The 121,821-nt window shown below is 43.7% G+C and overlaps 10 protein-coding genes across 33 annotated transcripts; 6 read left to right on the top strand and 4 right to left on the bottom strand.

Annotated features, from left to right (window-relative positions):
* Positions 1-18,432: 18,432 nt before the first annotated feature.
* clip1b (CAP-GLY domain containing linker protein 1b) lies at positions 18,433-39,596 on the bottom strand. Of its 3 annotated transcripts, XM_029515084.1 has the most exons (23): positions 39,509-39,596; positions 36,911-37,104; positions 36,082-36,462; positions 35,858-35,991; positions 35,510-35,634; positions 35,228-35,429; positions 34,820-35,017; positions 34,562-34,665; positions 34,270-34,330; positions 33,279-33,383; positions 32,364-32,525; positions 31,955-32,050; positions 30,502-30,559; positions 30,312-30,409; positions 28,516-28,590; positions 25,054-25,160; positions 23,172-23,217; positions 22,943-22,986; positions 21,578-21,683; positions 21,332-21,497; positions 21,211-21,254; positions 20,999-21,111; positions 18,434-20,818 (listed from the first exon to the last, which is right to left on the bottom strand). In XM_029515084.1, exons 2-23 carry the CDS (start codon positions 37,017-37,019, stop codon positions 20,584-20,586), a joined length of 2,769 nt encoding a protein of 922 aa, XP_029370944.1. In that variant the 5' UTR covers positions 37,020-37,104; positions 39,509-39,596; the 3' UTR covers positions 18,434-20,583. The 3 variants fall into 3 exon arrangements, with proteins under 3 accessions (XP_029370943.1, XP_029370945.1, XP_029370944.1); XM_029515083.1 differs by having other exon boundaries at positions 18,433-20,818; positions 35,858-36,462; XM_029515085.1 differs by lacking the exon at positions 33,279-33,383 and having other exon boundaries at positions 18,433-20,818; positions 35,858-36,462.
* Positions 39,597-39,819: 223 nt separating this feature from the next.
* LOC115051604 (hydroxycarboxylic acid receptor 3-like) lies at positions 39,820-41,559 on the bottom strand. Its single transcript, XM_029515086.1, has one exon. The coding sequence runs from the start codon at positions 41,270-41,272 to the stop codon at positions 40,280-40,282; it is 993 nt and encodes a 330-aa protein (XP_029370946.1). The 5' UTR covers positions 41,273-41,559; the 3' UTR covers positions 39,820-40,279.
* Positions 41,560-41,731: 172 nt separating this feature from the next.
* denr (density-regulated protein) lies at positions 41,732-45,753 on the bottom strand. Of its 2 annotated transcripts, none has more exons than XM_029515917.1 (8): positions 45,620-45,753; positions 44,617-44,726; positions 44,504-44,523; positions 44,319-44,403; positions 43,882-43,962; positions 43,142-43,258; positions 42,659-42,798; positions 41,732-42,041 (listed from the first exon to the last, which is right to left on the bottom strand). In XM_029515917.1, exons 2-8 carry the CDS (start codon positions 44,714-44,716, stop codon positions 41,997-41,999), a joined length of 588 nt encoding a protein of 195 aa, XP_029371777.1. In that variant the 5' UTR covers positions 44,717-44,726; positions 45,620-45,753; the 3' UTR covers positions 41,732-41,996. The 2 variants fall into 2 exon arrangements, with proteins under 2 accessions (XP_029371777.1, XP_029371776.1); XM_029515916.1 differs by having other exon boundaries at positions 41,735-42,041; positions 43,882-43,971.
* Positions 45,754-46,638: 885 nt separating this feature from the next.
* On the top strand, positions 46,639-51,480 carry ccdc62 (coiled-coil domain containing 62). 10 transcript variants are annotated; one of them, XM_029515392.1, is made up of 13 exons: positions 46,668-46,821; positions 46,902-46,942; positions 47,267-47,401; positions 47,654-47,846; positions 47,956-48,122; positions 48,316-48,417; positions 48,562-48,712; positions 49,050-49,187; positions 49,299-49,387; positions 49,741-49,841; positions 50,534-50,696; positions 51,118-51,224; positions 51,339-51,480. In XM_029515392.1, exons 1-13 carry the CDS (start codon positions 46,800-46,802, stop codon positions 51,421-51,423), a joined length of 1,494 nt encoding a protein of 497 aa, XP_029371252.1. In that variant the 5' UTR covers positions 46,668-46,799; the 3' UTR covers positions 51,424-51,480. The 10 variants fall into 10 exon arrangements, with proteins under 10 accessions (XP_029371255.1, XP_029371252.1, XP_029371254.1 ...); XM_029515394.1 differs by having other exon boundaries at positions 46,902-46,972; positions 49,086-49,187; positions 49,302-49,387; XM_029515393.1 differs by having other exon boundaries at positions 46,902-46,972; positions 49,086-49,187.
* Positions 51,481-51,484: 4 nt separating this feature from the next.
* hip1r (huntingtin interacting protein 1 related) lies at positions 51,485-61,258 on the top strand. Its single transcript, XM_029515386.1, has 33 exons — positions 51,485-52,153; positions 52,364-52,427; positions 52,692-52,834; positions 52,912-52,968; positions 53,199-53,279; positions 53,366-53,442; positions 53,525-53,586; positions 53,935-54,075; positions 54,147-54,204; positions 54,552-54,627; positions 54,709-54,846; positions 54,936-55,058; positions 55,417-55,600; positions 55,681-55,769; positions 55,979-56,095; positions 56,176-56,277; positions 56,410-56,604; positions 56,693-56,803; positions 56,887-57,081; positions 57,166-57,313; positions 57,633-57,719; positions 57,815-57,922; positions 58,014-58,150; positions 58,693-58,803; positions 58,881-58,939; positions 59,028-59,058; positions 59,141-59,203; positions 59,315-59,415; positions 59,499-59,604; positions 59,789-59,912; positions 60,203-60,264; positions 60,336-61,019; positions 61,098-61,258. The coding sequence occupies exons 1-33, from the start codon at positions 52,073-52,075 to the stop codon at positions 61,131-61,133; spliced, it is 3,951 nt and encodes a 1,316-aa protein (XP_029371246.1). The 5' UTR covers positions 51,485-52,072; the 3' UTR covers positions 61,134-61,258.
* A 724-nt stretch (positions 61,259-61,982) lies between these two features.
* rilpl1 (Rab interacting lysosomal protein-like 1) lies at positions 61,983-72,838 on the top strand. Of its 7 annotated transcripts, XM_029515596.1 has the most exons (10): positions 61,983-62,486; positions 64,542-64,689; positions 65,076-65,194; positions 65,505-65,756; positions 66,808-66,978; positions 67,897-67,947; positions 68,033-68,187; positions 68,419-68,523; positions 69,303-69,390; positions 70,487-70,624. In XM_029515596.1, the coding sequence occupies exons 1-10, from the start codon at positions 62,199-62,201 to the stop codon at positions 70,490-70,492; spliced, it is 1,383 nt and encodes a 460-aa protein (XP_029371456.1). In that variant the 5' UTR covers positions 61,983-62,198; the 3' UTR covers positions 70,493-70,624. The 7 variants fall into 7 exon arrangements, with proteins under 7 accessions (XP_029371456.1, XP_029371455.1, XP_029371457.1 ...); XM_029515595.1 differs by lacking the exon at positions 69,303-69,390 and having other exon boundaries at positions 70,487-72,838; XM_029515597.1 differs by lacking the exon at positions 70,487-70,624 and having other exon boundaries at positions 69,303-69,396.
* A 344-nt stretch (positions 72,839-73,182) lies between these two features.
* On the bottom strand, positions 73,183-80,162 carry kmt5aa (lysine methyltransferase 5Aa). The gene is made up of 7 exons (XM_029515603.1): positions 79,946-80,162; positions 78,121-78,265; positions 77,765-78,044; positions 77,374-77,461; positions 77,069-77,128; positions 76,765-76,955; positions 73,183-76,635 (listed from the first exon to the last, which is right to left on the bottom strand). The coding sequence occupies exons 1-7, from the start codon at positions 79,952-79,954 to the stop codon at positions 76,425-76,427; spliced, it is 984 nt and encodes a 327-aa protein (XP_029371463.1). The 5' UTR covers positions 79,955-80,162; the 3' UTR covers positions 73,183-76,424.
* Positions 80,163-81,278: 1,116 nt separating this feature from the next.
* On the top strand, positions 81,279-98,244 carry sbno1 (strawberry notch homolog 1 (Drosophila)). Of its 4 annotated transcripts, none has more exons than XM_029516141.1 (33): positions 81,279-81,610; positions 84,025-84,147; positions 84,230-84,328; positions 84,445-84,672; positions 84,763-84,898; positions 85,248-85,348; positions 85,467-85,563; positions 85,793-85,953; positions 86,075-86,208; positions 86,308-86,398; positions 86,504-86,665; positions 86,773-86,908; positions 86,998-87,103; positions 87,594-87,747; positions 87,849-88,031; positions 89,017-89,114; positions 89,205-89,356; positions 89,469-89,672; positions 89,759-89,923; positions 90,012-90,181; positions 90,296-90,427; positions 91,316-91,451; positions 91,564-91,676; positions 91,762-91,833; positions 91,913-92,012; positions 92,154-92,228; positions 92,362-92,508; positions 92,904-92,998; positions 93,079-93,165; positions 93,890-94,027; positions 94,111-94,187; positions 94,422-94,615; positions 95,608-98,244. In XM_029516141.1, exons 2-33 carry the CDS (start codon positions 84,028-84,030, stop codon positions 95,748-95,750), a joined length of 4,206 nt encoding a protein of 1,401 aa, XP_029372001.1. In that variant the 5' UTR covers positions 81,279-81,610; positions 84,025-84,027; the 3' UTR covers positions 95,751-98,244. The 4 variants fall into 4 exon arrangements, with proteins under 4 accessions (XP_029372001.1, XP_029372003.1, XP_029372000.1 ...); XM_029516143.1 differs by having other exon boundaries at positions 81,279-81,621; positions 84,028-84,147; positions 84,766-84,898; XM_029516140.1 differs by having other exon boundaries at positions 81,279-81,621; positions 84,028-84,147.
* A 1,370-nt stretch (positions 98,245-99,614) lies between these two features.
* On the top strand, positions 99,615-103,548 carry cdk2ap1 (cyclin dependent kinase 2 associated protein 1). The gene is made up of 4 exons (XM_029516224.1): positions 99,615-99,772; positions 102,135-102,235; positions 102,693-102,819; positions 102,904-103,548. Exons 1-4 carry the CDS (start codon positions 99,706-99,708, stop codon positions 102,969-102,971), a joined length of 363 nt encoding a protein of 120 aa, XP_029372084.1. The 5' UTR covers positions 99,615-99,705; the 3' UTR covers positions 102,972-103,548.
* Positions 103,549-104,995: 1,447 nt separating this feature from the next.
* On the top strand, positions 104,996-118,567 carry mphosph9 (M-phase phosphoprotein 9). Of its 3 annotated transcripts, none has more exons than XM_029515811.1 (24): positions 104,996-105,109; positions 106,032-106,303; positions 106,659-106,806; positions 108,682-108,771; positions 108,856-109,364; positions 109,463-109,625; positions 109,708-109,780; positions 110,162-110,265; positions 110,817-110,933; positions 111,761-112,221; positions 112,507-112,656; positions 112,974-113,061; positions 113,163-113,378; positions 113,487-113,534; positions 113,636-113,700; positions 114,002-114,103; positions 114,234-114,449; positions 114,516-114,679; positions 115,214-115,465; positions 115,630-115,750; positions 115,861-115,952; positions 116,331-116,524; positions 116,834-116,902; positions 117,655-118,567. In XM_029515811.1, the coding sequence occupies exons 2-24, from the start codon at positions 106,068-106,070 to the stop codon at positions 117,754-117,756; spliced, it is 3,780 nt and encodes a 1,259-aa protein (XP_029371671.1). In that variant the 5' UTR covers positions 104,996-105,109; positions 106,032-106,067; the 3' UTR covers positions 117,757-118,567. The 3 variants fall into 3 exon arrangements, with proteins under 3 accessions (XP_029371671.1, XP_029371670.1, XP_029371672.1); XM_029515810.1 differs by having other exon boundaries at positions 114,516-114,683; positions 115,194-115,465; XM_029515812.1 differs by lacking the exons at positions 115,861-115,952; positions 116,331-116,524; positions 116,834-116,902; positions 117,655-118,567 and having other exon boundaries at positions 115,630-115,850.
* Positions 118,568-121,821: the final 3,254 nt, after the last annotated feature.

The following is a 121,821-nucleotide window of genomic DNA, read 5'->3' as shown; positions in this document are numbered from 1 at the left end:
AAAGTGGACACAGACCAGTCGCTGGTACTGTTTTGTTTTTTGTTTTTTCCCGCCCGCTCCGCCATCATGACCTGCATTGCGTCACTTCTCTTCCTGTTCTGTGTATCACTACTTATCTCTGACCAACAAATGTGTGTGTAGCTCACGGCAGAAGGGTCCAGGCTTTTAGCTCAAACATCGGTTCTAATCCTCCTTTAAGGTGCTGTCTGTCGGCTGAATCCATACACGTGCGGCAACAAGCGCTCAGTTTTCTGCAGATTTACTTGAACTTCATCGTACGGATTCAGACCTATGACCTCTAATGTACAACCTCACACGTGTTGGATTCATGAATATTCACTCGTGAGTTGGATCGAAATCAATTGAATCACTGCAAACCAATGATTTCACAACAACAACAACAACAGGGGCTACGGAAATACTTCACAACACAGAATTACTTGATTCCAGATTTCAACAAATCAGCATTCACATGGATGGAGAGAAAAGAAAAAACAAAAAAGGCAATTGTCTCAGTTCAGAGGATGGATTAGCATATACCTCATTCCCAGTCCAGCAGCGCTGGAACTTAAAATGCTATTGTATTGACATTAACAGTTATAAACAGCATTATGTACACTCAGTTTCGGAAAAGAATCTCACTTATGTTGTAGCTTTCACCTGATCGAGCCGATTGCTTATAGTTTGCTCATAACTGTGCGTAAGGAAAAAAACAAAAAAAGCTGTGAGATATAAAATCTTGTATGTTTTTTTTTTTTTTTCCTCCTTTTTGTTTTTTTTTTTTCTTGGGACCATTTTGTTTCACTTTAGATCTTGTACAGATTTATGGTTTGGTTTGACTTATTTATTCCATCAGTAGTGCTTGGTTTTTATCATGTCCAATGGTTTTGTTTTCTTAATAAAATTCACAAAACTGGTTGGTGTTCTCGTCGACTCTTTCACACTGTGCTGGGCTGTAAGGTTTCATTTTTAGCTCTCACTCAATCGATTCAAAATGAAAACATGTTGGTGATTCAGACAAAATCGGGATTATTTTAAGAATAATTTGGTTTCCTAAACATAGTTTGAATAATTCTGTGAAACTCATCCATCCAGTCTATTTGATGGTTGGTTTTTACTTTACCACAAAAAAGAATAATCACAAAACTGAATAAAAATAAAAAATACTGTACAGTTACTGAAAGGAGCAAAAGTAGCTCCCTTCTCATTTGAGAACAAACTTAATTCCACACCCATTTCCTTAATAAACTGCTGGAGAGTCAATACCAAATACTGTGTATGTTTCACCATTTTCATTTTGAAACCACATTTAAGTATTCAAAATAAATTTAGCAACGCCATCCTCTTAATCTTTGACTGTCTCAGACTTTCCAACGCAGAGAACTGGATTTTTTCCAGATTTAATTGGTTAACGGCTTGAATGTAATTATTAGGCGTGGCCTTTAAATATGCTGGATAAATGCTTCTTGATAGGGATGTTTCACTAACTATTTCATCCTGTCCTTTTCTTAATCTGTTTGTGTGAATGTAGGTTAATATTTTATCATTGTTTAATAATAAGATTGGACGATAGTCATCTAAAAGCTTTTAATTTTAATGATGCCTTGTTTCAGTAGTTGGTAATGAAAGATTTGATTTATGGTTTCTCTGAATACTTGAAAGAGAAATTCCCTCAGTTAGTCCCAAAAGTGTCTGTTAAAGTTGGAGAAGTTGGAGGTCAGGCCCAGGACCTGGAGGTTTATCCAATTTGACTGCAAGTTGGAAGTCTTACTTCAACCAGCATATACAGAGAAAGACGTGTGTGTGTGTGTGTGTGTGTGTAATATGTAGATATATATATATAAACAGGACATACCTGTTTATTTACCAGATTTATCAGCTAAGTAAATATTCTCCTAAAGAGTTTACGGACTCAAAACTTCAATATGATATGATGTTCATTATTTCAATTATTTAAAAATCAACAAAAACTAAACATGTTTTTGTTTGTTTGTTTGTTTTATTTAATATAAAGAGTTGGGAGAACCAGAGCACCCGCAGAAAACCCAAAGAGCCAGAATGGGAGTCCAACTGGAATCGTTGCTGTGGAACACTGGTTGTTTTTTTTTCTCTGTAATATAAAGAGTTGGGGAAACCGGAGCACCCGGAGAAAACCCAAAGAGCCAGAATGGGAGTCCAACTGGAATCGTTGCTGTGGAACACTGGTTGGTTTTTTTTTCTCTGTAATATAAAGAGTTGGGGAAACCGGAGCACCCGGAGAAAACCCAAAGTCCACGCAGCAAAGACCATGGTGGTTTCTCACAGCGGACATTTTGATGGTAAACCTGCTCAGCCGACTGCTCTCCAAATGTCCGCTGTGAGAAAGGTCTGTTTAGGACGTTGATCTTGAGGTTGGAGCAGGTGGAGAGTCGGCTGAGTTGCCCTGGAAGCAGCTCCTGAAGGGCCTGGTCAGAGTCTTCCTCACAGCTGAGAAAAACCTGGCAACTCTGGACTTCTTCTTCTTGGTCTGGCTGAGGACGGCATTCAGATGGACTTGGAGATATTTCACGATGGCGTCATCATAAGATGAGTCGTCCGATGCCATCGCAGCCTTCAGGAGGTTTTCTGGTGAGCCAAACTCCTTGAGAAAGTCTCTAGTCATGGCCTTTTTGAGCTCTGCCATCACGTCCTTGTTCTTCCTGAACATTGAGGCACGGCTGTTGAGGTCTTCCTCGGCGAGGTCCTGCAGGAGCTTGATGAGGGCGCTGTTGACAAACGCCTCCTGGGACTGCTCAGCTCTGTTGGGGTTTTTGGTGAGGAGCCTCAGGAGAAGAGCAGAAATGAGGTTGTTGGTCTTCTCCTCTGGAACACAACGGGCGCTCTCAGTGAACTCTGATGGCTCCGCATTCGGGGCTGACTCAGCATCAGAATATAACACTGATGGGGGACAGCCGTCATTCCAGTCGTCCAGAGATCGTCTCTGCTCCATATTGGATATGATGGACTCACGACCTGTTACGTGGACGAAAATATGAATTTGCTCCCTTGGTTGAATTAGTGAAGACCCAGAAGAACATGATGCTCGACTTGAACGGCGAGTGGACTTTTTGACTTCGGGGCTCTCTGGCTGGACGATGTCCTCTTTCTCTAACTGGATGTCCTCTTCTACTAGCTGGACAATGTTCTCGTCCTCTAGCTGGACAATGTCCTCGTCCTCTAGCTGGACAATGTCCTCTTCCATTAGCTGGACAATGTTCTTGTCCTCTAGCTGGACAATGTCCTCGTCCTCTAGCTGGACAATGTCCTCGTCCTCCAGTTGGACAATGTCCTCGTCCTCTAGCTGGACAATGTTCTCGTCCTCTAGGTGGACAATGTTCTCGTCCTCTAGCTGGACAATGTCCTCGTCCTCTAGCTGGACAATGTCCTCTTCCATTAGCTGGACAATGTTCTTGTCCTCTAGCTGGACAATGTCCTCGTCCTCTAGCTGGACAATGTCCTCCTCCTCTAGCAGGATGGCGTCTTCCTCAGGCAAGATGTCCGTCTCTTCCTCATCCCTGGACAGCATGTCAGTGATCAGGTCCTGGATGTCAGTTAACACCCCAGACACTTGCTCGTTGCAGTCGGTCTTCTCTGCGGTTTGTCCGTCCATCCAGATCAGAAGCTTCTGGAGGAACTTTTCCACGACATCCTCGGTCATGGCGTAGAAAACCTCCGGGGAAAGCTGTGGTATTCCTGCCGCCCTCCTGTCTGATCTGGTGATGACAGAGTCGGAGAGATATTTTCCCTCTGACACCACAGGAACCTGATACGTCGGTCCAGTCATGAGAAGATCGTAGATTTTATGGACGAGTTCCTTTGAGAACTCGTCCATAAACCCTGTGGCCTTGATGTTGTCGAGCGCCGTCCTGATATGAGCTGGAGGAGTCTGTGGTCGGTTTAGTCTGTCGTACAGGGTTTCCATTTCAGCTCTCACGTCTGTTGTATTCAGCTCAGACATTGTTGGCGTCATGCTGGTCCTGGAAACCCTGCTGGGTGGTCTTGGTGTGTTGGTTGTTTCCCTGGGAGTCTCGGGAACAGCTCCTGGTTGTTTGCATTCATTTTCAGCAAATGTCAACCGGAGAAGGTTTGAAGGCGGTCTGAGACTCACCAGGAACTGTGTGTCTTGTTTTCTAAACTTGCTTTTGAGCTCTGCCACCATTTTCGTGTATTCTTTCTGGGCAAAGCTGGAAAACTTAGATTTCTGCCTCTTGTTGTCGTCACTGGGGGAGCCGGCGGAAGTTCTAGGCTGTGAGACAAAGAACTCTTTGACTTTTGTCAGAATTGATCTCATGTTAAAATGTGGTTTGGGTGAGATGCTTTTGTGGCCGCTCTCCTCCACACATTCTGGGCTCTCGTGAAGATTGTCTATGATGGCTTTGACAATGTCCGCCGCCATCTCATTGGCGTCCAGTGAGGCGTCAGACAGGTGAGAGCCTTTTCCCTTGGCAGCCATTTCTGCTGAATCTCTGGACCATTTAGTGATGATCTCACTGACGGCTTTGGTGGCTGACGGGACGGAGATCTTTGATTTTACAGTGAGCGGAGACTCACAACACTCTGGTTCCTCGATCTCCAACACCCCTGAAGGAGACACTGAGATCCTGGACGTGGTGGACTCTGAGGTTGTCAGCTGCCAGCAGTCTCCCAGGCACTGGAACCTCAGTTTGCCCAAACATCTGGTCAGACAGTCGGTAACACGAGAAACCATCTGACGGAGACTGTTGACGTCGGACACAGAGCCGCTGACGAGAACAGCTGGGTCCGAGGGCCAAGCGGGGCTGTTGACGGCCTCGGACACAACAGAGTTCACTTTGTGCAGAACCTCGGCCTCGATCAGGTCGGTCAGCTGCTGGGCGCTCTCGCATTTCTCCTGCTTGGTGTTCAGCACCGCAGCGAAACTGTCAGAGAGGACGTCTCCAACGCGGATGTTCAGCTTGTCCACAGTTGGGCTCGTTCGGTCCCCGGGTTCCTTCCTGTAGAAACTTTCCTGGATGGACCGTTTGATGGCGTTCAGGGTGACAACGGAGACCATCTGGATCACTTCGGTGCACAGGTCCACCAAAACCGCCGTGGTCTCAGAGTTGGCGATTCCCGCAGCCAGCAAGTTCCACTGGACTGCGGACAGTTTCTCAAAATATTTAGTGACGACCGGCAAAAGAGCCTCCCGGCTGATGGCGTTGATGTCGTCTGTCATGGCGGTGGGCGATCCGGTCGAAGGTCGTAGTGCTTCTTGGCGTTTCATGTTGTGGCTTTCTTCCTCTTAGGCTGAAAATAACTGAAGACAGCAGCTTCCTGGAGGGTATTTATAAACTCCGCCCAGTCCCAGATCAAAGCCATTCTGCAATTACGTCACAGTGGGATGTGCGTTTACGGTCTGCCTTCGAACGGTGACGGAAAAAGCCGAATAATTACGTCACCGCTCGCGCAGGCGCACACACAGATCATGGCGGCTCGTCGGACCGGTGATGATGAGGAGCAGAGGAGTGAAGATGGCGGACACCTGTCCACCTCAGGTGAGTTTCTGTGAATTCTCTTCGCGTCCTCCAATAGCTTCCTGAACAGAAATACATCTATCTGAACCGGCTGTAGACCGACAGTCCACAATGTTTTTATTTATTTATCCGGAACCGAAATGTCAAAACAGAAACATGCTAACAGAGCAGCGGCTACAGCTAGCGCGTCTTCCCGGCAGGCTCCGCAGAGGGGGAAGCCTCGGCGCCGGACACCGGCCATGATGGTGACGGAGACACGGAAACACTGTGAACTGGCTCAACATATTTGAGTAGTACAGAGTTTGAGGATAAAGATCAACGTTTGTTTGAATGATGGTTTCCGTTAGCTCCTTTAGCAGCAAGCCGCCAATTGTTAGCTCGGTTAGCAGTTAACCGCTAATTGTTAGCTCCGTTAGCGGCTAACAGCTAGCTGGGACTTTGTTGAACTTTGTTTGATGCTCCAGCTGGTTTGTTTTGTTGCATTTTGTCAGGAGCTGCGTTTATATTTCAGGGGAAATGGCTAACTGTTTTTTTTTTTTTTTTTTTTTGGAGGTGTTACTCCACTTTACAGCGACAAGATGTAATAAAAATAGAAAACGAACTGTCTACAAATTGGTCTGAAAACAAAGTAAATGCATAAATTAGTTTATGTTGCACATGTAGAGATGAAATGGGGTTTATGGGAAATACAGATGGACCTTTAGTGGCAGCAGAAGGGAGAGGAGCCACAGTCCAGCAGCGCTGGAACTTAAAATGCTATTGTATTGACATTAACAGTTATAAACAGCATTATGTACACTCAGTTTCGGAAAAGAATCTCACTTATGTTGTAGCTTTCACCTGATCGAGCCGATTGCTTATAGTTTGCTCATAACTGTGCGTAAGGAAAAAAACAAAAAAAGCTGTGAGATATAAAATCTTGTATGTTTTTTTTTTTTCCTCCTTTTTGTTTTTTTTTCTTGGGACCATTTTGTTTCACTTTAGATCTTGTACAGATTTATGGTTTGGTTTGACTTATTTATTCCATCAGTAGTGCTTGGTTTTTATCATGTCCAATGGTTTTGTTTTCTTAATAAAATTCACAAAACTGGTTGGTGTTCTCGTCGACTCTTTCACACTGTGCTGGGCTGTAAGGTTTCATTTTTAGCTCTCACTCAATCGATTCAAAATGAAAACATGTTGGTGATTCAGACAAAATCGGGATTATTTTAAGAATAATTTGGTTTCCTAAACATAGTTTGAATAATTCTGTGAAACTCATCCATCCAGTCTATTTGATGGTTGGTTTTTACTTTACCACAAAACTGAATAAAAATAAAAAATACTGTACAGTTACTGAAAGGAGCAAAAGTAGCTCCCTTCTCATTTGAGAACAAACTTAATTCCACACCCATTTCCTTAATAAACTGCTGGAGAGTCAATACCAAATACTGTGTATGTTTCACCATTTTCATTTTGAAACCACATTTAAGTATTCAAAATAAATTTAGCAACGCCATCCTCTTAATCTTTGACTGTCTCAGACTTTCCAACGCAGAGAACTGGATTTTTTCCAGATTTAATTGGTTAACGGCTTGAATGTAATTATTAGGCGTGGCCTTTAAATATGCTGGATAAATGCTTCTTGATAGGGATGTTTCACTAACTATTTCATCCTGTCCTTTTCTTAATCTGTTTGTGTGAATGTAGGTTAATATTTTATCATTGTTTAATAATAAGATTGGACGATAGTCATCTAAAAGCTTTTAATTTTAATGATGCCTTGTTTCAGTAGTTGGTAATGAAAGATTTGATTTATGGTTTCTCTGAATACTTGAAAGAGAAATTCCCTCAGTTAGTCCCAAAAGTGTCTGTTAAAGTTGGAGAAGTTGGAGGTCAGGCCCAGGACCTGGAGGTTTATCCAATTTGACTGCAAGTTGGAAGTCTTACTTCAACCAGCATATACAGAGAAAGACGTGTGTGTGTGTGTGTGTGTGTGTAATATGTAGATATATATATATAAACAGGACATACCTGTTTATTTACCAGATTTATCAGCTAAGTAAATATTCTCCTAAAGAGTTTACGGACTCAAAACTTCAATATGATATGATGTTCATTATTTCAATTATTTAAAAATCAACAAAAACTAAACATGTTTTTGTTTGTTTGTTTGTTTTATTTAATATAAAGAGTTGGGAGAACCAGAGCACCCGCAGAAAACCCAAAGAGCCAGAATGGGAGTCCAACTGGAATCGTTGCTGTGGAACACTGGTTGTTTTTTTTTCTCTGTAATATAAAGAGTTGGGGAAACCGGAGCACCCGGAGAAAACCCAAAGAGCCAGAATGGGAGTCCAACTGGAATCGTTGCTGTGGAACACTGGTTGTTTTTTTTTCTCTGTAATATAAAGAGTTGGGGAAACCGGAGCACCCGGAGAAAACCCAAAGTCCACGCAGCAAAGACCATGGTGGTTTCTCACAGCGGACATTTTGATGGTAAACCTGCTCAGCCGACTGCTCTCCAAATGTCCGCTGTGAGAAAGGTCTGTTTAGGACGTTGATCTTGAGGTTGGAGCAGGTGGAGAGTCGGCTGAGTTGCCCTGGAAGCAGCTCCTGAAGGGCCTGGTCAGAGTCTTCCTCACAGCTGAGAAAAACCTGGCAACTCTGGACTTCTTCTTCTTTGTCTGGCTGAGGACGGCGTTCAGATGGACTTGGAGATATTTCACGATGGCGTCATCATAAGATGAGTCGTCCGATGCCATCGCAGCCTTCAGGAGGTTTTCTGGTGAGCCAAACTCCTTGAGAAAGTCTCTAGTCATGGCCTTTTTGAGCTCTGCCATCACGTCCTTGTTCTTCCTGAACATTGAGGCACGGCTGTTGAGGTCTTCCTCGGCGAGGTCCTGCAGGAGCTTGATGAGGGCGCTGTTGACAAACGCCTCCTGGGACTGCTCAGCTCTGTTGGGGTTTTTGGTGAGGAGCCTCAGGAGAAGAGCAGAAATGAGGTTGTTGGTCTTCTCCTCTGGAACACAACGGGCGCTCTCAGTGAACTCTGATGGCTCCGCATTCGGAGCTGACTCAGCATCAGAATATAACACTGATGGGGGACAGCCGTCATTCCAGTCGTCCAGAGATCGTCTCTGCTCCATATTGGATATGATGGACTCACGACCTGTTACGTGGACGAAAATATGAATTTGCTCCCTTGGTTGAATTAGTGAAGACCCAGAAGAACATGATGCTCGACTTGAACGGCGAGTGGACTTTTTGACTTCGGGGCTCTCTGGCTGGACGATGTCCTCTTTCTCTAACTGGATGTCCTCTTCTACTAGCTGGACAATGTCCTCGTCCTCTAGCTGGACAATGTCCTCTTCCATTAGCTGGACAATGTCCTCGTCCTCTAGCTGGACAATGTCCTCGTCCTCCAGCTGGACAATGTCCTCGTCCTCTAGGTGGACAATGTTCTCGTCCTCTAGCTGGACAATGTTCTCGTCCTCTAGGTGGACAATGTTCTCGTCCTCTAGCTGGACAATGTCCTCGTCCTCTAGCTGGACAATGTCCTCTTCCATTAGCTGGACAATGTTCTCGTCCTCTAGCTGGACAATATCCTCTTCCTCTAGCAGGATGTCCTCTTCCTCTAGCAGGATGGCGTCTTCCTCAGGCAGGATGTCCTCCTCTTCCTCATCCCTGGACAGCATGTCAGTGATCAGGTCCTGGATGTCAGTTAACACCCCAGACACTTGCTCGTTGCAGTCGGTCTTCTCTGCGGTTTGTCCGTCCATCCAGATCAGAAGCTTCTGGAGGAACTTTTCCACGACATCCTCGGTCATGGCGTAGAAAACCTCCGGGGAAAGCTGTGGTATTCCTGCCGCCCTCCTGTCTGATCTGGTGATGACAGAGTCGGAGAGATATTTTCCCTCTGACACCACAGGAACCTGATACGTCGGTCCAGTCATGAGAAGATCGTAGATTTTATGGACGAGTTCCTTTGAGAACTCGTCCATAAACCCTGTGGCCTTGATGTTGTCGAGCGCCGTCCTGATATGAGCTGGAGGAGTCTGTGGTCGGTTTAGTCTGTCGTACAGGGTTTCCATTTCAGCTCTCACGTCTGTTGTATTCAGCTCAGACATTGTTGGCGTCATGCTGGTCCTGGAAACCCTGCTGGGTGGTCTTGGTGTGTTGGTTGTTTCCCTGGGAGTCTCGGGAACAGCTCCTGGTTGTTTGCATTCATTTTCAGCAAATGTCAACCGGAGAAGGTTTGAAGGCGGTCTGAGACTCACCAGGAACTGTGTGTCTTGTTTTCTAAACTTGCTTTTGAGCTCTGCCACCATTTTCGTGTATTCTTTCTTGGCAAAGCTGGAAAACTTAGATTTCTGCCTCTTGTTGTCGTCACTGGGGGAGCCGGCGGAAGTTCTAGGCTGTGAGACAAAGAACTCTTTGACTTTTGTCAGAATTGATCTCATGTTAAAATGTGGTTTGGGTGAGATGCTTTTGTGGCCGCTCTCCTCCACACATTCTGGGCTCTCGTGAAGATTGTCTATGATGGCTTTGACAATGTCCGCCGCCATCTCATTGGCGTCCAGTGAGGCGTCAGACAGGTGAGAGCCTTTTCCCTTGGCAGCCATTTCTGCTGAATCTCTGGACCATTTAGTGATGATCTCACTGACGGCTTTGGTGGCTGACGGGACGGAGATCTTTGATTTTACAGTGAGCGGAGACTCACAACACTCTGGTTCCTCGATCTCCAACACCCCTGAAGGAGACACTGAGATCCTGGACGTGGTGGACTCTGAGGTTGTCAGCTGCCAGCAGTCTCCCAGGCACTGGAACCTCAGTTTGCCCAAACATCTGGTCAGACAGTCGGTAACACGAGAAACCATCTGACGGAGACTGTTGACGTCGGACACAGAGCCGCTGACGAGAACAGCTGGGTCCGAGGGCCAAGCGGGGCTGTTGACGGCCTCGGACACAACAGAGTTCACTTTGTGCAGAACCTCGGCCTCGATCAGGTCGGTCAGCTGCTGGGCGCTCTCGCATTTCTCCTGCTTGGTGTTCAGCACCGCAGCGAAACTGTCAGAGAGGACGTCTCCAACGCGGATGTTCAGCTTGTCCACAGTTGGGCTCGTTCGGTCCCCGGGTTCCTTCCTGTAGAAACTTTCCTGGATGGACCGTTTGATGGCGTTCAGGGTGACAACGGAGACCATCTGGATCACTTCGGTGCACAGGTCCACCAAAACCGCCGTGGTCTCAGAGTTGGCAATTCCCGCAGCCAGCAAGTTCCACTGGACTGCGGACAGTTTCTCAAAATATTTAGTGACGACCGGCAAAAGAGCCTCCCGGCTGATGGCGTTGATGTCGTCTGTCATGGCGGTGGGCGATCCGGTCGAAGGTCGTAGTGCTTCTTGGCGTTTCATGTCGTGGCTTTCTTCCTCTTAGGCTGAAAATAACTGAAGACAGCAGCTTCCTGGAGGGTATTTATAAACTCCGCCCAGTCCCAGATCAAAGCCATTCTGCAATTACGTCACAGTGGGATGTGCGTTTACGGTCTGCCTTCGAACGGTGACGGAAAAAGCCGAATAATTACGTCACCGCTCGCGCAGGCGCACACACAGATCATGGCGGCTCGTCGGACCGGTGATGATGAGGAGCAGAGGAGTGAAGATGGCGGACACCTGTCCACCTCAGGTGAGTTTCTGTGAATTCTCTTCGTGTCCTCCAATAGCTTCCTGAACAGAAATACATCTATCTGAACCGGCTGTAGACCGACAGTCCACAATGTTTTTATTTATTTATCCGGAACCGAAATGTCAAAACAGAAACATGCTAACAGAGCAGCGGCTACAGCTAGCGCGTCTTCCCGGCAGGCTCCGCAGAGGGGGAAGCCTCGGCGCCGGACACCGGCCATGATGGTGACGGAGACACGGAAACACTGTGAACTGGCTCAACATATTTGAGTAGTACAGAGTTTGAGGATAAAGATCAACGTTTGTTTGAATGATGGTTTCCGTTAGCTCCTTTAGCAGCAAGCCGCCAATTGTTAGCTCGGTTAGCAGTTAACCGCTAATTGTTAGCTCCGTTAGCGGCTAACAGCTAGCTGGGACTTTGTTGAACTTTGTTTGATGCTCCAGCTGGTTTGTTTTGTTGCATTTTGTCAGGAGCTGCGTTTATATTTCAGGGGAAATGGTTAACTGTTGTTTTTTTTTTTTTTTTTTGGAGGTGTTACTCCACTTTACAGCGACAAGATGTAATAAAAATAGAAAACGAACTGTCTACAAATTGGTGTGAAAACAAAGTAAATGCATAAATTAGTTTATGTTGCACATGTAGAGATGAAATGGGGTTTATGGGAAATACAGATGAACCTTTAGTGGCAGCAGAAGGGAGAGGAGCCACAGTCCAGCAGCGCTGGAACTTAAAATGCTATTGTATTGACATTAACAGTTATAAACAGCATTATGTACACTCAGTTTCGGAAAAGAATCTCACTTATGTTGTAGCTTTCACCTGATCGAGCCGATTGCTTATAGTTTGCTCATAACTGTGCGTAAGGAAAAAAACAAAAAAAGCTGTGAGATATAAAATCTTGTATGTTTTTTTTTTTCCTCCTTTTTGTTTTTTTTTCTTGGGACCATTTTGTTTCACTTTAGATCTTGTATAGATTTATGGTTTGGTTTGACTTATTTATTCCATCAGTAGTGCTTGGTTTTTATCATGTCCAATGGTTTTGTTTTCTTAATAAAATTCACAAAACTGGTTGGTGTTCTCGTCGACTCTTTCACACTGTGCTGGGCTGTAAGGTTTCATTTTTAGCTCTCACTCAATCGATTCAAAATGAAAACATGTTGGTGATTCAGACAAAATCGGGATTATTTTAAGAATAATTTGGTTTCCTAAACATAGTTTGAATAATTCTGTGAAACTCATCCATCCAGTCTATTTGATGGTTGGTTTTTACTTTACCACAAAAAAGAATAATCACAAAACTGAATAAAAATAAAAAATACTGTACAGTTACTGAAAGGAGCAAAAGTAGCTCCCTTCTCATTTGAGAACAAACTTAATTCCACACCCATTTCCTTAATAAACTGCTGGAGAGTCAATACCAAATACTGTGTATGTTTCACCATTTTCATTTTGAAACCACATTTAAGTATTCAAAATAAATTTAGCAACGCCATCCTCTTAATCTTTGACTGTCTCAGACTTTCCAACGCAGAGAACTGGATTTTTTCCAGATTTAATTGGTTAACGGCTTGAATGTAATTATTAGGCGTGGCCTTTAAATATGCTGGATAAATGCTTCTTGATAGGGATGTTTCACTAACTATTTCATCCTGTCCTTTTCTTAATCTGTTTGTGTGAATGTAGGTTAATATTTTATCATTATTTAATAATAAGATTGGACGATAGTCATCTAAAAGCTTTTAATTTTAATGATGCCTTGTTTCAGTAGTTGGTAATGAAAGATTTGATTTATGGTTTCTCTGAATACTTGAAAGAGAAATTCCCTCAGTTAGTCCCAAAAGTGTCTGTTAAAGTTGGAGAAGTTGGAGGTCAGGCCCAGGACCTGGAGGTTTATCCAATTTGACTGCAAGTTGGAAGTCTTACTTCAACCAGCATATACAGAGAAAGACGTGTGTGTGTGTGTGTGTGTGTGTGTGTGTAATATGTAGATATATATATATAAACAGGACATACCTGTTTATTTACCAGATTTATCAGCTAAGTAAATATTCTCCTAAAGAGTTTACGGACTCAAAACTTCAATATGATATGATGTTCATTATTTCAATTATTTAAAAATCAACAAAAACTAAACATGTTTTTGTTTGTTTGTTTGTTTTATTTAATATAAAGAGTTGGGAGAACCAGAGCACCCGCAGAAAACCCAAAGAGCCAGAATGGGAGTCCAACTGGAATCGTTGCTGTGGAACACTGGTTGTTTTTTTTTCTCTGTAATATAAAGAGTTGGGGAAACCGGAGCACCCGGAGAAAACCCAAAGAGCCAGAATGGGAGTCCAACTGGAATCGTTGCTGTGGAACACTGGTTGTTTTTTTTTCTCTGTAATATAAAGAGTTGGGGAAACCGGAGCACCCGGAGAAAACCCAAAGTCCACGCAGCAAAGACCATGGTGGTTTCTCACAGCGGACATTTTGATGGTAAACCTGCTCAGCCGACTGCTCTCCAAATGTCCGCTGTGAGAAAGGTCTGTTTAGGACGTTGATCTTGAGGTTGGAGCAGGTGGAGAGTCGGCTGAGTTGCCCTGGAAGCAGCTCCTGAAGGGCCTGGTCAGAGTCTTCCTCACAGCTGAGAAAAACCTGGCAACTCTGGACTTCTTCTTCTTTGTCTGGCTGAGGACGGCGTTCAGATGGACTTGGAGATATTTCACGATGGCGTCATCATAAGATGAGTCGTCCGATGCCATCGCAGCCTTCAGGAGGTTTTCTGGTGAGCCAAACTCCTTGAGAAAGTCTCTAGTCATGGCCTTTTTGAGCTCTGCCATCACGTCCTTGTTCTTCCTGAACATTGAGGCACGGCTGTTGAGGTCTTCCTCGGCGAGGTCCTGCAGGAGCTTGATGAGGGCGCTGTTGACAAACGCCTCCTGGGACTGCTCAGCTCTGTTGGGGTTTTTGGTGAGGAGCCTCAGGAGAAGAGCAGAAATGAGGTTGTTGGTCTTCTCCTCTGGAACACAACGGGCGCTCTCAGTGAACTCTGATGGCTCCGCATTCGGGGCTGACTCAGCATCAGAATATAACACTGATGGGGGACAGCCGTCATTCCAGTCGTCCAGAGATCGTCTCTGCTCCATATTGGATATGATGGACTCACGACCTGTTACGTGGACGAAAATATGAATTTGCTCCCTTGGTTGAATTAGTGAAGACCCAGAAGAACATGATGCTCGACTTGAACGGCGAGTGGACTTTTTGACTTCGGGGCTCTCTGGCTGGACGATGTCCTCTTTCTCTAACTGGATGTCCTCTTCTACTAGCTGGACAATGTCCTCGTCCTCTAGCTGGACAATGTCCTCTTCCATTAGCTGGACAATGTCCTCGTCCTCTAGCTGGACAATGTCCTCGTCCTCCAGCTGGACAATGTCCTCGTCCTCTAGGTGGACAATGTTCTCGTCCTCTAGCTGGACAATGTTTTCGTCCTCTAGGTGGACAATGTTCTCGTCCTCTAGCTGGACAATGTCCTCGTCCTCTAGCTGGACAATGTCCTCTTCCATTAGCTGGACAATGTTCTCGTCCTCTAGCTGGACAATATCCTCTTCCTCTAGCAGGATGTCCTCTTCCTCTAGCAGGATGGCGTCTTCCTCAGGCAAGATGTCCGTCTCTTCCTCATCCCTGGACAGCATGTCAGTGATCAGGTCCTGGATGTCAGTTAACACCCCAGACACTTGCTCGTTGCAGTCGGTCTTCTCTGCGGTTTGTCCGTCCATCCAGATCAGAAGCTTCTGGAGGAACTTTTCCACGACATCCTCGGTCATGGCGTAGAAAACCTCCGGGGAAAGCTGTGGTATTCCTGCCGCCCTCCTGTCTGATCTGGTGATGACAGAGTCGGAGAGATATTTTCCCTCTGACACCACAGGAACCTGATACGTCGGTCCAGTCATGAGAAGATCGTAGATTTTATGAACGAGTTCCTTTGAGAACTCGTCCATAAACCCTGTGGCCTTGATGTTGTCGAGCGCCGTCCTGATATGAGCTGGAGGAGTCTGTGGTCGGTTTAGTCTGTCGTACAGGGTTTCCATTTCAGCTCTCACGTCTGTTGTATTCAGCTCAGACATTGTTGGCGTCATGCTGGTCCTGGAAACCCTGCTGGGTGGTCTTGGTGTGTTGGTTGTTTCCCTGGGAGTCTCGGGAACAGCTCCTGGTTGTTTGCATTCATTTTCAGCAAATGTCAACCGGAGAAGGTTTGAAGGCGGTCTGAGACTCACCAGGAACTGTGTGTCTTGTTTTCTAAACTTGCTTTTGAGCTCTGCCACCATTTTCGTGTATTCTTTCTGGGCAAAGCTGGAAAACTTAGATTTCTGCCTCTTGTTGTCGTCACTGGGGGAGCCGGCGGAAGTTCTGGGCTGTGAGACAAAGAACTCTTTGACTTTTGTCAGAATTGATCTCATGTTAAAATGTGGTTTGGGTGAGATGCTTTTGTGGCCGCTCTCCTCCACACATTCTGGGCTCTCGTGAAGATTGTCTATGATGGCTTTGACAATGTCCGCCGCCATCTCATTGGCGTCCAGTGAGGCGTCAGACAGGTGAGAGCCTTTTCCCTTGGCAGCCATTTCTGCTGAATCTCTGGACCATTTAGTGATGATCTCACTGACGGCTTTGGTGGCTGACGGGACGGAGATCTTTGATTTTACAGTGAGCGGAGACTCACAACACTCTGGTTCCTCGATCTCCAACACCCCTGAAGGAGACACTGAGATCCTGGACGTGGTGGACTCTGAGGTTGTCAGCTGCCAGCAGTCTCCCAGGCACTGGAACCTCAGTTTGCCCAAACATCTGGTCAGACAGTCGGTAACACGAGAAACCATCTGACGGAGACTGTTGACGTCGGACACAGAGCCGCTGACGAGAACAGCTGGGTCCGAGGGCCAAGCGGGGCTGTTGACGGCCTCGGACACAACAGAGTTCACTTTGTGCAGAACCTCGGCCTCGATCAGGTCGGTCAGCTGCTGGGCGCTCTCGCATTTCTCCTGCTTGGTGTTCAGCACCGCAGCGAAACTGTCAGAGAGGACGTCTCCAACGCGGATGTTCAGCTTGTCCACAGTTGGGCTCGTTCGGTCCCCGGGTTCCTTCCTGTAGAAACTTTCCTGGATGGACCGTTTGATGGCGTTCAGGGTGACAACGGAGACCATCTGGATCACTTCGGTGCACAGGTCCACCAAAACCGCCGTGGTCTCAGAGTTGGCGATTCCCGCAGCCAGCAAGTTCCACTGGACTGCGGACAGTTTCTCAAAATATTTAGTGACGACCGGCAAAAGAGCCTCCCGGCTGATGGCGTTGATGTCGTCTGTCATGGCGGTGGGCGATCCGGTCGAAGGTCGTAGTGCTTCTTGGCGTTTCATGTCGTGGCTTTCTTCCTCTTAGGCTGAAAATAACTGAAGACAGCAGCTTCCTGGAGGGTATTTATAAACTCCGCCCAGTCCCAGATCAAAGCCATTCTGCAATTACGTCACAGTGGGATGTGCGCATGTTTACGGTCTGCCTTCGAACGGTGACGGAAAAAGCCGAATAATTACGTCACCGCTCGCGCAGGCGCACACACAGATCATGGCGGCTCGTCGGACCGGTGATGATGAGGAGCAGAGGAGTGAAGATGGCGGACACCTGTCCACCTCAGGTGAGTTTCTGTGAATTCTCTTCGTGTTTTCCAATAGCTTCCTGAACAGAAATACATCTATCTGAACCGGCTGTAGACCGACAGTCCACAATGTTTTTATTTATTTATCCGGAACCGAAATGTCAAAACAGAAACATGCTAACAGAGCAGCGGCTACAGCTAGCGCGTCTTCCCGGCAGGCTCCGCAGAGGGGGAAGCCTCGGCGCCGGACACCGGCCATGATGGTGACGGAGACACGGAAACACTGTGAGCTGGCTCAACATATTTGAGTAGTACAGAGTTTGAGGATAAAGATCAACGTTTGTTTGAATGATGGTTTCCGTTAGCTCCTTTAGCAGCAAGCCGCCAATTGTTAGCTCGGTTAGCAGTTAACCGCTAATTGTTAGCTCCGTTAGCGGCTAACATCTAGCTGGGACTTTGTTGAACTTTGTTTGATGCTCCAGCTGGTTTGTTTTGTTGCATTTTGTCAGGAGCTGCGTTTATATTTCAGGGGAAATGGTTAACTGTTGTTTTTTTTTTTTTTTTGGAGGTGTTGCTCCACTTTACAGCGACAAGATGTAATAAAAATAGAAAACGAACTGTCTACAAATTGGTCTGAAAACAAAGTAAATGCATAAATTAGTTTATGTTGCACATGTAGAGATGAAATGGGGTTTATGGGAAATACAGATGGACCTTTAGTGGCAGCAGAAGGGAGAGGAGCCACAGTCAGCTGTTGGGGGGTGAGCAGTGTTGTCCAGGACACTGAGCAGTTTCTTCAGCAAAATAATTTCATGTCGATCATGTGAACGTCAGTTTAGTCCAGTGAGTCTGTTTTACCTATGAACTTAAACTAACTTTGGCGGCTGCAGTCACTCTGATCGACCACACGGTGTCATCAACGTGAGACAGATGTGTCTGCAGCTGCAGCAGGTCACCACCAGAGGAAGAGACCTGGTCCAGGTCTGATGTGTTCCAGGTACGACCATTCCATCATGAGACACCGCAGAGAGACAGTAAAGCCACTCAGGTAGCAGCACACGCAGTCCTGGTGTGGAGATCTGGTTCTCTGTCTTCTTTAACATTCAGATTCTGAAAGGATGAAAATAAACTCCAGCTTTTTGTCTTTTGTGAGATGATGCAGCGCAGAGGCAGTGTAGGCCTGTGTGATCCTTCAAATGTCACTGGACACATCGAGGCACCGCCTGCACATCCTCTACCAGCAGCACGTAGAGACGGCTCATGTCCAGCTAACTTCCTGATCCAGCGGCGTCTCTTCTTGAATGGAGGGACACCGTTGGAACGGGAGGCGATCTTGATCTGAGGCAGGACTCCAGCTGGACCATCAGATCATCTTCAAAATCAATCAGCATTCCAAAAAATTCATAAGCATTAAAGAATAAATTCAGCAGTTTCACTTGAATTGACACACATTAAGTGAGATAAAGTATCAAGTGGAATAACAAATGGAGTCAAGCTCATCAGAAGATCCAGTTCATGAAGAGTTTTTGCTGACTAGCTTCCTCTCTGCTGTGTTGTTGCTGTCTGAATTCTGAACCTGTGAGAAAAAATGGATCTGGGGCTGAAACCATAAAGAACACAACACGGACACACAAGACAGTTTTTTTCTCCTTCACTTTTCTATTGGACTGTTGAGTATTCAGTACATAGAAAACTGACAATGCGCACCACAACAACATCTGTGAAATGGTCTGAACATTTGGAAACCATTTATACGTTGTGCCTGAAGTTGTTACATAAAAACATGACACTAATAATTACACATCACTTATAAAGTACACAAGTTTATACAAATGGGCTTGGTTTTTCTGACCCCCCCCCACCTCCTTTTACAATGTCAGTCTTATCAACAGGTCAGAAAAATAAAATGTCATACACATAAAAGCTTTTGTTTCATGGCACCGTGTGCACATTTTACCAGAAGGAGGCTTCTGACTGGTATTTACAGAGATGAGTGTCGATGGTTAGTCATGTTTTCAACACTGTTATAATGGAAGATTCAATATGATCCAAAATTGTGCTTAAGAAGAAGAAAAGTCAGATACGTATCTCTATACAGGGTCCATTTAAAGGGACAGTTTGACATTTTGGGAGTCGCGAGAAAACTGATGTTGTTGGATCAGTTCGTAAAGAACAATGTCTCTTTTATTATCAACGTTCCAACTCACTTTAACTCACACCTCCCTCTTCTTTTTTCTTCTAAAACCTTTCAAGTCATCAGGCCTGAATGACATCTATCACACCTGGACAAACCCTGAAGGATGAAAAGGTTGTTTCCAGGCTATGTGCTCCAGAACTGAAGTCCGTTTCTCTAAAAATGTCAGACTTGTGCTTTAAAGATGGCGGAAGTGCGATAAAATAACTTTTTTAAATAACGTAGGAATCGTTACACATTAAAGCGCTGTGTGTTTCTGTTGAATCTTTAAAGTGGACAGTGCAAATCTAAGAGTCGAGGCGTCTATAGTTTCATCTGGGTGACTTCTTATAACCTGAGGCAGAAGTCCACCTTCACCACAGAAGTCCTGATACAGACTTTACACCTTTAATCAGTGTTAGCTTATCTTCCTGTGGGGAGTCACTGGTTAGTGAAAGATTACACAATAAATAACACAACATATTCATCATCGACTACAACAAACCCTCACTAACTCAGTGGCATCAATAAAGGTTATTAACTGAAATACAATAAATGTAAAAATAGAAAGTTCACTTGTGACCTTGGAACCAGTCCAGACTTGTTTTGTTACTTCGTATGAGAAGAACACAAAACCTTTTTTAGGAGCTTTCATCTGATTCTCACAGTCTTCACAACCAGATTAACGCTTTGGTTTTCAGTCTGTAAACTCTGGAACAAACTGTGAGATTCAGTTAAGAGTGATTTCCAAGGTCCACACTGAACCTCCCTCATGTTAAACTTACTGAGTTCATTTCGTTAACGTTCCGGTTTCAGACGGAGAATCAGGGCCACCAGGAAAGTCTGATTATTTTGAGAGTAACAAAGCAAAATGTGTTTGCAAGTTTGCCGTAATACTATGAAAAAATATTTTGCGTTACAGTAGTTACATTTCAAGAATAAAGGTTTAATGTTTTGAGAATATTCTGTATCAGCATCTTTTTCTACAAAATATTGATGTTTTCCTCAAAGAACGTTCAAAATCGATTCTCCAAATGTTAAAACAATCTTAATAGCGGCCCCAATGCTCACGTTGTAAGTTGATGAATATGTAAGATGTTAATATAAAACATTAGTAAAGTGTTTGACATGGCAGTGTGGCTCTGATTGGTTGGACAGGACAGGAATGTAAAGTTGGAGAGGAGCCTCAGTTTCCCTTCAGTTTTAACTGCTTCATTTTGTTGCATCACTTTATATTCGTCTTTTGATTATTATCAAATAGCGCCCCCCACACACACAAAAACAGCGGATGTGAATCATCGCTTTGCTTATTTTATAAACAAACTGAAATGCAAAAACAACACGTTAAAAAATGTGCAGATAAGAGGACGGAACCATTTTGTCAGTAACATCAATATTGCACCAAAGCAGCATATTTGGACGAGCATTCTGCATCACAGAACAGTTTGTCTTCAGAGAGAAGAGCTGCGATCAGGACGACGGCTACGAGTGAAATGCATAAATACAGTATAAAAATATGTTATGGAAAAATCTGCAGGCATTTTGGGGAATGTATTAGGACAGAAAAAGGTGAGAAGAGGACTAAAATGTAGGGGGAGAGTTTTTTGGAACCTCTAGAAGGTCTGGTCGTCGTTGCAGGCCTCCGTGGCGTGCCCGAAGGCCTCGCAGATGTCGCAGTATGGCCGCTCGTCAGCCGGGTTGCCGTGGTAGGTGGTGTGCGGTACGGAGTCGGGGCTCTGGGCCTGAGTGGGACAGTCCTCGGTGTCGTGGAGGTCAAAGCAGTCGCAGATGTCGCAGAACAGCCGAGGTGTAGCCTTCTTTTCCCGCTTTGACACGCCTTCATTGAAGCTGGGGGACCAAGAGAAGGTGGATTTTAGACGCCAGCTCAGCCTGAAGTGAAGTAAAATCTGAGGCAGAACTAGATGATGACTAATTCTCTAGGCTTGACGTTCTGGTTCCAAGTTGTTCCCCTTTTTGTCATGAAAATAAATAAATAAAGTTAAAAATCAGTTCCTGTATTGTTTTTACCCGTCAGTCCCGTCGTTGCCGTTGAACTCGGCCAGAGCGAGCTTCTTCAGTTTGATCTTCAGCTCCTCGTTCTTCCGCTGCAGGTCCACAATCACGCTGTTCAGGAAGTTGATCTGACGGAGACAGTTAAAACAGATTAGAGTGGAGAACCCTGAATGTGAATCTGAGAGCAGCACTGAATTGGTTTGTTGAAGAATCCTGAATCCTCTCACCTGTCCCTCAGCGAACTCCTTCTCCTCCCTCAGCTGCTCCAGAGCTGCAGAAACACGCCATAAATTAGAAAACGGGTCGGAGACCAGAGCAGCGTGACTGTTCTAATACTCTGCTCCTCACCTGATGGACGAGGTTCCCCGTCACCCCCCTCTGATGCTGGTGTTCCCATGAGCCTCTGCTCTAGACTGTGAACACGGCTCTGCAGCTGAGCTTTGTCCTTCTCCAACGTTTCCACGGCTGACTGCAGAGTCTTGGCCACGGCGTTCTCTCCTCGCAGAACCGCGATCTGCAGCGACAGAGGAAACACATGAGCATGTCATCCAGCTCAGGCCACGAAGGACGGGGTGAGGCTTTGTGACTTTGTACCTCGTTCCTCAGGGTCTCCAGTTCCCGATCTTTGTCTGAGATTAAGGCTGCAGTGGATTTCTGGAATTTCACGTCTCCCTCCATTTCCTGATTGGAGATGGTTTCTCTGTGGAAGAAGTTTAGAGCATGTACTTTCTGAAGTCCAAATGTTAATGGATTTGTTTTAAGTCTTCTACCTGTTCATTTATCTTTAACCACAACAGATAATAAATAATGAAGTGAGAAGAGATTTCAATAGCATCTGACTTCTTCGACAACCAGTGAAGTCGCTGTGTAATGTTCATTAGATAGAATGGCGGTTTAAAGCTCTTTAGCATTGGCTTCATTCCTCCGACAGTCTGGTCCAGTTTGATAAACTTTATAAACCAACACTGATCGTCTCCGAAGTGTCTGGATGTAAATATCAGCTGGTCTGGGTCCTGATGCATCTCAGAGGGTGTGACGAGGTTCTCAGGGGAACTAGTAGCTCCTGGGTGTTAATTAGCTCCACTCTTTGCCACTTATTTTTTGTATGTACCGTCTCTGTTCTTTCCACAAAAAATTACTGTCCCACTTTAAACATGAGTCTGACTTCGCTGGGAGTTTTTCACCCACAAGAAAACTATTGGCCTCAAAAATCCACAACCACAGTGACACAAGCTGAAAACCCCCCAACAACATCTCTGTTATGTAAATGAAGTAACTCCTGGTTCAACATCTCTGCTCTGACTAATGAACACCTCTTCCTCTCCCCCGGGCTGCCAGCTGCTCCTCACATCCCTCTGCCTTCACTTTTGTCTCTTCGATCTTTCACCACATGCCTTTGATCCCCGACTGTTGTCTTTCCTTCGTCCCTCATCATCCCCACTTTCTCTAACATTCACTCTCAACTTCACTCGCTGCTCTGTAGAAGAGCTGCAACGTTTCAATCATCTGATCCCAAAGCTGAGACTTCTGTGACCAGAAAGTCGCAGCTTCTTGTTTCCAGACTTAGAGGGGCCTTAAAATTAGAACAAACAACCACACAATGAATGCATTTAGAAACTAAAACAATGCATTTAGTAAATTGCTTGTTAGCTCTGACAGTCATGCAGAAACAACTAATTGAGAATCAATCTTTGAGTAATCAAGACAGTAATGAGCAGTAAGAGTAATAAACAATAAATGAAAATAAGCAGTGGAAGAAAAAAATGACCAATAATGAGCAAAAAACAGCGTACAATCAGCATAGATCTGCTGAGGTAGTGGAAAGGACTTCAAGTCTTCAAGTGTATTCTGTTAGAAATAAATCTAATTGACTCAGTTACACAGTTAACATTAATCTTCATTAGAATCTCACAAAAGAATACTGATATAATATTTAACTAGAAGTAAAACATGTCTTACCTGGTCTTCATGTCTGGTGGCTGACTGTTGTGATCGTCATTGTGCTGAGAGGCAAACACACAAATACAGAGGCGTTGAAATAGAGCTTAAACCGGTCTGAGCTTTAAGAGTTGAGTCACAGCAGGAGGCCAAAACCGATTAATCAAATCTGTGTCTGACTTAACAAACCTGATCTCTAACGGGACAAAGGAATTCGTTTACGTAATATGAAATCGGGAGGGGTCATTACCTCGTCGAGGTGCTGAGACTTCTGGGAAGCCAGCTTCAGCTCCTCACTGGGGGGGAGAAAAGGAGAGGTGACACATTTAGGGTCTGTCATTTTATTGTTAAGTGTTAAAAAGCGAATGTTAACTCTGTAAACACATTAAAAGGTACTTGTTCTGGATCATGTACATGTCCGAATTAAACTGAAAAGAGTTCTGTAACACAAACTCACATTTCTCAGTGAACTGTAACTGAGAACAGTTCGCTGTTAAAGACGATCCAAAGCCTTTATGGTCTTACTTAGAGCTGTAACATTTGATAATAAATTCCCAAAGATAAATAGATAAAATCTTGTCACAAAAATATATGGATATAGTTAATTGGCAAAATTATTTCCAAAAACAATAAATTTTATTTTATGGGGAACTATTTCCTGTTGAGCTGAAGGTGTCACTCAGTGTAACAGCGAGAGTCACTGATTTGAATGGTTATGGGGAACAATGAAGCTCTACGTCTCTACGGAGTCACACACAGAAGAAGAAAAAAGGAAAATGTCACCAGCTTTAACTTTTAAATACAAACATCAACAAACGAGCAATGAACATAAAATACCTGGAATATCAATAAAATAATGGCTCCCTGCTTTAAAAGTAGACTTTTATACGGTTGTGGTGTTTACAGCCGCTCCCTAAGATGCCACAAAAGCCACATTGATTCCACACAAATATACACACACACTGACATCATAGTGAGAGAGAGGCCATGTTGGAGCCAGGCCGTCCTAGGAGGAGAGACGGAGCGATTACATAACGCAGCAGACTGAGGAAGGATGTGCTTTGGAGAGGACGGAGGAGCACATTGTTGAGGTGAAGACAGGATTGGGGGGGACCAAGTCACAGAGGTGATTAATATGGAAAGGCCATTTTTTGCTACTAAAGATATTTTTTGACATTTGTGTCTCCATGTGCTGCTCCTCCGACAGAACTGTACTTTAATGTAATTAATGTAATTCAGCCAGTCACATCCATCTGGAGCTCTGATGTCACAGCATGGAGCTCTGATGACTCAGGGGGTGTGGCAGGATGATGTAAAGACTCACAAACACACCGCACGCACATGCAACAGATACACAACGGAAGGGCTATAAATAGATCCTCAACACCAGGACAGACCATCCAACACAAACACAATAAAAGAGGTAAAAACACGTTGGAATAGTTTAACCCTCATCAAAAAACAGCAAACATCAGATCAGGGATCAGTCACAGATCTGCTGCTAATTCATATTTCATATTTCTTAAATTTATTACTGGATAAAAAAAAAAAAAAGACAGAATCCAAATTTCCCTGATTTATACACAGATTTCTGGATCTTCATTCACTTTTCAGAGAAAATGAAATTCTCAGAAAACGTAAGTGTCCCTGATTCTAAAAATCTTTTTCTCATGACTGCGTGTTCAGAGTTGACTGATGCAAATTGCTGCTTACACCTCATTTTTTCATCTGGCACAACACAAATAAATGAACAAAATAATCATTAATCGTGTATCTTCATATATCTTCATATAAAAATCCAAAAAGGTAATGTCATTAATTTCTGTCCAAATGTTATCCGTAGGTATTCATCTTTAACTGTAACTTTGACACAGACTGATTCAGAAGCTGACTTGGTCTTCAAAGATGCACTTGAACCCTTTGAGAGACAACTCTGGGTCTTTAAAATGGCAATATAAGAGCCTTGACACGCCCGAGGCTTTTCAGAGTGTTCAGATCTATGAACACATAATAGCCAATAAGCCACCTTAATAACACCTTTGACATTTTAATGCCGGACCAATTTTCTAAATATCTGCATCATCTGCATGTCATTAAAACAACACCTGCTTTGACGGGGGTGGGGGACTTACATTTCCTTGCAGAGGACACCGATTCGCTGGTTTTCTGAGCTGCTCCGCTCCTTCGACAGACTCAGCTCCTCCTGGTATCTGGAGTTCTGCTGTTTCAAAGCCTCGAGCTGGAGAACGAAAGGGAACAATGTCTGAATAAATATTTACACACCAGGTTATGACACCAAAGGAGGTGTTGTAAATCTTTTGCTCTTCTTTCTATCACTAGCGGAGAAGCAAAACTTCAACCCGGCTTGCTCTGGTCTTTATCAGGTATCATTTCAAAAATTACCTTACTATTTTTATTATTTCTCAATTAATTCCTGCTATTTCAAGAATTAGTATCACAATAGTCAGCAGCATGGGTTGAATCCAGGTATGTCTAAAAATAAAAGCTCCATAGACTTCAGCTCCTTCAGCTTCACCTCCAGCAAAGTTTTTGTCTCTCAGTTTAGCAAAAAAATAACCGAGTCATCACCCGACACCTCAGACTGTTTCCCAGACACGTGCAGCACAGTGATAGCAGCAGCTTTAAAATAGCAACAGTCAATAATTAATTAACAAGCATGACTCTGAAATCAACGCTGACATCAGATCAAATAATAATAATAATAATAATAATAATGATAAAAAAAACGTGGAGTGATTCACAATGTAAGTCATCTGCAGTATGTTTCTGAGAACACATTTTTAAGTGTGTCAGCTGTGTTTTGTGAATCTAACACCTCCAAAGTGAGATCTAGGCCACAAAGCAAACTGCACACACAAACATGCACAAGGACACACACATACTGGTGGAAATAAATATAAGCATGAACAAATACACACTAACATAATCATGCAGGGTGTGTATAGATTAAATCTGAGGCAACACCATGAAGAACAATAATTGAAGAGAGCTAATTAGAGCAAGTGGAGCAGTGACAGGAAGCTGCCTCTCTGGTTACAGAGCCTTTAAAAAGCTCCTGCAGCCTCTGACAGCTCCGTCCTGAAATCAGGTCCTACCTGGTAGTGAGGCGAGTAGATGTTACTGGAGTAACCCTGATGCAGAGCAGCTAAATCCATACCTGCACGCAGCGAGCCACTGCAGGATCTCGACCTTCTGTCCCCCCCCGCTAAACACAACGGCGTTTGTTACTTATGCCCCCGCTCTGCCTCGATCTAAAGTGTCACATGCATGGACTAACATGAGCTAGGCATCAATAAACCATCAGCTCTCATCCCCCACTGTGCACGAGCGCGTCGCCTGAGCAGCCTCCTTTCTCACACTGTCGGGTTAAAGACGCCAAGCACTTCCATTATGTAAGTCTGATCAAGCTCCTCCCAGAACCGCCCCCCCCTCCCCACCACCACCACCCAACACTGTCCTCCTGCTGCTCACAATCTTGTTTCCTCACTCTGACGGCAAATGTACTCACACAGTTCTAAAAGCTTCACCTCTCATTCAGGATGACTCACAGATACTCCAAAAACAAACTAAACTCCAGTGTTGTGATTTTACACCAAAGATTAAAAACAAGCTGCTACTCAGATTCTGCTGTTTCTACTGGAGCAGGTGTACGACGACGAGCCAACAAACGGCGTCAGCTGATGCTGATTTTTACAGTTGTTTGGTCACAAAATAGAGACAAATGACAATTGCACATTTTCCAGAGTGTAGGATGACAAATTCAAACTCTCTCCGACAATATTCATCTTATTTTCTCACAGGAATTGTTTAATAAACAAGCCTAGATATTCAGTATATATTTATATAAATAAAAACAAAACAAAACTGTGGAAGTTAGCATAAGAGTGTTTTTGTTTTGTTAGTTTTTTTAAATAATGAAAAATGTATGCCAATTAATTTTCTGCTGATTAGCTAAGAGAATAATTGCTATATGTGACAGATGGGGCAAACCTGCAGCTTTAAAAGGACCAACAAAACAGAACAGTCTGAATAAAAAGACACAATTAATCAACTTTTAAAACATGTTGATTAATCTTTTGTCACTTGACTAACTGATGAATCAAATAATTATTAATCCATAAGATGTTGTATTCTCAGCACAAGATAAAAGCGGCCATCTCAAATCAAGCATCCATTCACTAAAGCAATGTTCTGACCAGCCAGGCATCATCATCATCATCATCATCATCATCACAGACACACACACACACACACACACACACACACACACGGTGAGGCTCACTGTGACGTGCAGGATTACATCACAGCCTCCAGCATCATGGGCGAGTGGAGACACAGATGTGAACGCATCCCTGCTGAATTAAAACTCTTCAATGTAAGTGTGTGTGTGTGTGTGTGTGTGTGTGTGTGTGTGTGTGTGTGTGAGAGAGAGATATGTAAACGCCTGCTATTTCTGTTGTTGCTGCAGAAACTTTGTTGTTTCCACTGACCGCTCTGCTGGGTTAATTCTGTTTCTGCACATTTTAACACATTGAACAGTTTGTATAATTATAGCTATGTATTCATTAATGTAGCTGTTTTCAATGTTATAGCAAAAATTCACGAACTGCTCGTGTAGCAGAAGAGAAATAATATTATTTGACATATACATCAAAGAGCATTGACGTTCATCTGTTTCTCTCAGCGTCAGTAGACTGACCATCTGGAGCTGGAGTCAGAGCGAGATGAAGGATCAGGAGCTGAGGAAGAGGCCACATCAAGTCAGAGACGGCGGTGAGAGTGGGTGAAACGTGGAGGCCGGGCAGGAAGAGACGGACTGCTGTGTTTCACGGGTAGCTGAATTAATGCGATGACCAGGACTCACACTGTCACATGCAGTCAGTGTGGGAATCCTGATGACACGCCCTGCAGGGCGCTGGTGCTAAACTTGTGTTTGTGCATGCACAAATCCTTTCACAGGGCCGTGGACACACAAAGCAACGCACAAGCATGCGTTCCTCCACAGACTTTCACCCAAATTAAAACATAAAAAGCCTTCAAACGTTTCACTCTAACTGTAATCAATCTATAATATCTCAATACCGTCTCCTCAATATTTTAACTTGGTGAGATGCACGTGTGCATGAGTTTGTGGGGTTGTACAGATACAAACACATCCTGTCACTGCACGAAAACCATTTCTGCAGTTTAACCTCCGGCTTTCTTGTCCAAAAATGTGAGCTCAGCAGCTAAATGGGGTTAAGTTATGTAAAGACATGCAGAGCCCCAGTCCAGTGACCTCTGACCCCTTCAGCATCACTGCAACTCTTTCAGAATCTCTTTCTGAAATCATATGTGTGACATCCATGTTGACCGCAGCACCATTCACACACAGACATCCATTCATGAGAAATGTTTCTTACAGCTGATTTCACCTTTGCTCCCTGTGACAGAGAGATATCACTGTTAACTCGCTCTTTGCTGCAAAAGGCTGCAACCCAATGAAGACGACTGTGAAAGAGAATCTAACAGTGGATATTCAAAGTGTCCACTTTGAGATAAATAAGCTACAAATGAAAGGCCTTTTGGCTCACCTGTGTCTCCAGCGTCTTATTCTCATTGGTCAGCTGCTGAAGCGACAGAGTTGTCCTCTCTGACTTCTCAGTGGCCTTGTCATGAGGAAACAAACAAAAAGGTCATTTTAGTACATTTTAATACATTTTTATTGCCCTCACATTGTAATGATGTAAAATACACACAGTTTACACAGTGATGATTATTTTGTGATGAATAAATGATGTTTTCTGGAGAAAACTGTCCTGGTCCGGCAATGGACTTCATTAAAAATGGAAAAGATAGGATAAAAAGAAAGAAAGAAATAATAATAATAATAATAGATAAATAAATAGATAGATATCAGAAATGCTCTAAAGTTAAAGCCCAAGTCAAACATCATCCCTCAAACAACAGTTTTCCATTTATAGACCGGAAACGTCAAAGGCCATGTAAATGTTGGCTAAAAAAGGAAACTGAGTCATCCTCAGGATTATTCAGCTGTTTCACTTTTACATCCATTTGTAATGAGCTTGGTGAGGAAAAAGTACAAGAATGAAAGCTTGTATTTCAAAGAGCAAACTGTTACTGGGTGAACACCGCGTATTCCCTTCTGTTCCCATACATTAGCTGAGCTTTTAGACCGTACTGATGTCTGTTGTTTACTTCTTTCAGAGACGCCTGATGTGCACAGAAATACTGACCGTTAGAAATGTGAGAGCATAAATACTGAATGAGCTGACGCAGAGAGTAGCTACAAAAGGGACGGCGATAAGAACAAGAACTCAAGGTAAGATTTAAAGATTCATGATGTGATTAATGTGGACACAAAACCGTTGACACAGAATAAGTGTCACTATTACAACGCTACTTAAGACTTCTTGGAATCTCCTCTACATGTCCTCTCTTTTCAGATGAATTAATGGATGATCTCGTTGTGGCGGCAGTCCACAGCTGACAGTCAAGCTTGTATCCAATCCACAGAAAGCGAGGACATTAATGTGTGTGTTTTAACAAAATCTAATTAGCCTGAGGTTTCAGTCAGCTTCAAAAAGAGAGAGCCTCCCCCGTGTCAGGATGGAAGCACAGTGGAGAGGGAGGATTATTTAGAGAAGCACTATTAAAGGAAACATCCCCAAAATTATCATGTTTTGTGTTTCAGCACAATCGTTTTTCTGCTTCCTTGACAGAGTAATTTGTTCAAATGTGTTGACAGCCAGAAGCGAACTGAGCCACCTCCTTTAGAAACACACATTCATTGTCTGTGTGTCAACACTGAGGACGCTCTGGCTCTCAGGCTCTTTTGTGTGCAGCATAACAAACATGTTTTTTGTTTGTTTTGTTTTTTATTTGCACGCACTGTGTGATTATAACAGCAAATTATTTTAATACACAAACTGAAAACATGCAGACTCTTTTTAAGTTAAACATTCATTCCAAATGACCCTGATCAGTAAAATATCATTTATATCGATTCACTGATGTGTGACAGAACTCTTTCCTTCCAAACATAGGGCTGGGGCCTTCTAAAAGGTCACAAGATAAATCCAACAGGTCATGAGGTGGTTAATGGAGGCGAATTAGAAAAAAAAACTAGAAGTTTATTCTGCACATGTTCTTCATTGATCATTTCCTGTGAAATAATGAGATAATTTAATGTCTTTAGGTTTTATATCTTCATTGTCTGTCTATAAAAAGTCAGAGTTTTTATCTACAAACTAAATCTGAGAAGTAGCTTTTTATGTGTGTCAAATACTTTGTAGAGTAAAAAGTATGAAGTCAAAAAATATATGTATAAAAACTCAAGTACACGTTTCTCAAAGTTCTGTAGACGTACTTGTGTCAGCTGGACCTTCAGCTCTTTCTCTCTGCACTGGCTCTCCTCCGTCAGGGTCTGACAGTCTTTCTTCGACTGCTCCACACTCTGCTCCAATTCTGCCACAAAACACAAGAGCATCATCTGTAAAGCTGCAGATCAGACTATGTAAGGAGCATTAGGGCAGTGGAGATGCATCTGCTGTGTTTACCTTGCATGGTCTTTGCTGTCCTCCTGCTCTCCTCCTCTGCTGCCTCAAGCTTTTGTCTCTGAAATGGAGAGATGTTGGTTTGACTTCGAGCTAATCACTTACATAGTAACATTCTTGTAGCTTGAGCTAACCAGGGAATAATGACTGCGTCCAGAAAACATGTAAAGTCTGTGGATGAAATACTGTTAATGAGGCCACTTTGACGATGCCCGAGAGCAAAACACCTCACAGAGAAAGCATAAGACCGGGCAACTCTCCAGCTGCAGATAGACATGCACTTCATTATACCCTCCACCCTGAGTGGGTCAGACCTTATAATGTTTCTGTCACCACTGAGGAGTTAAAACAAGCAGACCAACATAAAATTACTCAGGATTTGTGTAGCCCCTTCAAATAACGGATTATTTGTGTGTGTGTGTGTGTGTGTATTGAGAGAGAGAATTTGATTTGATTGCTTCAATCATTATATATATATGTTTGTAGCTTTCTTCAACAAGGATCCAAGCGGAGCTGGTCAAGATGGTGACATGCAGCCTTTCTTTGGACTCAGTGTTGCAAATCCCTGAGCCTGTTCCAATCCAGAGAAGCGGCTGATTCAGATGCAAGTTGATAGAAGGTCATTCTTTTAGCATGAGCAGATTAACATAGCCATTAAAATGCCCATTAAAAATGCATATTTAAAGGTTAAGACTTGGTCCTGATGGCAGCATCCTGAGGCCAGGCCTCAGGCCTTTGATACATGCCATCTCCATTCTCTCTTATTTTTCCTGCCTCTCTTTCAAAAGTCTGTAAATTAAGACACATTTTACAGGGTAGGAGCAGACATAATCAATCTGTCTCATAATTCTTTTCAAAAGTAAATCTCTAAGAACAAAGAGAGGCAGACACATGCAGACAACAATAGTGGATGTGGGGTGTGACAAAGCCATCTAAGACCTGTTCCATGTGTTCCAACCAATTATTTTAGATTTGTTGGATTGTTTACAGAGTGAGCATTACTAGTTACTAAGGACTCCAACAAAAACACATACTTGCATGTGTTTGATTAAGCAGCAAAATGTTTTTCACTTCAGAAAACACTGTGCCAGATCGATTTTCCTGGGCCGACAATTCCAAGTTGTTTTCTTAATTTTGACTTCAATCCATCATGGACAGCCACGTTGTGCCAACAGCCTCAGTCCAGTCATATTAAAGAGAGGGCTGTGGCTCTTTTTCCTGGGTTCAAGTTGGTCTGAAAACAGACCTGCAGGTTTGACCAGACTTGATAGAAAAGTCAGTTGGGTGTTATTAAGATTTGGGGAATTGCTGGGACTTAGTCAGTGATGTTTGCTACTCTGGCAACTTTTTTGTTTTGTGTTCATTTAAAAGGTGGACAGAATCTGGGCATTTTACAGATTTGGAATGAGATCTTATTGATGATGGTGGTGAGGTGTTGAGTTTCTTCCTCTCTTACCAGACTGTTCAGCTGCTGTTCCACAGAACTCTTATCTTGCTGTAAAGACTGAAGCTCTTTCTGTTTGCTCTCCAGGTCGACGCTCAGCTCACTGATCTGTTCAGGACACAGTATAGCTCGTGCTGTATACACATGTACATCTGAGTTGGGTCATAAATTATGCATCACTGTGGAGGCTTAAACAAACCACACACAGCGAGGGCATATGCATTTACAATAGTGGCTAAAAGGAGGACTGTAAATAGTAATAACATCAATTCTTATGGCTTCACTGCCATGCCATAAATTAGAAGATAATAACACTCATCTAAAATCCATTTTACAAGCAAAGTGTAATGTAGTTGTGGGTGAGACCTGACTGAACAAAACACCAATGCACGCTGGGAATTCTCTGGCACTATCCACAAACCTTTTTCTCTTGAGACTGTGCTTGGGCCTTGAGGTTGCTGATCTGTTGCTGAGACAGAGACACAGCATCCTCCTTCTGCTGGGACGCCCGGAGCCTGAGCTGGAGATCTGCCACCTCCCGTTCCAGCTCCATGATCCTGGAGCGCTCCGACACGGTGGCCACCTGCAGCAGAAAACGTAGACAGAGGTGTGAAGGCGAAGAGGGGACGGGGGATGATGGAAGTAGTTGGAATAATAGAACAAACCGCTTTAAACTGATTACCATGAACTGAATTAAAATAGAGCAGAAAGCTCAATTATGTCTCTATCTTTTGCATTTTGATCTATTTCTGATAGACTATAAACCTTCAAAATAGTAAAAAAAAGTTTACCAAAATTTAAAGGTGACTGATGATACTTGGTCTAAAACCAGTTCATTTTAACTCACTCTCACATTCACCATCCTGCAGCCTAAAATACTCACTAGAGGGCCAAACGTAGATTCATCCGCCACTGAAAATAGTCCCCAACAAATGGCAGAGTAACATAAAAGTGATGAAACTATAAGTTCACCTGTTACTGTTTGATTCTACAGTAGTGAGGTTGGCTTGGGGCTGAGGACAACAGACGGGGCAGAGAGGTTGGTGAGTTGATAGACACACTAACACATTGTTGGTCTTTCTTTTCATGGGATTTGCTGATGAAGAAAAATGCAGCACAACGGCAGCTTTTTTCTTTCAGACCAACAACATTTGAAGCACATGCATCAGTTTCAGAGCTGGTGAGAAGTTTGTGGATTAAGCAACAAAACAGATAAATAACACAATGTTTGCACTCTGTGGTTTCTTCAACATATTCTGTATATTCATATTAAAACCCAGGGAGGCCGGAGGCACATCACTGAGTGCTGCAGTGGGACTGGGAGTGCCATCATTACCCTAGTGTCCTCTAAATCCCTCTGGAGTTTTTCAGCTTTGGTCTTTTCAAAGAGCAGGCTCTGCTCAAGCTCCTTTATGTGGGCATGCTCCAGTCTGGTCTGCGTCTGTTAGTAAGAGAGAGCAGGAAGAGAAGGAGAACAAACACCAATGCAACACTGACATGCTAGCTTTGTGCCACAGACAGAAAGAGAAGGGCAGGAGGTTGGTAAGAAAGCACTGATGGTTTCCAGCTTTTCAATCACATCAGTCGGTTGAGAACAAAGGAAAAGATTATTTGCTCATTCTGCTCTGAGGAATATCAGGAGTTAATTATCTCCATCATCACATTCTGACTCTCAGTTTCCTCGTATACTTTTATATCTCTTCTTCTGGTGCTTGTTTGGTTGTATTTTCTGCACATCAGGGAGACTAATTCAGGCAGTGACTCCTCTCAAGAGTGTCAGAAATGCAATGGAGAGGAAGATGGGGGCAGGTATGAAGACTGAAAGCGAGGGAAGGCAAAAACAGCTTTCAGGAACCAGCATGTGGATGAAGAAGATGATGAGAAAATTATAATGCTGCAGACAGGGAGAAAAATCTCAGAGGGAGGGTAAAGTGAATGAAGCACGAATGAATGAATAAAAAGAGCAGGAGAGATGGGACTTAGTGAGAAGGTAAATGAATGATTCAGGGGGTGCAGGAGAAAGAAAAACCTTCGAACGGATTAAATCATCACATCTTTTTTTTTTTTTTTTTTAGAGGAAATGCTAATTCCTGGCTCTCACTTAATGTGCTTCCAGAGAACAGAGCAAGTAAAAGTACATCAGGCCAAATGCAGGTGTGAAATAGAAACATGTGTAAAGCTGTTTTAATGAGAAGTAAGTTAGTTAGCGAGGTTACATAAAATAAGATAATCTGCGAGGATCAGCCTGACAATGAGAGACAGTTAGCTACAGCAAAGAGGGAGTAGGAATATGTAATTGCAAATCAGATTATATAACTACAAGTTACCTCGAGGTCTCCTTTGGTGATGCAGACTTCTTCCACACGAAACTGTAGATCCTCCACTTTTCTGTCAAAGTGAACAAAAATGTCATCTCAGTTGTAAAGTAGCATCTCTATTGTTTGACATTTTATTAAATTATATTTTAATTCTAAATCTCAAGGTTTTCCATTTTCTCTGCACTTGTTTATTGGCATTTTGTATGTCAGCCAACAAGTTTTTAAAAAACGAAAAGGTTTGACTCTTCATTAATACTCATGAAGTGGTGTGTTCAGCTACAGGTGCAGTCGGAGCACCCACCTTTTCTCCTCCTCCAGCTGGTTGAGCAGCTCCACTTTGTCTCGATCTGCTGCTTCTACCAGTGAACGCAGCTGATCCAGTTTAGCCTCCATCTCTACGGCATACTGACACACAAACACAACAAGACCTCATTTCAAATCACAGACCTGCTCCGATCACAGTGTAAAATCCAATGAGATTACATTTTTGTAACAGTAACATTAAAAAGGTAAATATGATGATGGAACAACAAATAAAACCTGAGTGTATGTATCTCACCTGATCCCGGCCTTTCCTCATCAGAGCCAGCTCCTGCTGCACCTCTCCTGCATGGCTGGTTGCTTTTGCTACTTCACATCTCTCCAGGTCCCGTTCTGCGAGCAGCTGCTCGATGTGCTGCTGTTTCTCCTTCAGAGCCTCCTGCAGAGCTGTGGTGCCAGAAATCTTGCGAGCGTACCGAGCAGATGTCTCTGTCAGCTGGAAAATAACAACATACATTTACATTTTAACTTTATGTCTGTAACCTGGTGTAGTTTTCCAGAAAGTGACAAAGATATGAAATCCACAGTGTGGCTGGTGGTTAAAGGTCTGATATTTCACACTTTCCCTGGATTTTATTTAAAACGCTGGAATCCATAAGAAGATCTCATAGTAATTTTACATCTGCAGTGTTGCAGAGAGTCTTACCAGTCCTGCTCGGCTGGGTTTTCCACTGACTGAGGAGGTGGCGGAACTAAGTGAGCTGATGGAGGAGGCACTGGGGCTCCTCTTGAGGGTAGACCTCCTCCGTGAGCTTTTGGCCTTGGTAGGCGTTGTGCAGGGGAAGCCAATACGGGTCACTTTGTGGACCGGAGCAAATAGACCAAACCGGGGCAAACACTGGAAGTATCTGAGAGAGTATAGGAACATTTTTATTGTAGGTTATTGAATAGTAGTATTACAAATGTATCCTTTGCCTCTGCTCTTTACCGGGTCCCTGCCACAGCTCCATCATTCTTCCCAAGTGGTTCATCCAGTTCCACTCCACACCAGTCCCCCTTGGCAAAGTCTGTCTCTCCGAGAAACCGCACAACTCCTGCCTTGGTACCACCCACCTACACATAACAAAAATCATCACAGCTTCTTCCTTTTACCTCCAATTAGGATTCAGTTTCTCATTTCAGACCAAATTAACTAATCACAATAATCAAATTTTTTATAAACCTGTACCTGAGGTGAACACCTGACAGTATCACATCTGCTCCGTGATGGTTTGCCATCCATTTTCCACCTCACATGTAAAAGTTATTTTACTTTGCAAAAACCATGATGCGTTACCAGCACGCGGTCTCCCAGCCTCAGCTCCCTCCTGTTCTTCTTCGTGGAATCTGGATCTGAGAGGTTTGACACCGACTCGCTGGACGTGAGCATTCGGTTAAGTGCACCACTGGTCTTTATACCGGCACCCTGAGCTGGACAAAGAAAACAGCTGATGAATATTAAATAACAAAACAAGCACAAGTCAAACAGCTTGCACTTTGTATGGTTTCGGTGGATGTTACCAGTTGAGGTAGTGCCGGCAGCTGCTGCCTCGCTTGCTGTAGAGGCTCTTTGTGCTGGACTGGCCTGACCCCCGTTCGCCTCCTTCTCTGGCAGTGCAGTCCTGGATAACTTGGAAGGCCGCGTGAAAATCCCCCTGCCATCCTCGCACTGGAAGTACCGGACCCCTGCCACGGACCCGTCATTCTTTCCGATGGACTCGTCCAGTACGATGCCGGCCCACTGGCCGGGAGCGAACTGCGTGCCCCCGATGAACTGAACGTACCCAGGCTTGTTGCCGTTGACCCAGACTCTCTCTCCGATCTGAAAGTCTGCACCACCATCCGTGGTGGGGGAAGTCACACTTATAGCTGGCTTCTCGGGCGGAACAGGCTTTGGATTTCCTGCAATCAGCATTTTAAGATTTTAAGTTTTATGTTTTTGAGAATCTGCCTCACTAGTACAGCAAAACTGTATTTGTTCTTCTCAGTTAATCACATAATAAACCAATTAAAGTATCAATAAACTAAATGTTTGGAGACTACAGAACAAATCAAATGAAAAATGAAAAATATAGTCTGTACCACTGTAATCAGTTTGATGCCCCACTGTGGTTGAAAACGGACTGCAGGGTAATTTGGTGCAGCGAGCACTAACACATAGCTGCATGTCATTCCTTTTGTTTGTAGACTCATTTTCATTTATTATACACAGATGTTCTCCTTCAGTATCCTGTTTTCAACTGTTGCAATGTGATTGAACATTCACCAGCCAATATATTGTTTCAATTACTACATTGTAAAATAATTTATATATTATCAACAACAATTTAAATAACTCCTTGGTTCTTACCAGAGGATGGCGATGTCTTTGCTGGAACCCCAGAGGGACGAACTATTTTACTGGGGGGTTTGAGCCCGCTGACCTTGCCTGGTGTACTCATGGTGCCTTGCTTCTCCATGGTTGGGGGGGCCGTATGGCCTGATCAAGACGGGGCACTCGGCCTTCCCCACGGCCCCTCACGGTCCCAATATGGTGCAAGAGAGCTGAAAACAAACACACGTGTTGCTCAATCAGTAATAAACATAAACAAACTTCACAACAATTAACATCTGAGAGTTTTTTGCCTCAAGAAAAAGGATGAAATTGTGTCTAATTTATATCTTCTCACTTTGACATTAAAGCCTTTTTATGATGTTGATTCATGTCAAGAAACAGCTCATTACATCTACTTTTATGTTTAAGCAATTAAACATGATAACTTCTAAAAGCAGGCACTTTTATTGGCACCGTCCATAAAAACCTACAACACCACGATCTCTGTGAGAGCTGCTCAGCTCTGCTCCAAACACTAAACCCTTCTATAATCCTGCTCTCTCACCTTCAACTCCTACTGTATGTGTCCAAGTCACATCTCACTGTTTGGTACCAAGCTACTCATCATCACCCATTCAATAAGAGTCTTCTCTACGGCCATAAATACAAAACGCCTTGGCGTTTGTTGCACATCGAAAAATAAGAAATTCCTTTCTCTGATATAACTGAAGGTCAGATTTTTTCCTGCAGGTCCGTAGGTGGTGGACGGCAGCCTGAGCTGCTGCCATTTTACTCATGAATCTGATGATTCACTCCAGTTTCATTCAGTGTCCGCTGTGTTTTCTGTCATTCTAAATCACAGTTATTCTTTTTCTACACTTTACTTTTAAACTGGGTTAACAGACATTTTATCAACAGCCTGGCACATTGTGTATTCACACAACCATTTAAAAGCAACACACCCAACATTTTCAAGTCAAAACAAATACCCAAGAAAGTCATTAGTAGATTTATCGATAATGGGACCCGGGGACATTGACCAGTAAAGCAGAAACAACTCAATACTGCACTGCCTAACCTTTATGAACTTGTAGCCTAATCACCCTTATTTTATTTTATCTCACTTTGTACTGTATTATTTTACATTCTATTCATAACACTTAAATCTTTCCGGTTATATTTCTATTTCGTATTCTGAATCTGATCATGATCTGATTTTTTTTTGTATTTATATTTTATTGACTGAACGGCAATCAGCAGATTGAAGGAAATGCTGTTCTGATGTTTGAATAAGGAGCTGAGGGATGGAGTGGACAGAGAGGCAGAGGAGGAGGATCGATTATCATCATCAATTATCTCATCAGGTAATGAATTAATCCAATCAGCTGTGGAGCAGATCACTGCCTTTTGGTGGGGGCCCCTGTGAAGGTGTGGGGCCCTGAGGATGGAGGTGGGGGCCCTGAGGATGGAGGTGGGGAGCCCTGTGAAGGTGGGGGGCCCTGAGGATGGAGGTGTGGGCCCTGAGGATGGAGGTGGGGAGCCCTGTGAAGGTGGGGGGCCCTGAGGATGGAGGTGTGGGCCCTGAGGATGGAGGTGGGGGGCCCTGAGGATGGAGGTGGGGGGCCCTGTGAAGGTGGGGGCCCTGAGGATGGAGGTGGGGAGCCCTGTGAAGGTGGGGGGCCCTGAGGATGGAGGTGTGGGCCCTGAGGATGGAGGTGTGGGGCCCTGAGGATGGAGGTGTGGGGCCCTGTGAAGGTGGGGGCCCTGAGGATGGAGGTGGGGAGCCCTGTGAAGGTGGGGGGCCCTGAGGATGGAGGTGGGGGGCCCTGTGAAGGTGGGGGCCCTGAGGATGGAGGTGGGGAGCCCTGTGAAGGTGGGGGGCCCTGAGGATGGAGGTGTGGGCCCTGAGGATGGAGGTGTGGGGCCCTGAGGATGGAGGTGGGGGGCCCTGTGAAGGTGGGGGCCCTGTGAAGGTGGGGGCCCTGAGGATGGAGGTGTGGGCCCTGAGGATGGAGGTGGGGGCCCTGAGGATGGAAGTGGGGGCCCTGAGGATGGAGGTGGGGGGCCCTGTGAAGGTGGGGGGCCCTGTGAAGGTGGGGGCCCTGAGGACGGAGGTGTGCGGTCCGGGTCAGACCCCCCATTCTACGGGTTCGGCTGGCCGTGTTACCTGACCGCTCCGCCCCGCCGGATCACAACAGCCACACCTGTCGACCGTCACCGGGTGTCAGCCCACCGGAGCTGCCGCCGCTTTGTCTCCGGCCTCACCCGGACACAAACACCGACCGACCCCGGTGCCGTCTCTCCGGCCCGGCTGGTCGCCAGCTCCGGGGTGGAGGGACAAATAAAAACAGCCTCCCGTATTGTTACTGTTTGGTTTGTTTTCATTCCAAAATGGCAGCTCCGGGTGTTTTGGCGGTCGGTCTAACGGCGACTCCAACTTTTCCTCCCCGACGTTTTCCGCCTCTCTGCCGGAATGCCACGGCGAGCTAGCTAGCTACCGATTAGCCGCGCACCGTAAACCGGGAGCACCGTGAGAACGGCCGGCGGCCCGGTGAGGTGACGGTACAGCGGGAATAAAGGGGGTGGGGTGGGGGGGCACCGGAGATTTCAGTTCATTTTTCAGCGGAGGCTTACTTGGAGTTCCCCGGGGCTCTGGGTCTCTGACAGCGGGCTGCCGCCGAACCTTCAGCCGTTACATGTTTCCCGGACCGACCGGATGACGTCACCCTGGGAGCTCACGCCGCCTTCGCGGACACCAAACATGAGCACGTAAATCTGAGCATCCGTCCACTTCGAAGCCCATTATTATTATTATTGTTATTATTATTATTTTTTTTTTTGTATATTTTGTATACAATCGATCCTGTAACACTGATGTGATGCAGAGAATTTTTGGAAATAAAAGTAAATATGAGAAAGTACAGGGAAAGAGCACAATAATTGGTTGGACATTGGTTTTATTTAGTGATAATATGATAGATTGTATCAGGACACAAAGACTGATTTAAATATGGACACAGAAACAAACAGACTAAATTTACTCGATTTCTTGCTTGCAAAAGAAATGAGTTGCACCTTTATAGCTGATTTTTGTGTGTAAATATGACCTATGTGACAGATTTGATGTTTAGACTGGATTTGATCAAACAAAGGATTACATGAACCATCTCACACCTACACACCACACCTCATAGTTATTTCTTATTACTTTCATAAGGTTTTTCAGGTAATATATTACTCATTATAAATCGTTTAAAACTGCAACTACATTCTCAAGGGTTTATATAACACCAATGCAAGTACACAGCTGATAGTTTGTTAATGAGTGACATTATTGCTTACAACCAGAGCATCTTTTCTACATTTGTAAACTATGATGCATTCATGGAACCACTGTCCCTGGCCTCATCTCTGTCTGTCTTCAACAGTAGAAATGTCATTCTCTATTGTCTCTGGCTGATCTGAGTCACTGCTCTGTCTCAGGACTTTGTTCAGGAGCTTCTTGAAGGTGCCGCTGAAGGCCGGGCTCGAGAAATAATACACCACAGGGTTGAGGACGCTGTTGAAGTAAGTGAAGCATACTGACGTGTAGAACGCCAGGTTGGCCTCTTCAAAGTGTTTGCACTCATCATACCATACCTTGAGGATCCACACAGCGACACGTGAGATGGTGCTGGGGAAGAAGCAGATGATGAAGATCAGAGCCACAGCCAGCACAAACTGAACAGCCCGTTTGATTTTCCCCTTCTTGTCTATAGTCCTGCTCTTCAGCTGCCAAGTGATCCTCGTGGTGCAGAAGGCAACGATTGAAGCAGGCAGGAAAAACTGGAGCACGTAGAAGGTGTTGTGCCAGGTGCTGAGGGGGGTGAAGCCCATGCAGATGTTGAAGCTCTCACACTGAATGTGGCTGTTATTGTAGAAGAAGTGCTTGTTTGCAAGAAGGTACCCAGTGGCAAGAAAAATGAGACCCCAGAGGCCCAGGGAGACCCAGAGAGCGTAGCCAAGACCCATGCGGTTGATCCGGTTCAATGGGTGGACAATTTTCAAATATCTATCGACAGCCACGGCAGTGAGGAAGAAGATCCCCGCTGCACGGTTGGCTGCCAGCAAGAAGAGCAGGATACGGCACAGAGCATCGCCATACAGCCAGTGCTTCCCACGCCTGTAGTAGTCAGCCCTGAAAGGCAGGCAGAACAACACGATGGAGTCGGCAACAGCCAGGTGAGTCAGGTACACCGAATTGGGCTTCCACTCATCCATGTGAAAGATAAACATCCACAGGGCGACAACATTCCCAAAGAGCCCAAACATGAACTCCAGGATCAGTATTGGAGGCAAAACCTGGTCCAGGATGGGAGAAGCGAAGGCGCAGCATGTATTTTGGTGTGTAAAATTCATCCTTTTCGTCCCTCAGTAAAGTGAAACGCAGTGTGACTGCTCTCTTGGCAGTGCAAGCAAAGATGTACTGCACCGGTTAACTTATTTGATTATGTTTGCACTCATGCAAATGACTCTCAGACAAACATCTTATACAGAGAGTAGAGCGGACATCTGCGCACTTTGTGTTATCTATGGGGAAGTGGTATTGGCCCAGAGGAGCGTGGAAACAACTGTAAATGTTATCTGTCTGGGGAGCGTGGCTTCATTATAAAATTATTATGCAGGAGAAAAGGTACACTCAGGGGTATTGAGTTGGATGCATGAAAAACAAATAACCCGAGGCCGTTTAAGTGACTCAGATAAAGCAGGTGATTGCAACCCTTTAAAATGTTTTCAAAAGCAGACACGAATGCTCAAAAAAAAATAAATAAATAGGGAATAAACTCAAAAGAATACGTGAGAGTACAGGCGAAGGAGACTGAAATTTATTAGCCTATAGTTTGCTTGAATGAAGAACATTTGGGAGGGGTTCACGTCATACCACACCTTTGGCAAACGAGAGAAGTAGCCATTAACTAATAAAAAAAAAAAAAAAAAAAAAGAAAAGCCAAGTGAGTGGCCAAGTCCGCTGCTTTTTATGTACAGTAAATAAAATAGGTATAAAATGACTTAATGTGTACATTTGGCCAGGTTGTTGCTGTTACAGGTCACATCCATTTCAGTAAAAGTGCATATTTGGTCTTCACTTCTTCACCTCACCCAGATCATCAATGCTGTCATCATCCACCTACGACAGAGAGACAGAAAGTTCAGAGATTAATAAACATTTTTCGGGGAAATGTTTCTCCAGCTGAGCTTCTTTTGGAAACTGTGTTCATTTTTATCTCCCTTTAACAGACAGTGTGAATTTTACAGCTCAAATTTAGAGCCCCTTTTCTTCTGACACTATGTCTTCCTGAGGCTCGAAAAGATCTGACATTTAGGTGTGTGGAACATTCCTTGAATATTTTCTAAATCTTTGGTCAATCTGAGGATTCAGTTTCCTTTTGTTCTGTTCGACAGTTTGTTTGTCAGTAATAATAATTAGTAATATTAGTAATATGAGCATATATATTTTATAGTAGTTGACATGTTTTTTTTTTTCAAGGCTAATACTAATGATTATTAATCACAATAAACCTAACCCAATATACACATGCAGTAAAGTTTCTGCACTTAAAATCCTATTATAACAGTTGTTATCCTAACTGCACAAAAGTACCATTGTCATAATAGCCATATTTTTTTTTTTAATGGTGGAAGATTAAATTGTAGATGTTCTTACATTATTTAAGAAGTCTTAAACTGCAAGATCTGAAATTAAATGAGTAAATAAAACAAACTAATTGAAATCTCTCCTCTTACCTCAGGCCATTTCTCTTGAATGACGTCGATGATGTCGTCTGTAAAATCTCCCTGAATGATTATTTCATCCTCGGCTGTAACTGAGGCACCGCAAGAGAATTTCTGGGCAAAGAATCGCTGAGCCTCTTTAAGGTCAATGTCTGAAAGAGCCAACAAGGGATTTAACATAAGTAGTAGAGAAAAATAAATGAATATCAACCATGCAGAAGATTAAAAAAAACATTAGATGAAACAACAAAACATCAAACTAAACCAAAAAAATAACAAAATTGATTAAATGTATAGCAAAAAACCAAGACCATGTTATAAGTTATCAAATAGGTATGAAGAAAGGAAAGCCCCAACACAACTAGATAAGATATATGAAACTATAAGAAAGAGTTCAGTAAAGAAGGATGAATCAATAATCCTTTTTAAGATCCATTGATCTTACTAAAATATGATGAGTGTGTTTGTTTTCAATCACTTGAATTAAATTCTTACCAAATGTTCCCAGGCCACACACCCGCGTCACGTATTTCTTTTTGGCTCTTGGGATTTTTGCTATCGTAACTTTCTGAGGCACAGTCTTCTTTTTCTGTTTGATCTGGCCTCTTCCACCTTAAAATAGGTCAAATTAGATACATCTGATTATAGATGAGTCACAAAGTCACTGAAATCACACATCAACATGATATAAAAGCATCTTAAATTACATAGAGGCATTTTCACTGGCAGTCGCTCGCTCTCCTCAAATATGCAAATGTCTCTCTATAAAATGAGGAGGAGAAAGGAGATACTGGAAATGATGCGGCACCCTCCAGTCTGACTGTTTTCATTTTATCAACCTCACTGCTGATCAGACTCACAGCTGTGTCAGAGCTGCAAAGTCTGTTGTGGCTTTGTTAATGCATTTCCTGCTATCAGATTTAATGTTGCAGGAACAAGATGGAGCTGTCTTCGAGCTTTTAAAGTCCATGGAGGTGTAGATGTTTTGAGTGTTACTGCTCTGTGACGGTTTCAGCGGGTGACATGCAGGGTTTTTTCTGACCTAAACTGAAGAATCGGCTCTTTCTAATAACTGATTTGTCCTGTCAAATCTTACATATTACATTTTAGAGTAATATAGAGTTTCTTATGCTTTGACACAAAAAATACTATTAAATGCATACCAAATATTTGAATACACCACAACAACCTTAACGTATCTGATTCTGAATTATTATTATTATTTGACAGGATACCTCTCTTCTGTTTCTTCTTCTCCTCCTCCTCGCCTGCAGGGGGAGCATCTCCAGTACTGGGTTCCTGCTTGGGTGCATTTGCTGCCGGGCCAGTTGGACAGAAATAAAATAGGAGGACATTAAAATCAACCCAGGAAAGACACTGCTGCTAACTGAACACCTGGATTCTCACAGGAACAGGCCTGAACCCTGACATGGGCCTATGTCACTCGTTTACCGGTGACATCATTTACATTTTTTTTTTTTTTTAAATCTATATTTTCAACTCATTCAGGAGATGTTTCTGATTCTGACTTTTCAATAAGATAATAAACAGTTACAGTTCCAAAATAGGCTGTCAAAAGTATATTTTAAAAAAATCTAATCAAAGATTTAGAGTTAACTGTGTTATCTGTGGATAGGTTGAAGAAAAAAAAATACTTCTGAGTAGCACTCACCTACAGTCATCCTGGCAAACACATCTGGAAAGTTCTTCTCAAGCCACTGCCTACATTTGGCTGGCTCAGGCATGTACTCACAGTACTGCGGACACCACAACAAGGTAGAACCAGTCAGTTATAACTCAAGGAGCAGCATATTAGTGAGCATCAGAACCCCCCAAATCTCTAATTATTTAACTCACCTCAGTAGGCAGAGAGCACACTGCAGAGAAAGAGAGAAAAAAACATCTTGTAAAAGATACAACAATCAAAGGTTGCTAAGATGCCAAACTCAGTCAAGATTTCAATACTGTACCTCCACAATAAAGAACTTTCACTGGGTACTTTGAATCAGTGTCAACCGTCCCTTGATCTGATCTGCTTTCAGAACCTGATTCCATCTCAGTAGTAGCCATCACAATTTATCTAAAGAAAAACATTTAGGAGGCATTTATACATGCTGTATAAATGGGTGCATAAGTATAATAAAAGCAAAAAAAATAAAGAAATAAGGTGTGCGTGCAGGTTTGAGAAAAAAAGCCAAGATGGTGTTATAGATCACTTCTACCTTTATCATTTCAATTCATTCATGTAATGATTTAAATTCTTAATCAGCTGATTAGTTTCTCTAAAAAACGTCTCCTTGTCCATCAAAATATGGACTTTAATTCAGGTGATTTCAGTGCCTGCTGCTGTGAAACATGATGATCTAAGGTTTTGTGAAGACTTAAGGGGAAAGCACCTGTTCAGATCAAACTGAAACATGAGAGGTGAAGTCAAATTAAAGAGCAGATTTCAAAACAAAGTTAAGACAAAGATTTGTTTTTATGAGACTCTCCTGCAGAAGTGACTATTTCATCATGCTAGCATGATCTGCCAACAAGGCTCTTCCTTTTCTCTGCCAGTTACGATGAACAGCAGCTAACTGGCATCAAAACACATTTCACACGCCTTAAAATAACGACTGAAGCTAAATATCTGCTTGTGGAGCATCAAGTCCCAGCTAGCTTCATCCGGCTAACACATGCGGCTGTTTAAATACAGAAATTAATTCCTTTGTTAATCTCCATTAAAATTCCTTCAATGTCGCAGGTCCTTTTATGTGGCATACAAACTAAAGTGATGACTAATGAACTAAATATATTCAAAAATAAATCTCAGACTTTAGTTTCCGTGCTTTCATTCATCAGCTAACGTCGAGTCACCCCAGCTGTCACCGTTAGGGAGCGTTAGCCTAGCAGGCTAGCTGAGCTAACGCTAACAGGCCGGTTCGCTGCTGTAAAAATGGACAAAGACACAGGAAGTACCGAGCTACGCACCCCGCAAAAGAAACTCTAAAACTGCTGTCTGTCCAGTAGAGCCGTTCGCATTATTAACGTTAGTCCGACTTTTAGAAGATCATTCTTAAAGGTTGAGCTTCAGTTGGCGTACTTTGAGCACGCCTCGTAGCGAGTCTCCTTCTGGTTGTTGTAGCGGGCGACGCGCTGCGCTGCCCCGCGACAGCGCCCCCTGCCGCCCCGGAGAGCAAACACATGCGTCTGTTTTTGTTATTATTTTATTTTTCTATGGCGGAATTAAAATAAAACACGAGAGAAATTGAAGGAAAAACGGGGAACCATGAAATAAGAATTGTGAAGTTATTATTAAAACCTTTACTGAGAATCACTGAAGTTCATCAAGAGGAAAGCTCCACTCTCAAAATACTGTGATGCCCATTTATGACAAAAACAAAGAAATGTTTGGTGCAGGATATTTAGGTTTTAGTTTTTTTTTAATCTTTATAATGATGGTCCTATGGTTAAATTTTCTACCAAGAAATGATGAAACACTTGCATGTGCCATCAGCAAGGCCTGAACCTGACTCGGGAATTTCAGTAATTATAAATATCTTCCATTGAAATCGGTAGGTTTTCTTTTTGAGTAACTTAATTCTTTTTTCTTATATTAAGACAATTTTCTAACAACTTATTTAGTATTTTTTTCTCGTTCCAGTTATTTTAATGCAGATTTATAACAACAAAAAGATGTATTAATGATCTTTTTTAAAAATGTTGACGTTGGTAATCCAGCTTTTATGTTGAAAATCCGGTCGACATCCTGTGTACCAGGCGAGCATTTCAACATCCGGGCAACAAAATATCCAGAGTTTAAAAAAAAAATTCTCTTAAAGGCGTTCGTGCGTCATTTTATCTTACAACATTTTATTATTTTTCAAAATACGTTTAAAAAATTAAAAATAAAATTGGAAGAAAAACGTGGAGCAACCGTTGGCGTGACGTCACCGCCCACTCCAGATTTTTTTTTTTACCCTTCCGCCATTTCCGCCCAAAAAAAAAAAAAAAGTTTTTGAAACTCTCCGCCAAACAAACGGTAAACAGCTGTTTTCTGTTTTTATCCAACCTGAGAAATAATGATAATCAGCCGAAACTGAACGTCACTGACAAACAGAATGGCGGCTTGTTAGCGTCAGGATGTGATGGAGCAGGAGGAGAGCTTCAGATGGATGGAAGAGCTTCAGTCGGTAGATAAACACACACATTAAACTTATTAACTTATTATTTCTCACACATCATGTCACATGTCCGCCACACTTTGTTTCAGAGACTCCAGATGAGCCCTGGAGCAGCACTCCGGTTAAAAAGGTCACCGCTTCAGTTTATTTTGGAGAAAAGGTGTTCATCAGGTGTTGGTCCCATAGATGATGTTAATGCTATTTCTCCTTCACTCATCGAGTCTTTACTGTTAGAGTTTAACTGTAGTTTTATCCCTCTGAATCCAGTTTTCCAAATGATTGTCCAAGTTATGTAAATAAATAATGAGTGAAGTAATAATGTCTGCACAGCTACCTTTCCCAGTACATGCTGTGCTATGGGAATACTGGGATTAGCAGGGGACGTTTCTTAGTGCTTTGTGTTGTGCAACCTCACAAACTGGACATCTGAGTGTGTGTTTTGACACTTTTTTAGGAAAAAGCTCGACCTCTTGACCTCAGCCACAGCTCTGTCCTGAGCAGCCTCAGGATGGACCGGACCGGGAAACGGTGGTCTGAGCGGAGCCCTCCCATCCCTGCAGACGGCCCCAGCAGTCCTCAAGACAGCCAGGTGAGAACAAATCTGGATTCTAATTTGGTTTGTGTGGTGTTTCACTCACATCAGATAACTTGTGATGGGATGGGTTTGTGTGCAGGTTAAAAGCAGACTTTCCTTGTTGTGTTTCATAGTTAACGACTATTTTTGAGTCTTGCTCTGTCATTTAGACCTAACAAGCTCTTTCACTTTGTTGGTTTTTACCTTTCAGATGCTTTGATGTTCACTTTATGTCTTGTCGTGTCCCTTTGTCCCGCTCTGCTGAAGCTCCGTGTGAACGACCTGAGTGTCTCCACCATCCAGAAGCAGAGGAAGGAGCTGCAGCTGCTGATGGCTGAGCTGAAGGACCGGGATCAGGAGCTGAACAGCATGGCTGCCTCCCATCATAGACAGATTCAGGCCTGGGAACAAGACCGCCAGAAGGTTCTCTGCTTGGAGCAGAGGTGTTCCAGATTGGAGGGTGAGGAGACCTGACTATTAAAGCCAGTATCAATTAAAAATCTGTATGGGTGTCCTCACATCCTGTAGCCATGTGACAAGGCTGTTTTTCTCTCTGCATTTCTGTACAGATATGTTGCAGAAGCGTGATGAGATGATCAGAGCCCTGAAAAAGCGTATACTGGTGGTGGAACTTGAGGAGAAGGAGGTCCAGAAGGTGCTCAGTGCAGCCCAACACCAGCTCCATGAGTTTGAACAGAACCAGCAGCACGTCAACCAAAGATGTCAAGACTGGGAGGTATGAATTTAACTTTAATCCACATTAACGTCCCTGATGAAAAAGAAAAATACAGTATATAACCGACGATAAGTGAGTCCTTGGGATGGTCGTTACAGTATTTCATTCAACAGATTCTTTTTATTGTTTCATATGCAAAAGAAAGGTGTTGTAAAGCAGGACCTGATGTTTCTGCCTCTGTGGTGTCATTTAGGAGAAGAACCAGAGTCTCACCTCCACGCTGATGGCTCTGTCCACTCAGGTCGGCTCTCTGCAGGTCAGGGAGGAAGAGCTGAGCTCCATGCTCAAACTGAAGGTATAGCACTAAGACAGTCTTACACAAACACATTCAACACTCAGCACACAAAAAACACATGCATACGTATATATGCATAAATGTATTAAACATTGATTTAGCTACAACTGCTGCAACAAAACTCTCAGATCTTTGTTCCATCAGGATAAAGATGTGACTGAGGCCACAGGCCGCCTACGAGACCTGGAGGCGTCACTGACAGAGAGTCGCTCACGTGAAACCAAACTCCTGCGAGACATGGAGGAAAATAAACGGCGCTACAGAGAAGCCAAACATGCGGCCTCACACCTCAAAGGTGTGTGACTAAAACCTCACATCCATTTCTGGCCATAGGACTCCTCCCAACCTTCCTGAGGGGGTTTTGGTCTGATTTTGGTTTTCTGTAATTGAGCTAAATAAGCATCAGTCTTAGACAAAGTAAATCCACTCAAAGGATGGTTGACTGTTTACGTGGCAGTGAAGCTGATGTTTTCCTCAAAAAATCTACCTGGAGAAATCAGGTTTCTTAATAATGGAAACCAGGTCTTGTTCATGTGACTTTTATGAAATATGCTAAATGGAAAAAAGTCTGCAGTCGTTCATTCACATTCCTAAACTCTATGACGGTCGGCTTTTCTTTATGTCTGATTCAGATGGATGTTCTCGATGTTCTGATTGTCTCTGTGCAGAGGAGCTGCAGCAGCAGATCACACAGAGCAGCTCTCAGAGGGAGGAGATCATCCGACTCAAACAGGAGCTCCAGATTCTGCACAGCAACCTGGCGTTGGCAGGTACGTTACACGTCTTTGATCTGTTCCAGGACTTTATCGATCCACTGTATATAATTATGTTATACAAGAGTTTTAATCCACTCTTTTCTTCTCTGGTGTGTTTTCCACCAGAAGAGGGTGACAGCTTGAAGGACGAGCTGCTGGAACTCACTCGCTCCAAACAGGAACGCACAAAGTCTGAACTCTGCTGCCTTCAGCAGGTACCTGAGCTCTCTGAGGCGTCTGGGACACGACGCCACTGCAGTTATAGGTCACAGCTCAGCAGACACGTCTTTCCTCATTCCTCCTTCTCACACTGTAGCCATTCACACAGGAGTGTCTCTGGTTTAGCAGCATACCTGAGTGTCGTCCTGCTCTTTCCTCACTGTGATTCTGTGCGTGTTAAATCAGGCTTTTGGAGATAATTTGGGGCTTTAGTTCTGTCCATAAGGATAGGTATTAAATTATTAAATTATTGACACAATAAAACATCTAAAATTTAAAACCTAATTAGGTGGGTCTGTGGTCTGATTTGTGTTGGTATTTATATAATATAAAGTCATTTGTGTTGCAGGTGTATGAAAAACAAAGAAATGACCTGCAGCGTTTGCGGTTAAATCTGGACAGTGCCAGAGAAATGCTGAGGGATAAATCCAACTGCGGGCTTCATGGCAGGTGATCAGCGTTCATCAACATCATGCATGAGGTGATATGTGTTCACGTTTTTACCGGTGTGTTTGTGGCATTAGAAGAGCTGCAGTGTCAGAGTCAGTGAACAGTGAAGAGCAGCCTGGAAACAGATGTGGATCAGCTGAGCTCAGGGAGCAAACCAGTGATGAAACCATGACGCTTTCTGATCTGACCTTAAAATGTTTCACACAGACGACGGAGATCAAGAGGAAATGACAGCACATCCTCCTCGTATTTACTCACCTGTCAGTCCAAAGACCAAGGCCAGGATCAGGATCGAGAACGATTGGACAGAAACAGCTCAGATTTTAGCTTCACCTTTGTCATTTATCATTAAAGGCCTGTAGAGTACAAACGGACACGTTCATTTCTTCTCTACTTATAAAACTGTGAACTTTTTAAAGGTCTCAGTCCGGAGAAATGCTCGCAAGCCTGCATTCAGAAACTGAGCCTTAAACCAGCTGTCAGGACTTCTGGAACTTTGTGATGTCACAGCAAAGCCCCGCCCACCTCAATCCAGCTTTGTAGGATCTGGTTTCTCTGAGTGTTTACCTTAAAGAGATTGGTTCTTAAAACTACAAATGTTTCTTCTAATGGATATCAACCCTTCAAAATGAAACACAGAGGAGTGATACATGGGACCTTTAAAGAATTTTTTGTAATTCTGTGTTTTTCAGATGTTGTCCATCTTTGTGTCCCAGCCAGGAGGATTTAACCTGTCACTGTCCGGACAGCCACTCACCTGCCTCGACCAGAGCGAGGAAGTCCGGACCAGTAGGTGACCCCACCAGCCTCCGAGGCCCCGAGTACCTGGGAGTCCGGTCCCCACAGCTGACCGATGTGAGACAGCAGAGGCCTCATGACCTGTTGGTCAAGATTAAAGTGCTCACAGTCAGAGTTCACATCAGGATGGAAAATATTTATTTGTCTGTACAGTAGGAACACGCTGTGGCCTTTAAACTCTCATACGGGGTCCAATAAAAACATAAAAAGGGCATCACATCAACAGTTGTTTGAGAATAAATGGACAGCTTCAATCTTAACGTGTTTTTTTCAATTTGGTTTTTATTTTATCCAGATTTAATAAACTAGAAACAATATTAATTCATATTATTTGACATGAATATTAGTACAGAGTGAACTTTAAGAGCTGGTGTGTTTTAACCTTTTCCTTTCTAACTGCCTCCCAGAGATAGAAGATGTTTATTCATCATCTCTGTCCTCTTCCTGTAACAGTTGGTCACTGAACCTCTTCTTTCAGCAGACTGAGGATCTTCTGCAGCAGCTTCAGAGCCCACCGAGGCCCAAAGGTCAGCTGTGGGACCGAGCCCAAAGCACCAGCACCACCCAAACAGCAGGACAGACAACGTAAGAGGAGTTTCATGCTCATGTTCTCCGCCCTCAGTGGAGTGAACACCCAGTTTACCGTTGGGTGTGTCGGTCACACATAACAGCTTTATTTTTTTGTTTTTCTTCTATCAGGCCGGACAGACTCCACCCAGGTTCTGCACCCATCTCAGCTCTGGATGGCTCCACACTGACTGAACAACACATTCATGATTTTTAAGATAAAAATGACACACCGTGTTGATCGCCGGAGTCAAAACAAATCAGTGTTACACATTAAATATGCTCTCAGCCGAAGGTTGAGCTCTACTGCGTCTCAGGAAAATGATGAAGTGATAAAATACGACCTCATGACTTTGTAAAAGATTTGTATTAATCCTTACATTTGTCTTTTACTGAATTGTGTGTTTTTGACTCCTGTTTGGGGCTTCTAAGGTGAGTGTAGCCGGATCAGGTGAGATGTGAAACCAGTCCTACAGGGCTGATGGGTAATTCGGCTCTGGACGGTCTTTCCGGTTTCGCTGCCTTCAGATTTGTCCGGTGACTCGGTGGAAATGGCTCTTAACAGATTTTAACAGTTTGTAACTTCACTGGACTTTTTTTTTCACAACATAAAATATTTTCAGGCTGAACTTGTTTCGTATTTTACCGCCTGGTAGTCGTTTTTTAATAAATCAGCGATTTGGATTTGTGTGTCCGTGCGTTTTTACGCAGCTTGGAGCGCCTTTACGCACAAAAGAAGCAGCTTCATTTGGACCTGGAATAACTTATTTTTTAACTTTGTGTCTGAAACTGAAGGATTCGTTTTATTTAAGACGGAGCTTTTATTTTAGAGGAGCTGAAAGCCGGATCGGACTTCGGTTACCGAAATGAGCAAAACGAAGAACAAAAGTGACAACAAGACGGAAAAAGCTTTGGCTGCGGAGAAAGAGCAGTTTGGAAAACAGCAGGTCAGTTGTTACTTTTCCTTTAACTGGACTAATTATTTAATACCTTTAAGATTTATCTTGTCCACCCAGATTCCATATTTAGTTTTCTAGTTTGTCAGATTTACCAATTAAAGTTTTTAATGTGAAGTTAAAACCAACTACCATTAAGTTTAGCTTCTAGAATAAATCCAACTGTGAACTGTGTCCTCATGTCTCTGTCTTTTCTTTCAGCTCCACAGCATCAGTAAAACACTCACCTCAGCTGAAACTCCACCCAAAGAGAAATATGTGCGCAGTATCCTTTTTTTTAAGAAAACATCCATCCACACCTCCTGCTAACTCAAGCTGAATGTTAACATCAATAGTTATACATATATAATATACATATCTTTTTTTTTATATAAACTAAAATATTGGTCATAGTGAAATCCTGGGGGGGTTCATGGCCATCAGACTGCTGCAGCTGTCTGAAGAGCTAAGCTGCTCATAGATCTATTAAAACACACAAATTTCCCTCCACACTTCATCTGGTACATGAGTTTCCTTGACAGCTGTGCAGACATCATCATGGGGAGTCATAAGGAGGGCGGAGCCACCACCTTCTGGTCCTACGCCATCAACCTGCCGCTGTCCAGCAATTCCATGATTAGCTGGAAGTTCTGCTACCTTCTGCACAAACTGCTCAGAGACGGACACAGAAACGTGAGCTTAAATTCTGCACGTCCTCCATCTTCTCCTCTCACACTGCTGATGTGTCATCTCCTTTGTCCAACCAACAGGCCGTGGCTGATTCTCACAGACGGTGCCGCAACGTGAAAGACATGGGTGTCCTCTGGGTGAGAAGTCTCCATGTTAGAGCGTGAAAATTCCCTGATTCAAGTAACAAACTGTCCATAGAAGTCAACCTGACTTCTGTTTTCCCGCAGAAAACATTTCCTGATCAGTTTACTGTCTCAGTTTCTCCTCCAGGTGTTGGTGTTTGTGTTTTTGTCGATAAGCAACTGGACTAATTTCTCCTCTTTGAATTTAGAAAGTTTTATCTAATCTATTGTTATTTGTTTTCCAGGGAAATCTACATGATCGATACGGACACATTGTCGCCTTATCAGCCAAATTTCTCTGCCTCAAAATGGAGTTTCATGCAAAGGTACCTCTCTCTATTTGTGGTATGTTTCATACAGCAGTGTGAGAAAAACATGAAAACTTGAAAAATGATGTCCTCGTCCTCGACAGCACAAGGTGATCCCAGGAAACATGGAGGCCAGTGATGAGACGCTGGAAAGGGAAGCAGGAAGTGACATGAACAGAGTGTAGGTTTATATTTTATTGGGCTCATTGTGTCCTGTGTTTCCCATTAAATGTGGGTCTCATACATAATTTAATAAACTGTAGGTTGGACATGACTCAGGAGCTGTTGGATTGTTTGGACGCTGGGCTGAAGATGGCTGAGACAGGTCGGTCCCTCAGGAGCTTCATCTGTGTTAGTTCGTAGTGTTACCCTCATAAAGGTTTGGTAAAATTTCTTTTATTCTGTATTGTCAACACATCCATCTTAAAAACCAACAGTATGATCATTAGTGTCTGAATCCCTCGTCTGTCTGTGGCTCTTTGCCTCAGGCTCACTGGTTCCTACTGACGATTTAACGCCCTGAAAGTGGGTCATAAATATGCAGCTTCATGTTTTCAAATTCATGAATAAATCAGATGTTAAATATTAAAACAGCTGAGTGCTGTAGTTTATTAACTCAGAGTCTCTACCAGACTGCTTCATTTTGGCTTCAATGTCGTGTTTTCCTCGTCAGTTCTGCGTCAGCTCGACACCAACGGAGCCAAATCTACAACCCCGGCCGGACAGTGCAGACTGACCCCTCTGATACCGCTCATTCTGGACTGCAGCTTCCTGTACCACTTCTCTGTCCGCTTGATGTTCAAACTTCACAGCCGTGAGTCTCACACACACACACTCATTACCGTGTTGGATCCACCCTTAAATTCAGCTCATCCTCTTTTGCAGGCATCGCTCCTGATGTTCTCCTTGGACACCGAGAGCGTTTCCGTGATCTGTTTGTGAGGTCAGTTATTAGTGAGGGAATTATATTTTCATTCTTTACTCTGTCATTTTCACAAGGCACCATCATTCCAACCAACCCCGGACCAGAGCGGTGTGCACATGTCCAAATTAATTTACTCTGATTTACAGAAATCTGAATATTTGTCAAACCATTTCAAGCTAAATCATCTTTTTTATATCATAGTATGGTAAAAAGGAACTGGCTTCTATATAAACTTCATATAGACACTCAGAATTCAGCAAATACGACAAACTTTGTAATTTTCTCCGCGTTAACACTGTGTATTATCGGTATTATGAGGCATTGACACTCATGTGTTTCTAATGAGTTCATGTTTTCATCTGCAGCCTCACTCAGTTCTTCGACAGAGCCAGAGAGATGGAGTTTTTTAAAAGTATCATCCAGATCCCGGATCTGCCAGACGTTAGTAAAAGGCTCAGAGTTTCTGTTGCTGTTGTTTTTGTTGTTACTTTCAACACTGTTTTATTTACAATCACCCTGCAGGCTCCTCCCAACTTCCTGCGTGCTGCTGCTTTGGCTGAGTATAAAAAGCCGGTGGTGGTGATGCCTAAAGAGGAGCGCCACGAGGAGGAGGAGGCGGAGCCACAGCCGGAGTTCAGGGAAGGGTTGCAGATGCCACAGGTGAGCTTACATAAAGGTGGAAGGATGGACAATGGAAACGTGTTTTGTATGATGACTGATATTTGTTTTTGTTTTTTGCGATGGGTTAGTACTATCTGCTCAGCCAGATGGGAGCGCCCGACGCTTCACTGGAGCTGAGAGACACCGAGAACGAGAACATGAGGAGGGAGCTGGAGGTGCTGAAACCAGAGCTGCAGCTCATCAAGAGTGAGGTGAGAACTGTGAACTGATCACAGGAAAAGTTAAAAACAAAGATTCTTATGGATTGATTGGATGAAATTTACCCTGAAGATCAGAAATATTAGTCTTGTTTAGATAATCTGTTTAAGAGGGACAGTACAATTCAGCAGACGTCTAGTGCAAGATGTCAAACTAGATGGAGTTTATAACTCCAGTTAGTTTTCAGCTGCTGTCTCAAGCTGGGCTAATTTTCATCATCACTGAACCGACAATACACAGCAAGTATAAGAATGGATTCATTTTAATTCATTTTCTGTTTCCCTTTCCATGTGAAAATAAAGCCCTTATAGATGCATTTATTCAGTTAAGATGTGTTTGTGTCCCGCTCAGGCTCAGAGGTGTGTGACGGAGTTGAAGGCTCAGGTGAATCGACTGGAGGCCGAGATGGAGGAGCAGCGAACACACAAACAGATGGCGATGGTGGAAAACGAACACCTGCGGATGGAGGTGGAGGCTTTACGGTCCGCCAACGTGGCCAACGTGGGCGCACAGATCGGATTCAAGGAGGCAGACGGTGAGTGCAGAGTTCTGTGTACAGCGTAGGCCCCACGAATGGAGCTTCATCATCATCTTCATCCTGTTCTGTCCGCACAGGTAGAGCTCAGGCAGCGGAGCTTCGCTTCAGTCAGCTCAAAGAGAGACATGCAGAGCTGGTTACCAGCCATGCCGACTTAATGAAGAAGGTGAGTCCACTCTCATGTCGAGGTACTTTCCCCACAGAGCAGGTCCAGACGTCCAGTTAATAAGATTCTTTACAGAGACACAACAAAGACAAGCCGATGAAAAAGTTACTGTTCAGCAGTAATGAGGACAGAGAAGGTGAAGGAGGAAGTCCATTCAAGTCTGATCTTTGAAACTCTTGTTTCTGGATCTCTTGTTCACCTGTGAGCAGAATGCAGAAACAGTGAAGCTCCTTTCCAGCTCCAAACAAGACCAGGACGATTTGCTGAGAGCCAGAAGGCAGCTGGAGAGCGAGCTGGAGAATCTACGGCAGGAGAGAAGAAACGCGGTGAGACGTCGTCATAGATCGGACCCCTCCCGATTTCACCAAAAACTCAGAACACACTCAGTGAACCTTCTCTCCAACAGGTGAGTCAGCAGCAGCAGGAGGTTGAGCGCTTGAACAAGGAGCTGCTGGAGCAGAGAGCAGAGCTGACGCTGCTCCACGGAGCCCTGGACAACAAGGAGAGGGTGAGATACAGACATCATTGTGTGTCCAGTTCACTACGCAGTAACAAGCAAATTTAATGTGGTCAGCTTCATTTTCTCCCTCTACAAAGTAACTTACAACTTTTGTGTCCTTCCTGTGTGTTTAATCTGCAGGAGGGATCCCAGGCCAGCAGCAGCCTGGCGGCCCTGCAGGCGGAGCGGGACATCCTGCTGCGTTCGTCCAGGGAGAAGGATGCGGAGCTGAGCTCTCTGAGGCTGCAGGCCCAGCAGCAGCAGAGCTCCCTGGACCTGGACAGAGACCGGACGAACCGGGAGCTGGAGGCGCTGAGGGCTCAGCTACAGCAGCAGGCGAGTCCTAAACATCCTGGATACCTTCAGTAAACTCTTCTGTGTTATAATGAACGTACCTGCTCATATCTGTGCCTGTTTTCAACAGCTTGCCATCAACGCAGAGCAGAAGTTAGAGATCGACAGGCTGAGACGAGAGCTGGACTCAACACGAGCGGAGCTGATCCAAGCGAACGGCGCCCTGCAGAGCAAAGAGATGGTAGCGCTCGCCTGGCTAATGTCTTATGTCAAAGTCTTGTTTAAGCAGTAACTACACCTCCACCTGAACATCCTGTCCCTCAGAGCGGCACCCAGCTGAGCAGCACGGTGGCCGGGCTGCAGGCGGAGAGGGAGGGGCTGCTCCGGTCCCTGAGGGAGCAGGAGGCCGAGCTGAACTCCCTCAGACAGCAAGCGCAGATCCAGCAGAGCTCCCTGGAGCAGGAGAGGCAGCGCAGCAGCATGGAGCTGGGCAGCTTACACAGCCAGTTACAGCAGCAGGTACTGTCCTGCTCTTTGGTGGAGCTGTCGCTTCCTCCACGGCCAGTTCCTGATCAGTGTGTGTGTGTGTGTGTGTGAGAACAGGCCTGTCGTGAAGGCGAGCTGGCCCAGAAGCTGCAGGACGAGCAGTTCAGCCTCCTGCAGTGTGCCGTGGTGGAGGCCGAGGGCATCATACTGGACGCTGTGGCCAAACTGGACGACCCCGTACACGTCCGCTGCATCAGCTCGCCTGGTAAACACACTTCCATCCAACCAGCCTGAAGATCAGCAAATATTGTCAGCGTTCGTGATTGTTAACCTAAATTAATGAAGAAATCAGAGTTTTTAAAATGTCATCAAGTAAAGTAAATTAAAAAACTTTACTGAACTTCACATTCGAAATTACAACAAAGTTTCAGGTGAAAGTCACAAAAATCTGGTTTGAGGCAAACAAAGTGAAAAAAGTAGAAAAGAATGTACTGAAGGTGAGATGATAAACATTATCTTCCTCATAAGTGTGTTACAGTGTGTTACAGACTGTGTGCGATTGTGGTTTTCTGTCTGTGTTTCAGATTATCTGATAAACCGAGCTGAAACCACTTTGGCCTCCGTCGACAAGATGCAGCAGAGTCACATGGTCTACCTGGGAAACAGGAACGGTGAGTGTGTCTGTTTGTGCTTTTGTGCGTTTGTGTTCTGGATGTCGTGTGTTTTCCCTCAGCTGGTCACTCCCATGATGCTCCTCTGTCCTCAGATGCCAGTGGATTGTTGAGAGCCGTCACTCAGTTCTCTCACCTCGCTGCCGACACGATCGTCAACGGAGCAGCGACGTCACACTCCGCTCCAACCGACCAGGCCGACCGTGAGACACACACACACACACACACTGCGATACACGCTGCACACCTCACACACTGACAGCCAGCACTCACTGCTGCCTGTTCCTGTCTCAGGTCTGACTGACGGATGTCGGGACTGTGCCAATCACTGCCTCCAGTTCCTGAAGGATCTGAAGCTTCAGGCCAGCCTGCAGAGAGCCGACCCATCGGGGATCAGATACACCGTACAGCGCCTCCTGGCTGTGGGACAGGTAACTACACCTCACGGCTCAGCCTCGGGGAGCACGAGAGCGTCCGTTCGACAGTAAAGATCCATGACATCCAGAAATGTGACCGTGAAGTTTGCACTGGAGGAAAATATCAGGAGTCCACATGTAAAATATCACGAATGTCCAGACAGGATACATTTTTCTGGAATTTCATATTACAGCTGCTGCCACGTTTCGATTGATCAAATCTCATTCACTCATTCATCTTCTGCCACTGATCTGTTTCCGGGTCACGGGGGGTTCTGGAGCCAATCCCAGCTCACTCTGGGCAGGTCTCCGGCCCATCACAGACAGACCTACGGACAGTTTAGAGTCACCAGTGAACCCACAGTGCGAACCACCATGCCACCCCCGATCAAACCAAACTAATAATCCAAATAATAAATTCTGTACCATCACTGGTTCTTTGATTTACTCAACTTTTGAACTTCCATCTGAACAAATCCAAAAACAAAACCCCAAACTGCTCCTGAATTCACCCACAACAAAAATAAACATTGTGAACTTCTGACCGTCTTGTTCAGGATTTGCGTCCTAAAGGTCAGGACGTGCTGAAAGAAGAGCTGGGCAACATGGTGGACAAAGAGATGATCGCCACATCCACCGCCATCGAGGAGGCTGTGCTTCGGATGGACGTAAGGACACACACCACACAACACAACACAACACAACAAACTCTGTAGGTCTTCATGTTTTAATCTTTGTGTTACAGGAGATCATGAGTCAGGCAAGAAGAGACACTTCAGGTGTAAAGCTGGAGGTCAACCAGAGGTGAGACTTTGTATTTTAACTCTTCTAACTTCTTCTTCTTTACAGTTTTATTTGTAGTTTGATTTTTTTTTCCTCATTCTGTCCTCAGTATTCTGGGATCCTGTTCAGACCTGATGAAGGTAAGAGCTCGTCTCAGATTTCTCATCGTTTTTAAACTCACGATTCATGTCCGCTTCACGTTTGTGTCTTTTTCCTCTCCAGGCCATCCACATGCTGGTGACGGCAGCGACCGACTTACAGAAAGACATCGTGGAAGGAGGCCGGGTGAGTTACAGACCTCCAGACCAGAAAGAATCACTGTTCCTGAAAACGTTATCAAATTCATCGAGTCAATAACTGAATCCAACACGTGTGTTTGTAATTGTTCGTCTGCAGGGAGCAGCTTCTGTTACTGAATTTTATGCCAAAAACTCTCGCTGGACCGAAGGACTCATCTCAGCCTCGAAGGCGGTGGGCTGGGGCGCCACTCAGCTGCTGTAGGCGTCCACAGACACATCATCATCCTCCTCCTCGTTATGAGTCATATCAGACTCACACTCTCTGCTGTGTTTGCTGTCAGGGACTCGGCAGACAGGGTGGCGGGCGACAACGGGACATATGAGGAGCTCATCGCCTGCTCGCACGAGATCGCCGCGAGCACCGCCCAGCTGGTCGCCGCCTCCAAGGTACATACAAACAAACCCACACAGACGTCATGGCGTGAGAGGAAGTCAGGGATCACCACTGTTAGATGTGTTCATGACTGTCCTGATGATTGACACCTCGACCGTCACAGTGACGTTTTGTGCCATCTGCTTTAAAATGGCCGCCACAGTCTGACGTTCTGCCGTCGATTCGTCGTCCTTCCAGGTGAAAGCCGACCGCAACAACAAGAAGCTGAACACGCTGCAACAGGCTTCACGACACGTCAATGACATGGCCGCCGTCGTCGTCACCTCCACCAAACACGGGCAGCGGCAGGTCTCTGACCACGGTGAGAGGAGCGAGCTGACAGTTCGGTTCATCCCGAGGGGAGCACGAATGTCTGAGTCAAAGTTCATACACTGAAACTTTTCGTTAAAAGAAACAGAACAAGGCTGCTCATGAACCAAACGGACCAAAACCCCAAACAGGAAGTTCCCAGTTTGATTCCCAACTACTTCCTGTCCGATACAGGTCGGAGGGATCAAGCCTCCTGGGAACATGAATTCAAAACGTTTGTGTTCATCCTGAAAGTGGCAGGAAAGTCAGACAGAAAGAGGACTGACTCTGATGTCTTCTCAGGTATCATGGACTTCTCCGGCATGTCTCTGATCAAGCTGAAGAAAGAGGAAATGGAAGTTCAGGTGAGTCCCGGTGATGTCACATCATCCCCGTCTGTCGATTGGCTGTAGCTGATGACACTCTGCTCTCTCAGGTGAAGGTGCTGCAGCTGGAGAGTCAGCTGGAGCAGGAGCGCGTCCGTCTGGGCGAGCTGAGGAAGAAGCACTACGACCTCGGCATCTCTGCGAGCGACGCAGAGGAGGACCCCGATAGTTTCCCGCCGCCGCCGCCGCCCACTCTGTTGGCGCCTCAGTCCTTCTCTCAGACGCAGCCTTACCTGAACACTCAGAGCTTCCCATCGACCAATCCGTTCGCCCCAACTCAAACACAACCCTTCACCCCGCCTCAGTCCTACACGGCAACAAACACCTACACGCCAACAAACACCTACACGGCAACAAACACCTCCACGCCAACAAACACCTCCACACCAACAAACACCTCCACGCCAACAAACACCTACACGCCAACAAACACCTACACACCAACAAACACCTACACGCCAACAAACACCTACACACCATCAATGACCTACACGCCAACAAACACCTACACACCATCAATGACCTACACGCCATCCCAGCCTTTCACGCCAGCTCAGTCCTACACACCAACCCCAACACAAAGTTACTTAAGCGCTCAGCCTTATTCTCCGTCACCGCCGTCACAACCATCCGGCCCCTCGCAGCCTCAGGCGGCCCCTCAGACCCCTGAAACCAAACCGGCCTCCAAGAAGCCAAATATCTTCATCAAATCTGGAAACCTGCTGAAGAACGCGGTACGTGTGACAAAAGCTTCATCTTCATCTCGTGTCCTTCAGACGTTTTGATAAACAAATCTGTTTTCTGTTTTTCAGTTCAAACGAGGTGAAACTGGAACTGGAGAGTCCTGAAGTCCGACTGAAAGAACCTGTCAAACGGTGACTCTGTTTGTTCGGACCAGTCAGATAAAATCTAAATCTCTGCCCTACACTGTTTTTATTTCACTGTATTGAAAATAAATTATTGTGAGGCATCAGATATAAATGTCCAATTTGCTGTCAGTTTTCCCTGATTCTGAGCCCGGACCGGTCTGTGTTGTGTTCACGGACCTGGTCTGATGTCGGTCAGAAATAACAGCGACCTCACGTGTCAGGTATTTGTGACATGCGCAGTACAAACTGCCGTCTCACCGCCGTGGGACCGAACAGGAAGCTCCGTCATCCCCTTCAAAATAAAAACACAGAGGGCTGATAAACATTAAAGACCCGAAAAGGATTCAATTCAGCCTCATGATTCAACGAGGAAGGAAAAGGAAATTAGAAAGTGATGCAAGTCCCCCAAATCTGCATAAGATATCCAGTTAGTGGTCTCATGGAAAAGGTTTGGTTTGGACTTTTTAACATCAGTAATCTGAACCAGAAACTTGGAAAGCTGTTCAGACATTAAAGGACTTCTTGTCTGTTCCATCCTCTTCTGGTGTTCATTTCAAAACCTTTCAGCAGAATGTTATCTAAATTAATCTGTTTATTCCCATCAGATGACTGCTGAAAATCTAATGTACCATTTGGGCTTTAAAACTACCTGTAAACACATTTTAACTGATCCCAGAATAACGATTGTGAGATAATTGAGCAGATAAATATGATGGATGTGGTTTTAACGGGCTCTTGAACAGAAACCAGGATTGTATTTTTAACTTGACCTGTAATACGTTTATCAGCGGTGGTTTTATTGTGAAGGGCGGGGCCGGAAGTGTGTTTATTGTGGAGCGGTGGTCCAGCGGGTCGGACCGGGATGGGAATCGGACATTTACCCCAAATAAATCAACCCTCAGGCCGGACGGAGGCCCCGCCGACAGCCGGCCGGGACTGAGACTGAGAGCGGGACTGGGTGTCGGTAGTCGGGCTCGGAGGCCGAAGAGGAGCCGCCTATCTCGGCTCTCCCAGCGGGAGGAAGTCCGCCGATCCCCCGCCGACATGGAGGAGTCCGGTTCGGCCCTGGAGAAGAATGTGGCCGACCTCACCGTCATGGACGTCTACGACATCGCCGCCGTGGTCGGCCAGGAGTTCGAGCGGATGATCGACCAGTACGGCTGCGAGGCTCTGTCCCGGCTGATGCCCAAAGTGGTCCGGGTCCTGGAGATCCTGGAGGTGATGGTGAGCCGGACCAGCATCAGCCCGGAGACCGAGGAGCTCCGGCTGGAGCTGGACAAGCTGCGGCTGGAGCGGATGGACCGGCTGGAGAAGGAGAAGAAGCACCGCAAGGTCCGTGGAACCGGCTTATCTGATGGGGACAGGTTGTTCTGCAGGAAAAGGAAAGAAATCAACTAAAACCAACAAATAAACAAAACAAATAAACTAACAGACTAACAAGATAAATCAACTAAAACCAACCAACAAATAAATAAAACAAATAAACTGACTGACTGACTGATTAACAAGATAAATCAACTAAAACCAACAAATAAACAAAATAAATAAACTGACTGACTGACTAACAAGATAAATCAACTAAAACCAACCAACAAATAAATACAACAAATAAACTAACAAACTAATTGACTAACAAACAAGATAAATCAACTAAAACCAACCAACAAATAAATAAAACAAATAAACTAACAGACTGACTGACAAACAAGATAAATCAACTAAAACCAACCAACAAATAAATAAAACAAATAAACTAACAGACTGACTGACAAACAAGATAAATCAACTAAAACCAACAAATAAATAAAACAAATAAACTAACAAACTAACTGACTAACAAACCAACAAATAAACTAACTAACTGTCTGACTGACTGACTAACAAACTAAATAAACAGACAAACTAACCAACAAACAAACTAAACGGACACACTAATGTCTGAGTTTACTGACAAACTGATTTAGGAAGGAAATCACATTGTTTTTGAAGTTAAAGGACCAAAAGTGCACTGAAAAATTCTTGACTGCAGGTTAAAATAATAAAAAGTACACTGAAATACTCTACTGCAGGTCAAAGTACCAGTATTATACTTAAAGTGCTCAGTTTCAAGTAAGAATTGAATTATTCCTGTTAAAACATGAATATTAACTCCAGTTTAATGAGGTGGAAGCAGAAATATCTCAGATTTGAGTTAATGTTCTGTAATTCATCCGGTCACTTCCTGTGTGTTCAGCTCACAGACGGAAACTCTTCTTCCTTTTTTCCCCCGCTGGAGTTATTTTGGTCAGATGTGTGGTTGTTTCCAACTAGTCATCAAACCGCAACAAAGATTCAGAATCACACAACCTGAACCAGGAATCAGCCCATTCAATAAGAAACACAGGAGGAAAGTTTCATTTCAATATTCAGTTTGTTCACGCCTCAAATTCTCTCTTTAAAGTGTCACCATGTTAAATTTTACATTCACATGAGAAAAAAAGAATGAAATCTTCCAAACTGAAAAGCTGGAAACACCAAACCTGTTAAAAAAACAACAGTTATTTGATCATAAAAATCTGCTTTCTATCACAACACAGTGCTCGTGTACAAGTTACAAGCTAGAAAGTATGACAGTCATAGTTAACAATTCATTTTGATAAATGTAAAGACTTGTGGAAATGACTTTTGTCTGTAGCTGAGTTCAATGTGGAGGAGTAAACTTCAGAAATGAGGTGAAGCAGCAAAAATGGAAGTTTTCCAGTTAAAGAGGTGAAAATTGGACTTTAGTTGACCCAGAGCAGTCTGTGAAACGTTCACTGATTAACTGCGTCTCATGACTGTGATAAAGAAATTCCTCCCGTTAATTTACCTGCGACTGTCAGCTGACTTAAAGTATCAGACAGTAAACGTGTTTCTTCCTTAATGTCACCTTTAAATTCATAAAAATAGGTTCAGTTTAGGAATCTCCCTCCCGATGAGGTGTCACCTTATTATTTCCAGTAACAGGAGGTTTCCGTCAGACAGTCCAAACACAACAATCACAGGTACGAATGCCGACTTCAAGCTGCACGTATTAAATATAAAAAGTGTTGCAGACATTTAAGCTGTAATTTGTTGTTTTGTTTTTTGTCTGACAGAAAGAACAAAACCAAAATCTAAATTTTCCTTGAGAGCGCTAAATGTTAGAGGCTGAAATCGGCACGTGAAGCTCAGATAAGATAAGCTCAGGAAGCAGGAAGAGGAAAAAAGATCCTGTTTGCTGGATGGATTTTCTGGTTCTGGTCTCAGCTGCCTCAGATAAACTCGGTCTGTCACAGTCCAGCTTTTCAAAGCAAAAAGCTGAGAAACAGTTGTGAGTTCACAGCTTTACCCGGGTTAAGTGTAACAGTGTGTGCGATTGTGTTGAAGGAGCTGGAGCTGGTGGAGGATGTCTGGAGGGGGGAGGCCCAGGACCTGCTCACCCAGATCGCTCAGCTGCAGGAGGAGAACAAAACCCTCCTCACCAACATGTCCATCAAAGACCCACTGAGTGAGGAGGACCTGCAGAGACACGAGGGTGAGGACACACACAGCATCATCTAAAAAATGGACATCATGTTGTATTTCAGAGTGAGACCATAAACTTTTCCCATAGACTTCAACACAACCTGAGTTATTTTAGATCCAGAGCAGTCAGCCCTGATGGACTCATATTTTAGATCCTTTATGTCCACATAGCAGCGCCACCTGCTGGACGGGACGAGACATGATCCTGATTTAGTCTCACACAGCAGCTCAGTGTGCAGCGCACACACACAGACACACAAAGGAAGCCTTCTCTGTATCTGATGCTGAGCCAGTGGTGTTGTGGCTTCACACAGACGCGTCAGTGTGTACACACACACCTGCTGCTGCTCCGTCCACTCACTCTGAACTCTGACCCCGCCCCCCCGTGGGCCGCAGGTATGACGGAGAGGGAGAGACAGGTGATGAAGAAGCTGAAGGAGGTGGTGGACAAGCAGAGAGACGAGATCCGAGCCAAGGACCGAGAACTCACACTGAAGAACGAGGACATAGAAGCAGTAAGACGACGGTGGGGGGGTCAACACGACACTGGTTAACACAGAGAGTTTTATTCATCAGAGAACACAGAAATAACTGAGATTTGTCCGCTGACTGATGTGGACCTGTGGACTGGTCTTCATGGTTCCAGTCTAGGTAACCCACCTTCGTTAGCTTAGCTTAGCTTATCTTATCGAGGTGAGGCGGTTTATTGTTCTGTTACTGTCATTTTCCCACCTGATGTATTTGGTAGAAGACTCCTGCAGTGGCTGAAATGAGTGTTTTAATAGCTGAATGGTTAAACTCTTGGTCTCTGGTGTGTTGGTGCAGCTCCAGCAGCAGCAGTCCCGCCTCATGAAGATCAACCACGACCTTCGTCATAAGATCTCGGTGGTGGAGGCTCAGGGCAAAGCTCTGATCGAGCAGAAGGTGGAGCTGGAGGCCAGCGCTCAGGCGCGAGGACAGGAAGTCGGCGCCCTTCGGCAGGAAATCACCCGCTTGAGGGAGCGACTTCAGGGAGAGCTGCCCGCTCAGGGGCGGAGTCCTGAGGAGGCCCCGCCTCAGCCCCCCTCACCTGCAGAGGTAACGACATGAGCTCAGCTTTACAGTCTGAAAAATCATCATGTTAAATCAGATCTGCTCATCTGATTTCCTCTAAGTCATGTTGAAGAGACCAGAAACTCATCAGGGAGGAGGGGCATTTTCCCATAGACTTCAATATGAGGGAGGAGGAGGGACATTTCCCCATAGACTTCAACACAGTGTATGGGAATACTGCTTTAAGGTTTTCACTTTTTAGACCCAGAGTCATCGTCCACCTTTATAGACAGTTTATAGAAACGACCCACAACACTGTGACAGTGAGCCTGAACCTGGACTTGGACCAGGACCAGGACTTGGACCAGGGCTAGGACCTGGACCTGGACCAGGAGCAGGACCTGGACCAGGACTTGGACCTTGACCTGGACCTGGACCTGGAGCAGGACCAGGACCTGGACCAGGACCTAGACCAGGACCTGGACCTGGACCTGGACCTGGACTTGGACTGGACCTGGACCTGGACTTGGACTTGGACTGGACCTGGACTTGGACTTGGACTGGACCTGGACCTGGACCTGAACCTGGACCAGGACCTGGACCAGGACCAGGACCAGGACCAGGACCAGGACCTGGACTTGGACCAGGAACTGGACTTGGACCAGGAGCAGGACCTGAACCTGGACCAGAACCTGGACCTGGACCTGGACTTGGACTGGACCTGGACCTGGACCTGGACTTGGACTGGAGCAGGAGCAGGACCTGAACCTGGACCAGGGCCTGGACTTGGACCAGGAGCAGGACCTGAACCTGGACCAGGACCTGGACCTAGACCTGGACTTGGACTGGACCTGGACCTGGACCTAGACCAGGACCTGGACCTGGACCTGGACCAGGACTTGGACTGGACCTGGACCTGGACCTGGACCTGGACTGGACCTGGACCTAGACCAGGACCAGGACCTGGACTTGGACCTGGACTTGGACCTGGACTTGGACTGGAGCAGCTGGTCCTGACTGAGTTCTGATTCTAAACCGGTCTGTTGGTTCAGCTCGTCCCAAAAAGCAGATACTGACCTGTGTTTTGCCCCACCAGTGTATGAAAGCGTCTGCGGTGCTGGTGGGGGCCGAGGGCTGGCCGGACAGAGCCGACCTCCCTGAGCGGATGTCGGGGGTGTCTGACGCGGGCCCCCGGCCCCCGCCCGGCTCCCTCAGCCCCGGGGGGCCCGGTGACGGGGATGAGGATGACGAGGCGGTGTTGCTTTGGGTAATGCGGACGTGCTAGTTAGCGAGCTGGAGTGGTGTGACGCTAACCCCCCCAGATAAAAACACACTGTGTGTGTGTGTGTGTGTGTGTGTGTGTGTGTGTGTGTGTGTGTGTGTGTGTGTGTGTGTGTGTGTGTGTGAACTAACATGTGTTGCCTCTCAGCCAACTGTGTGAGACCTTCAGGTCTAAATTTAGACTCGGACTCTAACTGCACTCCAAATGTTCCCTTCGTGCACCTCGACTGAAACTCTGACGCTTTCAAGTCCAAATGAAACGAACTTTCTTCTTCTCTGCAGAAATTCTTTCCTCCCCTGATTGGTTTCTTCACAATTAAATCACTTCCTCTCACGCAGCCAATCAGCTCGCACGACACACATTCGCTCCGTCGTCCACTTACAAACACAAACACACATCCTGACCTGCGGCTCACTAAACATCATGGAGGGGCCTCATCTGTAGAGCCCGTCCCTGACTTCCTGTCTCGGTGACCTTGTCTCTTTCAAAATAAAAGCAAGGCAGAAAGATAAGTCCAACCTGAACACCAATATCTGCCGAAATAATAACATTTCAACATAATCTTTGAATATCCTCTCAGTAGAAATGGACAGCTGACGTTTCTGTTTGTGGGCTTTGAGGCCTGTGGAGGAGTTTTCACTGTTGGGGGGGGGTTGTGTTTTCATCCAGTCACGTTATCTCATGAAGGGATGAAGAGTTCGAATTCAGTGGGACTTTGTGTGGAGACAACTGGAATTGTGGTCTCTGTTTTTGTGACTTTGGTAGCTGCATGTGATGCTGAAATCTTTCAGGTGTGTTGAGTTAAAACAGAAACAGTTGTGGGTCAGAGAGTTTTGGGGGGGGGTGAACTAAATCATTGTATTGGAACGAGGCTGGATGTCTGACTGCAGCGTTTACCAACAGGAGGCGATGTACGATGAAGACATGCCTGCTGTGTTCCAATATTTCACCAAGGTATCCTCACTTCCTTCTCCCCTCCTTCCTTCCTTCCCTTCCACGCTGTTTGCTTCCTCCGTGTGATGCTTGTCTCTGTCGACAGGAGGCGCTGTGCGAGGAGGAGGGGGGGGGCCTGGACCCGAAGGACCCCAATCGGCCCCGGTTCACGCTGCAGGAGCTGAGAGACGTCCTCCACGAGAGGAACGAGCTGAAGGCCAAAGTCTTCCTGCTGCAGGAGGAGCTGGCCTACTACAAAAGGTAAACCTTCAGCCGCCAAAGATCCAGAGTCCGCCGTCTGTCTGAGTCTCCTGACGGAGATCAGCATTTGAGCTGAGAGATGACTGATGCTGAATAATGAAAGATATAAAAAGTTCTTCTTAAATATTTCTGGCCACAGTAACTCCGGAGTGTCAGTAAATGCCGTCTGTCTACTGTTCTCCGTCTATATATTATTATTTTTATAAGTTTCTGATTGTGATTTCCTTTCAGCGAGGAGACGGAGGAGGACATTGTTACTCCGTCTCCGTCTCCTTCGCCGGAGCTGAGGAGTCGCTCCCGATCTTCTGGCCAGCCAGAGTCAGGAATCAAACGCCTGTAAGTCCTTTTGAGCAGACGCACAATCACACAGTCGCACACTGCTGAAACCCCCCCCGTCAATCAGTCGGTGAAAACGGAGGTAAAGTCAAAACGCTGCTTTGCATGTGCTGACGACTTCTTCTTTGCATGATCCAACGTCTTCCTGTCGCTCCTCGAGACATTTGCATGTCAGGAAAACAGATGAATGAACTGCAGCACCAGATTTAAATACAACCGCCCGGAACCTGCTGGTTTTAAAACGGACCACAGACGGGTGGGCGGAGCTGAGGGCGGTGACTCTTTTGTTGTGACATCACAAAGTGACAGAAGTCCTGACAGCTGGTTTTAAGGTTCTGAATTCTGACTGTGAGACTTTCACTGGACCTGATTTAGGATCAGAGACCTGATGGAGGTCACCTGTAGACCGTTTGGACCTTTAACATTTAATTTAGACTGTAACGGACCTGTAATCTAAAAAATAACAAGTAGCTTCTGTTCCATGAGTACAGAGTGGTTGAGTATTTAAAATCATAAAAATCTTCTACTTCTAACAAATAAACAGAGCTGGACAACTTGCTTTGATTTTGCTTCCTGCTCTTTCGGCGACCCCCCCCCGCATGAACACATGATGTCGGTGTGTTTTAATCAGCCTGGTTTAGTTTCCCATCAACACTCGTCTTCTTCTTCTATGGTTTGATTCTGGTCGGGTCGAAGTTTGACGTGGTCCCTCTCTCCCCCTCCTTCCTCTCTGTGTATCTCTTCGTTTGTGTGTTTGTGTCTTTACCTCCGTGTAACAGGATCTTCACAGCCATTATGCCGATGGTGGCGGCTGGTATGATCCCAGATGACCCCACTTTACAGCCAATCAGACGCCTCATATCGCTTGTATGACTCTATATTTGGTTGTCACTTCCTCTGCTAACAGACTCCGCCCCCTTTGCATGTGCTGGCTGAGCCCTTCGTAGTATTCTGATTGGCTGATCGTGGGGCTGTCTTTTCATCACGATGATTGAGGATCCAAAAAAATCAGCCAGTCAGAATAAACGTGTTGTCGTCCTGTCTCATCTCTTCCTGCACTGACAACAATAACCAGCTGAGTCAACTCACTAATCTGCTCAAATCTAACAAATCTCTGTTTTGGACATTTTCAGGGCCGTGCACAAGCAATTTGGGGCCCGGAGCTCAAAGAAAAGAGTAACAGGGCGACCCGCAATAATTATTGCTAAGAAAATAAATTACATGTGGATAAAAACATTCATATATATCAATTTACTGTGAACTCATTTCCACATTTCTCACAAAAATGGGCAAAAACAGAGAAACAAACACACAAAAAACTAAAAGAAATGTATTTTGTGCTTGATAATTAAAAGTTAAACATGCAGATACTTTTTCTAAGCCCAAGAACAAAAATGTAAATTAGAAGAAGTCCCTTTCTGTGCACGTCCCTGTTTGCTAACACGCAGTAACAATTATTGTGAACAAGCAAATAAATCATATGAAGCCCACTTTATGGCTTTATGGCTGTTTCTCTGCTGACTGCCTGCTTTGTTTGTTTTGTTTGGTTTTTTTTTATTTGGGTGCATTTTGTAGAAAAATCATTTTAATGTGAGAAGCTATTCGATCTAAACTGAACAGAAATGTTCGTAAATGTATTTAAATTTGTGTAAAATTTCTCCATTCCTCTGACAGATGTGCCATGTCCATGCTCATTGATTGATATATGAGGCAGTGAACTGGATTTCTCACATCCAGTTCTGGTCCAAGACCCTAAAAACTTCACATCTGTTGCCAAAATCTTGAAAATTGACTTCCAGTTTTTCTGTCCAGTTATTTTGTATGAAAGGAGACTGATCTTTTAATCAAGAGACGGTTAGAGTAGTTTGCTTTAACTCTAACGCTGCTTTACATGTAACTGATGTTCACTGAGCACGCCGTCACATGACACCTCTGACCCCGCCCTCTCTCTGCCTCCTCTCAGGTTTAGCTTCTTCTCCCGTGACAAACAGCGGACGTCGCAGCGAGGCGGGCAGTTTGACGGCGGCCTCGGCTCGTGGGCGGGGAAAGACGACGTGTACACAGAACAGGCCCAGGAGGCGTTACAGCACATGTAGTCCTGTCCAGGTCACTCAACCCCCCCAAAAAGACTCTTAACGCTCCATGTTCATCGCTCAAGACTTCGTTAAAGCCGCCACTGCAAAGCCAACACTAGTGACTCACACTGCAGCTGAAATGAGATGAGCGTGAGACGACTGACAGGAAGAAGAGTGATGGATAAAGAATCATGGAAAAAAATTATTTAAGCACATAAGACTGTTCAACTCTGAAAGTGTTTTAGTGCCTGAAGGTTTCAGTCAGGAGGTAAGAAGGAAAACTCAAGTTGTGGGGTGGAACGTGGGAAGTTTCCGGTGGTTAATGAAGTCCAGAGAAAACAGGGTGAAGCTTTGGGACACAAAAGTGTGCGTCAGGTTTCCAAATGTCGACTTCAGTCCGGAGAAGGATGAAACAAAAAAACAACTTCACGCTTTTGTGTCCCATCAGTTGATTTCTTTGATATTTTTCTCCTCGTTAGTGATTGAAGGTCTGTCACCAGCATTTCTGTCCTTTCAAATCTAAAAGGCATACAGCGCTTATTTTAAAATGTTGACAGGATCACAATTCAAAACGTGCGTTCAGAAAAAATGAACATTTACACACTGTAACTGTATGCCTTAAAAAAATAAAGTGAATATGGAAGATAATTTCTGCCAAGAAAGCAAAGCTAATTTAAATATGCCAAAAATAATCATGCTAAGTTCAAATAATTCATAAAATGATTGTATGAAAAGAATAAAAAATATGAAACATTTAACTGAGGTGCAGTGAACACATACATGGGGATAAAAAAAACAAACTGTAAATCTTATTTCAGCTTTTTCTATTGCTTGATTTGGTTTTAATTAAAACTTTACAATTTAAATTTTCTTACCATCACATAATCAGAATATTATTCTTTTGACCATCATCATCATTGTCATTACTGATTTTTTTCTGTGAATTTGAACCTTTTCCTGGCAGTAATGATCTTCCATGTTAAAGTGAATGCTGCACTTTATCTATAATGTCCACTACAATATTAAGAGCAATAGATGGAATCTAATGTCATTCAGAAGAGTAACTTCAGTATCACCAGCTGAACCAAAATAAGTTGGAATAAATGAGCTTCCTCTTACGTGTTAAATAAAACAGATGCAGTATTAATACATTCTTAAAAAAAGAAGAAAAAGATCAACAACCTCCTGACATTTGAGATAAGAGAGGTCAAAGGTCAGGTTCCCTGTTGCCTTTAAAGTCAGAATTATGATTTTAAGCTTCAGCTTGTGTGAGGTTTGAACAGTTTATTTCTAATAGAACAGAATACGTTGATTTAAATGGTCCCGTCCCCAGAAACCGATCGAGTGAAACGTTTTTCTTATTGTCAACAAATCCCATCACTGTGAACACAAAAACTGCACTTTAGTCAGACAACAGATCAAAACAGAAGCCTGTTTGAGGAAATCATGAAGTTTTTAAAAAATAAAGCATGTTTGAGAGGAACCAACGAGCTTAGAGCTGAGAACCGCAGAAAAAGTTGTTTTTTATTGGATTTGTTGACACAAACAGATATCTGTTAAAATCCTTCAGTAAATTTTGCCTTTCCTGGAGTCGCTGTATTAAAGTGAACCAAAGAACTTTTGGATTCGAAGTAAAGCAGCATTGTAATTTTTTAGCACCCCATTTTGCACCACAAATAGCTACAGCTGTAGAAAATAGACGACCGTATGCACTAGAAAATGTCAAATTGTGTTCAGATAGAAACTTGAATTCAAACTGGAAAATTTATTTTAAAGCAGTGAAGTTTGTTGTGTTGTGTTGAGCATTAGAGAAGTCTGGTTTGAAAAATGGTTGAAGCAAAATGCCAAGAGTGGTTTACTTTTTTTATTTTCCTGAAACGCTAACGGCTGGTTGATGCTTCTGTGATTATAGCTGGTCTGAATAACTGTGTGACGGCCGGTGTCCTTTAACAGTCGTGGCACTTTATCTTCTTTTATATTGACCCAGCGAGGTGAATATAAATGAATGTTAAACCATGAAGGTGTGAAAGCAGCTGCCTTTGTTTTACATCTTCAGATACCATGAAGCTTTTCATTCTAGATCTTATCTGGAGGTCAAAGGGATCTGAAGGATTTAAAGGGAAATCCTCTGGTTCTTCAGCCCGTTACTGAAGTCGTCATCTCTCCTGTGAACCCAGTTATATGGATATTTAAAGAAAATCATGTATGGAGCAGCGCTTTATTAAATAAACTGGCTTTTACTCAAACACGTCTCCTTGATGGGAAAATGGGACAGAATCAAATCCACATCAGCACGTCACACAACCTTCAAACGCCTCCTAATTTTACATTTTAAATTCTATAAAGCCCAAAGACTCCAACACTGAGCCAATAAGTCAGAGAGAAGGAGGGACATTTTCCCATACACTTCAAAGCCAGAGCCAATGCCAGTTTTGTATGACTCATTGTTACCCTCTTGTGGCTGTTGGTGTAAAAACTGCCACAACATGCTCAATCTGGCACAAAAATGAAAAAGCTAAACAAACTCTTTGATAATTATTTCAAACATTTTAATCAGAATAAAAAAATCAGACAGACACTCCTGTTACTTGCATATTACATCTTTATTCATCAACCCCAGCATTAAGATTTATTCAACGCTACAACAGCAAAGATCTATTATGTCCTAAAATGGCCAACAGGTCAGTTTTGCCCCTCAGCTATTATTGCATTAGTTCTACATTTAAAAAAATGAAATAATCCAAAAGGTAACACATTTAGTTTTAAGAAAGGCTCGTATGAAACATTTCACACAATGCTACTGTTGTGATGAGCGGGAAGGTTAGAATGTGTTTATTTCATGTTTATCACAGAGAATATTTCCTGAAATGTACTTCTTCACCTGGGCTGTTTGGTTTTAACACTGCTGGTGGTTTCCCACTGCGCTTTCAGAAAATTAAGACACGGGATCAAAAAGAATCCAGAAATTCAGAAACGTCATGTCATGACTTTGAACCTTACTTATGTAAAATCAGAGGGATGTATTAAGAGAATGGAAAACATTTGGTCAGGTCCCGTGTTAATAAGTTTGAGGCAAAGCTGCTACAAATATATATATATATATAAAATAAAATAAATTCATACATTTTAAATTAATCTTCTCATCGACTCAGTTAATAATCCACAATGTTCCTGTTCCTTTAAGACAGAGTCCCCACTTCCCTCAATATAATTCCACCAAACTCATACTAAAAAAAACAACCATTAAAATTCACATGATAGTAATAACAATACAAACGTAAGCACTTAAACAGAGAACGTGCTGTACATCAATGAAAATGTGTAATCCTGCTAAAAACCATGAAGCTGCATGTCCTTTAAACTTGTTTTAAACTGCTACTTTACTGGGAAACTCCAAAAGTGAAAAGGTTTGCTGTCACTTCATCAAACGTTTGTGACATTCGAATGTCACAAACAGAAGATGTGCCAAACAAACAAACTGTGTGTGTTACAGCCATTAAAACACATCAGGGAGAGCCAGATGTGGACGAATCTGTCGATTAAAGTCGTCCCTACTTCCATGTGTTTCATGTAAACTACAGAGAGCAGGAAATTTTCTAAGTGACGGAGAAACAGACCGTTGATTCTTTTCCATTCGATTTGTTGACAGAAACTAAATAAATCTGATTATTTTTGTCAACACTCCCAGCTGACCAACTGGGACCAAAGTCTTCACTGCTCAATGACGTGGCCATTTCTCTGTGAGAAACCGTTTATACTTTAAAAGTTAAAATACTGGAAATGGCAACAAGATGAAGATTTACTTGGGTTAAAACAAATAGCTCTAGTCATTTAATTCATTTTTAATCAATAACAGTGTAAAATGTCAAAATGATCCACTTCATGTGTTTCTTCTCAGGATTTTCTGTCGCTGAATATCTTTCAGATTTTAGACGGTTTGTAGGATAAAAACAGGAAATCTGAGGATGTTGCTTTTATATCTGAGAGGAGTCATTTGTTCACCACTTGTTTTTCGGAGAATAAATGAAATAATTAACATGATCATTATTTACAGGTCTATATGATTTAAAGTATTCTGTGAAACCAAAAATCAAGAATTGGAAGCTTTCAAGAAATAGTCAAAAATAAATGAAATAAAAATCTGAACAAGAAAAACTAGAATTAGTGTTTGGAGCAGAAATGCCACAACTTTTGGACCTTTCAGCTACAATTCATGGAAAACAGATTAGAGCGCTATACTTAAATGTAAGTAGAAAAATGACCTGTTGGCAGTTTGATATTTGGTGCTGGGTGACGTGATAACTTTGTGTGCGGCAGGAACAGATGTGTGGGAAATGTGTAACGAACAGGAGTGTAACAGTTCACCAAACCCAGAGTTATCTGACTCACTGCCCTCGTGCAGTTTTATTTTGAAGGAACGATGTGACATTTTGGAAGGACAAAAATCTTCTTTAAATGTGACGTCACACTTCGACAGTTAGCTTAGCATAAAGACTGGAATCAGGGCGAAACTGTCTGTTTACTTTGATTCATTTCAGCCGTTTCCCCTGAAAACAAGTTCAGTTAGATTCTCATGAACCTGCTGCCCCCAACAGACAACAACAACAAAACTAGAAAAGATATCCTTCATCTCATTTCAACGTAACTGAAACTTTTCCTGTCTACTTTATTATGTACGTTAACCATTTGATTAAGTCTGAGACTACTAACACTAACATGCGTTTATAATACAGTGATTCTCCTCCTGAAATGATTATTTGGTCATAGCTTTGTGATAAAAGAGAGCATGTTTTCAGTTCAATGTGTTTTGTTGGCTGGCACTTTTGTGTTGAATGAAACAGATGATTTGGATTCAGAGTAAATCAGCTGTAGATCACGATCTCCTCCTCAGCACTATAAATTAGACTAAAGTTCAAATAAATTAACTCAAACTGGAACATTTTTCCCAAAATGTCAAAAGGTTCCTTTAACCAGCGCCTGACATTGAGACAACAAAGCAAATAAATATGTATTTACATGAGTGCAGTAGCTTAAACATGAGGAATAAATCATCTTCAAATGTCACTCCTTTCATTTTTAAGACATTCAAAGAATCTGAACATGATAATAATTATCAGGATTATCTGAGCTTTTGTGACAAAATTGTTTGATTTGCATCTGAAATTTAAAAAAATACTTTAAGTGCTAAAGATAAAAAAAAAGACACAAAAACTGTGAGTTTCTGTATCCTTGTCTAACATATTAAAAAAAAAGATAACCCAGCGTTTTAGTTTTTTTCTTGATTAATACACAAAATGAACCATGAGTGTGGTGAACTATTACACATCGGTGGACTGTGTGAGCTTTAATGGCTGAAATTAAATTCCACTCTGACAGAATGTGTTTTAAAAAAGGGTTTGTAATTTGCATCTGATAATTCTTGCTGATCCAAAAAGGGCCATAAATAGAAGTATTGCTAAGTATCGAACCACTAATTAAGAAAAAGCCGTATAAAAATGCAGAGCATTAACTACCACCTGCATGCCGTAGAAGCACTGTTCTAATAGGTAATACAAAATGTACAAAATAAATGTGCTGCAAAACAACCAGAATGTTTCATATACACATAAATAAAAGTACAGATGTCATCTGAGAAGGCAGATGGACCTCAATTGAAATGTGAGAAGTACCTAATCAGCCCGCCCCCATGAACAGCTACTAAACCCATTCAGCTCCGTTAATACTGGAACAAAAAGGAAACACATTCTGTTTCTAAGGCATTTTGTACACTAGCAAACGAGAAACACAAGTGTGACTGTATGTTTCCCTCTTCTTTTTCTTTTTGAATCAGTATTTGAGCCACGGGTGAGCTGCGATGGAGGCTTTACTGCGGTCTCCATAGTCATAAAGCAGCTCCTCGCCCTCCTCGATGTCTCGAGAGGCGACGAGGATGAGGTGAGGGACACCGTTGATGTCGTGGAGTTTGGTTTGGCAGTTTCCGTTTTTACTGTGATTTATCAACCTACCCATTCGACCAGTCTCTTTCGTGGCGTCCACGCTGTTGGAACAAACACAAAACACAGATGTGTTTCATCAGTGTACTGCTGAATTTCAGGCCATTTTCTGACAGCATCATCCAGAATATCTGAGACGTGAACGTTGTGGCCATGTCCAGTGTGAAACATACCAGTATGTTTTGCAGAGGTACTGGAAGTAGTACATGTAGCAGCCAGTGGCAGGATTCTGAGCGTATTCAGCCTCCCTCTTTTTGGCGTCGGTGATCTGCAGCAGGTCTCCGTGGTACTCCACCACATACTCGCCTTTCTGGAAACACCGAGTGGCAAACACTGCTCTCCCCTTTCCTTCGATATGCTGTACCTTAAAAAAATAATGATAATAATGTTGGAGAATGTGAAAAGTAATGATTCCCAGCATGACATGGCCTGAAGGCACTGGACCTGGAAGAAAAGGAAACAGGAAGCTCAGCCTACCTCCATTCCTTCCTCTATTCCCTTTGTGATGAGATCGTCTATGAGTTTCTTCTCTTCGCACTGGAATCAAATCAAACCCGACAGTAAGTAAAACAGGCTGGATTTCTCTCAGCAACAATTAATGGAATGAACGTTACAAAAGCAACATCTGAATTATGAATTGGCCCAATTAAAAGATGATCTGGATTATAAACCTTGTTTTTCTAATGTCTCCCCTCTCTAAAATAAAAACTTCATTAGAGTCTTAACTGTAACTTAAAAGCTTTACCAATTCATAAAACATCTATTCCAAAAAATGATCTTACCTTTAGCTCTGTTTTACTTTTTCTTGAGCTTCGTCTTATTGGGTAGTAGTCAGTAACTTTTCGGTTTTGGGAGTTTTTCCCAGCTGCACTTTAGTGGAAAAACACAATATAAAAACAAATATGTCATGAACTCTTAAACAATCCTGTTATTTGATAAGATTCCTTCCTCCAAAGTAGAGCAATACTCATTCAATAACAGATATTCAGATGCCTTTATTCTAAAAAAATCTCTTCTACCTGATAAACATATACATGTAAAGTCTACTGAGATCTTCTACCCTGTCAGACGCCTGATGTCTAAGTATGAACTTCGTTCCTCGGACGTCAGAATGACGACACAGTGCCTTGGTGGCAAGATATACAAATAAACGACTAATGAGGACAGGCGTACATTCTTCGAGGTGCTTTCTTTCCTTCGACCTTTGGGCGGGCGGCTCTCCTCTGGTGGCGGACGTCTCTCCTCTGGTGGCCGTGGAGAGCGCCGCTGTTGTCGGCAAGGAGAAGACTGTGGCACAGGCTGTTGCTGAGGGGCAGGGAGGGCTCGGCGGGGGATCGAAGGCAGGTCTGAGAGCAGTAGAGCTGCGGAGGTGATGGTTGTTCATCTGACCAGCAAGGTGAACACTGGCTCTTCGAGGCTTTTGGTGTAGTGCTGATGGTATTTGTCTTCCTTCCTGAGGGGGGACAGGAAACGGTGACTAGGGAAAAAAAAAAGATTATACACCAAAAGCACACTGAGCTGGCACTCACCCTCTGCCTGCCGCTGAGCGTCATTTTGCTGGGAGCTTATTGCAGGGCACTTCCCCTCCTGTGTCAGCACGATCGTGTTTTCATCCTGACCTGGCGATGTGGACCTGGTGCAGCTTAAGACAGTCACTGAATTGCATACAATATCCTGTAAATGCAGAGAGACATAAAGACAACTTAGCTCATCTTCCACATCGACAAACATTGAACTCACAGGAGCATTCTGGGAAAAGAAGATTGTTCACTTGCTTTCTGAGGGGCTGGACCTAAATACCATTCTCACGTCTCGCTGTCAGCCATGACGCATCATTTGTCCTCGCTCTGTTCAGAACTGCCCTTCATCACATCTAAAGCTCAGACACGTTGAATGGTATTGATCTCTTGTCGAGACAGCAGACTCACTTCCAAGGGATGTCAAACTATATTACAGCTCAGATTTTTCCACATATGTTGTGTCCAAATAAAAACAATAGAATATAAAACATATTTTCTGCATAATGTAGATAAAGATGTACGCAGTGAATATCGAACCATTCTCTTCAAATTTCAGCCCCAGAGTCCGTCCATTTTAATATAACATCTGTTTCTGCACAAATTAAATGGACCAGTAGAGAAACAGATTCCAGCCGTTTCTGTTTGTGTAGCAAGTTTTTATTTTATATCATCAGTTTGTTCTCCCGCTTAACTTTAATATTATGAATGGACGTTATTACGACCAAAAAATGTAGAACAATTTAAAATATCTATTTAGTAACATGTTGTATTGTAGGATGTTGTGCTGTAGGATGTTGTATTGTGTTGTATCTTGTGTTGTGCTGTAGGATGTTGTATTGTGTTGTATCTTGTGTTGTGTTATAGGATGTTGTGCTGTGTGTTGTATCTTGTGTTGTGTTGTGGGATGTTGTGTTGTATCTTGTGTTGTGTTATAGGATGTTGTGCTGTGTGTTGTATCTTGTGCTGTGTGTTGTATCTTGTGTTGTGTTGTGGGATGTTGTGTTGTATCTTGTGTTGTGTTATAGGATGCTGTGTTGTATCTTGTGTTGTGCTGTAGGATGTTGTATTGTGTTGTATCTTGTGTTGTGTTATAGGATGTTGTGCTGTGTGTTGTATCTTGTGTTGTGTTATAGGATGTTGTGTTGTATCTTGTGTTGTGTTATAGGATGCTGTGTTGTATCTTGTGTTGTGCTGTAGGATGTTGTATTGTGTTGTATCTTGTGTTGTGTTGTGGGATGTTGTGTTGTATCTTGTGTTGTGTTGTGGGATGTTGTGTTGTATCTTGTGTTGTGTTATAGGATGCTGTGTTGTATCTTGTGTTGTGCTGTAGGATGCTGTGCTGTGTGTTGTATCTTGTGTTGTGTTGTATCTTGTGTTGTGTTATAGGATGCTGTGTTGTATCTTGTGTTGTGCTGTGTGTTGTGGGAGGGGTCCTGAGGAGGAACTGGCTCCACACCCACATCCAGCGTCCGGTCCGTCGGTTTAAAGCCGGAGTGAGTCGGGGCCTGTCGGCTGCTGATCTTCGGCACAAACTGACTGAATATGAACCAACAGCATCCCCTCAGAGACATTTTCTTCCGTTTTAAGGACAGAAAGCTGATCTGAACTGATCTTTGAATCTTCAGCATCTTCAGAGCTAAAAACCTTCATTACATGCTAATGCTAGCAAAGCACTCCGACCAAAACGGCTCACTTTAGGACAGTTTCTGCACAAATACCCCGAAAAGACGTCTGAAAATGACAACGGCCATCTTCGGAACATATCCAGGTGAAAAAACAACCCGGTCTCATTCTTATTTAGAGTAAAAATGAGCCCCTCCGGACTCCAACTCACCCCGTTCATGACTTGTTTTCGTGGCTTGTCGTTTCGAGGAGGGACAAACTTAATGAATTCTCCGCCGGTCGGGAGATAAACCTCGGCCCGCTCCTACGGTGGTGTCCTCCCTACGTGGCGACCCCGTCCGCGGCGACTGAGCGGCCGTGTGTGGTGGTTAAACTGCCCGCAGCTGAGCCGTTGCAGCCTCCGCAGCCCCGCAGCTCCGCTCCGCCATTTTTTCTCCATGTAGATGAAGGAGGTGGCGGGTGCCGCCCCCTGCAGGGCGCCACGTGAACTGCGCCCCGCTCGCCAGCTGCAGCAGTTACAAGCAGAAAACTGTCTTCTGTTTAAACATTTTATTATTCTGTTGTTTTCTCCTTCTACTATTATTGTACTACTATCAGGTTTGTGTAATAATGTGTGTGTTCAATATTTAAGTTCTTATATAAGATAAAATGTTCCATATTTAAAGCTCAGTAAATTTCTGTCCGTATTTAAATTCTTAGTTTTTTAATCTTCATCTTCAGTTTGGTTTCTATAAGTATTTACACTGAGAACAAAGCTTAAGTGGATTTAAAGGTTTTGTTTGGACATGCATACTACATATTCTGATATTTAGAGTAATATTTAAATCTCAATTTATTTTCTGCATTTGTAGCTTGCACTTTTAACGAACCAAATTTACCCTGGGTATAAATAAAATATTATAATTCTGATCCTGATATTCATGTAATACAAAAAAAAAACAACAAAACAATAAGTATACAACAACAAACTTTCGATACTTATATTGCTTCCCGTTTTACAAAGTCTATAAAGTAATAAATGGTTAACTGCAGCTGTCAGGTAAATGTAGTAGACCAAAAGGCATATTTCTGAAACATTAAGTTTCCATCCATTCTGAATTTTATCTTGTTTATTTGAGTGTTAATTTTTATTATATGTTTGGTTACATTTCTTGCTGCTGTATGTTATAAAAAAAGGAGTGGAGTAGAACAATAAATCACACCTAAACAAAATACCCTAAAATGAAAAAAAAAGTAGTAAAAGGAGAATTACACAAGTAAATACATTTAATATGGAATTTTTATAAAGAAGAGCAGATTTTTTTAACCCCACAATTTCAGTTCATAACATTAAAGATAGACGATGCCGCTACAGATTTTATTTCTGGTTAATTCTGACTGCCTGTTTGCAGCGGGTCTTATTTATTTTTGTATTTCTCTTCAAGTTTTCCCCTCAGCTGCAGTCGTCAGGTAATTTACGAGGCGCAGCGGCGGAGCAGGAAGACGACGACGGCGACGTAGAAGAAGAAGAAGGAGCCGTCAACGTCACTTCCGACGAAGACGCTAGCTGGGTCACGTGATGTTGCATTTAGCTCGGTGACTCTGCTATGTTTGTCGTTTGGATTAATTATTTTTTTAAAAAAATTAATGCCTCGTTTCTCGTTTCTGTCGGTCCCGCCACCGCCGCCGTCGTGGTCGCCCCCCCCGCCACGGCTCCGGCTCCAGACCCCGGCGGGGAGACGAACCCCGACGCCGGAGTTCGAGTCGGGGAATAACGGCCGCGGTGGGGCCGCGCGTCACGTGACCAGCATGCGGCTGAGCGTTTGATAAAAAGATGGCGTGAGCGCGGCGGAGCGGAGAGGACAACAACCCGCCGAGCGACCGACCGACCGACCGACCGACCGACAGGTAACCTCACGTCTGCGGCTGTGTGTGTGAGAGCGTGTGGAAGCTGTGGCGGAGGGAGGGAGGAGGAGAGGGGAAGCCGTTCTGACTCACCGCGTTGAAGGGGATAAAAAATAAAACGCAACAAGTCTCCGCCGTGTTTTTGACGCCGGCCGCTTCATTTCCTCGGCTGGATGCGACAAACGGCCGTTAACCGCCGCTGGATGCTAGCGTTAGCTTAGCAGCGGCGATGACACTGCGCGAGAGAAGCCAGCGCAACAACCGCGTTTAGCCGACCGAACCTCCGTGAGACCGGACCGGGGATTCATTCCTGAAGGGGAGGGGGTGGGGGCACGGAGGACACGCTGAAGCCCCACCGTTGTTTTGTCATTTGTGTGGTGGTGGTGTTGTTGTTTGCGCCTGTAGCTTCGTTGTGTTAATTCAGCGCCCCGCTGCAGCAGCAGCGGACTCAGCTAGCTAAAAACTTGTGTTTTTAACGGATAGACGGTCGTTGACGCCCTGCACGGTGTGAAGAGGACGGGGGGGGGGGGGGGTAAAGTTATAGCGGATTCAGGTAATAAACGCGTAATGCCCCCCACCTGTGCTTAGCTACACACACGCACACAAACGCGGCTGACATTCGTGACATTTTCCGAAAACAGCCCGTTTGGTCCCGGTGAACTTTGTAGCTGGGTGTTCAGTTAGCCTTGTGTTCAGACTTTAAGCACATTTCGCTCCGCCGCCTCGTCTCCGGACGGTGATCGGGGGTGGAAGTGTCTTTGAGCTAGCAGCGCTGCTAAGCTGTGTCACCCTGGGCTAAAACAGGCCACTTATAAGCTGCCGTGACACGGTGACACGGTGTCAGTGAGCCCCGGCCGAACCGGAGGAGGTTGGACGTTTGCTGCAGAGTTACAGCCAGCTTGTTTTTATAATTATTAACCGGCTGGGTTAAAGAATGAGTCCGGCGGGGGCGAGGTAGAGGCAGCCACATCGAGCCAAAGCGACCAGGAAATTCAGAGCCAGACACCGCAAACACGTGTCTTGTTTTGGGACTCTTCGGATCGAGAGCCGGGGACAGATCTGGTGTGTGAAACCTTCTTTTAAATTTAAGATAGCAGCCATTCCTCTGTCTCTGCTCTCGTTCCGAGTTAGTGGTTTCGTTTAGAAAAGTTTCATTTTCTTTTTTCAGCGTGTGCTCTTTGAGATGCAATGACGCGAACATTTCCAGTTGAAGCTTCGTGTTTTGTTTCAATTAGATTAAAATACGTCTCAGTATGTGTTGAAATTTGAACAACACAAGTTTGGCCCCTTTTATACTTGATATAATAACGTGTTGTCATATATTAAGTGGGGCTTTGATTGTTTGATCTACACGTGTGTGCTATACATGTGGGTCCTTGTGCTGCAATCAACTTTACATTATCAATTATTTGATCGATTACTTTCTTGACAAAGCATTTCATCTATTAAAAGTAAGAAAGCAGTAAAGAATGTCCGCTGTAATTTCCCACTTTCCAAACTGATCTGTTTTTTTCTTATAAACAGTCTTACCATTTGATCAGTTTAGTAATTTTAGCTTTATTAATGTTATATGTGGCTCTTGTGTTCATTTGTATTTGTTTGAGGTTCTTTTTTTTTTTTTTTTTCTTACACATTGCTGCTATGAAATTATTTTGTTGGCATGCCTTGTAGTGTCTTTTGCTGTGTAACTTTTTTTAAAATGTTTTGGGGCTACCACCCACAATTTTTCACCATTGATCAATCATCACACACAATATATAACAAAAAGAAAAAAATCTTGTTTTGATATTGAAATATTTGAGTATTGGTCCCAGCTTTTTTGTTGCTATAGGTGATAATGATCTTTTACGTGCACACATTTGAGATACTTCTGGTTCATCCAGTTGCCCAAGCAGAGATGAGTCTTCATGTGGAGGCACTCTTCATTTGGAAAATCTGGCACTGTGATGGGATCTTAAAACTAAACCTCCAACTCTTACATTCTCGTTCGGAAAGTCTAGATTTAGATGAGAATTAGGGTTATGGTTAGTCTTTTAAAGCTGTTGATTTGTATTTAAATTTCCTCTGTGTCATTCAGACTGTCAGGTTGTTCAGTATGGAGCTTAACCGTTTCCATGGATGCAGTTGCCTCCTGCAATTATTTTGATATTTAATATTTGAAGATATTAAGTATTCTATCAAATAACATGAATTTAAGCAGTCTTCATATTTATGATTTTATTATTATTATTATTATTATTATTATTATTATTATTATTATCAACTACTTATTTATTGAGCAGAACTGTTCTGTTTGTTGCAGATGACTTTTCTTTTTATCAGCTACGGTCATTGGACATTTGATTTTTATTTTTAAACAAATATTAGCAGCACCATGATAGGCATTGACAGAGCTAAATTTTCTTGCAGATGGATCCTGGACAGGATTTACTTCTCGCTGCCCTAAGTGAGAGTGGTATTTGCCCAAATGACATTGGCCTATTCGATGTTGATTCTCAGGATGTTGCACAGCCCTCTACAGCCGAGCAAGTAAGAGGATTTTTTGTTTTACTTTTGTGGACCAGATGCGATATGTTTCTAACCTAATTTTTAATTTCTTGTTACCTTCCAGTCTATCTCCATCAGTGCCCTGGATGTTGGCGTGGGGGCAGAGACAACGGACATTGTTCGACCTGAGCCTTCAGCTCCACTCCCTATAGTTGCTATCAGGGTGAGGTTACAGAAAATCATTTTGCCTTAATTAATTATTAAAGACATGATGCTGCGTTGCTGCTGCTGATGTGTGGTATGAATTCAAATCAAACTAAACTCTCTGTCTTCCAACAGCACAAACCTCAGCCATCAACCACCACGTTTGTCTTAAATCAGCTGAATCAGTTGCCGTCGCTAGGCGCTGTTGTGACTAAACAATCAGTTACAAACCCAATCAAACACACCATAACTGTCACCAAGGTGGTCCATGTTGCTAATTCAGCCCTGCGAGGTTCATCCACCCCCTCCTCCACAAATATTCCTCCTTCAGCATCCACAGTAGTGCCTTCTAACAGAGATCAGGTTTGCAGAAACCACATTTTCCATGTTTGATATCAGAAAGCAAAACCCAGAATGAGTGGTTGAAAGCTTATGACTGTTTTATTTTCTTAGCAGATTCAGCTGAAAGATCTTCTTAGGACTGGCCATGTAAGGAGCACTGGTCTAAAAGGCAACAGTCTGATGGAGCTGATGAAGCTGAAGCCTCCACCTGACATTGCTCAGCCAGTAGCAACAGCTACGGGTCCAAGTAAGTTTTTTTTTTTTTTTTTTTTTTTAATTAATGTGTAATTAGACCTGTGTTGTCTTGTTTGAAGAGATCTATGAAATGCTTTAAGAAATTGTTAGAATCTTAAAGTTTGAGGTCTGGAGAACCAAAAGAAAGAAATTCCCTCACTTAAAGAGGCTGAACAGACAACTACACTTAAAACTAATCTGCATGGACACATTAATACCCAAATAAGATTAGAAGACACTATAAACTTTATTACAAGATCACAAGTTGTGTAAAAGTAATTTTAATTCGACTGTCTGCAAAATGGGGAGATGGGATCAACCTGTCTTTTAACCTATGTCAGTAACGCCTGTCACCATTTCAGGTGAAATCAACAACGGGATCAAAAAGGAAGTTATGGGTAAAGATCCTGCCAGGATCTGGATCAGCGATGACATCAAAGTACAAAACTTCTCACATCCTTTGGTGAGATTGTGTGTCTGTGTGTGAGAAAACAAGTTCTTTTGAATTGGTAATTTATCTATGACTGTAGTGCTGTGACATGCTTAAAATGTGATTACAATCTGGTCTCTGTGTTATTCAGAAACCTCCAGGCATAAAAGAAGAGGATGAGCCTGAAGAGGAAGAGGAGGATGAGTTGGGTCATGCAGAGACTTATGCAGAATATATGCCAATGAAATGTAAGTGAAATCTGAGGTAGTGAAGTATACATGTCTTGGTATTGAAATGACATTATAGAACAGGATGTTTTGATTCCAAACATGAAGGAATGGGCAGCATCGTTTGGTTATGTGTCTGATGCGCACATGGCTTGTTAACTCTGAGAAGATGAACTCAGATCAAACGGGATAACGCCATGTTATCTTTTCTGTGTTGACCTACTACTAACCAGCCTTTTTGTCACTGTAGTAAAAATCGGTCTGCGGCACCCTGATCCTGTGGTGGAGACCAGTTCCCTGTCCAGTGTTAGCCCTCCAGATGTGTGGTACAGGCTGTCCATCCCAGAGGAAGCCATAGACCGGGGCTGTCTGTCTGCGCTGCAGCTTGAAGCCATCACTTATGCTGCTCAGGTAACGCTCTGACCAAATGTTTTATTTTGGCAATGATGTACTTCTGTTCAGCTGTGACTCTGGTCTGCTTAAAAGGCCAAACTGCGTTGTTAATTTTTTATATTTGTTTTGTTTACCTCAGCAACATGAGACATTCCTCCCCAGTGGTGATCGAGCTGCCTATTTGATTGGTGATGGTGCTGGTGTGGGGAAAGGCCGAACCATTGCAGGGATCATCTATGAAAATTACCTTTTAGGCCGCAAGAGATCGCTTTGGTAAATGCTATGAACTTTGTGAATTTTATTTGACAACGGGGATTACAAACTGCTTATAAGCGCCTTTTTTTTCATGTGATCCTCACCTCTTTTGTTCAGGTTCAGTGTTTCAAATGACTTGAAATATGACGCCGAACGGGATTTAAGGGATATCGGCGCTAAAAACATCCAGGTTCATTCACTGAACAAGGTAAGATCCTAAGATGATTCGTAGGTGAGAACAGTGAGGAATAATCCTTACTATCTGGGGAAAAAAAAATCTAACTCTGATTCAACTCCACTTTTATATTCTTAGTTCAAATATGGCAAAATCTCCTCAAAACACAACGGTAGTGTGAAGAAAGGTGTGATCTTCGCCACCTACTCCTCCTTGATAGGAGAGAGCCAATCAGGAGGCAAGTACAAGACCAGATTTGAACAGCTTCTCCACTGGTGTGGGGAGGACTTTGATGGCGTTGTATCCTTTTTGCTGTTTGAAGGCACGGTTACCAAAACAGATGCCATTGTAATGAAAACCAACTTCTCCTCAAGAATGCAAATCATTTCCCTTAACCAAATCGCTAGATTGTCTATGACGAGTGTCACAAAGCCAAAAATGTTTGTCCAATTGGATCATCCAAGCCGACTAAAACAGGACTTGCAGTGTTGGAGCTGCAGAACAAACTCCCAAAGGCTCGGGTTGTGTATGCCAGTGCTACAGGTTAGTGAAGTGAACTGGCAGACTCCACTCAGGTGATGAAGGTGCATCTGTGCAAACCCCAAATCCTGAAAGTACTTGTTGCTGTTAAGGTGCCTCTGAACCACGGAACATGGCCTACATGAACCGGCTCGGCATCTGGGGACACAAAACGCCCTTCAGAGAATTCGGCAACTTTATCCAGGCTGTTGAGCGCAGGTAGATCTCTTTCTCTTTATGTCATGGGGAAAATGCTGTTGGGATGTTTTTTCCTTCAAAGATAAACATACTAACAAGGTCTACGCAGTGAGTAGAGATAAAATGATCTAAAATGTTATATCCTGATTGATTGTATTATTGTGGTTGTAATATTAACTTCATTGAGAAAACCTGAAATTTGTTCACTGTGTGAATCTTTGCATATCAGCATTATTACAATAACTTTGCCAACACATCTCTTTCGCAGATTAAGGCAGGGAACCAGTAGTAAAACTATGTTTGCCGACTGAGTGTTTACTCTGTAAACAAGGATGTAGATAATTTATTATTATATAACTGTCACCTTTCTATTAAAACATGCAATGCTCACAAGACGAAGTGAGCTGCAGCCTAAAAATAAAGCTCAAAAACGATCTTGTGTTCAGTGGAAAAGCTTTCAGTTCTTCTAAAGAATGTCTTTAATGTGTGTTTTTGTTTTTTGTTTTTACAGAGGTGTTGGCGCCATGGAAATAGTTGCTATGGACATGAAACTGAGAGGGATGTACATAGCGAGACAGTTGAGTTTTACAGGTGTGACTTTTAAGATCGATGAGGTTCCCCTGACTCAGCAATACATCAACATGTACAACAAATCTGTGAGGCTGGTAAGCACCTTTAAACAAGCTAGTAGAGGATAAAATATGACTGAAACCACATTATGTTGACTCAATAAATTGATTTCATCATGCTCTCCTGCTTCTCCTAGTGGGTGAGTGCACGTGAGAAGTTCCAGCAGGCTGCAAATCTGATGGACGCTGAACAACGCATGAAGAAGTCCATGTGGGGCCAGTTTTGGTCTGCTCACCAGAGATTCTTCAAATATCTCTGCATCGCATCCAAAGTCCGCAGAGTGGTCCAGTTGGCCAGAGAGGAGGTCCAGAATGGGAAGGTGAGCTTACACCTGAAATATGAAAGGAAGCCTTTTTTTTTTTTTTTTTTTTTTTTTTTTTTTTTTTTTTTTTGGTTATGCCGATTCCTGACTTGGTGCATTAAATATTTTTGACCATGATTCTGCTGCATTTACATCAGCAGGTTCTCTCTAAGCTTTGTAAACAAAGTGTGTGTGTGTGTGTGTGTGTGTGTGTGTGTGTGTGTGTTACTGATTGACTGTATACAGGAAGGTGATGGCAGAATGTGTAAAGAAAAGAATTCTCCATGGAATTGGAGAATAAAATAAAATAGCTCCAAAATGTTTGTGAGGAAGACTACTGTAAATAGTTACTAACCCTGAGTAAACGAAGATGCAAGCTTCTCAGTAATGTTCATGTTGCACATTATACTGTCTACATAACATGTGAAAGTCAGTTACTAATACAGTGGAAACACTGTAGGCGAAGTGAAATTACCTGTAGGGAACAAACCAAACTCATATCCGTAACATCACAATCTGCTGCTCTGAGTTTCTGCATTCTTGTACTTGTTTATCCAGCCGACCGAGCTGTGAATGAAACTTTACGTTACAAGTCTATTAAGCAGAACCGGAGACTGAAAAATACACCTGGACTCTGGGTCTGAATATGAAGCCAATCTGAAGAGCGTTAAACCTTAATTTTGTCTAAAGACCATCTGAAGGGACTGAACTGGTTGTCAAAGTCAGATTGTATTGAAGTCTATGGGAAGATGTCCCTCCTCTCCCCTGATTTATCAGCTGAGTAAACATTTTCATGGGTTTATGGTCTCAGTTTGTAGTCTTAAGTCTTCAATAAGTCATGGTGGGGTTTTTTTATGGTAAAGATGGATCATAAAAGAACGGATGCATTAAATGCCAATGCCACAATTTACATGGTAAATTAGTAATTGACACCTTGTCGGTATAGCAGCGATGCTCATTGGTATCTTTGGTGTTTGAAGTACTGACTGACTTTCCCCTGCAGTGTGTGGTAATTGGTCTTCAGTCCACTGGTGAGGCGAGAACACTGGAGGCCCTGGAGGAAGGAGGAGGAGAACTCAATGACTTTGTGTCAACAGCAAAGTACGTAATGAACTGATGGCAGATAGTTTTTCTCACACAGTTTAATCAGGGTGAAACAAGTGTCACACATGAAATGGGTTTTTGTTGCAGAGGCGTTCTACAGTCCCTGATTGAGAAGCACTTTCCAGCCCCGGACAGACAGAAGCTTTACAGCCTGCTAGGCATTGACCTCTCAGCTAAGAAGACGCCCTCTCCCAGTGAAACTGCAGCACAGACTGAACAGAAGGGCAAGAAAAGGAAAGGTAAGGAAAATGAAAAACCAAACCGCTGTAACTGTCTAAAACAGATCTGTCTTTGTCCACTGTATGAAGAAATAATTAATGCTCTTCTTTTCCTATTCTTGGATCTGTGCAGGTTCAGAGGTTAAAAAGCAGCAGAAAAAAAGGCCTCGTAAGCATGGTGGTCTGTCAGGTACGAGCTCGGAGGAGAGCCAGTCAGACGATTCGGACAGAGAGTCTGGTAAAGACAGCGATGACAGCTTAAAGTCTGCCAGTTCTGCAGATGAAGACGATGATTTCAACCCGTTCAGGGACGAGTCTGATGATGACGAGGAAGATGGTGAGACTGAGTTTGTGTTTGTAGAATAATACATTTCAATGGCAGTTCAGTGCTCATAGGAAACCTTTATGCCATTGATTCTTTAGATCCATGGCTAAACAGAAAAGAGCCAAAGAAAGGCAAAGAAAAGAAGAAGCGAAGGAAGAGTATTGATCCGGACTCCATTCAAAGTGCCTTGTTAGCCTCCGGGTTGGGCTCCAACAGGCCTGCTTTCACTGCCCCTGTTAACCCCCCCAGCACCCCTGCACCAGGTAGGCACGTCCACAAATGGCAGAAGCATTAAAGCAGCTTGATAAAAGCCTGTCTAGGGTTAATGCCTTGTCTTTGCTCGTTCATTAGTGAAGGCAGAGAGTCAGGACTCTTGTCTAACAAGTCAGGACGCAGTGGAACATGCCCAGAAAATGAAGAAAGACCTGCTGGAAAAACTGGAGCAGCTGGCAGAGGATCTACCTCCCAACACTCTGGACGAGCTCATAGATGAATTGGGTGGACCTGAAAACGTTGCTGAGGTGTCAAACATCTGTTTGCTACCAACATTTCACTTCTTTTTTTTTTTTTTTTTTTTTTTTTTTTAACTAGATCAGTGTTTAGTTTAACTTGGAGTTTGTCGTTCTGCTCTTTAGATGACTGGGCGCAAAGGTCGTGTGGTCAGCAACGACGACGGCAGCATCACATACGAGTCTCGCTCTGAGCTGGATGTCCCGGTGGAAATCCTCAACCTCACAGAGAAGCAGAGGTTCATGGACGGAGAAAAGGTGAAGACAAAGTAGAAATGGCTTTTATTCAACATGTTCATCGTGCTTTTTCTTTTTAAACAATATCTTTTTATTTGCCACCCCACATGTGCTTGGCCTGTACATAGAAAACACCCAAAACAAAACAAAATAAGTTCCACATATTACCCATACATACACACTCAGATCCGAAGCAGAGTTGTTGGTTGAGCACATGTTGGACACAGTTGTATGTTAAAGCTCGTATGCATCTACCAGCAACCTGCTGAGGGCTGCCCATACATCAGTATCTAAGAATATTCTTCCATTATATTAGATGAGATCTTTTCCCTAATTACATCACAAATGGCCCCCGATGATGTGAAAGATTCATACATTACACCTTGTAGTATATGAGGTCTTCTCTAAGGGAAGGGTTTTACATTATTTGCCTCTGTCACTCACGCTCCCCTGTCATGTCTTAATCAGTCTACAGTCTGAAGCTGATTAGAGCCACTATGGTTACTGTAAAGCATTTCTGTTTTGGCGCAAACATTCATTTCAACTCAAAGATGACCTGATTAGAATTTAGTGAAAGGTCAAAAGTAAGCCGAAGGTCAAACTTCAGGGGCATCATGTTATCTGAAAAACACTCGTGATCATTATTCAGTACTGTAACTGAGGAAGTGAAGATTGAAACCATTTCCTCAAAGTTAGTGAACGACCACGAGGCACAAACTGTTGTTTGAAAATACACAACATACCTGAGCCCTGTTGTAAGTTGAATGCCATCCTCCTGCTGACTCGTACCTCCTCAAACTGTAACCCTGACCCAATCTGAAACTAGTGACACCACTGACAGAGGTTTGTTAAATAAGTAAAACCTCTGTGTGTGTGAAGTTGCATCGGATGTTTTTTCTTTCCGCCCAGAACATTGCCATCATCTCAGAAGCTGCCAGCTCAGGTATATCCCTGCAGGCTGATCGCCGGGTCAAGAACCAGCGGCGGAGGGTCCACATGACACTGGAGCTGCCATGGAGTGCAGACAGAGCTATACAGCAGTTCGGTCAGTGGAAATGAAACCTCGGGCTCTTCTGTACTTGTGTCATATATTGGATATGAAATTATATGGTTGAAAATGTACTAAACTCACTGTTGTGCCCTTTGTCTGCACACAGGGAGAACTCACAGGTCAAATCAGGTCACAGCTCCAGAATACGTCTTCCTCATATCAGAGCTTGCAGGAGAGCAGAGATTTGCTTCCATTGTTGCCAAAAGACTTGAAAGCCTGGTAAGGACTCACTGAATCCCTAATAAGGACAGACTTTTTGCCGTTCACACCATAATTTAACATTTGTGTTCATTTTCTCGAACAGGGTGCTCTCACTCACGGAGACCGAAGAGCAACAGAAACCCGAGATCTGAGCAGGTTTAACTTTGATAACAAAGTAAGTACATGAAGCACGTGTCTGAGAGCAGCTCTTGTTGTCTGTTTGCACGTGACTCACTCATTTGTCTTTGCAACAGTACGGCAGAAATGCACTGGAAATTGTGATGAAGTCAATTGTGAAGCTCGACACTCCGTTGGTATCTCCACCTTCGGACTTTAAGGGGGACTTCTTCAAAGGTCTGACTAATGCTCATCTAAACAAGACACAGGCTTTGTTCTTTGAAGTCTATTTCCTTTGTAGTAGTTGCTCACCATAATGTATATCTTTGGGATTTTGCAGTGGTCCTTATTTATCTTATCTCTGTTTTTCCTCTGCAGAAATTCAAAGTGGATTAATAGGTGTGGGCCTCATAAATGTGGAGGACAGATCTGGCACACTCTCTCTGGACAAAGGTGATATTAAATAATTGGCAAAAGGGGGTTGAAGTTACTGCTGTTCTTCCTGTTAAATTTGATTTGCGATGGATGCTCAGCAGTGCTGAAACTTCCAAATGGATCTGTTGCATTTGCTTTGTTGCTTTACCAGACTACAACAACATGGGGAAGTTCCTGAATCGTATTTTGGGCATGGAGGTCCAGCAGCAGAACGCCTTGTTCCAGTACTTCTCTGACACACTGGCAGCAGTCATTCAGGAAGCAAAGAAGAATGGCAGATATGACATGGGCATTCTGGGTAAGACGCCGTTGTTATTCCTCCTTTTATCATCAAATCATCTTCTGAAATGCAGAAGTAAATCCAGGACCAGAATTCTTTTTCCCCCAGCTCTAGAACGACCAAAACGCATGTGTTGTTGTTGTTTTTTTTTTGTTTGTTTGTTTGTTTGTTTGTTTTTTTTTTATATAATGATAGCTGTCCTTATTTTCTGTTTTAATGTGCCCTTTTCTAGCTTTATGAACTATTACCCTCCATTACAGCAAACAGTCTTGCTTGATTCACATTTAAAAAAAAAAAGTTGTGATGATTCTGAATATGACTTTGGGACATTTTTAAAAATGTGGGATGAAAAAACAGAAAAGCTTTGAAAAGTTTGCAGGTATCTATTTAAAACTCTGCTCGTCTTGTATTAGATCTGGGATCTGGAGATGAGAAGGTGCAGAAGGTCGACTGCAGGAAATTCCTAACGCCAGGCTACACCACATCAGGACATGTGGAACTCTTCACAGTAAGCTTTTTCTCTGCCCTGTGGGATATGGGTGTTTGGATTTTAGTGACTGTACCTAACATCCATGTCTTTCTTCACAGGTGAGTGTGGAGAGAGGAATGTCATGGGAAGAAGCCACTCATGCTTGGGCAGATCAGAATGGACCAGATGATGGTTTTTATGTTCAGGTATGAAAATATGAAACAGCTCTGCATTGGCTAAAATTAGCTTTTAGTGTTGAATGACTTTGACATTTGTAGATTAAGATTAATTGATTGGACATATGAATGAAAATGATTTGTAAAAATAGTAAAATGTGTCCCACCACCTCAGGATATTTATTTTTTTCTTCTTTGGTGCAAACACTCATCCTGTCAATGCCTTTGGCAGGTATTTTGACTTCTTGTACCAGGAAATGCACAGATGAATGGCACTTAAGGATGACTGAGTGCCAACATCATAAAACAGGGTCCTGGAAAAGGCCCAAAGTTTTTAATGGTTCTCATTTAACGTACTTATTCTGGTCCGAAACAGCTCGATATGCAACGATATTTAGTTTGTAATCACAGAAACTGGAAAGCAGAAAATCTGAAGAGCAGCAACCAATGAATATTTGGCATTATTGATGTGGTGTCTTTTGAAAAGGGGACACCACTTTGGTGTTGGGCTTGTATAAACATGGGAGGGTTCTAATTAGAGGCTGAGACATTTGAGCGGTGTCCTAATTCTGGGGCAGTATGGCCCTTGTAGACCACAAAACCAAACAGTGCGGCTCCTGTCACCTGTTGACCTGAAACGCCAAACTTCAAAGTTCTTCCATTTAAGGAAAGAAAGCCAATGCATTCTATTATTGGTCACACTCCAAAAACACTGAATCCTAAATTTCCTATAATGCAACTCTCTCATTTCCAGATGAGGAACAACAAGAAAACGTCCATCCTGGTGAAAGAGGTGAACACCAAAAAGAGGCTGTTTCTGGTGTACAGGCCGAACACTGGCAGACAACTGAAACTGGAGACGTACTCAGACATCAAGAAAAAGTTTAAAAAGGTTACACATAAATCTAATTAAATTCACAGAGAATATCCATTCCTTTATTTGGCAAATCATAATTTAATCTTTCCATTTGTTAGGTCTTGTCAGAAGATGCCAAGCAACACTGGACCGACCAGTACAAGTCATCTGCAAAAATCTGCTCTCATGCATATTGGTATGTCCACTTTGTCTTAATGGATAAGTCTGTTTTGGATGAAAAACTCTGATCTGATCTGCATCAGAAGCTTGATGCTCCAAAAACTCATAAAACAGATCAGTGAAACACACGTGCTCTGGCTGACATCAGCACTGGTTAACTTTAGTCAGGCCCATATGTTCAGGTTTGAGCCTCACAGTCTTTGCTTCTGTCTCCTGGTTGTAAGTCCCAGTCTGTGTTTTCTGCCCACAGGAGGGGAAACTGTAAGAAGGCATCAGTGGGTCTGCAGTGTGAAGTCGGTCTCCGATGTAGGACGTACTACGTTCTGTGCGGCTCTGTGCTCAGCGTGTGGAACGAACTGGAGGAAGTATTAACCCCCGTCAGCGGAACAAACGTAAAGGTTCAGATTGTCCGGCTCAGAACAGAAGACGGACAGAGAATAGTTGGTAAGCTAAAGGGCTGCTCCTTTTTTGTTCAGTTTTTGTTGTACTTAGAGTCCTCTTCATCCTTTGCGAAGCAAAAATCTCAGATTATCTTAATAAAAGATTGTTGCATTGTGCAGGTAGGGACTGAAAAATCAGATGGTGTGATCATTTAATATATCTAAATAAAGTGATGAGTGGGGCCATTTTCCTGTAATCTGAATTCTTCCAACTCTGGTGGTCATTAGATAGAATTCAGGTTTAAGACTCTTCACCATTGGCTTCCCTCTACAGATGGTGTAGATAGATTTACAGACTCACCAGGACCTTCAAGTGGTATTTTCTCATCCCGTACTGAGGAAGCCTTCAGGCTGCCGTAGTTTCCCGCCTCTGTAATGAACCCTGCCTTGCTGACTTGTTGGTGTCACATTGTTCAGACCAACCGTTTTTTTTTTTTTTTTTGTTGTTTTTTGGTTTGTTTTTTACCTGCCTTTCTTTGTCTCTTGATTCTTTTTGCTGAAGAGGCTGCATAAATAAGTGAATTGTCACAAAGTCGAGCAGCTCACCCTTTTTTCTTTTTTTTCCCCCCAACTTTAGAGCAATACAGCTCCCTCGCTGGTTAAATATGATCTTGCAGCTGGTTAGCTTAGCTCAGCATAAAGACTGGAAACATTTACTTTGGCTCTTGGCTCCATTCAAAAGTAAGAAAACCGCAGAAGGTCCTGAATTGAAACATTTACATCTCATGCTCACTTCTGTACAAAAACAGAAGTGGAAAATGTAAGTTTCAGTTTCAGAGTTCTGTCAGCCAGAGCGGTGATTTTTATTTTATTTTTTTTATTATTTATTTATATTTTTTTAACTTAGTTTTTACTGTGTAGACATGAGTTGCATCAATCATCTGAGCAAGAAAACAAAAGAGGGGATTTCCCAAAAATGTGGAACCATCTGTTGATACATTTCTGGTTTTACAGGCTGTTTGGTACTTCCTTCTAAAGCACATGCTTCTTCTTCAGGTCTGATCATTCCAGCAAACTGTGTGTCACCATTAATCAACAAGCTGTCGACGTCGGACCAGTGCCAGCAGCTGGCTGTGCAGGAGCAGCAGAAGCGGCAGCAGCTCCACCCTCAAAGTCTGAGTCACGCACCCACCACATAGTTTGAGGCGGACCGCTAAGCTTCATGAGCGTCCTGTAAAAGGACCCGGCTCCATTGACATCTGTCTCTGTGCTGCAGGCTCCGGGACCGCTGTTCCTTGTTGTTGTTGTCCCCCCCCCCCCCCCCCCCGAGCTGTGGTGATTCTACGATGTAAAGCAGTTGTTGTACAGAGAAGATTTCAGGGTTTTTGTTTTTCTTTTAACTTTAATCTCCACCTAGAGAGATTTGACAGGTGATGTTTTGTCCTCTGACATTCAGAGTGAAAAGATTTGTGCTACATTGATCCAGAAAGAGCTCAAACCTCGACAGCATGTTGGCCTGTGGCTGTTGTCATCACCGTCATACATGCTTTAAGCTGTTCAATCCAGATTACCTGGTATGGAGCAAAGACTCAACTTTCTTGGTCCAGACCAAAGGTGGAGGAGACAAAGATGACCAAGTCTTTCAGAGTCAGGGGACCCGCTTGATTCATTTAATGCTAAACTACAGTCCCAGTGTATTATCTGAACACTGTCGGTCGGTTTTTGTTGTTATTCAGAACTAATGTAGAGACAGAATTGGTTCTTGGGTCAGATTTATCAGTCAGATTTCCTGATGTAGAGGAGACAAAACCAAAAGTCATGACTGTCGAAAGCCGCTTTCATCCCGACTGCAGATTAGTCTGTTCTGCACGTGGAGCTCATCAAAGCAATCAGAGCGCTCCTTAGTTCTTTTTTTTTTTTTTTTTTTTTTTAATTCCACTCATCATTTTGTTTAGTTTTTGCCCATAACAGCCAGCAATTTGTCATATGTGCCTTTTTTTTTTTTATTAATGTTTTGTGTATGAGCAGAATTGAATAGCTGCAGTCAGGCACCTTCACAAAGCACTAACAAAGCAACGATTTGGTTCACTGTCAGCTGTCCGTGTTTTTCTATTTATAGCAGGTGAAAGTTAAAAAAAATATTTCCCAAAGATCATGTTGACACACTTAAACATCAGAGGAATGAGCTGAGCTGCTGGGAAAGACAAACCGGTCTGTCTTTGGTTATTGGGAGAAGGCGCTGCAGTGTTTTCATTATAAATGAAAATGTATAATCAACAAAATAAATAAGTCTCCCTGCTTGAATAAGCAGCATTCACATGTTTAGTAAATTATTTAATCATCACTCTGTAATGGAGTTAAAAGCAGATGTAATAACGTATCGGTCTGATGTTTATATTAATTCAGCTGTTGTAATATGTTGTCATTCACCTGTTATACATCAGTATCCAACTGATGGGTGTGATATCTTTGGCTAATACAGAAATTAGCACTTATATCTGCTTAGAATCACATTATAGTGTCTTAAATCATTTATTAAATGCTTAAATCTGTTTTAGATTCCGATTAGACTTGCTCATCTTGATCCCGTTCCATCAGAACTCTCCATGTTGGTCCTGATGTTGCAGACAAAACAAAGCAGAAAAACCACCTTTGGTCTTCACCTTGATTTTTCACCAGTCATCTTACCCCCCCACCCTTCCCCCACCCGCTGATGCCTGGCTGGACAAGCTATTCACTCAAATGAAAAACAAACACTATGTGAAGCAGCCAAGAGAGTTCTGAGAAATGTGAAATGCACATCCGTGGCGAAGACTCATCACTCTTCTTTTTATTTTCCCTGCAGAAGTTTCAGAAAGGCCACTGTGCTTTTTTTTTTTTATTTTTATTATTATTATTATTATGGAAATCCGCTCAGGGGTTAAACTCGTACAAAGACCCTCTTTGAAAAACGAAAAGAAAATCTTGGGTTTTACAGCGTATGAAATGCATGACTACACCTCTACTCAGTAATGTTACTCTGGCTCGGTCGTCGCCTCCCTGAACGTGTCCACCTCTCTCTAATTCCTCTGCTTTCTTGAGCCCAGTTGTAATTAAATTCAACGATTGCTTCAGTTGAGTAGTGTATACCTCTTCGCCTCTTCAGTCCTGCGCTGCATTTTACTCAACGTGCACCGGAAGGGACAGACCAAAGTCTGAACTAACAGCTGGTGATTTGTTACTGCGTCTGTTTTTAGAGGCAAAGCGACTAAAGGAAGCGGAAAGTCTTTGTATCATACTGATGTGGATTTTGTACAATTTGTAAAAGGATCCAACCTGAATTTCTTCATGCAGCACATCTCAACTGTTGGACAGTTTGTGGGAGAGACCTCAGTGAGAACATCTGGAAGGACGCTCCTGATTGGAGGACACACACTTTAACTTCCTGAATGTCCACAACTCTGTTCTTATTTTGTCTCTTGAGATGTTGTGTACATGAGATGCTTGTTTTTGTTCAGTGTTTTGTTTTGGTTTTTTTTCCCCCCCGCCATAAAATGTCACGGCGGATCCGTTTCTCTGACGTTGAAACACTTGAAGGACTTTTTTCTTTTCCTATTATTGCACGAGTTGCACTACTGACAAGAGTTGTACAAAAATTCAACATTACCTGTACATGAATGAGTGCAATGCTCAATAAAGCTTGGTATACTTCTACCTGGTGGCCCTGTTGATCCTGTCAACAGCACATCCAGTTCACATGAAGGTTAACGGGCAGGAATCCCAGAGGCTGAAGAAGAACTTTCAGTAATTCATAAAGGGTTAGAAAAATTTACTGCCTTTCATTCCACTCCATTAATTTTCAGCTGAACTGGAGAAAAGCAAAAGTTTGTTTTATTGCACTAACTTTTGATGAAGGATCTACAAACTATAAAGAACTAAAGATATTAATCTGTAATAATATAGATCAGAATGTTTGATTACAGCTCAAAAGACGTGTTCTCTGCATGAGCTCAAACAACAGCAAGTCAAAATCAAACCAGCCCCCCTCAATATTTACTGCCAGAAATTAATCAGTTTATAAGTTTTAGCGAAACTACAGCTGAAATTAACTTTATTACAAGTTCAGAGTCCTGCGTTGAAAAACTGCAGCCTGAGCTGGAGAATGTAGCTCTAAGAATATTAATGTACTTTAAGTTTTTGTCGCTTTTTAAACGAATATGTTTATTAATGGAGTAAAATCACTGCTGCTGTTAACTTATCGGTATACATAGAAATATAGATTATACACTTTAAAAAGAAATAAAAGTTACAGGTTAAATTCAGGTTATATTCATTCATTAGTTTTTCCCTCCCCAGCAGAGAACCCCCCCCCCCCCCCCCATTCTCTTCCTCCTACTAGGTCATAGGTCATGAGCCGACCAGGACCAGGACCAGGCCAGACCTTGTTCTTGTGTGTCCAACATGTGGTGTGGGGGCACTGGTGGTTTTGGGGGTGGGGGGGTGTATAAGGACCGTGTCTCCCCCCTCATCATCATCACATCGAGCTCCATCACGAGAGCCGATCTTCATATCTGAGCCCTATTGTATTATTCTCATTATTTATTTTTCTTATTTATTGTGTGTTTGTTGTGTATTCAGTGGTGGAGCCCCCCCCCCCCCGGACAGAGACATCTATCTGCTGACTTTATCTTCAAACTTCATCAAAACTAACACAAAACAAAAAACAAAAACTTCTTTAAAACATCTTCATTTGTTTCATTTTCTAAGATACTTCAAAAATCTGGAAGAAAACAGTCCACACTTTTTCTTTCTTTTATTATAATAATAATAATAATTATTATTATTATTATCATTATTATTTTAAAGTTGCACTTCTTTTCAAAACCCAACCCGACTTATTTATTTATTTGATTAGATTTATTTTTTATTTATTTATTTATTTATTTCTTCGGAGTTTTCTTTGAATCCCGCCGCTGAATTTGTGGAACAAAAGCGGCAGAAAAGTGCTTTTTTTGGGGCCGTTTTCGGGGATTAACCGGCCGCCGCCGAGTCGCAGCGGTCGGTGGGTGTCAATATAAAGTGACGGCCATATTTGCCGGTGCCGCTGTTGTAAACAAAAAGTGAGAGACAGACGCTTCACTGAATTTCGGGTCATTTTTATTTCTTTCATTTAACATGTCTCTGGGAATGTCTTATAAACCCAACGTCCATCAGCACATTCCGGGAACTTCAGGGAACCAGGGTAAGGAGAAAACGGCGGAGGAAATCCGAGTCTCCGTCCGTTAAATCGAGTGTTAAATTCGGGGTGTACCTGGAGAAAGACCGCGTCTGTAGTTTTTGTCCGGTTCTATATATCGGGTCAGATCCTGGGAGCTAGGCTAATTCATATCCGCCATTATTACTAATGTAAAACAGCGAGGCTCTCCGGCGGCCGGTCGGCCGGCCGGGCAGCCGGGCGGGCGGCTCGGAGCCGGGGCAGGCGGAGGGGAAAGGAGGCGGCGGGTCCCGTGGAGGCGGCCGATCCGCCGTCCCGGGTCCCGGTCCCGGCGGGTCGGAGCCGTCTTCCGCGGTGACAGGAGCGTGTCGGCGGTGTCTCGGGGAGCCAGCCTCGTTCCGTTTCCTCCATGATGCTCCTTCGGTCGGCCGGCTGCAGATCGATCTGCTGCTCGGCTCTCCGGGCGACTCTTCGAGGACACCTGCCGACCGAGGAGGACCATTACACCGGGGAGGAGAGGGGGGACGGCCGTCCTACCGGGAGCTGTCCGGAGGATGGGGCCGTTCGGGGCCAGGTCGGGGCAGTTTGGGGCAGTTTGGGGTCGTTTGGGTCAGTTTAGGGTCGTTTGGGGTCTTTCGGGATAGTTTGGGGTCGTTCGGGGTCGTTTGGGTCAGTTCGGGGAAGTTTGGGGTCGTTTAGGACAGTTGGGGGTCGTTCGGGTCAGTTTAGGGCCGTTTGGGGTCTTTCGGGACAGTTTGGGGTCGTTTAGGGCAGTTTGGGGTTGTTTGGGTCAGTTCGGGGCCGTTCGGGGCAGTTTGGGATAGTTGGGGCCGTTTGCGGCAGATTGGGTCAGTTTGGGGCCGTTTGGGGAAGTTTGGGGTCATTCGGGTCAGTTTGGGGCCATTTGGGGCAGATTGGGGCAGTTTGGGCCAGTTCGGGCAGTTTGGGGTCGTTTGGGGCAGTTCGGGTCAGTTTAGGGCCGTTCAGGGCAGTTTGGGCCAGTTCAGGGCAGTTTGGGGTCATTCGGATCAGTTTGGGATAGTTGGGGGCAGTTTGGGGCAGATTGGGTCAGTTTGGGTCAGTTTGGGGTCGTTTGGGTCAGTTTGGGTCAGTTTGGGGCAGATTGGGCCAGTTTGGGGCCGTTTGGGGCCGTTTGGGGTCGTTTGGGTCAGTTTGGGTCAGTTTGGGGCAGATTGGGGCCGTTTGGGTCAGTTTGGGTCAGTTTGGGGCAGATTGGGCCAGTTTGGGGCCGTTTGGGGTCGTTTGGGGCAGTTTGGGGCCGTTTGGGGCAGTTTGGGGAAACTCAGGTGTTTTAATTAGTGTGACACACCTGAGGCCGTGGTGCGTTATGAGGCGGTGGGAAATCAGACAGTGACACAAAGTCACAAAGGTTCTTATTTCTAAAAGATTTTTAGTCTTTCACTGAGTTTAAACCAGAAAAATCTAAATCTGCTTCAGGAGTCGTCCTGAGTGTTTCTGCAGAAATACCCAAAGAAGATATGACGCGTTTCAAAAGTTTTACTCCTTCTCAGTTTGTCACAAAATGAATCCTCAGTTCGTCCTGTTCCAGCTGTTTTTCTGCAGGAAGACAGAAGGAAAGCTGCGCTGAGATGGAAAGATTCAAAAAACGATTTAAACTTTTCCTCTTTAAAAAAAAAAAAAAACTCTGAATTTGAATAACTCAAAAAGTTATTGATATCAAAGTGAGCCCTGAGTTCTTCCTCTTATGGGCGTTTTGTAACGCCGCACTGACATGAAGGTTTAAAAAGTTTGGAATATTGGAGGATAATTTAGATTCGAACTCTTTTCTCATTTACAAAGAAATCGGAGGTTAATGACAGATGCTGCTCGAACCTTTGATGAGATGTTCCGAACTCAGACAAGGAAATAAGAGGAACGTTGGATAAATTTGATAAAACATGGCGATCAATCCGAACAGCAGTGACCGTGGATGATGAGATGAAGCGACAAAAGAGCCCAACTCATCTTTGTGTATATTCTAGTAATGTTTCAGTCACTCTGAGCTCCTGGCCCCCGAAGGTCCAGTTTGCTGGTTCATCTTTGCTAAAGCGTTATATTCAGTTTTTGCAGTCTCATATCAGCACTAAAGCTGCTTTTGCTTGCTGAGGTAATTCCTCCTTTGGGCAGATGTTGTGGTTGAAATATGTGGGTACAGCTTCAGGTGAAATTTGTTGTATATGCATTTTAATTTCAGCTAAAGATATATACATTTGTTTACATGTGTATGAACGCTGATGAGATTTTTACTGGACATTCTCCCAAACGGCAGAAATGTTCCTTTCTATCAGGACAACATGAGTTTGTGGTGTCAACAATCCACATCAACGTTTTTCATTTTCTGACCGATGCCAACGTTATGTGTCCGCAGTTGGAAGCCTCCAGTCGCCGTCAGCAGCTAACCTGGCCACGTTGCAGTCTTACAGGCCCCTCCTGAGCGACTATGGACCTCCATCTCTGGGATTCTCACAGGTACGTGCTCACCTGAAGGCCCAGACATTTCCATTCTCCTCCAACACAACAGTTTCTTAACAATAATGCTTTGAAACATTGTGTTCTAGATGGCGGGGGCCATTGTGTGTCTTGGTATTTCATACTGACCATCACAAAGCTGTTAGGATGTTGAAAAGAAGGTTAAAATTTAAGTTGTGGATGGACAACTAGTTTGGATCATCAGAAAATGATATTTTTACATTCAGGAAAAGGAGCAGATGTCAGTTTAAGAATCTTTAATATTTGAAATTTTTAGGAAAAGAAATCTCACTTATCTGACCTGAGCTCTTATTATCACTCTGTTATATCTGAACATGGCAGAAAGGGCTCATCATTGATAACAGTTTAAACGTGTGCTTTCTCTGAGCATACAGATTTTAAAAAGTTGTCGATGTGTTGAACCTGGCTCATCTGGCTCTCTTTGCTCTAACGCCAGGGCTCCACTGGGAGCCAAGTGCCTCAGAACAAATATGCAGAGCTGCTGGCCATCATCGAAGAGCTTGGAAAGGAGATCAGGCCAACTTATGCAGGAAGTAAGAGTGCAATGGAGAGACTGAAAAGAGGTAACTCAGAATCAGGAGGTGCACATGTACTGAGGGTGTGATAAGCTTGGTCCATCTAAACTGTCCTCGACTTCCCCCTCACAGGAATAATCCACGCTCGTGGGCTGGTGCGTGAATGCTTGGCTGAGACGGAGAGAAACGCACGGTCCTAGCTACCAACACACATTCCTCCCTGCAAGAAGAACTAACAGTGTGCGTCTCATGAAAACAATAAATAACTTGCATGGCATTTCCTTTGAGAGGAGGAAGTAAATGAACAAAGGATGGAAAGGCAAGCTCCTAGAGGAGGAAAAAAAAACAGTAACACAGTCCATGAATCCTGAGGGTTCTGGAGGATCATTTAAATCATTTGTGGGTTATTGGAATTTAAACAAGAAGATATCATGTGTTTTTAATGCCCCACTTTTGGGATCTTAGTTTTGACTTCATATTTAAAAGCATTGGTTTATGCATGTGAAAGGGCCGGGGGAAGGGAGGGGGGTTAATTGTAGACACTGCATGGCTTGTACAGGGGTAGATGGAGACGGCTTCTTTTTGATAGTATTTGGTCTGTTTTTCAGACCCTTATAACACACGAGTGAATGAGTGAATGAGGGACAGAGATGTGCCAAATGCATCGGTTCATTTGTGTTGAGGTTGGTTTTGGTATCAAAAAAAAAAAAAAGGAAAATGCTGTTACTTGCATCTTTGTATGTATTTATTACTCAGTGTAATAAATTGTATTTTCAATATAGTCGTCAGTGTGATTATCTGCACTTCAGGCGTTCATCGTCCTGAACACAAAGCGAGGACAGCTGCAGGGATTGTTCTCTTTGCTCCGTGAACGAAGTTCATGTGACCACCTCGTACATAAATGCTGCTTGTTGACATCAGTCTTATGCTAAAACGGCCAAAGTCAAAGTGAACTTTTGTTTGCTTTTTTTAGTGCAAACAACAAGCTTTTTGTTTCATCGGTGTACACACACACACACACACACACACGTTTTATACATCAAACATTTCTTTGATTAATGAAGAAAGTGGTCTTCAGATGAATTAATCCAATAGCAGTGATTGGGTGCATCCTAGCTTGAATTGCAGTTTATTCGTATTTCAGTATTACTGTCTTAGTAACAGCAGTTTACGCACTCATTCAAACTGGGACCCAAAATATACCTGCAGTACATTTACAGACGTGCAAAGGCATCACCACGACAGATCTCAACAGCTCTGTGTACAAAATTCTCCTGGTTTTAAACACTTGCATTCACAAATTTCATGTTTCATATTATCTGGACTGCAGGACTCTGTAGAGTTTTGTAGTTTATGAGCTGTTCAGCAGTCTGTCTGAAGCAATCTGAGCTGCTGTACAGTGCATTTAAGTCATCAGCATTTCTCCAGCCTGTTGTCCCACTGATGCTTTTGATAATCTGGCAAGATGGACAGCGTGCAGTTTGAAGTATGATCTGCTGGAGGCCGTGTGTGTTACCTGTGCTGAGGTGAGAGAGCATGAGTCAGGTTACTCTGGGTTGATGCAGGCTTCAAACAAGCCTGACATCCACTCAGGGCTGATTCACTGCTTCATTTGGTCAAATCCAAATGTGTGTGCTGCCTCGATGGCTCACCTGGTCAGCAGACCTCCATCCCCTCTAGTTTCCTGTAACTATAAAAAAGGCACAAATACCTTTAAAGGAATAAAAACAGCGACAATAAAATGTATAACTCTTTGAACTGCAGGCATCATAAATATCTATTATAAATTGAGTTGTCAGAAATCTCACAATAACATCAAAACAAGTTCTTAAATGTTTAATTTATTGCCTTTTTTAATCTTGGTGGGGGGAATGTGTCTTTTTTGTTAAAAAATTTACCAATCAAAACGAATCTGTGTTTTAAAATATAAAATAAAAAAATAAACAACGAATTTTGTTTTGTATAGGTTTCCTTTTATTTTGAAACTTTAAACTACCTTAAAACAGGATGTCTAACATTCTTTCACAATAAAACAAAAACAAACGGAAAAAAAACTCATAAACACATATGAAGTTTTTTTTTGTCCCAATGGACGTGAACGTCTCCTTCCTCCTCGCTCAGCCAATAGGAACACGGAGTGAAAGTGACGACCAATCAGCGCTCTCCATTTTAATCCCCTTCTGACCAATGGCGTCGCAGGCCGCGAACGTTACAACGGGCAGCAGCCAATCAGAGAGCAGAGACCAGAAAACCAGCGACCAGAAACCAGAAAGCAGAAACCAGCAAGCAGCTCGTCTCACCACGGAAATATGGATGAAATGAAGCTCCAGGTCACCGGGTAGGTCCGCCGTCTCCTAACGGGACACGGTGTCCGTTCTCCGGCTTCGCTCGTCGCATCGCCCGCTCCGCCCGCGCTGCGTTCACGAACCCGACTTAGCTCAACTTAGCTAGCGAGCTAGCCGTTTAAAATGCCCCGCAGCCGTCCCGTTAGCTCGGCGGGCTAACTGACCCGAGTCAGCGGACAACTCTAACCGGGACCAGCCTCCGGTGGGACCGGCCGACGGAGCAGCTGGTGCCGCTGAAGGTGGCGTTAGATCGGGGCTGGTGTTCGCTGTTGGCTGTCCGAGGCTGAGCTCCATCTCTGACACGTTAGCTGCAGCATCTTTACATTTTCCTGTCAGTCAGAGCTTCTTTGAACAAACAGGATTAAAAGTTAGGTGATGTCCGAAGGTGTTCATGAATTTTCTGGGTTCATCGTCTCCACCGAATCTGGCGTGATGAAAAAGTAAGAAAATAAATAAATAAATAAATAAATATGAATAACAGAAATAACACAGTCACATCTCAAAGGTCTCTTCAGTCTGATCTGGTTACTCTAAATCAGATATGACAAGCCAAGGTCCGGTGAGTTTCATGTTTTTTGTACTGGATGTCAGAGAAAGTCACAGTTAGAATAAAGGTTTCCTGGGTTGGTAGATCCAAATAAACTGGACTGCCTGCAGACCACAAAGTGATGCCTTCAAACGTCTGGATTTGTTAGTCTAACTTTCAGTGTGATGGGATGTGAAAACTGAAGTGACTTTGGAAACTCAGTCGCTGTAAAGCTGCTGGTATCTGAGCTTGGCACGTTCATTTAATGGCAATATTTCTCTCTGAAACGTTGTGGGGTTAAAGCTTCGGGAAGATGAATATGAAAATTCAGAACAGTGTGTGAGCTTGGTTTGCTGACTGCTCCGTGTTTCCTCCCTCCTTGTTTCCAGCTGTCAGACTGACCCCCTCTACGTGGGCCCATAAACATGTCCACAGATGACAGTATCTCTGAGGATGTGTCCAGCTCGGGGGCTTTGAGCCATTGCCATGTCAGTCCTGATGGGGATGGTGGTAAGGAGAGCGAGACCTCGCTGGTGTCCTCTGAGGGGACATCGGCCTCGGGGCTGGCTGTCTCAGAGGACCGACACACGGCCTCCAAAACAACAGGAGGCACTGTGGAGACCAGGCCCATGGACATCACACCAGCATGCAACAAGATCAGGTGCACTGAGTCGGAGCACGCTTGTACCTGGAAAGTAAAACGTGTAGAGAATGTTTGGTGTTTTTCATTAATAGAAAGAAAAATAATTTATTGTCTGCCATTTTTCAGCTAATTCTGATGATTTCAGCTCTAGAAGAGAATTAAAATCTTCTCCCACATATGAAATTCGTACATATTACATAATATGTTTATGTATTTATAATTAAGGATTGGTTTTGTTAAATACACTGTTTTCTGATGCTCATGGTTTTGTATAATGCTTTATATAACCCTGCAGCTGGGTCTCCGTATGTTCGCTGTATTGGACAAAGCTTCAGCACAGTATGTGATTTCATGTTGTATGATTTTCCTGCAGGAGTTTGTGTTTGAGCACAGAGGAAGCCTTTGAACAAGGGAAGAGCCTCCCATTCATCAACCCGAGCTCCCTTGAGACCCTGAGGGCTTTGGTGCAGGAGATCCAGAGCAGTGGAGAGACGGACCCTGAGATCTGGAAGGACTGCGAGGTGGGAAACGATCAGAGACGAGTTATCGTAGAACGAGAGCACACTGATGACGTGGAAAGTGGGGTTGGCTGCTGTGGCAGTTTGGCAGCTGGCACCCTCATTTCTGGGCTGTCACTTGTATTTTTTGTGCAGATCACACCTGACAGTAAGACACACACAGACACACACAAACCCCAGTGCTCCCCACAGCAGCACTCTGCAGCTGATCTTTTCAGACACAGGATGTGATTTGTAGGGAACAGACAACCCTGATGTGTCAAAACACAAAGGCACTTCACTGCAGAGTTCATCAGGCTTACATACCTCAGGAAAGCACTCTGCTCTCAGATTATTTAAATGACCATTAAGTAGGTTGTTTTATAGCAATATTATTATAATACAGCTACAGCTGCTTTGTCTGTCAGCTGTGAGTCTCCAATGGGAAATGAAGGGGTGCACAGCTGCTTCCCTCAACCCTCCACAAATACACACGTGCTGCAGAAACGTTCAGCAAAAGAATCCATTTCTGATAATTCAGCTTTTTTTCTTTATTTTTTATTAGACAGTCTGACAGAGAGGAGACGGGGGGGCTGACCTGATGATCCTCTAGTTCTGTGGGTGTTTTTTAATTCAGACAGTTGGCTTCATTAAACAAATCTGTTTTGGATTAGAGATTTCTAATTTCCATTTAGATTCCTCCTGGATGAAGGAGATTTTTGGGCCATGTATTTGCAGCAGAGACAAACTGGTGTAGAGATCATTTTGTCAAGATCTTAAAAAAACATGACTGTTTGGTAGAAGACTCACCAAATTAAGCTCATCATTATTATTTTATTTGTTTTCAGTTTTCAGTTTCAATATTTATGTAATATCCACAATATCTGTGAAATCTCCTCATTGCAAGGATGAACCAGCAAACAGGGCCCAGTACTGTCTGCCAAAGTGACAGCAATGTGATCTTTTTAAACTGTGTTGTGTGTCTCTATACAAAGACATGCTCACACATGCTGGGCTGCACACAGACCCTCATTACTACGGGCAAATGAAGAACCTCCCTTCCTGTTAAAGTATAAGTGGAACAGCAGAATGAAATTTAATTCAATCCAGTTGTGTTACAGTCCTGAACTTTTGACAGTGTCGGCTCATTGTGCACTCAAACTTCCAACACACAAACAAACACAACATAACACATATTGTATCAAACAATCCAATCCAGACCTGTTTTAAGATGCAGGACATCTCTGCTTTGAAAAATCATTTGTTATTCCTACAAAAATAAAAGCTGTCATTAAAAAAAAAAGAAAAACAATTTATGAATAATGAAAATATTAATTTAAAAAGTTTGACTACTGGACTTGTTTATTAAGTGTTTGTGCACCGAACCGTCAAGTTTCCACTTGACCCCAGTGTGAGTTTCAGGCTGATTTAAATGAGAGCGCTCTGGCATCCAAGTGAAGTAATAAGATGCAAAACAAATTTTTCAGCTGAGCAAGACTTAAAGATAAGGTTTAGTGCCGGGGGGAAATGTTATTACTTCTCCAGCTGCACGGTAAAAATCATACTGCTTTGGCAGATATTGCGATCCGTGATAAGATGATTGTTTGTGATTATTTTTCTCCTGTGTGTTGTTTTACATCTGTAGAACATGATTTAAAGAATGGAGTGTCTCCGTGTCTCCAACAATGCACAGTAATGTTGTGACACATTCTGCCTTTATCAAAGAAATGGTGATATCACTCGGCTGTGTTGTAATTTTATAAATGGTTCAGCAATAATTTCTTTCATATTACACGCACTGCTGTCCAAGTAAATGCTGTATGATTGCCTGTGTAACCTGCTGTGTTATCCTGCTCTGTTGAATGGGTCTTTGAGCAATGATTTCCTTTTCTGTGACAGGGCCGATGGCTGCATCTGTTTCAACTGGTTGAGAAGCAATACCAAGAGCAAATCCTCGCTCAGCAGGAACAATACCAGTGCCAAATTCAGGTGAGCTCGCATCGTCACCTGTCCTATCACATGAGCAGTTTTATTTATCCAGTAAAACAATGATACGCTTTTTTCCCCCCTCAGTTGATTCAGGATGAAATTAAGGCCCTGGTTCAGCTGCAGAACCGTCAGGCGAGCGTCCATCCACACGCAGAGTTCTCTCCAACTCCAGTGACCAAAACAGCTTCTGACACAAAAGACTATATTTTCCCGCTCATCTCCAGCAACTGCATCGTCCCCAAAAATGTGCCCAGTGACAATGACAGCCTGGCTGCTCCTGCCTTTACCCCTTTTAGCTCCCCATCACCGCCACTGCACAGATCAGAGACCGCCAACCAGGGGGAGGAGCGGGCGACCACAGTGCTCAGCAGTGGATACGGCACTCTGTCTGCCTGGGAAACAGGTCTGGAACCTGCTGGGTCTCCAGGGGAATACGAAGATGGCAGTCAGGGGAAGGAAAAGCACCAGTGGTCCAATAACTTCCAGGAAGCCACAGAGACAACCATGGTTGGATGCCAGCAGGATTTTTCTGAGGAGAGGACTCTTGGAGTGGAGGGACTTAACCCGTTAGTCTACCAGCAGAAAATCTCTGGGTATGTCTCAGTCGCTTATAATAACTTTTATAGGTTTAGTTTTAAATGTGATTGTTTGGAGTTATATTAATTTAGTATTGTTTCTGTTTTGTCTGCAGCACCAACCAGCCTTTGACCTCCTGGGCCCAGAGACAGAAACTCAGGCCCAAGAAGAGCAAAGCAGGACAAACTCTGTCCCAGATTCCACAGTACCAGGAGCTTCCACGGAGCCGCAGAGAAGCCCAAAGGCAAAACCTGGAGGGCCCAGAATCCCAGGACCAGGTATGACTCGCTCCTGCAGCTTATCACTTCCCTGCATCTGTAGTGTGTTTGGTCTAATCCGCTCATCTCTGTTGGGTTTCAGCATCAACCGGCCGGGCCGTCGTCCAGCACTCTTCCCCTGAGGAGGAGCGACAGCCTGATGTCTGAGGCATCAGGTAACAGACGAAACACACAGAACAATGAGGCGTGAACAGCTTAAAGAAATCACTGACAGCGTGACCATGATGTCATAAACAGTAGGACACATCATGCTTTTTATGGAAGGTGAAGCCCAGCTGCAGTTACAACAAGTGACAGTGAGGCGGCACTGTTTTATTTCATCAGAAGTCAGATTGGCACAATCACGTTCTTTTGTCTTTCAGCATGTAACAGTAGTTTTAAAGAGGTTAATTAGTAAAAGGACACATTTAGATTTATTGATATTTTTTTTTGACTCACATATTTTATTCATATTTCAATATCCAACACATTTTGAAGAGAATATAGCGGTAGTGAAATACTGCAGCATTAAATCACTGTGTTCTTCTGCGTGTCAGGCCTCACTTACTGGCGTCTTAATGAGACTGAGCTCTATCGGCCGCTACCAGACTGCTTCGACAGCGGCGCCTACCTCCTCCTGCAAGAGGCATCCATCAGTCTGGTGAGGAGATCACCACAGTTCTGAGACGTCTCACAGTCACTTCTGCCTCATCAGCCTAAGAGTTGTTTTTTTTCTCATCCAGAAATGAAACAAACCACAGAATCCGTTTAATGCAGCTGTATTTTTGAGAGTTTGCCTCCTACTTCAGACTTAACGTAAAGGTCTTTATGGACTGATGGTAGACCTCCATTTGATCTTTGATTATAAATCAGGTCTATCTTTATATTAATCCAGAGAAATGTGGCTTCAGAAACTGAGCCTTAAAGCCAACCATTAAAGTAAATTTTATTCCATGCAGAGTCCCACATAGAAATATTAAAAGATGTGATGGTGTTGTTTACACCCTGCACGCACTCAGACACATAGAAAACTGAGAACTAGAAGGACTAACGTGTCTACGTCTGAAACAAATCCAGGTTAAGGTCATAAACTCTGGGTTTTATTGTCACAGTCCTTCAAGTCCATCGTAAATGTTCAGATACAGATTAACTGATACATTTCAGAATCTGCCTGCTGCTTTGTGTTTAATGTTTTCTCTCCGTCTCTTGCAGACGCCGTCTCAGGAGCGTCAGCTGTCTCTGAGAGAGATATATCAGAACAAGCAACAAACAGACGGCCGACGTTCAGACTGCGAAGGCTCTGTTACGTCCACGCCTTCGTCACCACAGGTATTTTACTGTCACACCAAAAACTGAATCTGTGTATAAAACAGACGACAGATGATCTCACCAACATTTCAATGTCAAGATTTGAAGAAGTCACTGAATAATGTGACTTTTTTTTTTGTCTCTCAATAAAAAATGTATTTTATCAATGTTCATATTCCAGGGGATTACTGGACAACTACTTTGCTAATAAAAATTGAGACATTAGCAGAACCCAGACAATACGAAATCCAAATTTCAGATCCTCATTATCTCGTTTTCTAACTAACTGTTGAATTATTCATTATCGAAATGGCTTTAATCAGTAATAAGAAACGTGTGGACACAATTAATCTGCTGTATAAATTATTATTCATTTATGAATAATGCAAAGATTTTTAAAAAATCCCTTCTTCATCTTCCTAACCCAAGAACAGCATATCGTTTTCAGGTCGTCTGAACATTCATTCATCCCATTTGATGAGTTTGAAGGTCAGAGTTCAAGATCATAGTGACCTCCCAGAACATAGCTTGTGGCTCAGTGACACTTTGGCAGAGAGGTCAAGGTTCACTGTTAATACAGTGGCTCAGTGACACCTTTTTCAAATTAGGCCAACAAAATTATCAACGAAGAATTGATGAGATACTGGTGGTTAAAGGTCAATGGTTAAAAAAAATAAATAAATAAACAGGATTGTGATCTAAAACTGGTCTGAGTGTCTGTAATTATAGTTTTCCATAAATATATGTTCATATTCATGATCATTTTTATGTATTTGTCTACATAACTTTTCTGATGAATCCTTGTCCTTTGATGAGCCTCACCTGTTCCCTCCCTCTCTGTGCGTCAGGTGTTGACCTTGGATGCAGCAGCAAATGCACGTCATTCAGATCGTACCTCTGGCTTCACTTCACCTTCTCACTTCAGCAGCCCTTCGTTTGCCACGCAGCCCCACCTCTACCCCCGGGTTGGGACCCCCATGACCCCTGACAGCATGGTGGAGGGCAGTCCCAACCCCGGAGACACAGACTGCATCTCCGACACCTCCAGCGTTTCAGTTGCCGGACCTTCCTCGTCCCGGGTTCCAACCTTATGGGGGAACGCCTCCCAGGCAGCCCCGTCTACCTCCCAGGATAAGACCCAGCCCTGCTCCCACACAGCCAGTGCCCCCTTAGGCAGCGAGGAGGAGGGCAGTCACACCCACACCAGCACCCTGAAGCCCTGCCCCGCCTCTGGTGCGACTCTGCGGCCCACAGTCAGCCCACACATGGAGAGGGCTTCATCACACGAGGATCCTGTTGTTCTGTCTCTGTGAGTGGAGCACACAGGCTGCAGTTCTTTTAAAAAGTAAACCAAATCCAAATCATAAAAGCCTGGCAGCAGTTCCTCATTCGTGGTGATTTATGTGTAAAGAAATCAAACTGCTTTGTCTTTCATCTGACCAGCTTTTCTGCCTTTTTTTTTTTACCCCACCGTGGATCTAATTTATTCAGCGTTTTTGATGGTATTTAGTGTGTTATCTCATCAGCCACAATAGCAAATAGAAATCCTTCAACTTAAACAGGTTTGTTCTTCCTTTTTCTTGTTTTGCTTCAGACTGCGACAGAACCTGAGGGAGAAACACTCTCGACACGTGGCTGATCTGAAGGCCTATTATGAGTCTGAGATCCAGATCCTGAGAGAGAAACTCAAACTCAGAGATCTGCCCCGGGACTTAGAGAAGAGCAACCAGGCCCTCGCAGAGAGGTTTGTGTTCACTGAAAAGAAATACAAATCAAATCATACAAACTCAGCCTGACAGCTGAGCAAACTGGAGAATGTGAAACAAGGTTGAAAGCTCCAGAAGAAAAGTTTTGTTTTGCAGCAGTTTCAAGGAGTTTTTCCAGAACAATCACAGCAGCAGTACATGAAATAATCCACAAGAAAAATTGTGAAACATTACAGAAATAATACATGGTATCTACTTTGGGGTGGAAAAACGATCAGTAATTATATTTGTTTATTTGTGTCCGTTTTATTTCTTTGTATATACGTGTATTGATGTGATTTTTATCTACCCACAGGTGTAAACAACTGGAAAAGGCTCTGGCCGAGGCCACCAGTCGTATTCAAGGACTAGAGGCAGCAAACGCATCACTGGAGAAAAAAATGGTTCTGTAGTTCTATTTTCTTCATAATTAATTTCATTGAAGTAAAATCCAGAGGTGTAGTGAATGTAACCGTCATCCCGTCCCTTCCCTTTCGGTCGGCAGGCAGAGTGGCCGGAGCGCTATGCTGTCGCGGGTGCTACTGTGAAATCTTTGCAGCAGCGACTCGAGGAAAGCAAACGTTCGGGCAAAGAGAAGGACGCCCTGGCGGCACGTTTGAAGACCCGACTGCGGCAGCTGGAGGAGGAGGAGCAGAAAACCTGCAGGGAGGCCGACGAGAAGGAGGCGAGGAGGGAGAGAGAGTACAAGATGCTGCAGGACGTGAGTCTTTAACCACAGAAGAAGTGAAGAACAAACATAAACATACACTTTCGGTTTTCGTTGTGTGAAGAAGCTGATTGACTCCGTGGTGTTGTTTTGTTTCCTCAGCTGCTCGGAGAATACGACTCTCTGATGAAGGAGCACGAGGGAACGAAGGTAGCTGTTGTTTCACGGGGACTGGTTGTTTGATTACTATTAAAATGAGTTCAGTGACGACAATAAAAAGTCATTTTAATGTAAAATGTTTGTATTTACAGAACAACCTGCTGTCAGCAGAGAACAAACTGCTTGATGCCAACGATCAGATATCTGAACTGAAGAGGTGAGTGCTGCTTACTACACTGTCAGGACACTCTAACTTGGCTTTTGGGGCAACAGGAGGGGGCGTTAATCTAACAACCCTCTGATTAGGGGATGACCTCCTCCGTCATTTCTAATTTCAGGAATCTTGCTTTTTCCTTTAAGTTCTTGTTTGGGAAGTGGACCAAAACTCCGAGCTCTACATTCCTGTTTTCCTGCATTCTGTCTTATGGCCCTCGGGCAAAAGTCAGATTACACTGAAGTCTATGGGAAAACGTTCAAACGAAATCATTTGACCAACTGTGTGTGTCTGTGTGTGTCAGAGTAATCTCCAAACTGGAGTCTCAGGTGAAGCAGCTGGAGCATGAGAACCAGACCAGGGCCCGTTTTTCCTCCCACAGTAACACTCAACCTTCTGGGGCTGGGTAAGAGCTTGACTCCTGACGCCACTGTCACATTAAAGATTACAGTATTTCTGACTTCAACATCTTTCCCCCTTTCAGATCCTTATCCTGTTATTTTATCTGTGGATGTGTCATGTCAATGTGTCCACAGCCTCTTCCACCATCCTGACCTGCTGATGTCACCCAGTAAATCCAAAGTAGAGCCAGACGTCACCCGCAGGAAGTCTTCCTGTCCTGCATCCGACCAGAACAGTGGCAGAAAATCCCAGTTCTCCCAAACTAACCACAAGAAGTCCCTGTACGCGATGAATGATCAGTCACCAGGACCTGGGAGCTCCGTGGAGACCTCTTCAGTGGGCAGCTGGAGGTAAGTTATTAATATTATTGTTATCTTTGACTGAAGTTGGTGATTTATGGAGGTCTCGTTCTGCAGGTGTGCGTCTCCACCAGACTGCGAACAGTCTCCACCTCAGACCAAAAACCAGGAGCAGAGCCAGCGGGAACACGCCCGAAGAGAAGCGTCCTGTGCCCTGACGCCCATGATGAGGGCTCTGATAGAGCTGGAGGAGACCAGAGCCACCGAGAGCCGGGCCCCCTGTAAGATTTAATGAGTCTGTGGACCAGCAGGGTTAGGGTCTCCAGGACCAGGCTGTGCTCCTGCAACCACTGATGAAGTTTACTTCACAGGCCTCATAGTTTAAAAATCAAACAGCTTTAATCTGCAGTGGAAGTCAAGAAAAGGCTGGTTCTCATCCAATGAATATCTCTCAATAACGAATAACTGCTAAAGACATTTTAGAAATGCTTCATCAGCGGGTGAATTTATAAGTTCAGCTTCAGCAGCAGGAGAAGAAGGGAACAATGGGCACAATCAGTTTCTCAGTCTGGATCTCAGATCTTCTTGTGGAGTGACTGGGACCAAATCAGGAAACTATTGTGAGAGAGCAGACGGTTCAATCATTGTCAGGTTCAATGACAAAGCAACTTCCTCTAAAAATAGACTTTCCACTTCCGGACTAGTTAACCGTTCGTAATTCATCACAGGCAGATGAAACAATTAATCCAGGTATTGATTTGTCAGGAAGACTTTTGGACTTCGTGCTCTGAGTTTGAATCATTGTGTCTCTGCAGGGGTCGCCAATCAGAGGACCACTGTTGGATTTGTGGAGCGAAGACATAAAGAGGTGATTCAAGAACGAGGGGGGCTTCAGGCAGACAGAGAGGCAGTAAAACCTGGAGGAGCTGTGGCCGCAGCTGAGCGAGGAGGAGGACCAGAAAGAGCTGCGTCTCTCCTGAAGGCCCAGAGGAGTCTGTCCCCAGAGAGCCACAGATCCTCCTCACTGCCTCCTCCAGCACATCGAAACATACCCACAACAACCCCCAGTACGTACCCCCCCACACTGCAGCTCCTCACGTCAGAGAGGCTGAAACTGAGAGCTTTCTAAGTTTTACTGGATCTCTAATAACTCTGGAGGACACAGTTTCTAATTAAAGTTGTGTTGCTTATTGAATTTTTAATCACTGCTGTTCTCTTCACTTTCATCCAGCAAAGAGAGAGACTTTACTCATGCCTCTGTCTGCCAAGTCCAGTCCTAAACGCTGCCCCACAGAGAACTACTCCACCGCTTTTGGTCACCCGATGCCGAGAGAGGAGCATCTGATGAAGAGGTGGTTTTATCTGCTGCAGGGATCTGATCTGACCTGGTCTAAGACATCTCACACAGGAGGACACTGAGTTATGGTTGTTAAAGCCTAAAATCATGTTGTCTGTTCTGCAGGTTTGATGGACAAGTTGACCAGCGACGTCATTCGTTCCACAGCAGCAGTCCGAGGAAGAGACTCCAGTTCATGTCCACAGACAGAGACGACGGTGACACCTTCAGAATCTATTTGATTTCTCTCTTCTTTTTTTTTTCTCAGTTCAGTTAAAGTGAAGACAGCTCAGATGTTTTTGTATCAATATTAAGGTCAGAGCAGTGGAAATGATTCTTAACGATACCTCATATTGTTGTATTGTCTGCTGATCTTGGCTTATGGATAGAACGTTATCTGGGTCATTATTTAAAAGGATCTGCGTTCCTTGTTTTGGCACCAAACAGCCAAATTGTTCATACTGAGTTTACTTGGAAGGTGTTCCTAATATTTTGCCTTCCTTGTACATGTTAAAGGACGGCAGGTTTCAGTTCATTTGGTGTAAATGTCCCGTCAGGAAGAACTAAACCAGATTCTTTGTCTTCCTCTCCCTCAGACCTTCGTCAGCCGGACTCCTCCGGCACCCTGAACCCTGGAGGAAACTCCCAGCTGGGCTGGGAGGAGCCGGGACCAGCCGGATCGGACCTGCAGGACTCCATCGAGGACTCTGCTCCACTTTTCCTGGACAAACTCCACTCGCTGGCTGAGGCTGAGAAACTGTTTGATGAGCTGACGCAGGAGAAGCTGCAGGTGAGTGACACACACACACACACACACACGTCGGTTTATTTACTAACTCAGCTGAGGAAAGTTGCTGTATGTAGTGAAACAAGACCAAAGCTGCTCTGATCCTCCACCTGATCTCTGCTGGAACGTGGATTTCATTGTTTTTATTTTCATCCTCAATGATGTTTATTTTTAGTTGAGGTCAACGCTGATCCTGTAGGAAGGGCGTGCGCACACACACACACACACACACACACACACACACGGTTGTTTCATCAAAGTAATTATTTTAGTTAATCAATTGTTAAGTCTGTGTGTGTCTGTGTGTGTCAGATTGAGGCAGCTCTGAGCCGGATGCCTGGAGCCGGCAGTAGAGTGAGTCTGCAGACCCGGTTAGATGAGGTGAGAGCTTTCAGATATTGATCATGTTTATGTAATTTTTCTGTGTTGTTGTTCACGTCTCTTGTTCCAGCTTCTAACATGCAGATCCTCATTTTTCCTGCTGAGTGTATATTTACTCAGAACTGTTGCCTTTTACTTTAAATTTTATGAACAAAGTATTAAAACTCATTATAAAATGTTTTAGATGACCTTAAATTCAATTCAAGACCTCAAATGTAATAATAAGTCTTGAATTCTCTTAAGTTCAGATTGAATGTGTGTTTTTGTTTGTTTCTTTGGGTGTTTTTTTTTTTTTTTTAAGTCATGTCTCCGTCTTTTAGGCTTTTTATTTCCAGGTCAAGTGAGATCTATTTAAAAAGGTCTTGAACTTGTTTCTACTCTGATCGTTAATATTCTGAGTCTTCGCTTCACCCTTGACTAGATCTGGATTTGGGCCGTTGAGTTTTGCTTTTCTCAGCATCCCTATCTGTACAACCTTGGTTACCATAGTAACTGAGGATGGTAGCATCTCCATCTGGATGCTGTCAGTCATAAGAGAGGACCAACTGAACCTGGAGGAGTGAGTCCTGAGAACTGAATCAAAACATAAACAGGTTTCAGTCACACAGACGCTTTGTTAACCCGGAAGGGCTTGATGACCTGAAATGGAGTCAGAGAGGCTCACTAAGTAAAAAAAGCCGTGTTCGATCGTTTCTGATGGATAACTGAATGGACTGATCGATGTGAATGACTTCCTGCCTCTCTGTCCTCAGGTGGCCTTAGAGAATCGTCTGGAGAAGCTGAACCGCGAGCTGGGATCCATCCGCATGACCCTGAAGAGATTCCACGTCCTCCGCTCCTCTGCCAACATATAGCAATGTCTGTCTTTTTACATTTACGGTGTAGACGTTAGGACTTTTTCTACACAGCACTGATTGTCCTTCAGTCTCTCTGTGCCATGAGCTCATCTGTACAGCGCCTCCACGCCACCATTTTTATACATATTAATTATTACTCGGGGATATTTTTTATAAGTTGGAGAGATATTGCAATTTTTTGGAGTCTATTTTTAGTAACGCACAGATTTGTAAAGTCCTTTACTTTTTTTAGTCGCACAGAAATATTAAGACATTTTACTCGCCATATTCAGGTGTAGATTTTTAAATCAGCTGTGAATGATGAAAAAAGACTTTCCAGCAGAGACATTCATCCATTCTGAGGGAATCTCACTGCCATTTTTGTTCTTGTGTTAAAGGAAATTTGGCCTAAACTGTATTTATTTAAAATTTTTATACGTCAGAGATTCAGATGTTCATTTCTTTGGTTTTTTCTCTTCATTCTCAGCCAAATCATCAAACTTGAAGGAAATATTTGTTTACTTGAATCAAATCACCTTTTTTTTTTTTGTATGTTTTGTTTTCTTCTTGCTTTCTTACATTCCATCGCTGCTTGTCACTTTATTTTTTTATTCAATCTTCAACCTGCCGCAGGACTGAACCCTCCGGACTCAAACCACTTGTAAAATCCAAACCAGCACAGTTTCACACATTCTCTCCGTCATTCCTCCTCCTGACACTCTTGTGCATGGAGTTTTCTTGCATCGCTTCCTTTTGCTGCGCAGTTTTCCTACAATTCACTGGAACTATAACGTTGTTGTTGCACAATAAATTAAGCTTTTTTTGTATAACTCAAAGTGTTGCTTCTTTATTCTTCCCCCTCCTGCAGCAGCGAATCACAAACATTTTGGACAGGACGTGTTTTTGACAGTCAGACACATCTATGATCCTTCCAGGACATTTGTGTTCCCTTTTCATGGAACTTTGTCTTCAAATGATTCTTTAAAATAAAGAAAATTTGACTCTTCAAAGTCTAAAGAGGCTTCACATTGTTATCAATGTCCATCTTTTTGTTTTAAACCTTTTGTGTGTCTGTGCAGTCATTCTTGATCTTTGTGGTTGTGGTGTTAGCCCCCCCACAGACAGCTGTGCACCGCTGGGGGGCGCCTTTTCTCTGTTGTCCTGCAGAAGGACCCCCCCCCCACCAACAGCTCGTCCTCTGATGTAACTTGAACGCATCATCATCATCATCTCCATCTCCGGACCGCCCCCCCCCCACCGGTGACTGAGGCTGAACCCCCCCGGACAGGACTCCAGGTCCAGCCGGGCTGACAGGCGGACACACGCCGGGGAATGAGCGCTGCGTGCGGCGGAGCAGAGGCCGGAGCATCGCTGCACACGGACGGTGAAAACACGGCGATGCTGCTGGAAGGATTCCGGCGTTTACCGGGAGGATCCAGCTGAAGGACCCGGACCAGGACCCGGAGCAGGACCCGGAGCAGCACCAAGACCAGGACCAGGACCGGGACCGACCGGGGCTGCAGGTGAGTCCCAGATTCCCTGAAGATTATCATTCCTGTCAGTGTGTGCAGACTTTAGTGTTAACATCCCATAATACTGTGTGTGTTAGTGTTAGTGTGTGTGTGTGTGTGTGTGTGTGTGTGTGTGTGTGTGTGTGTGTACAGATGCACTTCAGTGGTGCACATAACACACCCAATATTTTTCCATATCGGAACACATTGACATGAACTGGCTGCTGTTCATGGTGCAGGGCCGGATTCAGGTCTAGGTGGGGCCCCGGGTCAGTCCTGTTGCCCCCCCACACCCCCCCACCAGATACACACAACCTCATTAAGGATGATTTATGAGAACAATATAGAAATTATGGGCTTGTTGTGTGTATCCTTTAATTCTAAAAGCGCCGGTGAATATTGAATTTATTTCATTCCTCTTTGTAAACTTGGAGCTCTGAGTTCACAACTTGTTGGTCAGCCATTTTGGCTTTTTGAAACCAGAAGTGACCATATTTGGAGGAGGAGGAGCCGACCTGCTCTGTGTCCTCAAACCCCTCCCTGATGTGGACCATTAGCGAGCCATTTCAGGTGTTCACAGCCTTCATGCTAAGCTAAGATAAGCTAACCACCTCCTGGCTCCTGCGTCGCCACAGTCTCCAAACCTTTAAGGTCCGTTTCCTGCTAAATTTAGCATTCTTTAAAAAATGAACATCATGTTGTGTTTCAGACTGAGACCATAAACTCATCAGGGAGGAGGAGGGACATTTTCCCATAGACTTCAACGCAATCTGACTTCTTCACAAATGTCACTTTTGACATTTGAAGATTGAGCTCATAATTTATGAAAAGATGAAACCAAAAAAACAGACAAAGCTGCAGAATGATTTATTTTTGTTACGGAGCTGCAGCTATTCTTATCAGTTGAAGGTGAAAACACTGAAGAGGCTGCTGCGTCGCCTTTAATTAGACCGAGCCGAGGCTTTCTAGGAAGCTCATCTGAAACCTGACCGTCACCGAGGCGCTTTAAATAATCTCTGTGGTAACGTTTTATTTTGATAGAACTTCCTGCAGTTGTGTTAAAATTCCCAGATATTCCACTTTGAACTCATGATGAGCGTCTTTAGTCGTGGCACAGTCATTTTTTGGTTTTTATTTTTGACTTCAATTAAATTTTATTTATTTTGGAAACACTTGACTGAGACGGCTCAGGTTTAAAGCAGAGCCTGTAGGGTTCATCCTCTGGGGACCTCGGCCCACTTCAGCCTGGTTATTTTAGTTAACCTCAGGTCCCCCCTTCGCCGTCCCATCATGCACCGCTCGCTTCCTCCCTTTTGGGTTCACGGCTCCTGATCTGAATGTGTGTGGTCGGGCGGCCGGAGAAGATGGAGCCTGACAGGATCTGATTATCAGGCCAAAATGAGGTTTGCCTTAATGAATGCTGTTAGGAAGTAGCCGCCGCAGAAAGAATGAGTCATACTATTGATTGCCCCCCCCCCCCCCCAACACACACACACACACACACACACACCCTCCCATCCATCCTCTCCTCCACCTCACCCCCTTTAATTTCATACTCTGGTCCCACGATGGGACATGTCGGATTGTCTCGGGGGGGGGCAGGCAGGGAGATGTGTACCAAGAACGGCGTCACGACCTGGCTGGTGCTACAGTTTGGATGATGGAAGTGGAGGTGTGTGTGTGTGGTGTGTGTGTGTGTGTGTGTGTGTGTGTGTGTGTGTGTGTGTGTGTGTGTGTGTGTGTGTGTGTGTGTGTGTGTGTGTGTGTGTGTCTGTGTGTGTGTGTGTGTCTGTGTGTGTGTATATGTGGTGTGTGTGGTGTGTGTATGTGATGTGGTGTGTGTGTGATGTGTGTGTGGCGTGTGTGTCTGTGTGTGGCGTGTGTCTGTCTGTGTGTGTATGTGGTGTGTGTATGTGATGTGATGTGTGTGTGTGTGTGTGTGTGTGTGTGTGTGTGTGTGTGTGTGTGTAGTGTGTGTGATGTGTGTGTGTGTGTGTGGTGTGTGTGATGTGTGTGTGGCATGTGTGTCTGTGTGTGGCGTGTGTCTGTCTGTGTGTGTATGTGGTGTGTGTGATGTGTGTGATGTGTGTGTGGCGTGTGTGTCTGTGTGTGGCGTGTGTCTGTCTGTGTGTGTATGTGGTGTGTGTATGTGATGTGTGTGATGTGTGTAGCGTGTGTGTCTGTGTGTGGCGTGTGTCTGTCTGTGTGTGTATGTGATGTGGTGTGTGTGTGTGGTGTGTGTGTGTCTGTGTGTGGCGTGTGTCTGTCTTTGTGTGTATGTGATGTGGTGTGTGTGTGTGTGTGTGTGTCTGTGTGTGGCGTGTGTCTGTCTGTGTGTGTATGTGGTGTGTGTATTCGTGTGTATGTGGGGGGGTCTTGTCACGAGATGCCACGTCATCACAGTGTGTGAAATCTATTTTTAGCAGCGTAAACAGAGGGATTCCGGCCCACTGATCACGGCCTCAGTCAGGACTGAGAGGTGGGAGGCGGGGAGTGAATGAACCACACTCACATTCAGCTCCTGTCTGCCCCCCTCCTTCGCCTGTCAGCCAGAAATAGATTGTCCGTCCGT

The sequence above is a fragment of the Echeneis naucrates genome, chromosome 12 (genome assembly GCF_900963305.1).
Source record: "Echeneis naucrates chromosome 12, fEcheNa1.1, whole genome shotgun sequence".
Taxonomy (NCBI): domain Eukaryota; kingdom Metazoa; phylum Chordata; class Actinopteri; order Carangiformes; family Echeneidae; genus Echeneis; species Echeneis naucrates.
This window is presented reverse-complemented; position numbering and strand designations above follow the sequence as displayed.

What these genes read in the sequence shown, in the direction of transcription:
- ccdc62 (XM_029515387.1), top strand. Translation starts at nt 46,800, where the DNA reads ATGGATGGAAGAGCTTCAGTCG. An exon ending in AAAGATGTCAAGACTGGGAG is followed by an intron (nt 48,123 to 48,315) that starts GTATGAATTTAA and finishes GGTGTCATTTAG; the next exon opens with GAGAAGAACCAGAGTCTCAC. An exon ending in CAGCAACCTGGCGTTGGCAG is followed by an intron (nt 49,188 to 49,298) that starts GTACGTTACACG and finishes GTTTTCCACCAG; the next exon opens with AAGAGGGTGACAGCTTGAAG.
- hip1r (XM_029515386.1), top strand. Translation starts at nt 52,073, where the DNA reads ATGAGCAAAACGAAGAACAAAAGTGACAACAAGACGGAAAAAGCTTTG. An exon ending in AGCAGTTTGGAAAACAGCAG is followed by an intron (nt 52,154 to 52,363) that starts GTCAGTTGTTAC and finishes CTTTTCTTTCAG; the next exon opens with CTCCACAGCATCAGTAAAAC. An exon ending in CCTGTTCAGACCTGATGAAG is followed by an intron (nt 59,059 to 59,140) that starts GTAAGAGCTCGT and finishes TTTCCTCTCCAG; the next exon opens with GCCATCCACATGCTGGTGAC.
- sbno1 (XM_029516141.1), top strand. Translation starts at nt 84,028, where the DNA reads ATGGATCCTGGACAGGATTTACTTCTCGCTGCCCTAAGTGAGAGTGGT. An exon ending in GGCCGCAAGAGATCGCTTTG is followed by an intron (nt 86,209 to 86,307) that starts GTAAATGCTATG and finishes TCTTTTGTTCAG; the next exon opens with GTTCAGTGTTTCAAATGACT. An exon ending in AGACGGACAGAGAATAGTTG is followed by an intron (nt 94,616 to 95,607) that starts GTAAGCTAAAGG and finishes CTTCTTCTTCAG; the next exon opens with GTCTGATCATTCCAGCAAAC.
- LOC115051604 (XM_029515086.1), bottom strand. Translation starts at nt 41,272, where the DNA reads ATGAATTTTACACACCAAAATACATGCTGCGCCTTCGCTTCTCCCATC.
- denr (XM_029515916.1), bottom strand. Translation starts at nt 44,716, where the DNA reads ATGGCTACTACTGAGATGGAATCAGGTTCTGAAAGCAGATCAGATCAA. An exon ending in TGTGCTCTCTGCCTACTGAG is followed by an intron (nt 44,404 to 44,503) that starts GTGAGTTAAATA and finishes TGGTGTCCGCAG; the next exon opens with TACTGTGAGTACATGCCTGA. An exon ending in TTCAAGAGAAATGGCCTGAG is followed by an intron (nt 42,042 to 42,658) that starts GTAAGAGGAGAG and finishes TCTCTGTCGTAG; the next exon opens with GTGGATGATGACAGCATTGA.
- kmt5aa (XM_029515603.1), bottom strand. An exon ending in CGCTCAGCGGCAGGCAGAGG is followed by an intron (nt 78,045 to 78,120) that starts GTGAGTGCCAGC and finishes GTCCCCCCTCAG; the next exon opens with GAAGGAAGACAAATACCATC. An exon ending in GAATAGAGGAAGGAATGGAG is followed by an intron (nt 76,956 to 77,068) that starts GTAGGCTGAGCT and finishes TATTTTTTTAAG; the next exon opens with GTACAGCATATCGAAGGAAA.
- mphosph9 (XM_029515810.1), top strand. Translation starts at nt 106,068, where the DNA reads ATGTCCACAGATGACAGTATCTCTGAGGATGTGTCCAGCTCGGGGGCT. An exon ending in GAGAGCCGGGCCCCCTGTAA is followed by an intron (nt 114,684 to 115,193) that starts GATTTAATGAGT and finishes TGCTCTGAGTTT; the next exon opens with GAATCATTGTGTCTCTGCAG. An exon ending in TGACGCAGGAGAAGCTGCAG is followed by an intron (nt 116,525 to 116,833) that starts GTGAGTGACACA and finishes TGTGTGTGTCAG; the next exon opens with ATTGAGGCAGCTCTGAGCCG.
- rilpl1 (XM_029515595.1), top strand. Translation starts at nt 62,199, where the DNA reads ATGGAGGAGTCCGGTTCGGCCCTGGAGAAGAATGTGGCCGACCTCACC. An exon ending in GGACCTGCAGAGACACGAGG is followed by an intron (nt 64,690 to 65,075) that starts GTGAGGACACAC and finishes CGTGGGCCGCAG; the next exon opens with GTATGACGGAGAGGGAGAGA. An exon ending in GAGTCAGGAATCAAACGCCT is followed by an intron (nt 68,524 to 70,486) that starts GTAAGTCCTTTT and finishes GCCTCCTCTCAG; the next exon opens with GTTTAGCTTCTTCTCCCGTG.
- clip1b (XM_029515083.1), bottom strand. Translation starts at nt 37,019, where the DNA reads ATGGAGAAGCAAGGCACCATGAGTACACCAGGCAAGGTCAGCGGGCTC. An exon ending in TCACCAAAGGAGACCTCGAG is followed by an intron (nt 33,384 to 34,269) that starts GTAACTTGTAGT and finishes TCTTACTAACAG; the next exon opens with ACGCAGACCAGACTGGAGCA. An exon ending in GGCAACGACGGGACTGACGG is followed by an intron (nt 20,819 to 20,998) that starts GTAAAAACAATA and finishes TTGGTCCCCCAG; the next exon opens with CTTCAATGAAGGCGTGTCAA.
- cdk2ap1 (XM_029516224.1), top strand. Translation starts at nt 99,706, where the DNA reads ATGTCTCTGGGAATGTCTTATAAACCCAACGTCCATCAGCACATTCCG. An exon ending in GGGAACTTCAGGGAACCAGG is followed by an intron (nt 99,773 to 102,134) that starts GTAAGGAGAAAA and finishes ATGTGTCCGCAG; the next exon opens with TTGGAAGCCTCCAGTCGCCG. An exon ending in AATGGAGAGACTGAAAAGAG is followed by an intron (nt 102,820 to 102,903) that starts GTAACTCAGAAT and finishes TCCCCCTCACAG; the next exon opens with GAATAATCCACGCTCGTGGG.